At 38.7% G+C, this 105,793-nt stretch overlaps 3 protein-coding genes across 15 annotated transcripts; all 3 read left to right on the top strand.

Moving 5' to 3' along the window:
- Positions 1–4,940: 4,940 nt before the first annotated feature.
- Positions 4,941–28,727, top strand: LOC127363141 (uncharacterized). Its single transcript, XM_051399675.1, has 10 exons — positions 4,941–5,270; positions 15,696–15,859; positions 19,761–19,852; positions 20,644–20,729; positions 22,144–22,360; positions 22,555–22,670; positions 23,391–23,502; positions 24,735–24,936; positions 25,386–25,724; positions 27,530–28,727. The coding sequence occupies exons 2-10, from the start codon at positions 15,744–15,746 to the stop codon at positions 27,696–27,698; spliced, it is 1,449 nt and encodes a 482-aa protein (XP_051255635.1). The 5' UTR covers positions 4,941–5,270; positions 15,696–15,743; the 3' UTR covers positions 27,699–28,727.
- Positions 14,859–89,198, top strand: LOC127363140 (uncharacterized). 13 transcript variants are annotated; one of them, XR_007884666.1, is made up of 11 exons: positions 30,838–30,984; positions 34,905–35,068; positions 37,842–37,933; positions 38,725–38,810; positions 40,215–40,431; positions 40,626–40,741; positions 40,827–40,938; positions 42,200–42,401; positions 42,852–43,190; positions 45,003–45,738; positions 45,795–46,235. XR_007884666.1 is itself a non-coding variant. In XM_051399673.1 (11 exons), coding segments are annotated over exons 2-11 (1,410 nt in total). In that variant the 5' UTR covers positions 30,838–30,984; positions 34,905–34,952; the 3' UTR covers positions 86,867–89,198. The 13 variants fall into 13 exon arrangements, 12 of the variants coding, with proteins under 12 accessions (XP_051255623.1, XP_051255625.1, XP_051255629.1 ...); XM_051399673.1 differs by lacking the exon at positions 45,795–46,235 and adding an exon at positions 86,865–89,198 and having other exon boundaries at positions 45,003–45,130; XM_051399674.1 differs by having other exon boundaries at positions 40,215–40,302; positions 40,378–40,431; positions 45,003–46,235.
- Positions 76,371–86,845, top strand: LOC127363142 (uncharacterized). The gene is made up of 9 exons (XM_051399676.1): positions 76,371–76,534; positions 78,800–78,891; positions 80,839–80,924; positions 82,397–82,613; positions 82,816–82,922; positions 83,643–83,754; positions 83,896–84,097; positions 84,480–84,818; positions 86,633–86,845. Exons 1-9 carry the CDS (start codon positions 76,419–76,421, stop codon positions 86,793–86,795), a joined length of 1,434 nt encoding a protein of 477 aa, XP_051255636.1. The 5' UTR covers positions 76,371–76,418; the 3' UTR covers positions 86,796–86,845.
- Positions 89,199–105,793: the final 16,595 nt, after the last annotated feature.

Here is a 105,793-nt window from a genome sequence, read left to right as displayed (position 1 = left end):
TTACTTCCTCCATGTGGAGGCTGTTTTCACATTCATCTGCTGAAAGTGGAAAGTTCCTCTGTGCTCACACTGAATCTGAGCTTACAGGTACAGTTTGTGTGAATTAGTGGTATCTAGCAGTGAGACTGCAACCAACTGAGATCCCTCGCCTCAACCAAGCATGTAGGAGAAACAACAGCAGCTGCAAAACTCATCAAAGGCTCTATCTAGAGCCATTGCGAACCCGGTAGAAGAGGACAATGGACACAACATTTTCATAGATATTGTAATATTTTACCAATTTTGACTATGCAATCATTGAAACACACTGGAAATGTGGTTCCTTTTTGCAAAAAGTTTAAATATATTTTGGAAAATGTTTCACATGCTGAAGTTCCAGGCACTGTGATGTGGTGGAACTGATCCTGTTTACTGTTTGTTTGAGTTACTGATTCTATTTTGGCCTTTTTTGTTAACTGTGTGCTGATGGCAGGTTGGTTGTATTGTATCAGATTGTTTGTTGGTTACAGTCTGTACTGTCTGATTGTACTTCCATCTGCTACTGTGCCACTTTCAGTCCCAATGGGAATGACCAACTGCAGAGGAGCAGTAAAGTAATACTGCTGCTCCTGAAAATCACTTTATCACATCCTGCACATTCACAGGGATGCAGCACATACATGGCATATGAAAAGACGACATCTGGAGAACAAGAATCTCTGACAGCACCAGTTGTGAAAGAAGCACTCAAATCTTTGACTTGGATGGGTTCACAGTTTTTAAGTCTGCCTTAAAACAACGGTCAGGTCTCGTTAGGAACAGTGAAACAGGTTTTGGCTACTGTGATCCTTCCTCCCGTTTATACTGACCTTTAAGAGGTCCACTCCTAATGTGTTTCTAATGTAAGTGATCCCTTGTTCTGTGTAAAATACATTCCATGGCTTATCTGAAGATAGTATGAGGCTTCATCAGTCTGAGTTAATGAATTCAAGTGGGGAAGTTTTTGTGGTACCAAATTCCCTCTGTGTGTGTCAGAGGAATAATAACACTACTTGGGATGATACCCATAGATCTGTCCAACCGAGACTGCTGCTTTTTACAGCAAGCAAAACGTGTTACAGTGTGTAAATGGGCACAAAACTGTGAACCGACCCTTTACTGTTAAGAGCTTAAGGTACCTTTGTTCTTTTCACAGTGTGAACAAATATTTCAATGTAACTTATTTACAGGCTTCATTCTTCTTGTTTTGTCATATGTATAGCAGTTACAATACCCACATACACTCATATATTAATCATTCAGTATATTCAGTATTTAAAAAAAAGAATGTGAAATGAGTAAGAAACAAGTGCATTAAAATTAAGCTGCAGTGTTCTGTTGTTTTTAAAGGGAAACAGACACAGTGATCCCCTTCAACAAAAACATCTAGCAGTAAGAATATTTGTGCAGCTCCCTCTGTTGGTCTATATGAAGCACAGCAGGTTTAAGGAGGAAAAACTACATAAATAAATCTGCTTTTTGCATCAAAATGTATGTCCACATATGTTCTTTGCACTGTGCATCCATCTGCAGCAATAACATGCAAAGTTCAAAGTTCAAGAACTGGCTGAGATCCACATTCATTACTTTACCCTGTAAAACAGGTTCAAGTAATTATAGTTCTAATACAAAGTTGTGTTTAACTGCCGAACTGGAAGCACATCAAACATATCTGTGCTGTGTGTATGTGTTATTACACTGTGATACACACTACATTATAATTATAATGTGCTATAAACAAATGCACAACCAGCAAAAACAAGCTGGTTTCTAATTTGAAGGAAAGAGTTATCAGGCAGTAGAGTACAAAGATTTTGTTGAATAATGCATATTAAAAAAAAATACATTACCACAAACCTTCTATAGTGTACTTGAATAAATTATTACTATTTCTTTTAATTTGTACAAACAAAACTACATAAATGTTACAGTGGGTGACTTGAGAAGCTAGAAGTAAGCTGGTTCTCTCATTATGGATTACATTTCTCTGAGTGCTAATGTCCACCAATTACAAAGACCCCGGAGCCGAGAGGTGGTGCCATCTAGTGGAAGCTTTTGTGAAAAACACAAAAGTGTCTCTCTCTCTCTCTCTCTCTCTCTCTGTCTGTCTGTCTGTCTGTCTGTCTGTCTGTCTGTCTGTCTGTGTGGCCAGATTCCCAGAAACAGGTAACTGACAGGATAACTGGCAGGAAAATTACAGTGAAGTGGGGTCCAGTCTCAAGTCAAAACATAATCCAGTGGACGTTCTTAACACTCTGTTCCTCTTTTATTGCAATGCAATAAATATGTTCAAGCCCAAACAAAGCAAAGAGAACATTTTGCTCACTGCACTGCCTTATTTTATAGGAAGTAGCACTTCAGTATGTCCAACTGATAAGCTTGATAAATGTGTCACACTCTTGTCTCTGGGTTCACACCATGGGCAAAACCTCTTTACCATCTGCTTACTGAGATTAAAGTAGCTCAGGCATTTTATGTTTTTCTAGAAACATGTGAAAGTGTGGAACAAATAAAATGTGTGAAATACCCAACTTTACAGCATGAATAAACATGTTTACCGCCTGGTACAAAAAACTATGGGGGTGATTTTTTTTATAACTCACCTAAGGCTTACAGTTTTGCATGATTAAGGGCATGGCCACTTTGAGTGACAGGTGGGTAGTGTCAAAGTCAGCTACTTTCAGTGCAACATGACAGGACAGACATCAACATCAAAATTTGAGGTGATCAATATAGCATAAACAGAGAATAGTCTCCCCTAATCTGACAAATTCCTCCGTTTTCAATCTGCAACCCCAGTCCTTGGAAGTTTACAAAATTGTTTAGATTACATTACTTTCTATCTCCTCCTACACTGAGATGTATTCCAGGCCTGGCTGAGTGGATCAATAGCACTCAAGGCCTCTTTACTGTTTTTTGCCTTGGAATTAAAATGGAAAGCATCTCTTTCTTCCCTCCTCGCCTCTAAGACAGCCATTAAAGCGACGTATTACTCATACATGCAACCCAAATACAATTCTCAGTTATATTGTTCATTTTTGAAGTTGAGGAACACAGTCGTCTCGCTCCCAAGTCATCAAATACTGCCACAGTGTCAGCGGCTGTTTGTTTCAAAATATAACTGAAAGTAAGGCAACCAGATGAACTTGTCTGGTCCTGGGTATACACTACACCTTTTGTAATTATGGGATCAGTATTCCTGTTCTTGTTAATCTCATAAATGTCATCTTCTATGTTTTATGTGCTTAGCCAGGGCAGAACATCAGGTTTGTGATCATTCCTCTGGCTCTTATGATCTGAGTCAGTGGAAAACAATGCAGCACAGAGAAAAAGACATTTCATGTTTGTACTTTCTTTCACTTAGTTTGAGTTAGTTTGAAAAGCTTCTACTGTATGTTCAGTGACACTGACCAATAGGGTCAGTGGACTTTGTGTCCAAACAATTTGCGTTTTGAAATGAGAAAAACAAAATCTTTCCCAACAACCATCCATAAAAAGGGGAACAAAAAAGAGAAAACATGTCATTTTTTGTTTTCAATTTTTATTTTAAAAGCGGGTTGTTATTTTTCTTTTGGGGGGGGGGTGGTTCCCCTATTTGTAAATGGTAGTTGGTAAAAAAGCTTGTTTCCCAATAGGAGCTCAGAGCACTTTCTTCCACAACTCTAGACATATGGAAGTGAAAGATGTTGGTACTGGCAGGTGGAAGAGTGTAGTCGGCCCTGTGCACCACCTTTCTGATCAGCTCTTTGCGTCTCGCAGTTTGTGAAACACGCCTGGGATTGATGTGGGTTGATGTAGTCTGCCACATGCCCCGGCCAACTCACTCGCAACTGTAATCACCTAATCTGACACAGTGACCATACATTGTGTGGTCTATAAGTGCACCACTTATAGCTGATTAACTCACAGATTGCAAGTAAATAATATCCAATAGAAATAGCTGTTGCAAATAATAACCAAAAATTATACAAACACAAGTTTGAGTTTAGCCTTAGGCTCCAGCTTTTCCCCTGCTTCTCATTAGCTTGGTGAAATTTCACTTCTCTTCATAGGTGACAGAAAATCACTGCGATAAAAACCGAGGAATAAACACAAGGAACAAGTGCTTCCACAAACACAAGGGTGTATACCACTGAAAGGCTATGTATATGAATAAATGCAGTGTTTGCACTACAGTACTTTAAAAACATGGCAACACAGTCCCCTAAAAAATTTGCATGTGATACAACATCTCTGTATATTTACATTTAATTAAAACCACAATCTTTCACTATCTTTTTTTTTTTTTTTTACAATTTATTTATTGAAAGTTTTCCAAACAATAACAATAACAGTTAAGAGATATTCTATTATGTAGAAAGGTTACAAATCCTCCCCAACATTTATCAAAGAGTGACAGCTTTTTCTTAAGATTAAACATGATCTTCTCTGATGTTAAGTATGATGAGAGCTCTTTAAGCCACAAAGAAACCACAGGGGACTCCTCATTTTTCCAGTGAATGGCTATGCATTTATTAGCTGCGATCAGGGCTAGTCTGATAAAGTGAGTATTACCTCTTGCATTGATTGGTAAAACTGATAGATCCCCCAATAGTGTTGCCTGCCTAGTTTGACTGCTGGATCGGAGTTTTGTGTGGTTGTCTATTTTACTCTAAGCATAATTTACAAAATGACCATCATGCTGGACTAAACTAGTTAAAATAAAACCTCCTTATAAGTCTGACTGAAGTAGGCTAACCTATTTTTTAACTTTCCAGAGAGGAATGTGGAAAATCTACTTTAAAAACACACACTTGATACATGCAGCACACATCCCCCAGCAACAGCTAATGTTGCCAAGATTCCACAGAATCACACACACCCAGTTAAACCACACCTAAATAAACTAAAGCAGGCATGACATACTAAACAACTGTCAGAGAGATGAACATAGAGCAACAAGTCTTATGGGCAGGAAAGCATTTAAATCAATATACATTCATTTAAATTAAAGGATCTATTATGACCTCACTCAGCATGTCACCACACTGTCTTCACCCTGAGAGATGCCATCCTACTACCTATCCTCGAGATCTTATATCAACAAGTCTAATCTTACCATCTATAAAGGCATACAGGTGAACACACCTCTTCATCTTTGTCGTACTTTTGTCACCCGAGGCCATTAGTACACAGAACTTTAGACTCTATCACTACAGTACAGGTGCCTGGTGTCCCTGAGGATTGTGCATGGTTTCCCCTTGGAATATTTGGTAAGTTAAGTGTTGTGTATTGATGAACAGTATGTTTGTTAACCTTTTTTCTCTTATCAGCATAGTGAGGCGGGTATGGTTGCTTCACTTATCCCATAGCTGGCAAGTGCTGCTATTTGAATTGAACTATTTTCCCAAAGTGGAAAGAAATTTGAATCTGATTTGTTGTGTTTTTCCCCGCTGTTGAGTGGGTTTTTTCCTTTTCATTTTTTGTCAAAAGTGCTGGATTTTAGTAAGCTTAAAAAGAAAAAACATAAATGAATAAACAAATAAATAAAAAAGTAAATAAATGGAGAGAGCCTCAGATGGGATGTTGTTAGATATTGTTAATTTATTGGAATAGCTCAGATTGAATTTGTTAAACAGTTAAGTTTTAAGTTTGGTTTAAGTTATAATGTATTGAAAACACCAGATGTTTTTGGTGCTATTTGAGTTGCCCTTATCCACTGTCCTGCTTGTACCATATTTTAATTCTGATATTATGCAATCATATAAAAAAGCGTTTCTACTTCCTGTACTCCATAAGAACAATGACTGTGTTGGGTTTTAGGAGTGTTTTAGAGAAGAAACCAGGCAAAGAACAGTTAGTATCACAATAATTAATATTTTGAGATGGAAAATAGATTTTTACATTTACACACAGATGTTAGATATGAAGGCTTAATAATTGATGTACTAGCTAGCTTTGTTTGTTATAAAGGTGAGACATTGAACCTGGTACAGATTACTTTATGAACTGTTGTCAGTTTCCTGTCAAATGGTATCCATTACACCACCTTGACATTGTCGTCAGTCTAGATTTTGGCCAATGTGCTGATCTTAGTAGATATGTATTTTTTGAATATTGTGTGTATTTGTACATCCAAATGCCGAACATGTTTACAGAAATGCAGATTAGATTAGGTTGGGTGGGCTACGAACCACAAACTGGTTTAGCAGGTCTTTCTTGTATAAAAATATTTTACTGCAAAAGTGGTTTAATTGACGGGAGCCAGTGGAGTTGCTGCAGAACAGGGGTGATGTGGTGGATGGAGGGGGTTCTGGTGATGATCCAAGCTGCAGAGTTCTGAACCAGTTGAAGTTTATGGAGGTATTTGTGAGGTAGACCAAAGAGAAGGGAGTTGTAGTAATCGATGCGGGAGGTGACGAGGCTGTGTACAAGAATGGCAGTGGAGTGGGGAGAAAGGGAGGGGCAGAACCGATGAATATTGCGTAGGTGGAAATATGCAGACCAGGTGATGTTATTTATATGGGATTGGAAAGATAATGTGCTGTCAAGGATGACACCCAGACTCTTAACCCGAGGGGAGGGGGAAACAGAGGAGTGGTCGATGGTGAGGGAGAAACTGTCAGCTTTTGAAAGGGTTGATTTAGTGCCAATGAGAAGAAATTCAGTTTTATCACTGTTTAGTTTGAAGAAAGTTGGAGTTGGATTTGAGTTCAGTGAAGCAGTCAGTGAGGGAGGAAGGTGGGAGAGTGGGATTTGGTTTGCTGGAGAGATAGAGCTGGGTGTCATCCGCGTAGCAGTGAAAATGGATGTTATGTTATATGAGAATAGTGAATAAACCAGAGTCGGCTGCCAGGAGGAGGTTGTTTGTGATTTTGATTAGTGCAGATTCAGTGCTATGGAGGGGGCGGAAACCAGACTGGAATTGTTCGTACAGGTTGTTAAGGGTTAGATGACAATGAATTTGAGAAGCAACGTTTTTTTCAATATTGGAGTGATGGCAGCAATTTTGAAGAGTGCAGGAACAATTCCAGTGGAGAGTGAGGAATGGATGATGGCAGGGATGAGGGGGAGCAGAGAGGGGAGGCAGGCTTTCACCAGAACTGTGGGGAGGGGATCTAACTGACAGGTGGAGGGCTTGGACTTTAGGATGAGGTCTGAGATATCTGAGTCAGAGGGGAGCTGAAAGAAGGAGAATGAGTGAGACGTCAAACAGGGTTCAGGGGAGGTGCTGAGGGAGGAGCTTGGGCCTAGGTGCAGGTAGATCTGATGAATTTTCTGATTGAAAAAGGACATCAGGGAGTTGCAGAAAGCAGTTGAGTACAGGTGGGGTGGGGGTCTGAGAATATTGTTGAGAAGAGAAAACAGTGACTTCGAATTACCTTCATTTGAACAGATTATGCCGGAGTAGTAGTTGAGTTTGGTTTGAGAAATGCAGTCCTTATATTGTAAAATGTGATTTTTGTGCATGTCTTTGTGAACAACAAGACCAGTTTTCTTGTATAATCACTCAAGCTGTCGACCTTTGGCTTTCATCTGCCGTAGTTCGGAAGTGAACCAAGGGGCAGAGGTGGAGAAGGAGACAGACCTGGTTTTAAGAGGAGCGAGAGAATTAAGAATGGTGTTGAGGCCGTTGTTGTAGTGGGAAGCCAAGTTGTCGGGGGTGAATGAATTGTGAGTGTTCAGGAGGCAGCTTATACCAGAAGAAAGTGCATCAGGATTAATTTTCTTAATGTTACAGAATGAGATGACACGTGGGGGCTTTGTTGAGGAGAGAGTGAGTTTGACATTGAACGACAGAAGCAAATGATCAGTTATAGGGAGTTCATCTGCAATACAGTTGGAAGGAATGAGACCAGAATAACAAACTAAATCCAGAATGTGACCCTTTGAGTGAGTGGGAAAGCTCACTGCTGCTGGAAGCCAAAGCTGTCAAAACAGATTAAGCTGATTAGACCTGCCTCCAGTTATTGAATTAATTCCAAGGAGTATCAAGTTAAATTTCTCACATTCATAACAAACCTACGGAGCCCCTAAAGTCCCCAAAAGGAAATATGTTTTATCTTGTGACTTTATAGGCATATGTTTGCTGATTTCTCCACTATATTTGAAACATTGCTGTGTTCACTGCTTTATTTAAGCAGTCAATTTGCTATGTTATTGGTGGGTGAGCTGGTTGATAAGATAGTTGAGAAAGATAGCCTGTTGATGCATCAGTGGGTTCAGCTGCACAACTTGTATCATACAGCAAGAAAACATTTGTTTATATTTTAATAAATGCAAATTATATTTTAATTTTCAACAGACTGGGGGTTTTTTTTGCGGTCGGTCCGAAGAGCTGTCTGGTTCAGGTTGATGTCATAACTATTTTTGGAAAGTAAGCCATCATTGTTTACTGCTATGGACAAGTTGAAACCACCCAGGCAATGAGAGCAGCTCAACTCGCAGTACATCAACTCAGTTTGTTTTTTTGAGCAAGGTACGTTTTATCAGTCTGTTTTCTGGCAATAATTGACACAAGCAGAAACCAGAAAACAAGCCATTTTTTCGTTTTGTCAAAAAAACGAAAATCAAAAGTTCAGCTCGTTTATTCGTTTTTTGGTTCTTACTTAACAAAACAAATTTACCACTCAATATCTTGTTTCCGTCGGTGGGCGGGTCCTCTGATTGGCTAGTGTGCTTCGTTGCCCTGTGCTCTTCAAAATCAAAGTTCTTCCGTTTGATAATGTCAACAAAAATATTACTGTATTATAGACACTAGCAGACACAGAGGACCCCATCACCCACAGTCAAGACTGACACGGCTTCAAATAACAATAATAGTATTCTTAATCATTTGAAAATGAGAACTTATGAAGTTATGATGACTTCAGTGCAGTTGATGTTTAGCCACAAGGTGGCGCAGTTATTACTCTTTGCTCATGGCAGTTGTGACAGTCATTTTAACATGTCAGCAGGCAAGCTTCACTCATTCCAGGATGTATTATGCTTTGTCCTATAGCCTACTTGGAACATGTTTTGAAATGGATCTATAGTAGCCTATAGAAATTTGCTCATAACAGGCCGGCTGGAATACAAAGCAAAGTCTCTCTCAAATGCACATTCATGGAAGTCTTGTATTGTCATCCCAGGACAAAACACAAATAATGCTGTAATGTAATAATATACATCTTTAAATGCACAATAATGTGTCATTCAGAGACTTATTAAATGTTTTTATTGGCTCCCAGAATGCAGGTTCGTTAGTGACTCGCAGTATCTCTAAAAACAGACTGGGAAGTAGAGCCTTCAGTTACTGGGCTCCTTTACTGTTGAACCAGCTCTCTCATGGGTCAGAGAGGCAGACACTCTAACTACATTTAAGTAGAGCCCCACCTCTCACCTTTCGCACCTTGTAGTTCGGCCTTGGCGTCTCGCACTCTCTCTGTGATTCCACAGATTCTCCACAGCTCCATCCCTCTGCACCAACTGCAATTTTTCCCCTGTTAAAAGGGTTTTCCTGGGAGTTTTTACTCAGTGGATGTGAGGGTTTAAGGGAAGAGGATGTTGTTATGATGCTCATGCTATGTAAAGCCCTTTGAGACAAACTGTTTGTAAAAACGGGCTATACAAATAAAATTGCCTTGCCTAACCCGCTTGGACTGTAATTCATATTCATGCTACTAGTTTGATCATTGACTGACTACATGAATAGTTGCACAGAGGAGATTCTTATAGTAGAAGTCTTATAGTCAAACGGTATAGGGTATATAGTAAAAAGTACAGGCTCTGACATGTACTCAAAAGTATTATTAAAAAAAGTATTTCTATTGTGCGATTCACTGCAAAGCAAATAACCACACGATAATTTAACTGGAATCCATTTCATCAGTGTCATTGTTTGAACAAACATTGTTCACTTAAGTTTACCTGCCGAACACAAGATGCATCCTTATGTACTTCACTATAGTCAATCGTAGGCATTTGTATTGCACACTTCAAGTTTACACATCACACTTCTGAACATTAAATCTTGGACCAGGATTGGCTTCTAAACTGTGGTGTCACAAATCATGCTCTTTGGCCCAACTCTTAATCAACTTTTTTAATAGCACATCAGGCAACAATTGTTTCTCACTGTACAGGTGGTGTGTTATTGTGAATGGCACACCCAGGGACTACATATGAAAATAACTAAGCTTCTCTAGCCATGATCTGGTACAAAAAATACTGTGTCCCTGCCAAATAAAATAAAAATGAAACAAATTTGCACACTGTGCAGTCAGTGAAGCTCAACTGAAAAACCCTTCACAATTATGATGTGTGCTCCTCAGATAAAAGTTACTCACCGTTTACACTTACACGACACATACTCGACCCCCCTCTCCAAAATATATGCAGTGTTTCCTCTAGGATTTTCCCCTAACCCTTTTTTAGTCTGTACTTTGTTGCGATATTCTGTGATTTATACTCTATATATTTACCTGTATGATTATTAACTAGAATAGAAATATGTTTACTTGTGCTTAGATTGATTATGCTTACATTGATAAAGGGCTGTTAAGGGAATACTAATAACAGAAATAAAGTAATGAATATTAGAGGTTTGTATGATGTGTTATAGAATTGAAACTTACTAATGAATATGAATAGCAGACACAGTATAAGGGAGAAGAGTGTGGGTAGTTGCAGATATAACATGACATTCTTTGGGCGAGATAGCGGGGAACACAGCCTCCGGGGTCAGCGTCAGGACCTCGTAAAAAAAAAAATGATAGAACACACGTCGGACTCCCTCCAGTCGTAAAAAAATAGGGTGAGATAATACGTCACTGAATGTCAGAAAAGAGGCCGCTTTCTGTTTTAAATGAGTTCCAGGTTGTGGCAACCCCATCAACACCATCCTTGGGGACAAGGTGGCTCAGACTTCGTGAACTGGCAGACCTTGTGCATGTCAGGTTAATCGTAGTTGAACCCAGAGCTCTGTTACTTTTGTACAATATACTGGTGTTAAGAATAAAGCTGATTATTGAGTAAACTAAATCTTCTCCTATTGCTTCATTAAACGAACACGCGAGGAATGAGTTTTTGAAATACAGAGATTCCTCAACAACTTCCAGGGAAAGTATGCTCTACTTACTCACTAATTTCAGGAAAGCATTCTCTACTGGTAGAGTAAGGACACCTCCTGAAGAGTGATCCAACCAACATGTATGAAACCCTCACATTGCTGTTCTTAGCCATGTGGTTTCTGTGTAATTAAATAATAAAAATATTTAATAAGTCTCTGAATGACTCATTATTGTGCATTTAAAGATGTATATTATTACATTACAGCATTATTTGTGTTTTGTCCTGGGATGACAATACAAGACTTCCATGAATGTGCATTTGAGAGAGACTTTGCTTTGTATTCCAGCCGGCCTGTTATGAGCAAATTTCTATAGGCTACTATAGATCCATTTCAAAACATGTTCCAAGTAGGCAATAGGACAAAGCATAATGCATCCTGGAATGAGTGAAGCTTGCCTGCTGACATGTTAAAATGACTGTCACAACTGCCATGAGCAAAGAGCAAAACCATTTGGCTACAGTAGCCTATTCAATATGACACTGTACAGAGCAGACATTATGATTTCCTTGTACAGCACCTTAAAAAACTCACTGTAGCCCATATTCATAGGCACACCCAGCCTCGCTTTCAATATAACACACACTCGCATTCTGTAATCACGTCAGTAAATAATAATATGAAAACAATATAAAATATCTTTCAACAAGAAAAAATAATTTGTTTACTGTAAATGGATAAAGGTCAACAGATGCGCAATGTTCAGCTGTCATGTAATAACTGCGCCACCTTGTGGCTAAACATCAACTGCACTGAAGTCATCATAACTTCATAAGTTCTCATTTTCAAATGATTAAGAATACTATTATTGTTATTTGAAGCCGTGTCAGTCTTGACTGTGGGTGATGGGGTCCTCTGTGTCTGCTAGTGTCTATAATACAGTAATATTTTTGTTGACATTATCAAACGGAAGAACTTTGATTTTGAAGAGCACAGGGCAACGAAGCCACTAAAAGAGGAAAAAAAGGAAAATTTTTTTTTTTAAAAAAAAAAAAAAAAAAAAAAAAGAAATTTTTTTTTTTTTTTTTAAAAAAAAAAAAATAAAAAAAAAAAAAAAAAAAAAAAAAAATAAAAAAAAAAAAAAAAAAAATAATTAAAAAAAAAAAAAAAAAAAAAAAAAAAAGACACAGGTAAGTCTCATTCTTACCGCGTTAATTAATACTTTAAGTCGTGTTTCCAAGTTCAGTTAAATATGAAGCTAAAGTTAAATAGTTTCTGTGCTAACAGAGAGGAACACAATGTTGAGGATTCCAACTAACAGTTACTCCAGGGATATTTCAGACCATTGTTAAGATGTTTCCCACATAAACTGAATATTTTATACAGTGCTTTTACTTTTTAACATTTATTGTAAAGGCTCGTGTGCTTACTGTAAAGCTGTACAGCACGTGACAGAAAACGCACAGGAACTCTAATACTTTTTAATAGTCCTGTAAAATGTCAGGGAGAAATAAGCTTAAAGATTAAACTGAGGTCACAGGACCCCCAGTGCAGCCCGCTACACCCCCATAATGAAACTAAAAGTCTCATATATATTATATATATATATATAATATATATTCAGCTAACTGTTAGACTGCCTGTAATTTGATAAAAGCACTTTTTAAAACCTTCACACTGTCAAAATAAAACTATTCTAGGGGGAAATGCTGCAGCAATATGTGATATGATAAGTGTTTCTCTCTTTTGTGTATATAATATAATAATAAATATCCTTATTAACTCTATTCATCTGTTACTTAGATCATCATGCATTAAAGCTGCATTAGGTAGTCACAATCAGGAGCCTCTGGCTTCTCCTAGTGCTCCTAATGGCATTTGTAAAAATCCAACAGATCTGAACAAAAACACCCATGCAGACAAAATGTATAGCTGTCAGATAAAAAGCATCATTATTTGTGTTACTAATAAAGCAAACACAATCCAGGGAAACGCAGATGAAAATTTGTTCTAAAAAGTAATAATGGCCATTATAAAAAGATATAATATAAAAAGTATTATGAGAATTGTTGCGTTGAACATTTCCCACAAATCCATTTTTAGGACTATATTGCCATTTGAATTCACATTAATAGGAATATGTCTGTGCGTTTTGGTTGCTTGACATTTAACACACCTACCATTAGATTTATAGATTTTCCGTGAATAGGATAGCTTCAAATGGGGGAAAATATATAGCTGCTAGTGGCCTTTTAGAAACAAAGTCGGAAAATCACCAAGCTGGCAACACAGTGTGGCACAACCAAGTCAGGGAAGTAACACACTTAATGTTTTCCTGAATAAATGTAAATTCAATTAAAATAAATAGAAAATAACAAGAGAAAATGCTCAAAAAAAGGCAGACTTATTCGACATATTTTCTATCATATATTACTGGGAACAAATTGGTACTTTTTTACTTCCAGTGTTGCATGCATGGTTATGCCCTAGGTTGTAGTCCAGTACCTCATTCATGGTGGAGAAATCACATTCACAGTTCAAAGATGAATCAAGTCCCTTTATTACTTGCAGCATGGAGAGAAGACCGCAGCATGAATGTTCGCTCCCAGACTTTCAGAATGATCTACCGTATATACCATCCAGTATCTTCAAGATCACCTGGATACGTCCTAACAGTATCACTTGTAACTCACATGTGAACATCCTTAACACAATGGTGACTTATTAACAGATTCTTAGCAGACTTTTCCCTACCATAAAAAAAATACTTAACCGAACTTAATACATGATAGCAAATACTAGTGCTGATACCGTGCTAAAAAAAGGTTAGACATATAGACATCAATCTATATAGATAAAGATAAGTCAGTAGTGTTGTACTAGGAGAAACTGCAGTGACAGTTAAGTTTCCACAGTTCAGCCCCCTCTTAGTTTGTTGAAGTTTTCATGCGAGGCAGCCTGATTTTAATTGATTTAAATTCAATTCTAAAAATGTTTCTCAAGAGTCATTGAGGTTTCCCTCATTAACAATAATGTTAAGAAACAGAGAAATATGCTAAAAACAATTTTGTTCAAACAAATGGTGAAAGGATTTGAGATCATCGTCTTAAATTTAGAGAGTCAATCTTGGGAATGGGTTGTAGATAATTCCATGCGACTGGTGCACAAAGGCTAAAGGCAGAAGTTCAGAATGAACCCGTGGGACTTTTATTGCTCTATTTATTGAGAGTTTAACAGTAATCTCTTTATCAGGACTGTGCCGGTGAGGTTGTCCTGGCAACAGAAGGAAACAACAACGCAACTTTAAATATCTTCATATGTACACAGGGTTGTCCACATATCTTTATTTAAATACTGAAGCCTAAACGTCACTGTAGCAGTATGCTATAGTCAACCTATAAATTTGCTTAAGGTTGAGTTCCTAATCTCTCTTAAACTATTTAAGGGAGACTGTTACAACCTCAGATGTAAAATCCAGGGGTGAGACAATTAATAAATAACCCAGGATAAAAGAAAGATGGAAAAACAGAATTATATGTACCAACCAAACTATTTATTAAACGTCTTAATCGCAAATGAAAAGTTCAAATTTCCAACAAAAATCTACTTCCTTAAAATAGAAAGTGAAAATAACTCTATTTTAACAATAAACATGAATTAAGCAAACAAACATTAATGTCACCCTTCCTCCACTGAGAGAGTACTGGAATAACACACACTGTTTTGCGGTTTGGTCCACTGGCCTCGTCTGCTTCTGTTGTCCTTGTTTTAAGGCCGTTTGGACTGATTGATGAACTATTGCAGGTGCCTGACCAGTCGGAGGGAAGGGCAGTACCTGGAACAGGGCACACAGAACAGGGCAGAGAACCACACTATACTCGAAACAGAGACTAAACACCATTCCTGTGTAATGGTATCAATAGTGCACCATATGTGCATAATGTTGACTGTGTGTTCTTTCAATAGAATTGAATTTAAGATAATGTTAATCTGACACTGAGTGAAATGTTCTATCCATAAAGGACTTGTTGCACCATCACCATCATTTACTAGAGTGAAGCAGGGGAAACTGTGGCGTGCACCACTTCCTATCAAAAAATATTCCCTTTGTGGCCTTAGGTGTTTTTTGTCTCTCTGACTTTAGTCAGATTTATTTTTATTATTTACATTTTTATTGCATTTGTTTCTTGTCTACATCGTGTCATTGGTGTGACTTCACAAAAACAACAAAATCTCTAGCTGAAATTAATACTTTGGATTCTACAATTTTTCAATGAACTTTAGAGGTGTCTAGAACATGTAAGAGTGAATCTGTAGCAACACATTTTCAAAGTGAATTGACAATACTGAATCACCATTATCACCATGCTACCTACCCTAACCCTATGCATGGGTGGGTTGTTTACTAGTCATATATGGTTAAATTTGGTAGGCACTGACTGCTGTTTTGCTATGCACTGTATTTGTTGGTTTGTTCTGTCCTTCACCTTCCTATTGTTTGATAAAATGAACACTGCAGTCCACTGCAGTTCTTACAGGGTTTATGATTTTAGAAAGGATACATGCACTTACTGAGGGTGTGTGAGCAGCAGCAGCTGAAACATCTGAGGGAAATGTTACGAATCACTCATTTCTTCTGCTTGTCCAGGTTTCTCCGTAGACGTGTGCGAGCAGAAAGGAGTGGAACTGAGGCAACATGTGTGCCATGTGCAGCAATCATCAGCAGCCGTTTCAGCTAAAGACTTTCAGACAGTTTATGTACTGCAGTACTGTCATCACCATCCTCTCTCTCATGCTGCTCTATACCTACAAGTGGGTGAAATTACTATTCTGACCTACCGTAGAAACTGTTGACAGTACAGGTTTTAATATGCAGAGCAGTTCAATTCACTACAATGTAAATTTGGTTTTAAACAGAGAACAGGCATTAATTCTGATGTTATTCATTAATTTTCATTAGATGTGATGATGGTCTTTAGTGGAACCAAAATTTGTCAGTTGATCGATGATCGTCTTTTGACCAGTTTTAATACATTCAAATGATTATATGGGGACACATGTCCACCAGAAGAGGAGGCGTTACCCATGACCACTGAGAAAGATCTGCTACATAAATATGATAAAAAACATTTTAGGGCAGTGTCCCTGATGCCAACCCACATGCAGAACAATCATAGCCGTCAGCTGTAAGTAGAAGGTTGTTACTTACTTTGATAGGAGCAGATTCAGTGCTATGACACAATAATGGCTTTGTGCTCTGACACATATAAACTAGTATCACAAATATCAATGTTATCAAGAGTAAAACCGGGGGACAGGGCAATATCTAGGGTGTATCCCTTTACACGTGTGGGGCCCTCCAATGCCTGAGTGAAATTAAAGACTGCAAAATGTCTATAAAATCCGACAGGGCTATGGGATATAGAGCTGACATGCTTGGCATGGTAATGCTTGGGAAACCATCAATTCAGGCTAAAAGCAATGAAGTTGATTCCCGATCAGTATTCCTGTTCCTTCCCTGTCTGGATGCAACCAAAGGGAGTCAAAATGACTAATAAAACCAATTCCAGTGGCAGTAGTAACATTTTTCTTCCATATGTGTAGACCAAAAAGACGGCTAAAATGCTCAGAGCTCCTGGTCAAAGTGGGAGTGACCAGACAGGACACAACTCCTCCCCAGGCTTAGGTCAGAGGCTCAAGTTCGTCATGACGTCATTTGTGCCAGCGTGCACTATCACAGTGTTGACAGAGGAATGGATGTCAACAAGAGCTTGAGTCAGTTCAATAAAATCATGTCTTCCCCCCAGAAAGACGTATGTATGTAATTGCACCAGGTAGCTTTATGAATCAGATGATAGAGTCTCCAACAATTAAAATCTAAGGTTGATTGGGGTTTCATTTGTAAATCGGAAGCTTTGATCTCAGTTTCTGGCCAATCATTAGAGATCTAACTGAGTGCAGGTAAGTTGACTCATTAATTAATGAGAAGCTTGTGTGGGGGAAGACACAGCAACAGTAACAGGTGGCTGTGGTAGGAGAGAGGGAGAGGAGACCACTGGAGCTGAGACTGAGTGGAGCAGGTTGTCAGACTGAAGGAGTAACAGTTTGAACGTTTGTGCCCAGGTGGGCCTGATGTTCAGGTTGGTGAGCCTGTGGATGAGGTCAGGGTGGCAAGTTTAGATTAGATTAGATTCAACTTTATTGTCATTGCACAAAGTACTGCTTTTTGCACTTCTGGTCAGATGCCTAACTGCATTTCGTTGTCTTTGTACTTGTAAAGTGCAGAGTAATGTACATATGTACAGGGATATAAAGAAAAGTATAGATATATATATGAATATGCTAGCAAGATATATACAGTATGGACAGCATTAACAGAATGAATGGAGTGAAGTGAATAGAATACAAGCTGTATATACAGCAGGTAAAATAAGTATTGAACATGTCACCATTATTCTCAGTAAATATATTTCTAAAGATGCTATTGACATGAAATTTTCACCAGATGTCGGTAACAACCCATGCAGTCCACACATGCAAAATCAAACCATAGATGTCCATAAATGAAGTTATGTGTAATAATGTGAAATGACGCAGGGAAAAAGTATTGAACACATGGCGAAAAGGAGACGCAAAAAGGCATGGAAAGCCATGACACCAGCTGAAATCTATCAGTTATTAGAGAACAATCCTGCCACTTGTCAGTGCAAATTAATATCAGCTGATTCAGTCCCAACTGATGGCATATAAAAAGGTGTATCATCACCAAGGTGTCACACAAGAAACATCTCCTGATGGGTAAAACCAAAGTGCTCTCTCAAGACCTTCGCAAACCTTATTGTTGCAAAACATACTGATGGCATTGGTTACAGAAGGATTTCTAAACTTCTGAATGTTCCACTGAGCACTGTTGGGGCCATAATCCAGAAGTGGAAAGAACATAATTTCACCATAAACTGGCCATGACTAGGTGCTCCTTGCAAGATTTCTGACAGAGGAGTGATAAGAATTATCAGAAGAGTTGTCCAAGAGCCAAGGACCACTTGTGGAGAGCTTCAGGAAGACCTGGAATTAGCAGTACAATTGTTTCAAAGAAAACAATAAGTAATGCACTCAACCGCCATGGCCTGTATGCACACCCACCGCGCAAGACTCCATTGCTGAAGAAAAAGAATGTTGAAGCGCATTTAAAGTTTGCTGCACAACATTTAGACAAGCCTGTGAAATACTGGGAGAATATAGTCTGGTCAGATGAGACCAAAATTCAACTCTTTGGATGCCATAATACACAGCATGTTTGGAGGTCAAATGGCACTGCACATCAACCCAAAAACACCATACCAACAGTGAAGTTTGGAGGTGGGAACATGGTGTGGGGCTGTTTTTCAGCATACGACACTGGCAAACTTCATATAATTGAAGGAAGGATGAATGGAAAAATGTACCGCGACATTCTTGAAAAAAATCTGCTGCCATCTACCAGGATGATGAAGATGAAACGAGGGAGGACATTTGAGCAAGACAATGATCCCAAACACACAGCCAAGGAAACTCTCAATTGGTTTCAGAGAAAGAAAATAAAGCTGCAAGAATGGCCCAGCCAATCACCTGACTTGAATCCAATAGAAAATCTATGGAAAGAACTAAAGAGAGAAAGAGAGAGTTCATAGAAGAGTCCCATGGAAACTTGAAGATTTGAAGACTGTTTGTGCGGAAGCATGGGCCAAAATCACACCTGATCAATGCATGCGACTAGTTTCTCCATACAAGAGGCGTCTTGAAGCTGTCATTACCAACAAAGGCTTTTATACAAAGTATTAAATAAATTTCAGTAAGCGTGTTCAATACTTTTTCCCTGTGTCATTCCATTTTATTACATATAACTTTAATTTCTGAAATTATTTATTCTGGTTTCTTTGCATGTGTGGATTGCATGGGTTGTTACCAACATCTGGTGAAAATTTCATGACAATAGCACCTTGAGAAATATAGTTACTGAGAAAAATGGTGACGTGTTCAATACTTATTTTACCAGCTGTATATACAGCTTGTAAAGCAGCAGCAACAGTCGCAATTGCAAAAAGTAAAATTATGGTGTAATTATATAGTGTGGGTTAATTAAGTTAGGATATGTACAGTATGAACAGTATTAGCAGTATTTATATAGTGCAGATGTAAGTACAAGTATTAAATTGGTTGACATTATATACAGACAGTGGAATGCCATCACCGCCTATACCGAGGGGGTAGTAGAGGGGAAGAGAGTGCAACCCTAAACTAAGGATGCCCAGGAGGCTGGACACGGTGAATTGACTTCAATGGGAGAAGCTGCTCCATTGGAGGCCGAGGGCTGCTGGCTGCACACAGGCTCGAGACATGTCAGCCGTTTTTTTTTAAACGATGGAAACACACATTGATTTGCATTATCTTTGCGGATTTTATGGAAGTTTGTTTTACATCTACACCACATGAAAACCAATGAAATATCACACTATTTACTGCTTTGGACAAGAGAATGTTACTTCGGGCACGAGACATCTTTGTCACTGTAAACATGTATTGAATTCGCAGAAATGATTGATTATGATTTTGTTTCTAAATATGCTGAGTTGAATGCTCTCTTACCTTTTGAATTGTTCTTGGAACTTCAGTTCAAAATTCCTTGTCAAGTAAAATGTTGACATCAGCTAAATGATTTGCTGTGGATGGACAGGGTCGACAAGATCAAGTTCTACAAAGCAACCAGTGAGCCTCAGATCTTTGTGCAACCCACAGTGCCTCAACAATGTGGTCAAGGACAAATAGGTAAACTAATTGTTTTCTGAACGCTGCTTTTTAAGAAATGTAGAACAACATCTGTCCCAAAGAAATATTTCCTCTTCCTGTTCTTCTCAGCTGCTGTTTATTATTTAAATATCCTATTTCCTGTTCCTGAACTCCTCGTGATCATTCTTGATTCACCTTAATGCTATTATTGTCTTTCACTATTTCCATTTATTGAATCTACATTTCCTACTATATATTTACTTTTTTCACATTACACCCATCAGTACATTTCAAAATGAAATGAATGTTATGTGTTAATGTGTCTATTCCAATGTTTATCTTAATGTAGGATGTACAATGTACGGAAGCCCTGGGCCATATATTCATACATTTTATTTACTCCGTTTTTCCATGATAACGAGCTAATTTTCTCGAGATCTCGAGATAACGAAACTTTGTTTTCCCAAGCCAGCCGTTACTCCGATCTCTGTGGTCAAATCAGACGCACTTAAATTTTTTCATTCCATGGTTATACTCCCTTCTTTCAAAAAAAAAAGAAGTAGTCACACAACTGCAACTGGCAGGGTGGATGGATTTATAACAGGAAATTATTTTTCTTCCTTTCTGTCTCTCTGCGATAATGTTTTCACCAAGTTCATTTCTGAGATATAAGAAGTGTGTTTCCTACCTGTCTGATTGTCTGACTGTTCATGTGTCTTGCCCCATCTGATTTGCAGAGAAATAGGCAACTTAGTATCTTTTGTGGAAAGACAGACATTAATGTTAAGCACTTATGCACCAACTCGGTCTAACATTTTTCACTCATGCAGTTCCTCAGGGACAAAAGGTGGCAGTCAACAGGACAAAAACGCTGCTCATATCAGCTTATCAGGAGCACCGTACAGGCAGAAAGGAGGTCAGTGAAAAAAGCAGGGCACCAACTCCGCCAAGTTTCACTCCCTGTTCCTGTGCTCAGTGAATGCAACATAAGGCTACGTCATGATGACCAAATACCTTCAGAACTAATGGCATTCCCATCAGCCTCAACTGTATTTTGTGGTTATTGCTAATTAGGAAATTAGAATGCTAATACACTGAACAACAAATAAAAAATAATACTAATACTAATACCTGTTTAACGTGTTAGCATGCTGATGTTGTCATTTAACTCAAAACACTCACAGAGCCGCTAGCATGACTGTAGCCTCTTAGTCTTATCTTCTACACCTACAAAACCACACTAAATCCAGAAGCCCCATGGATCCATTGGCACTAAACCCCAGCAGTCACTGTATTTCACCGCAGTTTCCCTATGTTGTAGTGGAAGTAGTGAGTCATTTATGTAGTAAGACAAAAAGTAAGCCACCTGAAGTTGAGATGGTGGCAATGTGTTGCACATCTGACTTTTTGCAGCAGAGGTTGAATCCTGTCAGACTTTCAATTAATATTAATCTCTTTATGAACTATGATAATTTTTTAACCTTAACCAAGAATTATAGTTGACAGAAGTCAGTGCTGTGTGCAGGTCAGAGGTCTGTAGCGTTTATTTGATTAATATAATAGTTACAATAATCATATTTTCAATATAAACTTTATTTCACTAGTACAATAATTTGACTAATCGTCTTCCAGAGAAGGTTAATATAGTTCATTTGACAATAATACTACTGATACTGAAGATGCAGGGCATAGATCTGTGCTTTCTACTTAATTCATGTAATAATAACAATAATGATATTATTAATAGGGATATTCCAAATCAACTTTTGTTGGCCCCCAATCTGATTAATATTGAGTATCTGCTGATCCAAATCCGATACTTTTCAAAAATAATAAAGTTACACAGTGCTTTAACCCTAACTTTACCAAGATTCATCTGCCATAAGCACAATCTTTTCTTAACCTCAAGTAGTTTTCATGTGCAGATATTGTAAAAAGCAAAAACGCTGACATTGAACGTAATCCCAGATTCTGAGGAAGCATCCAATATTGATGTGTTTGTCTGGCAATAGGCTTGTTTTTCTCTAAAGATTGTTTTTAAAAAAAATAAAACTCACCAAAAACATCTTTGTCAGACTTTCTACAGTTCCAACAATGCCCCACTCTGGTTTGTTCGAAATAAATCCTTAATTCACAGATAAAAACTGCAGTTTCAGTTGCTGTACTCTGCTATAATATATTATACTCATACTCGTATGTAACCTTTAAAGTGTAACAAAATAAAACAATGAAATAGGTAAAAGAAAAACAACTATTTAAAAAAAGATTTTAAGTTTACCTACTCCCCTTAACCTTGTAATAACATCCTTAATTTTGTCTTCTGGTGTCAGGTTCGTGTTATTGCAGTGGTGCTGAGGAGTGAGACAGTAGCCTATCGCTGCCTCCTCTGTTGTCATGACCAACTGTACATCTCTGAAGGTGTCAGCAACATCCACGCTGATCACTTTGGTTTTGCATATGGGACAGCAGACATCATGTGTCCTCTCCCCTCAGGCTGTGAGACTCCATCTTATATCACCGTGACCTCTGCTGCAGCAGACTCTGAAGGTAGTCACCCAATGTTTTAAGTAAATTTCACTCTCTGTAGTGTTTGATCCATAGACGTCAACAGACATTTGATATCTTTGCTGGTGATGACCTTATTCAGGTGTTTTTTTAAACTTTAAACTTGTTCTTCAAGAGTACAGTGCAGAAATGTGATTGTCAAAATGTATCTGTGGTTCTTTTCTGTGGTCACTTAGATAAACCTGACAAAGAGTTTTTGGAAGTGAATAACCAGAAGGCCATAAATGACTCCTTTCCTTACAATTTCACCGTCTGCCTCTCCACCATGTTTGATTTCACCAACGTGCTGCAGGTAACATCTCACACACATTCACAGTTTATAAATACTGGACAGAGCTTCCAATTCTTTGAAGTGAAGCCAACACAAAGTGTCTTAAACATGCATTCTTTCTAACGGCCAACAGGTGGCAGCTCCATCGGCTCCATAATATTGAGTCTTATGGAGAAATGAGCCTACTTCTCACTTGATTTAGTGCTTAGTAAACAGTTTCCTAATGAGTTTATGGTCTCAGGCTCTAGTTTCAAGTCTTCTTCCATACAGCATGCTGTTCATTTAGTAAATTATGGTCCCATTTAGAGTAAAATAGAATAAAGTCGGGTATGATTTAGGGCATGGTTAACCTTGTGACTGACCAATCATTCTCAGTGAATTCATCCAGCACAATGCACTAACCTCAGATCAAACAGGTAGTGCTGATCAAATATGAATCAAGATTCTGTCACTGCATTGCTTATTTCTCTCCTGAAATCTTTTCAGAAACATATTTCCGTTTACTGTTTATTTGTAATATGAGAACTTGTGTGACCAGGCAAGCTGTCATTGTTTCCTGCTATTCCTAGCACCTTTCCATCACACTTTACATTACAGTTAACCCAGAGAATATTTTCTCTAATGCTTCTTACCACTGTTTGCCCTTAATAATGGAGAGACACAGACTTTTTTGACTGTCAGGCATTTTAGTGCTTACATGCCCCTGGAGTGTGTCAACTAAACACTTGTGTTGTATTGTAGCTGGTCCAGGGTTTGGAAATGCTGCAGTTACTGGGGGTGAACAGAGTTGTCATCTATAAGACCAGCAACAGCCCTGAAATAAAGCACGTACTGGACTACTACACACAAAAAGGTGGAGTATGGTGGAGGTGGAATATTCTGTGTGTGTGATTGCACTAGCAGCCACAGTAATTCAATTCAGTTCAATTCAGTTTTATTTGTATAGCACCAATTCATAACAGAAGTTATCTCAGGACACTTTTCAAATAGAGCAGGTCTAGACCGAACTCTTTATATCATGATTTACAGAGACCCAACAGTACCACCATGAGCAAGACCTTGGCGACGGCAGCAGAAACCTAGGACAGATCCTCTTGCTCTAGGTGTGTGGTCGTCTGTCTCGACCAGTTGGGGTGAGAGAGAGAGAGAGAGAGAGAGAGAGAGAGAGAGAGAGAGAGAGAGAGAGAGAGAGAGAGAGAGAGAGAGAGAGAGAGAGAGAGAGAGAGAGAGAGAGAGAGAGAGAGAGAGAGAGAGAGAGAGAGAGAGAGCAATCTAGCAATCTAGCAGGACCATGGCAGGAGGCTCCACCAGGATCCATGAGAACCTGCGAGACGAGAAAGCACAAGAACTCTGGGGAAGAAGTGAAGTTAGTAACATGCATTAATGGAACATGAATGAGTGCAGAAAGGGGGTGGAAGAGAGGAGCTCAGTGCATCATGGGAAATCCCCCCATAGTCTAGGCCTATAGCAGCATAACTAAGGGATGGTTCAGGACTCACCTGATCCAGCCCTAACTATAAGCTTTATCAAAGAGGAATGTCTTAAGCCTACTCTTGAATGTGGTGAGGGTGTCTGCCTCCAGAACCACAACTGGAAGCTGGTTCCACAGGAGAGGAGCTTGGTAACTGAAGGCTCTGGCTCCTGTTCTACTTTTAGAGACTATAGGAACCACAAGTAGCCCAGCATTCAGAGAACGTAGTGTTATAGAGGGGTAATAGGGTACTATGAGTAGTGGTATTTTCTCCATCCATCCATTTTGAACAGTGTGTACAGACCTTTCCCCTGCATTGACTTCCTCCCATCTGCTCTCCTTGAGTAAATTCATGGGGAAAAAAGTATTCTTTCCCGAATTTCGAAGTTCGCTTCTTTACCCTTGGAAAGACACTGATCCCAATATCAACATGACTTAGGAAACAATGTATTCCCTGACAGAACTATGCTATCCAGTAACAAACAATTTAATTCTAATTACAGGCAATTTAATTCTTGCACATGAATGGCGGACTCCCCCACTAACAATTAAAACCGCCATATAATTACTATTTTATTACTTATTATAATCGATTTTTTCCAATGTCTCCTCAGGTTTAGTAGAGGTGATTCCTTGGTCTATGTCCAGATTTCTGAATGTATCTCGAGGCTGGCTGCCTGAACACGGTCCAGGTGACCTCCACTACTTCGGCCAGATTCCTGCTCTCAGTGACTTTATTTACAGATACATGTACCAGTCCAGATATGTGGCCCTGCAGGATATAGATGAGCTCATACTGCCCCAGTCAGTCAACAGGTAGCACTATCTTTATGAAATGAGGCAAATGCCTGGTATCAGATTAAGTTCCTTATCAAGTTGTTACAGTACACTGACAGTAGGAAATACAGTTTCAGATCAGTGTATTTATTACCCGTTTGTACACAATTAGTACCAGGGTGTGTTTAAAATGGTTCATATATTTTATCACTACTTGAGACCCAGTATATCTTTGTGAATTACCTTAGGATAATTTATAATATTTAAACAGCAGTTATTGATACTTTATATATCATATATATATATATTGTATATTTTATTGTCTATCTTTTTTTTAAAATCTTTTTAGCATCAGTAAATGTCTTGTCTGGTGTGAAATTGAATGACATTTTAGTGTTAGGAATATGTCTTGTCTGTTGTGCCTGTGCACTTCTTATTGTGTTTTTTTACCAATGTATTTTTTTTGTTTTAAATTATTCTCTTACCAGTTGGTCGGAGCTGTTGCCTCTGCTGGAAAAGAAATATGGGGCTGACAAGTGTTACATGTTTGAGAATAACGTGTTCCCCAACACCATCACTCTGCCTCCTCCCACCTCCGAAACTCTGCCCCCGCAGAGCCGCTGCTGCCCCGGCTGGCAGAATGTATCCGGGGTGAACATTCTGGCTCACCTGTACCAGGAACCCATCATTAAAGAGACTCATTACAGCAACTTCAAGATAATTGTCAACCCCCGAGCTGTGTTCATCCCAACCGTCCACGGGCTGCTGCACTCACTGAACGGCTGCTCCTGGGTTGACAGGAATATAGCACGGATGTACCACACCAGGTAGACTGATGCTTGTGTACTCACTAATCAGAACTCCTCCACATCATTTGTTCAGGTTGCTGCAAGAAAGACAATCGATAAAACTTATCTTCTCCCTAAAATGTGTTTATCAAATAGACCCACCACTTTCGAGTCATTTAGCTAGTGTTTTCACAGTGTGCTTCTCTCATTACTGCATATGCCTTTAATTAGGGACCCTGCAAATAACAGGAAGAGAAAATGCAAAATAGGATTTACACCACCATAACAAGTAACCAGAGAGATGCAGCCTACTAGTTATACATTAATAAATAAACTTTTAGATGCAGTCATTATTAAGTGAACACATGATTTTTTTGTATCAAATAAACAGAGGAAGGGAAGTTTTTGTCAAACATGAATTTTAACTTTCTGCAGTAATCGGATTCCTTAAACATTGTGAATATGGTAAATGGACTGTACTTGTAGCGCAACTAGATGCCACATTCGCCTTTTCACACACATTCACACAGTGATGGCAAAGCCCATCGAACAGACACTAACTCATTCACATTCACACCGATCACACAGCATCTGGGGTAATTTGGGGTTCAGTATCTTGCTCAAGGATAGTTCAGGACGACCCGCTCTACTAAAACGCTTAATTTCTTACAGGAAATCATTGAAACAAGAGTGCCAATCTTTTGAGTTAATAGTTAACAATATAATGTCCCTTATACTACCAGTAGGCAATATGAGGAGGGATGCTATCATGTTAGCTAAATGACAGAAATCCTGCCTTCCTTTGGTCCTTTATCTGATGGAGGTTTGTGCAAGTATGGCCACGACCATGGCTCAGAAATATCAGTAGCCTAACAATAAAATTCCACCGGGCTTGGCTTTGTGACACCGTGAATCTGCACGTCATCATATCCCACGAGAGTGTTTCAGAAGCAGAGCATCTTGCCTGCCCAATGTTGTTGACTTGTGTATTTTGTCTTTTCTTTTCTTGATATTAGTGCTTCTACCAAGACTGAATTCTGGTCTGGTGCCACAGGTCTTGAGGTTATGTTGATGTTGTGTGAAAGTCAATTTATTTTGAAAATTGACCGGATTCTCTATGTTGTTTCTGTGCCTGACTTTCTGCCAATGTGATCTGCTCTATGCTGCTTTACGCAACTGGGTAGTGGCATCCATCAAAAGTAGACCAGTGTATTCTCCATGAACACTGTATAGAATGGGAGCAATCCGCTCTGCCGGCCACAGTGCAGCCAGAAAGTGTTGCAAACGCACCCAGTGGATTTTGACCACAACTGTGCTGTGTGTTGATAAATCCATGCCGCTGTCCGTGGTGCTGAAGTTGCAGCAGATAGATTTGTAATTGTGCCACCCTTCTTTCAGTTTCCTCTTGGATCAAATATTATGACAGATAATATTCTCTGTACTATATACTTATTCATCTGAGAAAGCTAACACAGGTTAATCACTGGTTGTCACCATCAGCAGAAACTAAACCATAGGATTACACAGAATTGCAGTATATGAATAGAGAATAAAGTTGAGTTTCCTTTTTTATCCACTTCAGGAAGAAAAATCCTCCGACTGAACCAAACATTCTGTTGCATTCACCACTAAACTGAAAACTACAGATTATACTTTATTACAATCTGATAAAAACAGTTTAAATCAGTTCTCTTTTAGATTTGTGATCTTGGATTAAAGTGGCGTGTAGTATTCAATACAGCTGAGTGTCGCCTCAAATTTACTAAAACCAACAGTTACTCTCCAACTCTTTCCAAACAGCTACGTTTGTGCATCACATCTCTTTCCTCTTTCTGTCTGTGCAGAGCTCCAAAACAACCCAATCTGACACCAGACCAGCTGATTTATGATGGCCGACTGCTGAGCTACAGTGCCCAGCTCACATCGACTGTCAATACTGTGCTCATGGAGAGTGGACTTCTACCAGAGGATTGTGTGTGTGTGTGTGTGCTAGAACAAGAAGCCAAGTTGTAACAGGAATATGCAGACATCTTTTTTAACGTCTTTTAAATAAATATATGTTTTAAGGATATTTGCCTTTATTGACAGGACAGCTCAGGATAGACAGGAAAGGGGGAGAGAAAGAGAGGAGATGACATGCAGCAAACAGCCACAGGTTGGACTCAAACCCCAGCTCTACCAGGGGAGCTACAAGGACGCTGCTGCAAAGGTGTTTAAAGACACATATAATTGAATTGACACTGCTAAAGTGTGAAACCGGTGAAATGCATCGTTTCCTGACTAAAATGACTGAGTTTGAATATTGTTGGAAACATTTGGGATAATGGAAGTACACAACTCAACATAATATATAACATAGGTTGCACATCAATGAGCCACACTAGTTTATTTTGACTCAATCACACATACACTGTCCTGCTGTACAAATACTCACAAAAAATAGTCCCCAATGAGTGCATTACAAATTTCTTCCCCTTTGAGTTCAAAGAGCTGCATTTCCTGTTTGTATCATTATTTCCTTGTTTGGGTTATTTTTTCCATACTGTATAATTCATTTTCTTTTGTGATTGATTTATGATTAATTTAATTTACTTTTTAGAGTTGAGCCTTGATATGAAGGACAATCACAGTTCTGTATCAGTTACTGTTCAGTAAATGAATGAATCTGTTGAGGAGCAGGTCTTCTAATGTTTGCAGACAATAAAACACCTCTGGCAGCTTCAGTTGACAGAATATTTTGTATCTATGCTAGCACTGTTCAGATAAAAACAATGGTACATTAGAATTGCACCAACTTACCAAGAGAAGGCTACATTAACTAAATATAGATGACAAGCCATTGCACTGATGTTCACTGTCGTATATGTTTCTGTGGAATACCTTAAAATGTGAGAAACGTGAAGAAACTGTTCACAAAAGACAGAAGGAAATATTAACTTGAAACTGTTGCTGCCTTTTTACACATTTGTTCATTAAGTTATTGTGTAATGTCATTGTCTGAAGAAAATCCTACTGTATTTTTAATAAAGGTTTGGGACTGGATACATTTTCAGTATATATATATATATATATAAATATATATATTTGAAGTCTTACTGTTATCATGTCTTACTTTTTTCACCTTTTGTAGTTCCCCTGTGTGTCCACTGGAGGGCAACAAACATTCATGATTCCACATGAGCATCAAGGCAGTTAGGACAACTTGATCTCCAGACCAGGAAACTGTTCATTTAGTTTTTCATCAATAATTATGTTATTTGTAATAAACACATTAGTAAGGAATATATTGATATTGATAAAATTATAATAATGATAATTATACTGACATTAATCACAAATATGTTGTAGTTGTTGCAGTACCACAATGTGACCAGTGGCTGGTGCTGAACATCCATTCATTCACACCTCATTCTGTTTTGTATAGATCTACTAATTCTTAGACAGACAGAGCAAACTGTTTTAAATGAGGAAGGATTGTAGTGGGAGCGCTGGGTGTCAGGTGTGACTGTGTGGCAAATAGTTTCAGGTAGGAGGCACCACTTTCCAGCCCAAGCTTCCCCAGATATGCATTCCCTTTTCCCAGATTTACAATACTTTTTTTTTTCCTTATTAAAACCCTGTTTCCTGGAGCACATGCATTTGGACTGGTTGTTGGATGAAAATAACAGGATAATGCAGTGCACATAAAACAGGGTGTAACTGTCCTAGCCACTACAAACAAAACTTTTCTGTATTTGACATTTGAAAATCATATGTTGATTTTGTACCTATTGAATTCTAACTAGTAAAAAACTAGTAAAACCTGAGTTTTAATTTGTAGTCAGCTTGTTTAATCTTTGTGTACAAGACACCAATTGTAAATTTCAATTCAACTTTGTCCAATTTCTGTTTCAATGATGTAAGCTCAATTTGTAATGGCTAATCGCTGATTTACTGTTAAGCTTCCATCCAAAACCTCATATACTGCACAGCTCAAAGTATGGATATGTATGAATTCCACACTCTAATATATTGTGTGGTCTATAAGTGCACCACTTATAGTTGATTAACTCACAGATTGCAAGTAAATAATATCCAATAGAAATAGCTGTTGCAAATAATAACCAAAACTATACAAACACAAACAGACCCAAGTTGTAATAAACCAGAATTAGTCTTGAGTTTAGCCTTAGGCTCCAGCTTTTCCCCTGCTTCTCATTAGCTTGGTGAAATTTCACTTCTCTTCATAGGTGACAGAAAAACACTGCAATAAAAACCGAGGAATAAACACAAGGAACAAGTGCTTCCACAAACACAAGGGGGTATCCGTTTTGACATGTATCCGTATTTTTTTAAGACAAGTTAAAAATATTAGCTGCAATGAGTATCAAGGGAGGAATAACTGCCACATCCCTGACGCACACCAAGCAATTACGCTTCCACTTGATGTGTGTGAGACCGACTTCCTCTGGCTGAGAGCAGTCTTCCTGCTTCAAGACCAAAAGCAGTGACTGCCTTTTACTTTCCAAGCTGATTGAGGAAGAGGCAAAGCAGCCATTCATTCATAATTCATAACCATCAAAAACATTAACAGAACGGACACGATGCACACAAACAGTAGGCAGAAAGTCAATGTGTTCTCCTCATGTCACTGAAAGGCTCTGCATATGAATGAATGTCGTGTTTGCACTACAGTACTTTAAAAACATGGCAACACAGTCCACTGAACAATTTGCATGTGATACAACATCTCAGTATATCGCCAGTTTTACCAAAGTGTCCATGTCAGATTTCAGCAAGAGCAGAAAAATGTCATGGTATGACATTCAGAGGTGAAAATAAAACTTGATAAGCTGACTTCTCTCTATTATATGACAGCTGTGTGCTTCTGAAGCCGTTAGAGATGTATATGAATTTATAGTAAATTATAATATATTTTATATATATTTATATAATATTATAAGATAAAAAATATTTCCTTTCGGGGACTTTAGGGGCTCCGTACAAAACATATTTCATGAAAGTCAGTTCAGAAATAAGTGAGTAAGTTCTGCGGTGAAGTATGCATCTCTCACAATACACACGGAGAACGCAATATCTACGTTTCTCCTGTTTTCTGTTTTCTCTTCCTCTTCCTCTTCCCCTTCTTCCTCTTCCCCCTCTTCCTGCTGCCTGTTGGTGCATCAATGGGTTCAGCTGCACATCGTGTGAGCAATGAACCGCAAGATTGATGTCTTAACTCTATTTTTGGAAAGTAAGTTTCTCCAGATATGGGATATTCCAGATATCACGTTCCAACCTGCACGGCTGCATGACACAGGTAAGTCTCATTCTTACCGCGTTAATTAATGCTTTAAGTCGTGTTTCCAAGTTCAGTTAAATATGAAGCTGAAGTTAAATAGTTTCTGTGCTAACAGAGAGGAACACAATGTTGAGGATTCCAACTAACAGTTACTCCAGGGATATTTCAGACCATTGTTAAGATGTTTCCCTAACTATAAACTGAATATTTTATACAGTGCTTTTACCTTTTTAAATTTACTGTAAAGGGTCTTGTTTTTAATATAAAAAAAAAAAAAAACCAAAAAACGCACAGGAACTCTAATACTTTTTAATAGTCCTGTAAAATGTCAGGGAGAAATAAGTAAGGATTAAACTGAGGTCACAGGACCCCCAGTGCAGCCCGCTACACCCCCCATAATGAAACTAAAAGTCTCATTACATACTGGAAAGGTGAGGAAAAGAAGTGACAGGAAACATAGTAAAGTTTGGACACATTTTAATTGACTGATAGTTAAACATTTTAATATGGAGCAGCTTTTTTTTTATTAAGGAAGGGGCTTTTTTTTTTATTTTTTTTTTTTTTTTTTTTGAAATATTTTTCATTTTTTTTTTTTATAAAAACCTCTAAAAAAAAAAAATATATTTTATTTTATATATTTATTTATTTTTTTATTTTTTTATAAATTTTTGTTATAAATAATTAATTTAAGCAACAAAAAATCTAAGGAGCCACTTGGGAGCCGAAACAGTCGGCTCTTTTTAGTGAGCTGAGCCGAAGGAACCACGCCCGACACAGGTAAGTCTCATTCTTACCGCGTTAATTAATACTTTAAGTCGTGTTTCCAAGTTCAGTTAAATATTAAGCTAAAGTTAAATAGTTTCTGTGCTAACAGAGAGGAACACAATGTTGAGGATTCCAACTAACAGTTACTCCAGGGATATTTCAGACCATTGTTACGATGTTTCCCACATAAACTGAATATTTTATACAGTGCTTTTACTTTTTAACATCTACTGTAAATGCAGCCTGCTACACCCCCATAATGAAACTAAAAGTCTCGTATATATATATATATATATATATATATATATATATATATATATATATATATATATATATATATTCAGCTAACTGTTAGACTGCCTGTAATTTGATAAAATGACTTTTTAAAACCTTCACACTGTCAAAATAAAACTATTCTAGGGGGAAATGCTGCAGTAATATGTGATATGATAAGTGTTTCTCTCTTTTGTGTATATAATATAATAATAAATATCCTTATTAACTCTATTCATCTGTTACTTAGATCATCATGCATTAAATCTGCATTAGGTAGGCACAACATTTCCCACAAATCCATTTTTAGGACTATATTGCCATTTGAATTCACATTAATAGGAATATGTCTGTGCGCTTTGTTTGCTTGACATTTAACACACCTACCAATTAGATTTATAGATTTTCCAGTGAATAGGATAGCTTCAAATGGGGGAAAATATATAGCTGCTAGTGGCCTTTTAGAAACAAAGTCGGAAAAATCACCAAGCTGGCAACACTGAACGAGGGTGCTGGGCACAACCAAGTCAGGGAAGTAACACACTTAATGTTTTCCTGAATAAATGTAAATTCAATTAAAATAAATAGAAAATAACAAGAGAAAATGCTCAAAAAAAAGGCAGACTTATTCAACATATTTTCTATCATATATTACTGGGAACAAATTGGTACTTTTTTACTTCCAGTGTTGCATGCATGGTTATGCCCTAGGTTGTAGTCCAGTACCTCATTCATGGTGGAGAAATCACATTCACAGTTCAAAGATGAATCAAGTCCCTTTATTACTTGCAGCATGGAGAGAAGACCGCAGCATGAATGTTCGCTCCCAGACTTTCAGAATGATCTACCGTATATACCATCCAGTATCTTCAAGATCACCTGGATACGTCCTAACAGTATCACTTGTAACTCACATGTGAACATCCTTAACACAATGGTGACTTATTAACAGATTCTTAGCAGATTTTTCCCTACCATAAAAAAAATACTTAACCGAACTTAATACATGATAGCAAATACTAGTGCTGATACCGTGCTAAAAAAAGGTTAGACATATAGACATCAATCTATATAGATAAAGATAAGTCAGTAGTGTTGTAAACTAGGAGAAACTGCAGTGACAGTTAAGTTTCCACAGTTCAGCTCCCTCTTAGTTTGTTGAAGTTTTCATGCGAGGCAGCCTGATTTTAATTGATTTAAATTCAATTCTAAAAACGTTTCTCAAGAGTCATTGAGGTTTCCCTCATTAACAATAATGTTAAGAAACAGAGAAATATGCTAAAAACAATTTTGTTCAAACAAATGGTGAAAGGATTTGAGATCATCGTCTTAAATTTAGAGTGTCAATCTTGGGAATGGGTTGTAGATAATTCCATGCGATTGGTGCACAAAGGCTAAAGGCAGAAGTTCAGACTGAACCCGTGGGACTTTTATTGCTCTATTTATTGAGAGTTTAACAGTAATCTCTTTATCAGGACTGTGCCGGTGAGGTTGTCCTGGCAACAGAAGGAAACAACAACGCAACTTTAAATATCTTCATATGTACACAGGGTTGTCCACATATCTTTATTTAAATACTGAAGCCTAAACGTCACTGAAGCAGTATGCTATAGTCAACCTATAAATTTGCTTAAGGTTGAGTTCCTAATCTCTCTTAAACTATTTAAGGGAGACTGTTACAACCTCAGATGTAAAATCCAGGGGTGAGACAATTAATAAATAACCCAGGATAAAAGAAAGACGGAAAAACAGAATTATATGTACCAACAAAACTATTTATTAAACGTCTTAATCGCAAATGAAAAGTTCAAATTTCCAACAAAAATCTACTTCCTTAAAATAGAAAGTGAAAATAACTCTATTTTAACAATAAACATGAATTAAGCAAACAAACATTAATGTCACCCTTCCTCCACTGAGAGAGTACTGGAATAACAGACACTGTTTTGCGGTTTGGTCCACTGGCCTCGTCTGCTTCTGTTGTCCTTGTTTTAAGGCCATTTGGACTGATCGATGAACTATTGCAGGTGCCTGACCAGTCGGAGGGAAGGGCAGTACCTGGAACAGGGCACACAGAACAGGGCAGAGAACCACACTATACTCGAAACAGAGACTAAACACCATTCCTGTGTAATGGTATGAATAGTGCACCATATGTGCATAATGTTGACTGTGTGTTCTTTCAATAGAATTTAACTTAAGATAATGTTAATCTGACACTAAGTGAAATGTTCTATCCATAAAGGACTTGTTGCACCATCACCATCATTTACTAGAGTGAAGCAGGGGAAACTGTGGCGTGCGCCACTTCCTATCAAAAAATATTCCTTTTGTGGCCTTAGGTGTTTTTTGTCTCTCTGACTTCTGTCCCAGTTAGGCAATTTATTTTATTTAGTCAGATTTATTTTTATTATTTACATTTTTATTGCATTTGTTTCTTGTCTACATCGTGTCATTGGTGTGACTTCACAAAAACAACAATATCTCTAGCTGAAATTAATACTTTGGATTCTACAATTTTTCAATGAACTTTAGAGCGTGTCTAGTACATGTAAGAGTGAATCTGTAGCAACACATTTTCAAAGTGAATTGACAATACTGAATCACCATTATCACCATGCTACCTACTCTAAACCTATGCATGGGTGGGTTGTTTACTAGTCATATATGGTTAAATTTGGTAGGCACTGACTGCTGTTTTGCTATGCACTGTATTTGTTGGTTTGTTCTGTCCTTCACCTTCCTATTGTGTGATAAAATGAACACTGCAGTCCACTGCAGTTCTTACAGGGTTTATGATTTTAGGAAGGATACATGCACTTACTGAGGGTGTGTGAGCAGCAGCAGCTGAAACATCTGAGGGAAATGTTACGAATCACTCATTTCTTCTGCTTGTCCAGGTTTCTCCGTAGACGTGTGCGAGCAGAAAGGAGTGGAACTGAGGCAACATGTGTGCCATGTGCAGCAATCATCAGCAGCCGCTTCAGCTAAAGACTTTCAGACAGTTGATGTACTGCAGTACTGTCATCACCATCCTCTCTCTCATGCTGCTCTATACCTACAAGTGGGTGAAATTACTATTCTGACCTACCGTAGAAACTGTTGACAGTACAGGTTTTAATATGCAGAGCAGTTCAATTCACTACTCAATGTAAATTTGGTTTTAAACAAAGAACAGGCATTAATTCTGATGTTATTCATTAATATTCATTAGATGTGATGATGGTCTTTAGTGGAACCAAAATTTGTCAGATGATCGATGATCGTCTTTTGACCAGTTTTAATACATTCAAATGATTACATGGGGACACATGTCCACCAGAAGAGGAGGCGTTACCCATGACCACTGAGAAAGATCTGCTACATAAATATGATAAAAAACATTTTAGGGCAGTGTCCCTGATGCCAACCCACATGCAGAACAATCATAGCCGTCAGCTGTAAGTAGAAGGTTGTTACTTACTTTGATAGGAGCAGATTCAGTGCTATGACACAATAATGGCTTTGTGCTCTGACACATATAAACTAGTATCACAAATATCAATGTTATCAAGAGTAAAACCGGGGGACAGGGCAATATCTAGGGTGTATCCCTTTACACGTGTGGGGCTGCAAAATGTCTATAAAATCCGACAGGGCTATGGGATATAGAGCTGACATGCTTGGCATGGTCATGCTGGGGAAACCATCAATTCAGGATAAAAGCAATGAAGTTGATTCCCGATCAGTATTCCTGTTCCTTCCCTGTTTGGATGCGACCAAAGGGAGTCAAAATGACTAATAAAACCAATTCCAGTGGCAGTAGTAACATTTTTCTTCCATATGTGTAGACCAAAAAGACGGCTAAAATGCTCAGAGTTCCTGCTCAAAGTGGGAGTGACCAGACAGGACACAACTCCTTTCAGGCTTTCTACAGTTGAGGTCAGAGGCTCAAGTTCATACTGAAGCCTGATGGATTGCCTGGACATGACGTCATTTGTGCCAGCATGCACTATCACATGGTTGACAGAGGAATGGATGTCAACAAGAGCTTGAGTCTGTTCAATAAAATCATGTCTTCCCCCCAGAAAGACGTATGTATGTAATTGCACCAGGTAGCTTTATGAATCAGATGATAGAGTCTCCAACAATTTAAGGTTGATTGGGGTTTCATTTGTAAATCGGAAGCTTTGATCTCAGTTTCTGGCCAATCATTAGAGATCTAACTGAGTGCAGGTAAGTTGACTCATTAATTAATGAGAAGCTTGTGTGGGGGAAGACACAGCAACAGTAACAGGTGGCTGTGGTAGGAGAGAGGGAGAGGAGACCACTGGAGCTGAGACTGAGTGGAGCAGGTTGTCAGACTGAAGGAGTAACAGTTTGAACGTTTGTGCCCAAGTGGGCCTGATGTTCAGGTTGGTGAGCCTGTGGATGAGGTGAGGGTGGCAAGTTTAGATTAGATTAGATTCAACTTTATTGTCATTGCACAAAGTACTGCTTTTTGCACTTCTGGTCAGATGCCTAACTGCATTTCGTTTTCTTTGTACTTGTAAAGTGCAGAGTAATGTACATATGTGCAGGGATATAAAGAAAAGTATAGATATATATATATGAATATGCTAGCAAGATATATACAGTATGGACAGCATTAACAGAATGAATGGAGTGAAGTGAATAGAATACAAGCTGTATATACAGCAGGTAAAATAAGTATTGAACATGTCACCATTATTCTCAGTAAATATATTTCTAAAGATGCTATTGACATGAAATTTTCACCAGATGTCGGTAACAACCCATGCAGTCCACACATGCAAAATCAAACCGTAGATGTCCATAAATGAAGTTATGTGTAATAATGTGAAATGACGCAGGGAAAAAGTATTGAACACATGGCGAAAAGGAGGCGCAAAAAGGCATGGAAAGCCATGACACCAGCTGAAATCTATCAGTTATTAGAGAACAATCCTGCCACTTGTCAGTGCAAATTAATATCAGCTGATTCAGTCCCAACTGATGGCATATAAAAAGGTGTATCATCACCAAGGTGTCACACAAGAAACATCTCCTGATGGGTAAAACCAAAGTGCTCTCTCAAGACCTTTGCAACCTTATTGTTGCAAAACATACTGATGGCATTGGTTACAGAAGGATTTCTAAACTTCTGAATGTTCCACTGAGCACTGTTGGGGCCATAATCCAGAAGTGGAAAGAACATAATTTCTCCATAAACTGGCCATGACTAGGTGCTCCTTGCAAGATTTCTGACAGAGGAGTGATAAGAATTATCAGAAGAGTTGTCCAAGAGCCAAGGACCACTTGTGGAGAGCTTCAGGAAGACCTGGAATTAGCAGTACAATTGTTTCAAAGAAAACAATAAGTAATGCACTCAACCGCCATGGCCTGTATGCACACCCACCCTAAACTAAGGATGCCCAGGAGGCTGGACACGGTGAATTGACTTCAATGGGAGAAGCTGCTCTATTCGAGGCCGAGGGCTGCTGGCTGCACACAGGCTCGAGATGTGTCAGCCGTTTTTTTAAACGATGGAAACACACATTGATTTGCATTTTCTTTGCGGATTTTATGGAAGTTTGTTTTACATCTACACCACATGAAAACCAATTAAATATCACACTATTTACTGCTTTGGACAAGAGAATGTTACTTCGGGCACGAGACATTTTGTCACTGTAAACATGTATTGAATTCGCAGAAATGATTGATTATGATTTTGTTTCTAAATATGCTGAGTTGAATGCTCTCTTACCTTTTGAATTGTTCTTGGAACTTCAGTTCAAAATTCCTTGTCAAGTAAAATGTTGACATCAGCTAAATGATTTGCTGTGGATGGACAGGGTCGACAAGATCAAGTTCTACAAAGCAACCAGTGAGCCTCAGATCTTTGTGCAACCCACAGTGCCTCAACAATGTGGTCAAGGACAAATAGGTAAACTAATTGTTTTCTGAACGCTGCTTTTTAAGAAATGTAGAATAACATCTGTCCCAAAGAAATATTTCCTCTTCCTGTTCTTCTCAGCTGCTGTTTATTATTTAAATATCCTATTTCCTGTTCCTGAACTCCTCGTGATCATTCTTGATTCACCTTAATGCTATTATTGTCTTTCACTATTTCCATTTATTGAATCTACATTTCCTACTATATATTTACTTTTTTCACATTACACCCATCAGTACATTTCAAAATGAAATGAATGTTATGTGTTAATGTGTCTATTCCAATGTTTATCTTAATGTAGGATGTACAATGTACGGAAGCCCTGGGCCATATATTCATACATTTTATTTACTCCGTTTTTCCATGATAACGAGCTAATTTTCTCGAGATCTCGAGATAACGAAACTTTGTTTTCCCAAGCCAGCCGTTACTCCGATCTCTGTGGTCAAATCAGATGCACTTAAATTTTTTCATTCCATGGTTATACTCCCTTCTTTGAAAAAAAAAAGAAGTAGTCACACAACTGCAACTGGCAGGGTGGATGGATTTATAACAGGAAATTATTTTTCTTCCTTTCTGTCTCTCTGCGATAATGTTTTCACCAAGTTCATTTCTGAGATATAAGAAGTGTGTTTCCTACCTGTCTGATTGTCTGACTGTTCATGTGTCTTGCCCCATCTGATTTGCAGAGAAATAGGCAACTTAGTATCTTTTGTGGAAAGACAGACATTAATGTTAAGCACTTATGCACCAACTCGGTCTAACATTTTTCACTCATGCAGTTCCTCAGGGACAAAAGGTGGCAGTCAACAGGACAAAAACGCTGCTCATATCAGCTTATCAGGAGCACCGTACAGGCAGAAAGGAGGTCAGTGAAAAAAAGCAGGGCACCAACTCCGCCAAGTTTCACTCCCTGTTCCTGTGCTCAGTGAATGCAACATAAGGCTACGTCATGATGACCAAATACCTTCAGAACTAATGGCATTCCCATCAGCCTCAACTGTATTTTGTGGTTATTGCTAATTAAGAAATTAGAATGCTAATACACTGAACAACAAATAAAAAATAATACTAATACTAATACCTGTTTAACGTGTTAGCATGCTGATGTTGTCATTTAACTCAAAACACTCACAGAGCCGCTAGCATGACTGTAGCCTCTTAGTCTTGTTATCTTCTACACCTACAAAACCACACTAAATCCAGAAGCCCCATGGATCCATTGGCACTAAACCCCAGCAGTCACTGTATTTCACCGCAGTTTCCCTATGTTGTAGTGGAAGTAGTGAGTCATTTATGTAGTAAGACAAAAAGTAAGCCACCTGAAGTTGAGATGGTGGCAATGTGTTGCACATCTGACTTTTTGCAGCAGAGGTTGAATCCTGTCAGACTTTCAATTAATATTAATCTCTTTATGAACTATGATAATTTTTTAACCTTAACCAAGAATTATAGTTGACAGAAGTCAGTGCTGTGTGCAGGTCAGAGGTCTGTAGCGTTTATTTGATTAATATAATAGTTACAATAATCATATTTTCAATATAAACTTTATTTCACTAGTACAATAATTTGACTAATCGTCTTCCAGAGAAGGTTAATATAGTTCATTTGACAATAATACTACTGATACTGAAGATGCAGGGCATAGATCTGTGCTTTCTACTTAATTCATGTAATAATAACAATAATGATATTCCAAATCAACTTTTGTTGGCCCCCAATCTGATTAATATTGAGTATCTGCTGATCCAAATCCGATACTTTTCAAAAATAATAAAGTTACACAGTGCTTTAACCCTAACTTTACCAAGATTCATCTGCCATAAGCACAATCTTTTCTTAACCTCAAGTAGTTTTCATGTGCAGATATTGTAAAAAGCAAAAACGCTGACATTGAACGTAATCCCAGATTCTGAGGAAGCATCCAATATTGATGTGTTTGTCTGGCAATAGGCTTGTTTTTCTCTAAAGATTGTTTTTATTAAAAATAAAACTCACCAAAAACATCTTTGTCAGACTTTCTACAGTTCCAACAATGCCCCACTCTGGTTTGTTCGAAATAAATCCTTAATTCACAGATAAAAACTGCAGTTTCAGTTGCTGTACTCTGCTATAATATATTATACTCATATATAGTATGTAACCTTTAAAGTGTAACAAAATAAAACAATGAAATAGGTAAAAGAAAAACAACTATTTAAAAAAAGATTTTAAGTTTACCTACTCCCCTTAACCTTGTAATAACATCCTTAATTTTGTCTTCTGGTGTCAGGTTCGTGTTATTGCAGTGGTGCTGAGGAGTGAGACAGTAGCCTATCGCTGCCTCCTCTGTTGTCATGACCAACTGTACATCTCTGAAGGTGTCAGCAACATCCACACTGATCACTTTGGTTTTGCATATGGGACAGCAGACATCATGTGTCCTCTCCCCTCAGGCTGTGAGACTCCATCTTATATCACTGTGACCTCTGCTGCAGCAGACTCTGAAGGTAGTCACCCAATGTTTTAAGTAAATTTCACTCTCTGTAGTGTTTGATCCATAGACGTCAACAGACATTTGATATCTTTGCTGGTGATGACTTTATTCAGGTGTTTTTTTAAACTTTAAACTTTTTCTTCAAGAGTACAGTGCAGAAATGTGATTGTCAAAATGTATCTGTGGTTCTTTTCTGTGGTCACTTAGATAAACATGACAAAGAGTTTTTGGAAGTGAATAACCAGAAGGCCATAAATGACTCCTTTCCTTACAATTTCACCGTCTGCCTCTCCACCATGTTTGATTTCACCAACGTGCTGCAGGTAACTTCTGTTGTTTGACTGTCAGGCATTTTAGTGCTTACATGCCCCTGGAGTGTGTCAACTAAACACTTGTGTTGTATTGTAGCTGGTCCAGGGTTTGGAAATGCTGCAGTTACTGGGGGTGAACAGAGTTGTCATCTATAAGACCAGCAACAGCCCTGAAATAAAGCACGTACTGGACTACTACACACAAAAAGGTGGAGTATGGTGGAGGTGGAATATTCTGTGTGTGTGATTGCACTAGCAGCCACAGTAATTCAATTCAGTTCAATTCACTTTTATTTGTATAGCACCAATTCATAACAGAAGTTATCTCAGGACACTTTTCAAATAGAGCAGGTCTAGACCGAACTCTTTATATCATGATTTACAGAGACCCAACAGTACCACCATGAGCAAGACCTTGGCGACGGCAGCAGAAACCTAGGACAGATCCTGTTGCTCTAGGTGTGTGGTCGTCTGTCTCGACCAGTTGGGGAGAGGGAGAGGGAGAGGGAGAGGGAGGGAGAGGGAGAGGGAGAGAGAGAGGGAGAGGGAGAGAGAGAGGGAGAGAGAGAGGGGGAGAGAGAGAGGGAGAGAGAGAGGGAGAGAGAGAGAGAGAGAGAGAGAGAGAGAGAGAGAGAGATGCACAGCAACAACAGTATTGGTAATGGCAATCTAGCAGGACCATGGCAGGAGGCTCCACCAGGATCCATGAGAACCTGTGAGACGAGAAAGCACAAGAACTCTGGGGAAGAAGTGGAGTTAGTAACATGCATTAATGGGACATGAATGCAGAAAGAGAGCGGAAGAGAGGAGCTCAGTGCATCATGGGAAATCCCCCCATAGTCTAGGCCTATAGCAGCATAACTAAGGGATGGTTCAGGACTCACCTGATCCAGCCCTAACTATAAGCTTTATCAAAGAGGAATGTCTTAAGCCTACTCTTGAATGTGGTGAGGGTGTCTGCCTCCCGAACCACAACTGGAAGCTGGTTCCACAGGAGAGGAGCTTGGTAACTGAAGGCTCTGGCTCCTGTTCTACTTTTAGAGACTATAGGAACCACAAGTAGCCCAGCATTCAGAGAACGTAGTGTTATAGAGGGGTAATAGGGTACTATGAGTAGTGGTATTTTCTCCATCCATCCATTTTGAACAGTGTGTACAGACCTTTCCCCTGCATTGACTTCCTCCCATCTGCTCTCCTTGAGTAAATTCATGGGGAAAAAAGTATTCTTTCCCGAATTTCGAAGTTCGCTTCTTTACCCTTGGAAAGACACTGATCCCAATATCAACATGACTTAGGAAACAATGTATTCCCTGACAGAACTATGCTATCCAGTAACAAACAATTTAATTCTAATTACAGGCAATTTAATTCTGGCACATGAATGGTGGACTCCCCCACTAACAATTAAAACCGCCATATAATTACTATTTTATTACTTATTATAATCGATTTTTTCCAATGTCTCCTCAGGTTTAGTAGAGGTGATTCCTTGGTCTATGTCCAGATTTCTGAATGTATCTCGAGGCTGGCTGCCTGAACACGGTCCAGGTGACCTCCACTACTTCGGCCAGATTCCTGCTCTCAATGACTTTATTTACAGATACATGTACCAATCCAGATATGTGGCCCTGCAGGATATAGATGAGCTCATACTGCCCCAGTCAGTCAACAGGTAGCACTATCTTTATGAAATGAGGCAAATGCCTGGTATCAGATTAAGTTCCTTATCAAGTTGTTACAGTACACTGACAGTAGGAAATACAGTTTCAGATCAGTGTATTTATTACCCGTTTGTACACAATTAGTACCAGGGTGTGTTTAAAATGGTTCATATATTTTATCACTACTTGAGACCCAGTATATCTTTGTGAATTACCTTAGGATAATTTATAATATTTAAACAGCAGTTATTGATACTTTATATATCTTATATATATATATATTGTATATTTTATTGTCTATCTTTTTTTAAAATCTTTTTAGCATCAGTAAATGTCTTGTCTGGTGTGAAATTGAATGACATTTTAGTGTTAGGAATATGTCTTGTCTGTTGTGCCTGTGCACTTCTTATTGTGTTTTTTTACCAATGTATTTTTTTTGTTTTAAATTATTCTCTTACCAGTTGGTCGGAGCTGTTGCCTCTGCTGGAAAAGAAATATGGGGCTGACAAGTGTTACATGTTTGAGAATAATGTGTTCCCCAACACCATCACTCTGCCTCCTCCCACCTCCGAAACTCTGCCCCCGCAGAGCCGCTGCTGCCCCGGCTGGCAGAATGTATCCGGGGTGAACATTCTGGCTCACCTGTACCAGGAACCCATCATTAAAGAGACTCATTACAGCAACTTCAAGATAATTGTCAACCCCCGAGCTGTGTTCATCCCAACCGTCCACGGGCTGCTGCACTCACTGAACGGCTGCTCCTGGGTTGACAGGAATATAGCACGGATGTACCACACCAGGTAGACTGATGCTTGTGTACTCACTAATCAGAACTCCTCCACATCATTTGTTCAGGTTGCTGCAAGAAAGACAATCAATAAAACTTATCTTCTCCCTAAAATGTGTTTATCAAATAGACCCACCACTTTCGAGTCATTTAGCAAGTGTTTTCACAGTGTGCTTCTCTCATTACTGCATATGCCTTTAATTTGGGACCCTGCAAATAACAGGAAGAGAAAATGCAAAATAGGATTTACACCACCATAACAAGTAACCAGTGAGATGCAGCCTACTAGTTATACATAAATAAATAAACTTTTAGATGCAGTCGTTATTGAGTGAACACATGATTTTTTTGTATCAAATAAACAGAGAAAGGGAAGTTTTTGTCAAACATGAATTTTAACTTTCTGCAGTAATCGGATTCCTTAAACATTGTGAATATGGTAAATGGACTGTACTTGTAGCGCAACTAGATGCCACATTCGCCTTTTCACACACATTCACACAGTGATGGCAAAAGCCCATCGAACAGACACTAACTCATTCACATTCACACCGATCACACAGCATCTGGGGTAATTTAGGGTTCAGTATCTTGCTCAAGGATAGTTCAGGACGACCCGCTCTACTAAAACGCTTAATTTCTTACAGGAAATCATTGAAACAAGAGTGCCAATCTTTTGAGTTAATAGTTAACAATACAATGTCCCTTATACTACCAGTAGGCAATATGAGGAGGGATGCTATCATGTTAGCTAAATGACAGAAATCCTGCCTTCCTTTGGTCCTTTATCTGATGGAGGTTTGTGCAAGTATGGCCACGACCATGGCTCAGAAATATCAGTAGCCTAACAATAAAATTCCACCGGGCTTGGCTTTGTGACACCGTGAATCTGCACGTCATCATATCCCACGAGAGTGTTTCAGAAGCAGAGCATCTTGCCTGCCCAAAGTTGTTGACTTGTGTATTTTGTCTTTTCTTTTCTTGATATTAGTGCTTCTACCAAGACTGAATTCTGGTCTGGTGCCACAGGTCTTGAGGTTATGTTGATGTTGTGTGAAAGTCAATTTATTTTGAAAATTGACCGGATTCTCTATGTTGTTTCTGTGCCTGACTTTCTGCCAATGTGATCTGCTCTATGCTGCTTTACGCAACTGGGTAGTGGCATCCATCAAAAGTAGACCAGTGTATTCTCCATGAACACTGTATAGAATGCGAGCAATCCGCTTTGCCGGCCACAGTGCAGCCAGAAAGTGTTGCAAACGCACCCAGTGGATTTTGGCCACAACTGTGCTGTGTGTTGATAAATCCATGCCGCTGTCCGTGGTGCTGAAGTTGCAGCAGACAGATTTGTAATTGTGCCACCCTTCTTTCAGTTTCCTCTTGGATCAAATATTATGATAGATAATATTCTCTGTACTATATACTTATTCATCTGAGAAAGCTAACACAGGTTAATCTCTGGTTGTCACCATCAGCAGAAACTAAACCATAGGATTACACAGAATTGCAGTATATGAATAGAGAATAAAGTTGAGTTTCCTTTTTTATCCACTTCAGGAAGAAAAATCCTCCGACTGAACCAAACATTCTGTTGCATTCACCACTAAACTGAAAACTACAGATTATACTTTATTACAATCTGATAAAAACAGTTTAAATCAGTTCTCTTTTAGATTTGTGATCTTGGATTAAAGTGGCGTGTAATATTCAATACAGCTGAGTGTCGCCTCAAATGCAAATTTACTAAAACCAACAGTTACTCTCCAACTCTTTCCAAACAGCTACGTTTGTGCATCACATCTCTTTCCTCTTTCTGTCTGTGCAGAGCTCCAAAACAACCCAATCTGACACCAGACCAGCTGATTTATGATGGCCGACTGCTGAGCTACAGTGCCCAGCTCACATTGACTGTCAATACTGTGCTCATGGAGAGTGGACATCTACCAGAGGATTGTGTGTGTGTGTGTGTGCTAGAACAAGAAGCCAAGTTGTAACAGGAATATGCAGACATCTTTTTTAACGTCTTTTAAATAAATATATGTTTTAAGGATATTTGCCTTTATTGACAGGACAGCTCAGGATAGACAGGAAAGGGGGAGAGAAAGAGAGGAGATGACATCCAGCAAACAGCCACAGGTTGGACTCAAACCCCAGCTCTACCAGGGGAGCTACAAGGACGCTGCTGCAAAGGTGTTTAAAGACACATATAATTGAATTGACACTGCTAAAGTGTGAAACCGGTGAAATGCATCGTTTCCTGACTAAAATGACTGAGTTTGAATATTGTTGGAAACATTTGGGATAATGGAAGTACACAACTCAACATAATATATAATCAATGAGCCACACTAGTTTATTTTGACTCAATCACACATACACTGTCCTGCTGTACGAATACTCGCTAGAGCACCAAATGTGGATTAATCCGCCACAGAAAATAGTCCCTAATGAGTGCATTGCAAATTTCTTCCCCTTTGAGTTCAAAGAGCTGCATTTCCTGTTTGTATCATTATTTCCTTGTTTGGGTTATTTTTTCCATACTGTATAATTCATTTTCTTTTGTGATTGATTTAGGATTAATTTAATTTACTTTTTAGAGTTGAGCCTTGATATGAAGGACGATCACAGTTCTGTATCAGTTACTGTTCAGTAAATGAATGAATCTGTTGAGGAGCAGGTCTTCTAATGTTTGCAGACAATAAAACACCTCTGGCAGCTTCAGTTTCTAAACAGTTGACAGAATATTTTGTATCTATGCTAGCACTGTTCAGATAAAAACAATGGTACATTAGAATTGCACCAACTTACCAAGAGAAGGCTACATTAACTAAATATAGATGACAAGCCATTGCACTGATGTTCACTGTCGTATATGTTTCTGTGGAATACCTTAAAATGTGAGAAACGTGAAGAAACTGTTCACAAAAGACAGAAGGAAATATTAACTTGAAACTGTTGCTGCCTTTTTACACATTTGTTCATTAAGTTATTGTGTAATGTCATTGTCTGAAGAAAATCCTACTGTATTTGTAATAAAGGTTTGGGACTGGATGACAAATACGTTTCAAGCTGTGCTTTTTCAAATAAATACAATTTCATTTGACAGACATTGAACTTATTTATATTTGAAGTCTTACTGTGTTATCACGTCTTACTTTTTTCCTCTGTGTGTCCACTGGAGGGCAACAAACATTCATGATTCCACATGAGCATCAAGGCAGTTAGGACAACTTGATCTCCAGACCAGGAAACTGTTCATTTAGTTTTTCATCAATAATTATGTTATTTGTAATAAACACATTAGTAAGGAATATATTGATATTGATAAAAATTATAATAATGATAATTATACTGACATTAATCACAAATATGTTGTAGTTGTTGCAGTACCACAATGTGACCAGTGGCTGGTGCTGAACATCCATTCATTCACACCTCATTCTGTTTTGTATAGATCTACTAATTCTTAGACAGACAGAGCAAACTGTTTTAAATGAGGAAGGATTGTAGTGGGAGCGCTGGGTGTCAGGTGTGACTGTGTGGCAAATAGTTTTAGGTAGGAGGCCCCAGTTTCCAGCCCAAGCTTCCCCAGATATGCATTCCCTTTTCCCAGATTTACAATACTTTTTTTTTTCCTTATTAAAACCCTGTTTCCTGGAGCACATGCATTTGGACTGGTTGTTGGATGAAAATAACAGGATAATGCAGTGCACATAAAACAGGGTGTAACTGTCCTAGCCACTACAAACAAAACTTTTCTGTATTTGACATTTGAAAATCATATGTTGATTTTGTACCTATTGAATTCTAACTAGTAAAAAACTAGTAAAACCTGAGTTTTAATTTGTAGTCAGCTTGTTTAATCTTTGTGTACAAGACACCAATTGTAAATTTCAATTCAACTTTGTCCAATTTCTGTTTCAATGATGTAAGCTCAATTTGTAATGGCTAATCGCTGATTTACTGTTAAGCTTCCATCCAAAACCTCATATACTGCACAGCTCAAAGTATGGATATGTATGAATTTCACACTCTAATATATTGTGTGGTCTATAAGTGCACCACTTATAGTTGATTAACTCACAGATTGCAAGTAAATAATATCCAATAGAAATAGCTGTTGCAAATAATAACCAAAACTATACAAACACAAACAGACCCAAGTTGTAATAAACCAGAATTAGTCTTGAGTTTAGCCTTAGGCTCCAGCTTTTCCCCTGCTTCTCATTAGCTTGGTGAAATTTCACTTCTCTTCATAGGTGACAGAAAAACACTGCAATAAAAACCGAGGAATAAACACAAGGAACAAGTGCTTCCACAAACACAAGGGGGTATCCGTTTTGACATGTATCCGTATTTTTTTAAGACAAGTTAAAAATATTAGCTGGAATGAGTATCAAGGGAGGAATAACTGCCACATCCCTGACGCACACCAAGCAATAACGCTTCCATTTGATGTGTGTGAGACCGACTTCCTCTGGCTGAGAGCAGTCTTCCTGCTTCAAGACAAAAAGCAGTGACTGCCTTTTACTTTCCAAGCTGATTGAGGAAGAGGAAGAGGCAGAGCAGCCATTCATTCATAATTCATAACCATCAAAAACATTAACAGAACGGACACGATGCACACAAACAGTAGGCAGAAAGTCAATGTGTTCTCCTCATGTCACTGAAAGGCTCTGCATATGAATGAATGTCGTGTTTGCACTACAGTACTTTAAAAACATGGCAACACAGTCCACTGAACAATTTGCATGTGATACAACATCTCAGTATATCGCCAGTTTTACCAAAGTGTCCATGTGAGCCGTGCTAAGGGTGGATAAATTAAAACACAAGTGCCGACAACGCCACCTAGGTTTAACTGAGGCCTAGGACCTCTTAGGATCACCAAATTAAAGTTAGGGTAAACAGGTTCTTTTATGTCGGGGAGAGCAGTAAACAGTGTTATTTTTAAAACAATGAGTACAGCCAGTGGAACACAGTTGAACACAATTTATTTTAAAATAAGTAAAAACAACTAAAAGCTCTACCTTCAAATAAACTAAACAAAGAACACAAACAACTAAAACCCAGCTAAAATAATGTGGCACGGATGGAGTGGGAGGTCAACAACGGCAGTCGCGGGTCTCTGGTGGCGACCACCTGCTCTTCACCTGGCTCCGCTCTTCGGCAGCCTGTCGAGGGAAACTCAGGGCCAGTCAATGTCCTTTAACAAGGCACAACTTTATATATTACACACTACACAAACACCGGTCTGAAACGGGACTTACGCGGGAGGGAGAAGTTTTACCTTCTCCCAATTATAGCCGCTAACGGTCGGTGTTTGCTCCGGTGTCTCTTCAGACCTCTTCCAGTGCGATGATCTGCTCTGTCTCTCTGTCTGCTTCCTGCTGTCCGGCCCGTTGTGACCTCCGTGTCCTCCCTCGTGCCCTCTGTGTCCTCCCTCGTGCCCCCGGGTATCTTCCATAGTGTCCTTTTTATCCAAGAACAGTCACTCCCCTCTCTGGGTGCCAGGTGTAAGTCCTTATGCTTGATTAAGGTATGTCTCCGGTGGGGAAGTAAAACCAACGTAACACAAACACACTTCAAAATAAAAGCATGCAATAATAAATAAGACAAAAACACAGCAAATTCAAAGTAAAAAGCATGCTTAAATAAAATCAAACTTCCCCCCGTGACATCTCCCCACACTTTAAAGTTAGCAGTCCCTGCAACATGTTATGAGTCTCTATAACGGACTGGAGTTTGTCCAAAGTTTACCCTGGTGGAGCATCGTAGGGCACCCTCAGGTTCCACATTCACAGGCGGTATGGCTACCGGTGCTGGAAGGAACCCGTAGATCATGGGCTGGATGGGTCCCTGCATCTGGACAACCGGCTCAGTGGTTGGTAGCGGGACTTCGGTTGGGGGTACTGTACACACCTTAAGTGAGTTCCTATGGATATTTTGTATTCTGCCACCCTTCTCTGGCTGAATCTTGTACACAACCCCTGTATCCCCCACCTGCTCCAACACCACCCATGGCTCTGGGTCCCACCAAGTACACAACTTTCCTGCCCCTCGTCTGTTCCTATCTCGCACCCACACCCTTTCCCCCGGTAAAAGTGGTAACGCTTTGGCCCTCTTGTCATAGTGCTGCTTGTTCTGGGTGGCTGCACTTCTCTATTCTTTGTTTAGCCAGGCTATAAGCTAAGGACAGTTTCTGCTGGTGGTCTTGTACCCACCCACCTACATCGTGCCTCATCTGTTGGGGACCTACACCTAATCCTACATCAACAGGAAGTCGCAGGTGTCGCCCAAACATGAGGAAGGAAGGGGTATACCCAGTCGCACTGTGTGTGGTGTTATTATAGGCGTGTGTCAGTTCGGGCAGATAGTCGGGCCAGTGAAATTGCTTAGACGTCTCTAAAGAGCGGAGCATATTTAACAAGGTCTGATTAAAACGCTCTGCACTGCCATTTCCTGCGGGATGGTAGGGAGTTGTGCGGCTTTTAGTTATACCATAGGTATCACAAAATTGTTTCATAAGTGCAGATTCGAAATTAGGTCCCTGGTCAGAATGGAAACGGGCGGGGCAACCAAATGGTTGGATCACATGGGTCCACAGGGCCTTTACTGTAGTCTGAGCTGTTTGATCTCGAGTGGGAATAGCCCAAGAAAAACGGGTAAACAGATCAGTAGCAACAAGAATGTTCTGGTAGGTGTCTGTGGGCCGACCTAAGGACAAAAAGTCCAACCCCACCACTTCTAAGGGGTAGGATACTGTGAATGGATTTAGGGGGGGCCTTAGGCTCCACCCTATCTCGCTGCAGGTTACAGGCAACACAACCCTGCTGCAACTGACGTACCTCCCTCTCCATATCAGGCCAATAGAACCGCTGACGGATCCGGTTTAGGGGTTCTCTCCACACCAGCATGGGCAGCGGCTTCATGGATCCTCTTCCAAACTTCTTGGCTCCTAGATTCTGGACACACAATCTGGAAACACACTTCGTGTGTGTGCGGGTCAATCATTTTACGACACAGTATTTTGCTTTTAACCTGAAGTTTTCGCTTTTGTTGCAACAGTCTCTGGGCTCTAAGGGACAATGTCAGGCGCTCTGGTCTCGTCGGTATCATTTGGGTTTCCACATACCTCTTAATGATTTGAAGGTCCGCATCACCAGCTTGTGCCTCCTCCCACTCTCTGCCTGTCCACTCCTCTTCACCTCCCTCAGGGGTCAGTTCAATGGCTGCCGTGACTGGAACGGTTTCCAGCTCAAGGTTTTCACATGAGGCATCTGCAGTCAGTGGGTTAATTGGGAACCGAGACAGGGCATCTGCATTTACATTACTTTTACCTGAGCGGTACTTGATGTCATAATCGAAGGAGGCAAGCTGTGCGACCCAGCGCTGTTCCACGGCACCCAGGCGAGCTGTCTGTAAGTGGGCCACAGGGTTATTGTCAGTGTACACCGTGAATCGGGCTCCAGTCAGATAGTCTTTAAATTTCTCGGTTACTGCCCACTTAAGAGCCAGGAGCTCTAATTTGAAAGAGCTATAATTTGCATCATTCCGCTCTGTTGGGTGTAGGCTGCGACTGGCATAGGCTATCACTCGTTCTCGCCCTTGTTGGACCTGGGCCAAGACTGCTCCCAAACCATGATTACTGGCATCTGTGTAAACGAGGAATGGCAGGGAGTAATCAGCATATGCCAAAACAGGTGTTTGTGTTAAAGCTGCTTTCAGGTGATCAAAGGATGTCTGGCACTCTGAGGACCACTGTACCTTTCGGATTTGCGACTTTTTATCAGCAGGGATGCCTGTCAGCAGTTGGTTGAGGGGGCGTGCAATCTTTGCAAAGCCAGAAACGAAGCGTCTGTAATAGCCAGCTAAGCCAAGGAAGGCTCGTACCTGTCTTACAGTGGTGGGGATGGGCCAGTCTTTTACGGCTGAGATTTTGTCTGGATCAGGACTCACCCCTTTTTGGTCCACCACATGGCCCAGGAATTTCACTTCCTTCTGCAGGAGTTTGCACTTATCCAGGCGCAGTTTCAAGCCATGCCGCCACAGTTTGTTAAACACCTCGTCTAGCTGCTGTAGATGGGAGGAAAAGTCAGGTGAATAAATGATAATGTCATCCAAATAAACCAGTAAGGATTCTGACAATTGGCCATTTAAACATTGTTGCATCAGACGTTGGAAGGTAGCTGGCGCATTGCACAGGCCGAAGGGCATACGCTCAAATTCATACAGCCCCAGCGGTGTGGTGAAGGCGGTCTTCTCCTGGTCTTGGGTGTCCATCTCAACTTGCCAATAGCCACTGGCTAAGTCAAGAGTAGAAAACCATTCTGCTCTGGTCAGACTGGTCAAGGTTTCTTCAATCCTGGGCAGGGAAAATGCATCTTTATGAGTTATTGCATTTAACTTCCTGTAATCCACACAGAATCTCCAACTGCCATCTTTTTTTCTCACCAGTACTATGGGTGCCGCCCATGGGCTACAGCTCTCTTTAATGACACCTTGCTCCAGCATACCTGAGAGTAGGGATTTCATCTCTTTATACATGGCAGGGGGAAGAGGTCGATGTCGTTCTCGGATAGGTGGTGCATCACCAGTATGGATGCGATGTTGTACCAGGTCTGTACGTCCGAAGTCCTCATTGTGCTGTGCAAACACCTTCTGCCATTTCAGCAGCAGGGCGCGCAGCTCCTCCTGTTGCTGCTCAGACAGATCAGGCCTGTTGGAGAGTTCACTCACCCCTATCGGCAGCTTCTGGCCCTCCTCGTCAACTGCAGCATTTACCAGTGTCACTCCAACAACACAATCACCTTCAAGGGACAGGTTAAGGTCGCAGGCTCCATGTACATCCGCTTCATCCACCCGGGACAGTTTGCCAAGCTTCTGGTACCGATCTAGCATCAAACAGTAGGGGTGTGGGTTAAAAACTCTCACAGGGACTCTGCCATTTCTTATCACTGCTAGGGTCCTGGCCACCCTCACACTGCAAGTCTCAGGCAGCGCTTCAATTAGGGCACAGTAATCTTTTCCCCCAGGCTCATCCGAGCCCGACCCCACACCAGTACTTCACTCTTTGGGGGAATTTTGATGACCCGTCGGCTGGCTGGCCGCACGTACCCCAACATCCCGTCCTCTGTCATGGTAGCCTCAATGTGTCTGCATGTAGCAAATGCATCCCTCCAAACCCGCTGTCTCTGTAACGTCTGTGGGGGGGGAACAGACCCTCTGGGACATTTAAAAAAAACAGTCCAACAAGCAGTAACAACATTCATTCCAATGATGAGTGGGTGTGTACAGTGTTCATCCTTCACAATCACAATTCCTCTTCCAGGTATCTTAGCACCCTCTAGCTCCAGATCTAATACGGCATAGCTCGTATAAGGGATCTCCAGGCCATTTGCGGCCTGTAACTTAAAAACTATAGGAGCCTTTCCAAGCTTAGCTTGGGTAAAATGTTGCTCAAAGAGGCTTTGCTGCATTAAGGTGACCTGGGACCCCGTGTCTAATAGCCCCGACAGTGTAACTCCTTCAATGTTTACGTCTATAGTTGGACACCTTCCAATAAATGCTTCAGTGGGCCCGTTTTCTTCTGTTGTACTTTCAACCCCTGCCCCTCGGACCTCAGCAGCAGGGAAAGCTAGTTTAAAGCCTGCCGAGCAGTAGTTGGCCTCCTACAAAATCTAGCTATGTGGCCGGCTTGTCTGCATTGGCGGCAAATGGGCCTACCTTGCTCATCCCAGGTGTTCGTCTGGGAAACTGATCGTTGTCGCTCCCTATAGGGCTGTATTAGGGGCTGTGGTGCAATAACAGCTGGTTGAAGGAGCGGTTTAATCTCTCGCAACAGTTCCTGGGTCAGTCCGGTCATCTGAGATTTCACGTCTTCCATGATCTCTCTTTTCAGGGTCTCTCTCCAGCTGGTGTCCTGTGATGGAGGAGGCACATTTGGTTTATACACAGAAGCACAGATTACCTGCGGTTGGGGGTTCCCATGTTCTGTATCAAGCAGCAGCGCCTCCTGTCTGATTGCAGAAAAAGTTTCATCAGGGTTACGGCGGGCATAGACCTTCAGGGCCTGAGCCAGGGAACTTTCACGCAGCCCCAACAGCAGCTGGTCTCGCAGGACTGTGTCAGGGGGAGTTCCATCAGGGTCATGTTGCCGCAACCTGCAATACAGCTCTCTTAGTCTTAGAATGAATGAGGGCACAGTCTCGTCTGGTCTTTGGACACAACTAAAAAACTGAGACCTTAACACTGGGGCGGGGGTTCTGTCTCCATATAGAGAGTCCAAATACAGAAAGATTTTGCGTACTCTATCCCTTTCGTCATCCTCTAAAACACTGACCTGCCGTTTGGCTTCCCCAGCTAACGCACCCAACACAATGTCAATTTTTCTGGCCTCTGCTAGCTCTTGCGCTCCAAGTAAGCCCTGTATTTGCTCCTTCCAGTCATGATATTTCAGGTCACAATTTGGTCCTTTAAACTTTGGCAGCCAAGGGGCACCAGGATATACAGGCATCATCATATTCACTGTTTTAAAATACACCACACTGCTCTCTGTACCCGATCCTGCCGACAACGCCAAAATGTGAGCCGTGCTAAGGGTGGATAAATTAAAACACAAGTGCCGACAACGCCACCTAGGTTTAACTGAGGCCTAGGACCTCTTAGGATCACCAAATTAAAGTTAGGGTAAACAGGTTCTTTTATGTCGGGGAGAGCAGTAAACAGTGTTATTTTTAAAACAATGAGTACAGCCAGTGGAACACAGTTGAACACAATTTATTTTAAAATAAGTAAAAACAACTAAAAAGCTCTACCTTCAAATAAACTAAACAAAGAACACAAACAACTAAAACCCAGCTAAAATAATGTGGCACGGATGGAGTGGGAGGTCAACAACGGCAGTCGCGGGTCTCTGGTGGCGACCACCTGCTCTTCACCTGGCTCCGCTCTTCGGCAGCCTGTCGAGGGAAACTCAGGGCCAGTCAATGTCCTTTAACAAGGCACAACTTTATATATTACACACTACACAAACACCGGTCTGAAACGGGACTTACGCGGGGGGGAGAATTTTTTTTTTCCCCCCCTTTTCCCCCCCCGCTCCCGGTTTTCCCCCCCTTTCTTCCCCCCCCCCCCCCCCCAAGTTCTTTTCCTTCTCTTTCTCTTTTTCTTCCTCCTCCCCTCCCTCCCCTTCCTCCCCCCCCTTCCCCCCTCCCCCCCCCTCTCTCCCCCCCCCCCCCCCCCGGTTTCTTTTTTTTTTTCTCCTTTTCCCCCCTCCCCCCCCCCCCCCTCTGTGTCTTCTTTTTTATTATTTTTTTTTTTTGTTGGGGAAGAACAAATAACAAATCAAAACCACCCCCCACCAAAAAAAACCAAAAAAAAAAAAAAAAAAAAAAAACAAAAAAAAAAAAAAAAAAAATAAAAAAAAAAAATTAACTTAACCAAAACCCAAACCTTACCATCCATGTCAGATTTCAGCAAGAGCAGAAAAATGTCATGGTATGATATTCAGAGGTGAAAATAAAACTTGATAAGCTGACTTCTCTCTATTATATGACAGCTGTGTGCTTCTGAAGCCGTTAGAGATGTATATGAATTTATAGTAAATTATAATATATTTTATATATATTTATATAATATTATAAGATAAAAAATATTTCCTTTCGGGGACTTTAGGGGCTCCGTACAAAACATATTTCCTGAAAGTCAGTTCAGAAATAAGTGAGTAAGTTCTGCGGTGAAGTCTGCATCTCTCACAATACACACGGAGAACGCAATATCTACGTTTCTCCTGTTTTCTCTTCCTCTTCCTCTTCCCCTTCTTCCTCTTCCCCCTCTTCCTGCTGCCTGTTGGTGCATCAATGGGTTCAGCTGCACATCGTGTGAGCAATGAACCGCAAGATTGATGTCTTAACTCTATTTTTGGAAAGTAAGTTTCTCCAGATATGGGATATTCCAGATATCACGTTCCAACCTGCACGGCTGCATGACACAGGTAAGTGTCATTCTTACCGCGTTAATGAATGCTTTAAGTCGTGTTTCCAAGTTCAGTTAAATATGAAGCTAAAGTTAAATAGTTTCTGTGCTAACAGAGAGGAACACAATGTTGAGGATTCCAACTAACAGTTACTCCAGGGATATTTCAGACCATTGTTAAGATGTTTCCCACATAAACTGAATATTTTATACAGTGCTTTTACTTTTTAAAACGCACAGGAACTCTAATACTTTTTAATAGTCCTGTAAAATGTCAGGGAGAAATAAGTAAGGATTAAACTGAGGTCACAGGACCCCCAGTGCAGCCCGCTACACCCCCATAATGAAACTAAAAGTCTCATACATATATATATATATATATATATATATATATATATATATATATATATATATATATTCAGCTAACTGTTCCCGTCAGACTGCCTGTAATTTGTGAAACCTTCACACTGTCAAAATGAAACTATTCTAGGGGGAAATGCTGCAGTTATATATATGGTGTACATTAGGGCGATTTTAAGCAATGTAATTGGGGGATCCGTAAGATTAGATTATTACATAATACATACATAATGGCGCATCAAAAGCAGAAAACGACGTCGGCAGTCATAAACAACCATAAAAATAACAATAAATATCCTTATTAACTCTATTAATCTGTAATTCAAAAACATACCTACTAATAATTATTTGTCCTGTTTGCTGAAACATTCATTATATCAACAATATTACATGAGACAGATATGTGGGGAAAAAATAGTGTTCCTCTGGCTTTATTTATAGTTGGTTGTTGAGTCACATCCCCAGGTTGTCAAATGAAAACCATCAACAATTCACAACCTGGTTATTTTTCAGAATAACAGTCTCTTTAGTCCCAAATTCTCTCTCCCTGTTACTGTCCCTCAGCAAACAGACCATTGGCATCATCAAACTGTCATCATGGCGATGACCATAACGCCAAACTCGAGGCTTGAAAACGGTACTCCACAAACCAGTGGGTGACGTCGTGATAGAAAAAAACGCAATCCGGAAAACACAGAGGGAAATTTGTACTAAAAAGTATTTTAATGGTCAGAATCAGAAGGAAGTGTTGTAGCAATTGTTGCATTAAATTGCTTGTGCTTGTAACTGCACATCATGAAGTGTAATATAAAACAGTGTTTCTCAACCTGGGGGTCGGGATAATTTGTGGGGGTCGTCAAATGGTTATGGAGAATAAAATGAAATAACAAATTGTTGCAAGCAGTGCGGAATGAGAGACAGGAAGCAGCTCTCAGTGATGACATCCTTTTAGTGACGTTCAACATAGGGGACAGGAAGACACTATATACTCTATATACTAGGCTATATATTACTCTGTTTTTATACACGATAACAGGCCCAGTTACCTTACCTTACTTAATTTTCTATTTCTTCTTAAGTCTCAAGAGTCATTGTGGTTTCCCTCTAACAATAATGTTGAGAAACAGAGAAATATGCGTTCAAACTAATGAAAATTTAGGGAAAAAATGAAAAAGACGACAATAGTGAAAATAATTGCAAACTAAGGTGAAATGATTTGAGATCATCATCTTAAATTGAAAGTGTCAATCTTGAGAATGGGTTGTAGATAATTCCATGTGATTGGTGCACAAACGCTAAAGGCATTATCACTTCAACATGATCAACAATATTTCATTATGATCAGCATAATTTTATATATAGATGGCAGCATGATTACTCACATGAGTATGGTATAGTATAGGTGTAACACAGATTAGTGGTAATGTAATGGCTTCAACATAACACAACTGTTATATTATTCAGGAAACTGGGAGTGTTATAATAAATGTTGGGGAAACACAGAGGCTGGTCCCCATTCACAACCTTATAGAGGTGGTAGATCATAATAGATTCATAAGAGTCACAGTAGCTTCTTCAGATGAATTCAGTAGGCACTGACTGTTTTATATTTGTTAGTTTGTTCTTTCCTTCGCTTTCCTATTTTGTGATAAAATGAACACTGCTCTCCATACAGGCCATGAGCAGGACTTTGTCTGGTTCTTAAATGGTTTTGGAAAGGATGCATGCTCATATTGCCAACTTGTTTTCAATGGAGAAAGTCTTTAGCTTCCTGTAATTGTTTCGCCAATGAGGGTGTGTGAGCAGCAGGAACTGAAGCATAAAAATGTAAGTAATGTTAAGAATCACTAGTTTCTTCTGCTTGTCCAGGTTTCTCCACCTGGATTAGGAAAACGTATGTGAGTCAAAAGCAACATGTGTGCCATGAGCAGCAATCATCAGCAGCTGTTTCAACTAAAGACTTTAAGAAAGTTGATGTACTGCAGTACTGTCATCACCGTCCTCTCTCTCATCCTGCTGTTCTTTAACTACAGGTGAGTGAAATTACTATTCTGATCTACTTCAGTATGATAGTGATTAAAATATCAGTTTCATTCAACCTGTTCCTACTTGGACATAAAACAGCATGTGAGCAGATATGGAGGATGGTGTATTGAATTTACTCAAACATGCAGAGCAGCAGCTGTATCTCATATTAATGACTTTATCAAGCCTCTCTTTGTGTATTTATTTCAATTCAATTCAATTCAATTTTATTTGTATAGCACCAATTCATAACAGAAGTTATCTCAGGACACTTTTCAAATAGAGCAGGTCTAGACTGAACTCCTTATAACCTTATTTACAGAGACCCAACAGTACCACCATGAGCAAGCACTTGGCGATGGGGGCAAGGAAAAACTGCCTGTTAAGAGGCAGAAACCTAGGACAGACCCTTCGGCTCTAGGTGGGTGGTCGTCTGCCTCAACCAGTTGGGGTGAGAGAGAGAGAGGGAGAGACAGACAGACAGACAGAGAGATAGACAGACAGGTACACAGCAACAACAGTAGCAACAACTACACTAATAGTAGTGACTGTTGATGATGAACATGAAGAAGATGATCACGATGACAACAGCAACGATGGGGGACAATGAGCAGTGACAATAGTTATAATAGTAACTGTAGTAATAATAATAACAATAATAATAATAACAATAATATCAGTGATATTAGCAATGGGAGTCAAGCAGGACCATGGTAGGAGGCTCCACCAGGATCCATGAGAACCTGCGAGATAAGAAAGCACAATAACTCCGGGGAAGAAGTGAAGTTAGTAACATGCATTAATGGGACATGAATGAGTGCAGAAAGAGGGAGAGAGGAGCTCAGTGCACCATGGGAAATCCCCCGAAGTCTAGGCCTATAGCAGCATAACTAAGGGATGGTTCAGGACTCACCTTGATAAAAACTCTGAGAATCAGAGTACGGGCCAGGAGCGCGGTACACTATAACAAATAGAACTGGCTGCAGTGTTTTCCAGTTTGGGTGAGAAAGACTAAGAACAAGGCTTTCAAATGAATTATAATTTAGTTTAGGTTTAGGGTCCATTAAAACGCTCAAATCATATATGGCTGCTACTCCACCTCCTCGGCCGGTAACTCGAGGAATGTGAGTATTAATATGACTGGGGGGGTGGATTCATTTAGGCTAACATACTTATTCATTCACATTATTTATATGTGTGTTAAAACTAAATTAGGGTTTCAGTTGAGAACCAGTTCCAAGTTGTCCGATCCATCAGAATCCTATGTCACAGAGCTTATTATTTCCTTTTATCAATCACTGGACAAAAAGAGCCTGTATCTGGACCGATCCAGTTGTATTCAAGTTTATGGATCTGCATCCAGATCTGTAAATCATATCACTCACCGACTGGAGAATTATCAACACCTGTTCATTTGATGTGCCCAACTCTTAATATTCACATAATGAAACACACTTTGATTTGCATTTTCTTTTGCAGATTTTGTTTGATTTTTGAAGCCAACCAATTAAATGTCACACTATTAACTGCTTTGGACAGAGAATATTACTTAGGGCAGTAAACATCTTAAACATGTATTGTTTTTAGGGAATTTGTTGAAATATACATACTGAAATTTATTATGATTTTGTTTCTAAACATGCTGAGCTGAATGCTCTCTTACTCTTTTGTGAATAGTTTTGAACTGTAGTTCAAAATTTCTTGTCAAGAAAATGTTGACATCAGCTAAATGATTTGCTGTGGATGCACAGGGTCGACTGGATCAAGTCCTACAAAGCAACCAGTGAGCCTCAGATCTTAGTGCAACCCACAGTGCCTCAACAATGTGGTCAAGGACAAATAGGTAAACTAATTGTTTTCTGAACGCTGCTTTTTAAGAAATGTAGAATGTCCCAAAGAAACATTGCCTCTTCCTGCTCTCCTCAGCTTCTGTTTATTATTTAACTTCCTATTTCCTGTTCCTAAACTCCTTGTTATCATTCTTGATTCACCTTAATGCTATTATTGCTGTGAGAAAAAAACATTTATTCCATCTACGTTTCCTTAAGGGTTGTGTTAAGGACGGTCTCTGTCTGCTTTCAGTCAGACTGTGGATTGGTTCTTTTGTGGTCAGGGTTAGGTCAGGGTATGTCAGTTGATGTTTACATTGGACATTTGGGGTAATACTATCATTGTTTGCCTTTGTTTTCTCTTTCAAATAAGTTGAACTAACCTGGGAGTGTGTTTCCTACCTGTCTGATTGTCTGACTGTTCATGTGTCTTGACCCATCTGATTTGCAGAGAAATAGGCAGCTTAGTATCTTTTGTGGAAAGACAGACATTAATGTTAAGCACTTATGCACCAACTTGGTCTAACATTTTTCACTCATGCAGTTCCTCAGGGACAAAAGGTCGCAGTCAACAGGACAAAAACGCTGCTCATATCAGCTTATCAGGAGCACCGTACAGGCAGAAAGGAGGTCAGTGAAAAAAAGCAGGGCACCAACTCCGCCAAGTTTCACTTCCTGTTCCTGTGATCGAGTCCCAATCTGATACTTGTATTTCCTAGATAATACAGGTGCACAGGGTTTTAACCATAAATTCATCTACCATTAGAAAAATCTTTTCTTAACCTCAAGTACTTTATTCAGAATTCTTTTTATTTTAAACTCAAATTTTAAAAGTCCATTTACCTTGAGGAGTTGTCCAGGTTTCTGAGATTTCTCTCTTGATGTTGAGAAGTGTCTGCAACCCCATAAATCAATCAATCCCTCAAAATATATTTGTATACAATCTTTCATACATGCTATGACAAAGGTTTAAAGAATATCACAGGTGTAGACTAAAAATAATAACTAAATATGATAGCAGAAGTATATGCACACTAAAGAGAAACATAAGATTAAAATGTGTAAACAGAAAGTGTAATTAGATGTGAAAATGTTTGTGAAACGGGCTGCAATAACCCCAACGTAAGCTAACTGTGCCCGTCGACGAACAGTCGACTCAGATTGTTATTCCTAAGTGTCAGGCAACATTATGAAAATGATCGCCACAGAGATAGACCATTGTTTAATTAGAAACAGCTGTAACATCACTGTTTCTTGCCACCAAAGACAAATACAGTATTTTACCTCTCATACCATCGTAACATCGTAACTTCATTCAAAGTGGACAGAAACAAAATAAAATCACAAAATCATCTTTGTCAGACTTTCTACAGTTCCAACAATGCCTAAATCTGCTTTGGTTAAAAAAATCCTTAATTCACAAACTTAAAAACTGTATTCTCATATATATTCTCAGTTTGTAACCTTTGTAAGTATCAGTACAACAAAATAAAACAATGAAATAGGTCAAAGAAAAACAACTATTTAAAAAAAGATTTTAAGTTTACCTACTCCCCTTAACCTTGTAATAACATCCTTAATTTTGTCTTCTGGTGTCAGGTTCGTGTTATTGCAGTGGTGCTGAGGAGTGAGACAGTAGCCTATCGCTGCCTCCTCTGTTGTCATGACCAACTGTACATCTCTGAAGGTGTCAGCAACATCCACGCCGATCACTTTGGTTTTGCATATGGGACAGCAGACATCATGTGTCCTCTCCCCTCAGGCTGTGAGACTCCATCTTATATCACTGTGACCTCTGCTGCAGCAGACTCTGAAGGTAGTCCCCAATGTTTTAAGTAAATTTCTGTAGTGTTTGATCCATAGACGTCAACAGACATTTGATATCTTTGTTGGTGATGACTTTATTCAGGTGTTTTTTAAACTTAAACTTTAAACTTGTTCTTCAAGAGTACAGTGCAGAAATGTGATTGTCAAAATGTATCTGTGGTTCTTTTCTGTGGTCACTTAGATAAACCTGACAAAGAGTTTTTGACAGTGAATAACCAGAAGGCCATAAATGACTCCTTTCCTTACAATTTCACCGTCTGCCTCTCCACCATGTTTGATTTCACCAACGTGCTGCAGGTAACTTCTGTTGTTTGACTGTCAGGCATTTTAGTGCTTACATGCCCCTGGAGTGTGTCAACTAAACACTTGTGTTGTATTGTAGCTGGTCCAGGGTTTGGAAATGCTGCAGTTACTGGGGGTGAACAGAGTTGTCATCTATAAGACCAGCAACAGCCCTGAAATAAAGCACGTACTCGACTACTACACACAAAAAGGTGGAGTATGGTGGAGGTGGAATATTCTGTGTGTAATTGCACTAGCAGCCACAGTAGGGGTATTTTCTCCATCCATCCATTTTGAATACCTTTCCATTCACCGTTATCATGTGAACAGTGTGCACAGACCTTTCCGCTGCATTGACTTCCTCCCATCCGCTCATTCATGGTTCAACAGTAGCGTATTTCCTCGACTAGCTGGCACTCCCCAGTCAAACTTATTCACAGTTCAGTTCTTTATCCTTGGAAAGACACTGGTCCCAATATCAACATGACTTGGAAAACAATGTAATCCCTGACAGCACTATGCTATCCAGTATCCAGAAATCCCCTGCCCCTAAACTGGATTTATATTTGTGTGTACAGTGAGCTTATCAGAGCTGGTTGCTGCTGCACTGAGACTGTACTGTAGAGTCAATGTGCAGCAAAACCAAAGCTAGTTGTTACAAAGCTCCACAGAGCTACAGGTTTCATGATAATTGTCTGTGTTTCCATCAATACAATACAGCCTGATTCAGTACCAGTTGTGTTGCATGAATTTTGATCTGGCTAAATGTTGTGGTGGTTATTTCCAACTTGGATACTGGAGACAGCACTGGCACAAATTGTGCAGGAAGACCGATGTGCTCTATGCAGCAGCACAGACGGTGGGCAGCTGTTCTATATCTTGGATGAGAAAAGAAATAGACTGAGCTACAACAAGGAAGAAATGCATATCTTTTTAGATCTCTTTTTTTCCTGCCACAAAAGTGTGAATAAATAACAACAACAAGAATGGCGGACTCCCCCACTAACAATTAAAACCGCCATATAATTACTATTTTATTACTTATTATAATCGATTTTTTCCAATGTCTCCTCAGGTTTAGTAGAGGTGATTCCTTGGTCTATGTCCAGATTCCTGAATGTATCTCAAGGCTGGCTGCCTGAACACGGTCCAGGTGACCTCCACTACTTCGGCCAGATTCCTGCTCTCAGTGACTTTATTTACAGATACATGTACCAATCCAGATATGTGGCCCTGCAGGATATAGATGAGCTCATACTGCCCCAGTCAGTCAACAGGTAGCACTATCTTTATGAAATGAGGCAAATGCCTGGTATCAGATTAAGTTCCTTATCAAGTTGTTACATAAGCAGCGAATAAGCAAATATATGAATAACTAATTAAAGGATAACCTCTTTTGTAATGTTTGACTATATTGTATTGTCTGTATTTATAGTGTATTTATTGCCCGTTTGTGCACATTTACTTCATTTATTGGTGTAAAATGGTTCATATATTTTACCACTATTTGAGATCCAATATATCTCTATGTGATGACAATTACCTTAGGATAATTTATAATGTTTAAACAGCAGTTATTGATACTTAATAGGAGTTATATATGTTTACAAATTAAACATAGTGTGCTGTTGTATGTTACAAAGCATGTATTCTTTTTTTATGTTGTTTTACCAATGTATTTTTTTTTTTTCTTTTAAATTATTTTCTTACCAGTTGGTCGGAGCTGTTGCCTCTGCTGGAAAAGAAATATGTCTCTGACAAGTGTTACATGTTTGAGAATAACGTGTTCCCCAACACCATCACTCTGCCTCCTCCCACCTCCGAAACTCTGCCCCCGCAGAGCCGCTGCTGCCCCGGCTGGCAGAATGTATCCGGGGTGAACATTCTGGCTCACCTGTACCAGGAACCCATCATTAAAGAGACTCATTACAGCAACTTCAAGATAATTGTCAACCCCCGAGCTGTGTTCATCCCAACCGTCCACGGGCTGCTGGACTCACTGCACGGCTGCTCCTGGGTTGACAGGAATATAGCACGGATGTACCACACCAGGTAGACTGATGCTTGTGTACTCACTAATCTGTTTTTTGTTGGCGGTGTCAGGCTCCACGTCGTAGGGTGTTACAGTGGTCTAACTGTGTTAGTTTAATCAATTAATGGTTATCAAAATGTATAATTATCAAAAGATAATAGAAATCCTCGGAGCACCACCCTTAAATAAGGGAACGATAGCCAATAATTGATTGATCAGTCCCATAAAAATACACTAAACTATTAATTCAGAAGTCTGATTAATAATTAAATTAATAACTACAACCAAAATCCTTATTAATAGCTAAAGTGGGAGCTTTAGAGTTCTACATAGAAGAGGTTGGTAACACTCACTCTTGTACGAAATTAAATAGGCCAGCATATATAAACACAAAGATTTATTAAAGAGATATAATAAAAGCAATCAGAGGAAAATACACTATATACAATCTAACTTAAAGGAACTAAGCTAGAGGAAGGAAAGGTGTGTGTCCTTTGTCCTCTGAACAGATGTTTCAGGGTATGAAACACGTGTTGGTGAGAGACAAAGAGCATGGAGAAGCGGGAGGGTTTGAATCCCTCTCCTCGTGTGTGTGCTGAGGTTTAATATGTGTGTGTGTGTGTGTGCTGAGGTTTAATATTTTTTTTTTTTTTGTGTGTGTGTGTGTGTGTGTGTGACCTTAGATTAACAGTGCAGTTAAAAGGGAGTTAGTTGCATGCAAAACGATGTCTATGTAAAGCATAACATTAACCTAACTTCACCTTAGCAGACTACAGTTACTACAGTAACCTGAGTTAATCAAATCAACATCACAATACAATGGGCTGAATAAAACACATCAGTTACATTAACAGTAATAAACAGTCCTTGTTTAGCCGTTAACTCTGTTAAGTTATCTGTCTATGCCCAGTACGTTACCGACGGTCCAAAGAAAGATGAAGAAGAGTTGGGGGTGAGCTGCGTGGGTCAGCTGGCGGTCCTGTGAGCCAGGATGATCAGAATTGTGGTTCTGAAGTCCAAACAGGCTCTGCAGTGTGATGTCCGCTGGCGCAGGTAGCAGGAGAAAAAGGTGTTTCGCTCGTTGCTCTGCAGAGTTAAAGACTCGGCGTTAACGTCACGTTGCTCCGGTAAAGTCAGCTGGCAGACTTTCTCTTTAAAGCTGCAGATGATGACTCCCGTTAGCGGTGCGCTGGCCAGGGATCGCAGGAAGAAGCAGGCTCTGGTGCCATACGATAATCCTTTGTTGTGGCGCCAAGGTCCAAAACTTATCACCCGGTGTGGGCGAATGAGGTGAGCGAGAGAGCGGAGGGAGAAGAGAAGAGGAGAATCTCTTGGGTTTAAATAGTCGGGATGACAGGTCTGGGGTCTGAGGGAATCAGACCATCACCATCTGTTATCTGCAGTGTTGGGCAAGTTACTTTTAAAAAGTAATTAGTTACAGTTACAAGTTACTTCTTGCAAAAAGTAACTAAATTGTTACCCAGTTACAAATTATAAAAGTAACTAGTTACTTTAGAAAGTAACTATTGCGTTACTTTCAAGTACATTTTTAAATGCTCAAATGTGACCCCACCTCCCTCTTTAATGGAACTTAAAACACATGTGCATGTTCAATTATTTATGATAAATCGGAATATTATAATGAAATGGACACGTAATACAATACATTATTAACAGAAACAATGTACACAAATTTAAACTATTTTAATGTTGCTGTGGGACAAAGTGAGACTAGCCTCCAATCAAATGCCATGTATGTAGATATTATGTTTATATAGTGGATCCATACAAATAACACAATAGATGTTTTGGAACTTTTGATATTTCTTGCCCCTTAACAGGCCACAACTGGGCAAAATTAAATTATGCTTGTTAAGCACTAGGCTATACCAAAAATAAATAACAAATATATACACTCTTTGTAGTGCAAATAAAAAAAAAACTTCTGACAATTGGTAGATATACTGTACTTCAAGTATTTTCTTCCTCGAAAAAGTAGAACAGTGTAACAATATGAGGTGCTTTCAATCGAACTGAAAAGTACAATGTATAGCAAAACTAAGGAATCCAAATATAAACAGGTAATACATAAGAAATAAAAAATACACCTCCATAAAAATAAATCTCTTTCTCTGGCCATTGACAATCTCACTTCAAGAGGCTGCAGCCAGCCAACAAATAAATCTAAATGAAATGATGCTCTTTAAGCAATGTACCAACAATGTATTCAAACAATATATACACTCTTTTTAGTGCAAATGTAATAAGATGCAACACAACTCGCCATACCTGTCTCTTGTTTACTGACTCCCTTGTGTTGTTCATTGTGTGTCCGACTATGCGTGCTTTTGAACACCTGCTCAACTCTACCTCTGATTGGCTTACCATGAAATTTTACTCAACCTCAGCCAATCGTCAGCATGTACCTTGTCTCGTGCACTGCCCACTAACCAAGGAAGAACAGTAAAAAAAAAAAAGTCTTTGCCTCTCGGCTTAGAGATCTAGTTGGTCTGCTGAAAAAAACACTGACAAATGAACAAGTTCATGTTTAAAGGTATCCTTGGATCCCAACAGCGGACTGTGACAATTCCTTCATATCATTTGTTCAGGTAGCTGCAAGAAATAACTAATAACCAATAACTAAATCTGATTGTTAGATGCAGTAATTATTGATGAACACATTATTCTTTTGTACCAAATGAACAAAGATAGGGAAGATTTTGTCAAACATGAATTTTAACCTGATCATTGTGTTGTAAAACTTGTTTACATGCACTTGAAAACTACAGATTATACTTTATTTCAATCTGATAAAAACAGTTTAAATCAGTTCTCTTTTAGATTTGTGATCTTGGATTAAAGTGGCGTGTAATATTCAATACAGCTGAGTGTCGCCTCAAATGCAAATTTACTAAAACCAACATTTACTCTCCAACCCTTTCCAAACAGCTATTTTTGTACATCACGTTTCTTTCCTCTTTCTGTCTGTGCAGAGCTCCAAAACAACCCAATCTGACACCAGACCAGCTGATTTATGATGGCCGACTGCTGAGCTACAGTGCCCAGCTCACATTGACTGTCAATACTGTGCTCATGGAGAGTGGACTTCTACCAGAGGATTGTGTGTGTGTGCTAGAACAAGAAGCCAAGTTGTAACAGGATCTTTTTTAACGTCTTTTAAATAAATATATTTTTTAAGGATATTTGCCTTTATTGACAGGAGAGCTCAGGATAGACAGGAAAGGGGGAGAGAAAGAGAGGAGATGACATGCAGCAAACAGCCACAGGTTGGACTCAAACCCCAGCTCTACCAGGGGAGCTACAAGGACGCTGCTGCAAAGGTGTTTAAAGACACATATAATTGAACACACAGCAAACAAACAGTCTTTATTAAACAGGGCTACGTCTATACACCTTTGATAGCAGCTCTCTGAGGCGGAACTTTGGCCCAGCAGTGCTTTGAGCTAAATGCTAATATCAGCATGCTAACACAGACACACACACACACTGACACTGCTAAAGTGTGTGAAACCGGTAAAATGCATCGTTACCTGAATAAAATGACTCTGAGTTTGAATATTGTTGGAAACATTTGGGATAATGGAAGTACACAACTCAACATAATATATAACATAGGTTGCACATCAATGAGCCACACTAGTTTATTTTGACTCAATCACACATACACTGTCCTGCTGTACAAATACTCGCTAGAGCACCAAATGTGGATTAATCCGCCACAGAAAATAGTCCCTAATGAGTGCATTGCAAATTTCTTCCCCTTTGAGTTCAAAGAGCTGCATTTCCTGTTTGTATCATTATTTCCTTGTTTGGGTTATTTTTTCCATACTGTATAATTCATTTTCTTTTGTGATTGATTTAGGATTAATTTAATTTACTTTTTAGAGTTGAGCCTTGATATGAAGGACGATCACAGTTCTGTATCAGTTACTGTTCAGTAAATGAATGAATCTGTTGAGGAGCAGGTCTTCTAATGTTTGCAGACAATAAAACACCTCTGGCAGCTTCAGTTTCTAAACAGTTGACAGAATATTTTGTATCTATGCTAGCACTGTTCAGATAAAAACAACGGTACATTAGAATTGCACCAACTTACCAAGAGAAGGCTACATTAACTAAATATAGATGACAAGCCATTGCACTGATGTTCACTGTCGTATATGTTTCTGTGGAATACCTTAAAATGTGAGAAACGTGAAGAAACTGTTCACAAAAGACTGAAGGAAATATTAACTTGAAACTGTTGCTGCCTTTTTACACATTTGTTCATTAAGTTATTGTGTAATGTCATTGTCTGAAGAAAATCCTACTGTATTTGTAATAAAGGTTTGGGACTGGATACATTTTAGTATATATATATATATATTAAGTATATATTTGAAGTCTTACTGTGTTATCACGTCTTACTTTTTTCCTCTGTGTGTCCACTGGAGGGCAACAAACATTCATGATTCCACATGAGCATCAAGGCAGTTAGGACAACTTGATCTCCAGACCAGGAAACTGTTCATTTAGTTTTTCATCAATAATTATGTTATTTGTAATAAACACATTAGTAAGGAATATATTGATATTGATAAAATTATAATAATGATAATTATACTGACATTAATCACAAATATGTTGTAGTTGTTGCAGTACCATAATGTGACCAGTGGGTGGTGCTGAACATTCATGTTTCTGAAAAGAAAACACATCAAAAGTCAGCACCACTAGTGTCAAGATACAAACAGTACAATACAGTTTATCCACTGCTAAGTATGTAAATGAAGGCAAACGAATTATTCACAAGAGTTGTTTTTATTGTCGGGATTATACTTAAATAAGTGTATTACAGTACAGTGTATTAGTACAGATCTCTCTCTCTCTCTCTCTCTCTCTCTCTCTCTCTCTCTCTCTCTCTCCCCTGTTTCTCTTTATTAATCATTAAATATTGTTCGTTTATCCCTCCCTTTTAAATGAGAAAGGATTGTAGTGGGAGAGCTGGGTGTCAGGTGTGACTGTGTGGCAAATAGTTTTAGGTAGGAGGCCCCAGTTTCCAGCCCAAGCTTCCCCAGATATGCATTCCCTTTTCCCAGATTTACAATACTTTTTTTTTCCTTATTAAAACCCTGTTTCCTGGAGCACATGCATTTGGACTGGTTGTAGTGGCTAGGACAGTTACACCCTGTTTTATGTGCACTGCATTATCCTGTTATTTTCATCCAACAAACAAAACTTTTCTGTATTTGACATTTGAAAATCATATGTTGATTTTGTACCTATTGAATTCTAACTAGTAAAAAACTAGTAAAACCTGAGTTTTAATTTGTAGTCAGCTTGTTTAATCTTTGTGTACAAGACACCAATTGTAAATTTCAATTCAAATTTGTCCAATTTCTGTTTCAATGATGTAAGCTCAATTTGTAATGGCTAATCGCTGATTTACTGTTAAGCTTCCATCCAAAACCTCATATACTGCACAGCTCAAAGTATGGATATGTATGAATTTCACACTCTAATATAATTGTTGAACATGTAAATCCAAAACTATGGTCTAAGAGCCAGCCCTGGCAGGGTTCCCCCATTTTCCAGCACATTTTCCATTAGTTTTCTTAACAATGCAGGACAGCACTTGCTCACAAATGGTCACTTTGTTCCTCCTTTTTTAAAGATGCCGGGTTCATGAAGAAGTGTCTCAGTTTCATAACATGAAGGTGGTCAGCATTTATGAGACGCGCCTTCATTTTCATTTCTGCCACATTCTCTCCAGTGAATTGACTAGATTTTAGTACAGTTTTCCTTCAAGCTTTACTTTAGTTCATAAGTAACAGTTCATATTAAGTAGAATCTAACCCAAAGGCAATCGTTTATGGGTAACTCTCTGGGGCACGCCAAATGGATAGTGACAGGTTAAGGACTTTTACTTTAGAAAGGAGGTTTAAACGCATGGAATTTCCAGTGAGCGATGCTAGTTCTAAGCTGCTTAGATTGTACATAGAAATATAACTGTGTAAACTTTTGTCAATATGGACATGCTACACATGAGTAGATCGGTTGGTGAAATTTAATCGTGGAATTCCTTTTACGGAAACGGTGAGCACCAAAGCGTAATTCATTCATTCAGATTTACCAGCATGGTAAACACGAAAAATGAAAGTGGTGACTAGTAGTAATAATAAGTTGCCGTGTGTTATATGACATATCCACGCACCCATGTGTCAGATGACAGGTGGTTTGTGTATGTCATATGAGGTGAGGAAGGGTGTAAGTCAGGTGGAGGAGTGGTGCTGTTAAAAAGAGGGGTAGATAGTGAGCTATTTTAAAATACAACTACATTTTCTCTGTATGGGCCCTATTTAAATTAGGCTTTTGTAATCTTATATAGGAGTACCTTTAGAGCTGAATAGTGTCCTATGAGCTGTATGCTAGGCCCACAAAGAGACACAACAACTGCTCTGACTGACTGTCTGCTGAAATATTGCTGGGAGAAGTTTATTATACCAACTGATCTTTTGTCCCCAATAAAGAAAACGGTAACCCCATGCTGTTTACATTTATGATGTCTTATTTTTTCTCCTGTACAGCACTTTGGTCAACTTTGGTTGTTTTTAAAGTGCTTAACAAATAAAGTTGGATTGGATAGTCAAAGGAAGGATGATTCAATTACTGGGGGAAGATTTAATCAACTCTATGTAAAAAATTAACCTTCTAAATTGCCACAACTTCCACTGGGACGTGCAGGCTCGATCTATGAACTTTTAACATCAAGTGTAAATTATTTAGACTCTTAGCTTTTTTCAGTTTCTTCAAGATTATAGCTTTCTGTTTGTGTTATATTGTTTTAAAGCCGTCTGGTTGCTTTCTTTTTATAAAATGTGGAATTTGTCAACAAAATAAATATAATTCAACAGGTGAATTCTTTTCCACACACAGGATACTGTTAAGACAGTAATTTGTAGCCCGACATGTGTTGATACTTAAAGCCCCACTTCACGTGCACATATTCATTTCTTTTCTGGCTTTTAGCCGAAGAGCTAATCTCACCAGCAGTGGCTGTGGATGTGCCTGTTATAAATATTTAGTCTATTTGTACATTCAAACACTGAACACGCCATCAACATTTGAGCTGATTCGACCCACCCCTAAGTGACTACATTAATTCCAACAAGTATCAGGTTCCCATGTTTACTATAAGGGCCCCTCCCACCTGACCCATGAGCCATGTAAACCAATTGCCAATGCCATGGTGTCACATCAGTGCTCCCACTACAATCCTCCCTCCTTTAAAACAGTTTGCTCTAGCTGTAGTCTTAGAATTAGTAGATTTATAGAGAACAGAATGAGGTATAAATAAACAATGTTTATGCCTTTATTCTGCTGCCTGGTAATTAGTCCAGTCCTCACAATACTGAACAATTAGTCTGTAGGCTCTGACTGCAGCTGTAAGTCTCAATGTCATAACCTTTTGTCAACTTTTTTTTACATTTTCAAATATAAAATACTACTTATACCATGGATTGACTGAATAGCCTACTTGATAGTTATTATTCACTGAGAGATGTGTATCCATATTTCCGAATATTCCCAGCTAAGCAACATTTTAAATTCAATATTTGGATCAGTGTCAGTCCATTGCTTTCCATGTCATTACAGTTGTAACATACTCGATCGTCAATCATTATCTTGTTGAAAAAAGGTGTGCGTCAGTGAGGAATGCCACCAGGCCCCTACATGGTCTGGACTGGTGCCAACACAAGTCGCCGCTGCTGGAAAGCGCGAGTCTCATTTCGCGGAACACGGAGAGAAGAACAGGAGGGGGCAAAAAGAGAAAAAAAAAAAAAAAAAAAAAAAAAAAAAAAAAAAAAAAAAAGGAAAAAAAACATAGTGAAGTTTTCCTTTTTGTTGACGGTCTTTGTTTTTTTTATCATTCATTGCGGCAATCTGTTCCATGTTGAGTATATTAAGAAATCCATATAAATAATAAACATTTGATATAATGTATGTATTTACATTAGTAATTCGTTTTACACATAATTTGGTGATAAATTAATTTAAGCAACAAAACAATCTAAGGAGCCACTTGGGAGCCGAAACAGTCGGCTCTTTTTAGTGAGCTGAGCCGAAGGAACCACGCCCGACACAGGTAAGTCTCATTCTTACCGCGTTAATGAATGCTTTAAGTCGTGTTTCCAAGTTCAGTTAAATATGAAGCTAAAGTTAAATAGTTTCTGTGCTAACAGAGAGGAACACAATGTTGAGGATTCCAACTAACAGTTACTCCAGGGATATTTCAGACCATTGTTAAGATGTTTCCCACATAAACTGAATATTTTATACAGTGCTTTTACTTTTTAACATTTACTGTAAAGGCTCATGTGCTTACTGTAAAGCTGTACAGCACCTGACAGAAAACGCACAGGAACTCTAATACTTTTTAATAGTCCTGTAAAATGTCAGGGAGAAATAAGTTAGGATTAAACTGAAGTCACAGGACCCCCAGTGCAGCCCGCTACACCCCCATAATGAAACTAAAAGTCTCATATATATTATATATATATATATATATATAATATATATTCAGCTAACTGTTAGACTGCCTGTAATTTGATAAAAGCACTTTTTAAAACCTTCACACTGTCAAAATAAAACTATTCTAGGGGGAAATGCTGCAGCAATATGTGATATGATAAGTGTTTCTCTCTTTTGTGTATATAATATAATAATAAATATCCTTATTAACTCTATTCATCTGTTACTTAGATCATCATGCATTAAAGCTGCATTAGGTAGTCACAATCAGGAGCCTCTGGCTTCTCCTAGTGCTCCTAATGGCATTTGTAAAAATCCAACAGATCTGAACAAAAACACCCATGCAGACAAAATGTATAGCTGTCAGATAAAAAGCATCATTATTTGTGTTACTAATAAAGCAAACACAATCCAGGGAAACGCAGATGAAAATTTGTTCTAAAAAGTAATAATGGCCATTATAAAAAGATATAATATAAAAAGTATTATGAGAATTGTTGCGTTGAACATTTCCCACAAATCCATTTTTAGGACTATATTGCCATTTGAATTCACATTAATAGGAATATGTCTGTGCGTTTTAGTTGCTTGACATTTAACACACCTACCAATTAGATTTATAGATTTTCCAGTGAATAGGATAGCTTCAAATGGGGGAAAATATATAGCTGCTAGTGGCCTTTTAGAAACAAAGTCGGAAAAATCACCAAGCTGGCAACACTGAACGAGGGTGCTGGGCACAACCAAGTCAGGGAAGTAACACAATTAATGTTTTCCTGAATAAATGTAAATTCAATTAAAATAAATAGAAAATAACAAGAGAAAATGCTCAAAAAAAGGCAGACTTATTCGACATATTTTCTATCATATATTACTGGGAACAAATTGGTACTTTTTTACTTCCAGTGTTGCATGCATGGTTATGCCCTAGGTTGTAGTCCAGTACCTCATTCATGGTGGAGAAATCACATTCACAGTTCAAAGATGAATCAAGTCCCTTTATTACTTGCAGCATGGAGAGAAGACCGCAGCATGAATGTTCGCTCCCAGACTTTCAGAATGATCTACCGTATATACCATCCAGTATCTTCAAGATCACCTGGATACGTCCTAACAGTATCACTTGTAACTCACATGTGAACATCCTTAACACAATGGTGACTTATTAACAGATTCTTAGCAGACTTTTCCCTACCATAAAAAACACTTAACCGAACTTAATACATTTATTACCCCATCTATAACATTCATCTCCCACATATATAAAGTAAATATACTTTTGTATCCATCCACATTACTTGTAATCCATTACTACCCAGACACCTGTCCTGACACACTGATGTACACCATGTGACAGGGCTGCCTCCATCCTCTAACAATCTGCTTTTACATTTAGACTCAGAGCATCAGTGTGGTTCATTCTCAGCACTCCCATCAAACTAATTTCCTGCAAAAGCTTTTAAACGCACTGCACGCTACCCAGCACCAAACTGCGGACAGATTTGGTTGAGTCTAGCTAAAAGCAGAGTTAGTATAGGATATGCATTCATTGTCTCGCCATAAAAAAACCCCCAAATTAATTCAAATATTGTTCTGTGTCTGCAGGATGTGTAAATAGGCAATCAAATTGTCAGTCTCAATTGATGCTGCTTTAAACCATGTCATTATATGACTTGTATGGCTGCTTATATGCTGGATGAATTGCTTTTTTTCTGTTCACACTGAGCTTTTTCTTCTGCTCTCTCACCCTATGTACTCCAGACACTTTATTGCTAGAGGACCCACCCAACTGACTTGATAAGTTATTTGAAAAAAAGGCTGGGTTTTTGTTATTTTTTCTTTTGATTTAGTTTTCGTCTGCTCTAGCAAACGGAGATTAAGCTCACACAAAGACACCCAATATTTATTGCCCTCTGAGAGCTGCACCTACATTAGTCAAATCTGCACTTCCAGCATGTTTATTGTTGTTATCGCAGTACACATGACGCTGATAGCAAATACTAGTGCTGATACCGTGCTAAAAAAAGGTTAGACATATAGACATCAATCTATATAGATAAAGATAAGTCAGTAGTGTTGTAAACCAGGAGAAACTGCAGTGACAGTTAAGTTTCCACAGTTCAGACAATTAATAAATAACCCAGGATAAAAGAAAGACGGAAAAACAGAATTATATGTACCAACAAAACTATTTATTAAACGTCTTATGAAAAGCAAATGAAAAGTTCAAAGTTCCAACAAAAATCTACTTCCTTAAAATAGAAAGTGAAAATAACTCTATTTTAACAATAATCATGAATTAAGCAAACAAACACCAATGTCACCCTCCCTCCACTGAGAGAGTACTGGAATAACACACACTGTTTCGCGGTTTGGTCCACTGGCTCACGCTGAAAATAACAGCAACATTTTGTCACATTTAGCTTCAAACAATGTTTAAAAAACTGGTATGAATTTTTGAGGGTCACTTTTTTGCACATTTACAACAATATTTGTCAACTTAGAGATATTTTAAATTATTTATTTAAATATTAAATGGTACACCTAAATGTTAAATCTAAATGCTAAATCTAAATCTAAATGCTAAATCTAAATCTAAATGCTAAATGCTAAATGCTAAATCTAAATCTAAATGTTAAATTTAAATCTAAATCTAAATGTTAAATCTAAATGTTAAATCTAAATGTTAAATCTAAATCTAAATCTAAATGTTAAATCTAAATGTTAAATGTTAGATCTAAATGTTAAATCTAAATCTAAATCTAAATGTTAAATCTAAATGTTAAATGTTAAATCTAAATGTTTCGGGTTAAACTAAATATTTAACTAATATGCAAATTCAAAATGCCGGTAACCGGAAGTACCAAAATAAAAGCTCAAGGAGGTCAGTGTGTGTTTATAGTGTCAAATAACGAATAAAAACCATCTCATCCGGGGAAATAGACTGTTGGACATGGATGATCGTGATAATAACTACCTAAAATAATAAACACGTTTGGAGAAACTGTATTTGAAGAGTACTTAAAGTTTTAGTGTCACTTATGAAGGGTGTGGGACTTGTGACCTGTAGCCACTATAGCCAGCCAGAGGGTGCTCACTTTGACTAGGGTGGCCATTTCCTTCACATCAGAAAGGAGTACACTTTGCATACACGGGGACACGCAAGCAGATATTTGTTTGGTATGATCCGGTTTTAAGTTTAAATTTTTTTCCAGCAGATTACATAAAGGTGCATAAACATACCACATAGCTAATAATAAATATACAAGATACAGCTCATGACAACGTGCCCTTCCAATTCAGATTACATAGGTCTAATAAACATCATACAGAAACTGTTCTTAATGTTTTTATCTGGATAGATAAAGGGTAAAAAAATAAAAAAATGTATAGGCTTTACCTATCTACATATGAGTATGAGCATTTTCGGAATTACAGTCCAACAACCGACGTTAACTCACGTTATGGTCTCTGTCGCTGAGAGTTTGATTGACAGCCTCACGGTAGCAACTGTGGCAAATCAACACATGGCTCATTTGAAAATTAAAATGAGCCATGTGTTGATTCAACCAACATTGGCTATACAAATGTTTTCAACAGCGACAGCAACCTCCTCAGGGTCATAAGTCCGCACTCTTCATAAAAGTGACACTAAAACTTTAAGTACTCAAATACTGTTTCTCCAAACGTGTTTATTATTTTAGGTAGTTATTATCACGATCATCCATGTCCAAGAGTCTGTTTCCCCGGATGAGATGGTTTTTATTCGTTATTTGACACTATAAACACACACTGACCTCCTCGAGCTTTTATTTTGGTACTTCCGGTTACCGGCATTTTGAATTTGCATATTAGTTAAATATTTAGTTTCACCCGAAACATTTAGATTTAACATTTAACATTTAACATTTAGATTTAACATTTAGATTTAGATTTAACATTTAGATTTAACATTTAGATTTAAGATTTAGATTTAGATTTAGATTTAACATTTAGATTTAACATTTAGATTTAGATTTAATATTTAGATTTAACATTTAGATTAAAATTTAACATTTAGATTTAGATTTAGATTTAGATTTAACATTTAACATTTAACATTTAATATTTAAATAAATAATCTAAAATATCTCTAAGTCGACAAATATTGTTGTAAATGTGCAAAAAAGTGACCCTCAAAAATTCATACCAGTTTTTTAAACATTGTTTGAAGCTAAATGTGACAAAATGTTGCTGTTATTTTCAGCGTGAGCCGCTTTACAAACGGCACCCCATAGCTGAAACATCTGAGGGAAATGTTACGAATCACTCATTTCTTCTGCTTGTCCAGGTTTCTCCGGAGACGTGTACGAGCAGAAAGGAGTGGAACTGAGGCAACATGTGTGCCATGTGCAGCAATCATCAGCAGCTGCTTCAGCTAAAGACTTTAAGACAGTTGATGTACTGCAGTACTGTCATCACCATCCTCTCTCTCATGCTGCTCTATACCTACAAGTGGGTGAAATTACTATTCTGACCTACCGTAGAAACTGTTGACAGTACAGGTTTTAATATGCAGAGCAGTTCAATTCACTACAATGTAAATTTGGTTTTAAACAGAGAACAGGCATTAATTCTGATGTTATTCATTAATATTCATTAGATGTGATGATGGTCTTTAGTGGAACCAAAATTTGTCAGTTGATCGATGATCGTCTTTTGACCAGTTTTAATACATTCAAATGATTATATGGGGACACATGTCCACCAGAAGAGGAGGCGTTACCCATGACCACTGAGAAAGTTCTGCTACATAAATATGATAAAAAACATTTTAGGGCAGTGTCCCTGATGCCAACCCACATGCAGAACAATCATAGCCGTCAGCTGTAAGTTGAAGGTTGTTACTTTGTACTTTGATAGGAGCAGATTCAGTGCTATGACATAATAATGGCTTTGTGCTCTGACACATATAAACTAGTATCATAAATATCAATGTTATCAAGAGCAAAACCGGGGAACAGGGCAATATCTAGGGTGTATCCCTTTACACGGGAATGCCTGGGAAATTAAAGACTGCAAAATGTCTATAAAATCCGACAGGGCTATGGGATATAGAGCTGACATGCTTGGCATGGTCATGCTGGGGAAACCATCAATTCAGGCTAAAAGCAATGAAGTTGATTCCCGATCAGTATTCCTGTTCCTTCCCTGTCTGGATGCAACCAAAGGGAGTCAAAATGACTAATAAAACCAATTCCAGTGGCAGTAGTAACATTTTTCTTCCATATGTGTAGACCAAAAAGACGGCTAAAATGCTCAGAGCTCCTGGTCAAAGTGGGAGTGACCAGACAGGACACAACTCCTCCCCAGGCTTAGGTCAGAGGCTCAAGTTCGTCATGACGTCATTTGTGCCAGCGTGCACTATCACAGTGTTGACAGAGGAATGGATGTCAACAAGAGCTTGAGTCAGTTCAATAAAATCATGTCTTCCCCCCAGAAAGACGTATGTATGTAATTGCACCAGGTAGCTTTATGAATCAGATGATAGAGTCTCCAACAATTAAAATCTAAGGTTGATTGGGGTTTCATTTGTAAATCGGAAGCTTTGATCTCAGTTTCAGTCATTAGAGATCTAACTGAGTGCAGGTAAGTTGACTTATTAATTATCTGGCCCGAAGCTTGTGTGGGGGAAGACACTGCAACAGTAACAGGTGGCTGTGGTAGGAGAGAGGGAGAGGAGACCACTGGAGCTGAGACTGAGTGGAGCAGGTTGTCAGACTGAAGGAGTAACAGTTTGAATGTTTGTGCCCAGGTGGGCCTGTTGTTCAGGTTGGTGAGCCTGTGGATGAGGTGAGGGTGGCAAGTTTAGATTAGATTAGATTCAACTTTATTGTCCTTGCACAAAGTACTGCTTTTTGCACTTCTGGTCAGATGCCTAACTGCATTTCGTTGTCTTTGTACTTGTAAAGTGCAGAGTAATATACATATGTACAGGGATATAAAAAATAACAGTATAGATATATATATGAATATGCTAGCAAGATATATACAGTATGGACAGCATTAACAGAATGAATGGAGTGAAGTGAATACACTAAGATATATATACAGCTTGTGAAGCAGCAGCAACAGTCGCAATTGCAAAAAGTAAAATTATGGTGTAATTATATAGTGTGGGTTAATTAAGTTAGGATATGTACAGTATGAACAGTATTAGCAGTATTTATATAGTGCAGATGTAAGTACAAGTATTAAATTGGTTGACATTATATACAGACAGTGGAATGCCATCACCGCCTATACCGAGGGGGTAGTAGAGGGGAAGAGAGTGCAACCCTAAACTAAGGATGCCCAGGAGGCTGGACACGGTGAATTGACTTCAATGGGAGAAGCTGCTCCATTGGAGGCCGAGGGCTGCTGGCTGCACACAGGCTCGAGACGTGTCAGCCGTTTTTTTTAAACGATGGAAACACACATTGATTTGCATTTTCTTTTGCAGATTTTGTGGAAGTTTGTTTTACATCTACACCACATGAAAACCAATGAAATATCACACTATTTACTGCTTTGGACAAGAGAATGTTACTTCGGGCACAAGACATCTTTGTCACTGTAAACATGTATTGAATTCGCAGAAATGATTGATTATGATTTTGTTTCTAAATATGCTGAGTTGAATGCTCTCTTACCTTTTGAATTGTTCTTGGAACTTCAGTTTAAAAGTTCTTGTCAAGTAAAATGTTGACATCAGCTAAATGATTTGCTGTGGATGCACAGGGTCGACAAGATCAAGTTTTACAAAGCAACCAGTGAGCCTCAGATTTTTGTGCAACCCACAGTGCCTCAACAGTGTGGTCAAGGACAAATAGGTAAACTAATTGTTTTCTGAACGCCGCTTTTTAAGAAATGTAGAATAACATCTGTCCCAAAGAAATATTTCGTCTTCCTGTTCTTCTCAGCTGCTGTTTATTATTTAAATATCCTATTTCCTGTTCCTGAACTCCTCGTGATCATTCTTGATTCACCTTAATGCTATTATTGTCTTTCACTATTTCCATTTATTGAATCTACAATTCCTACAATATATTTACTTTTTTCACATTACACCCATCAGTAAATTTCAAAATGGATTGAATGTTATGTGTTAATGTTAATGTGTCTATTCCAATGTTTATCTTAATGTAGGATGTACAGTGTGATAACTGTATATTAGTTTGTGTAATGCTGCGTTCCCACCAATAAAATAATTTGTGCGAGTAGATTATATACAAAGTCAATACAAAGCCACGAATAGAGGCAAATTCGCGCCAGGTGACGCGAATGACACAAATTGGGCGACGCAAACACGCATAAATACTGAACTGTGAGGACGAAATTTGCGCATATTGCGGGGTGTTTGCTGTGTTGTATGGGAAGAAGCAGAGAAACAGAGCTGCTGCCGCAGAGCTCTGCAGAAGAGAGTTCGAGCTTCTGGACGAATTCACTCCAGTAGTCACACTGGATTCTGCTCTTATCTGAAGACATTTACTGGCAAGAGGAGAGCTCGGAGTTTATTTTTAAACTTTTGGGATTAAAAAGTGGATTTATCCTCACTCTCTCTTCTCAACTTGTCTGCTGCAACCCACAAAATGTAATACCACCTTAATGAGGAACACTGAAAAGCACTGCACTGCAGTTCCATGTGATCTACAGTGCATCACTACAGCAAGATGAGAGAGGGAGAGGCTACTGTAGATGAGCAGAAACAAGATTTCCATGGGGTTTATTGTTACTTTTTAATGTACATAATGGCAAAGTGGAAACATTTTCATAATCTGCAAAAGATTAAGTAACAATTTCTTTCTATCTGCTCTTACCATACAATATCTACTCGTAGCAACTAAAACAACATCCATATATGTTAAGGAAAGGAAAAAATACTGTAAAAGTATAAGTTATATGACAACATGACACCACAATCTTAACCTAATCTTGAGAAGTATCAAGCTTCTAATCAGACTGGTTGGGTTCTTCAGTGGTCTGAAAGGTTTGTTTGTAAAGTCAACACGAACCGTACCAGAACTTAAATGCAACAATGTGTACATTTTTCTCCTGGCCCAGACGAATTACTTGTATAAAGATGGACGATTTGATAGGTCTCTAAAAGTGAAGCCAAAACATTTCGAGAATGGCAAAAAATGGCAACATAAATATCGTGGCTTTATTATTGTTCAGTGTGAGAAAGTGGAGCCGCGATGTCCAGCTTTAATATATCATTGGTCCGAACCATAGTTGTGAAAGCAAAGTGTAATCGCTACAATTTCAGCTCTCTTCATCTTTCTTTTAATTTGTTTTTGTCACATTTGTCTACTGACTATGTACAACTTGATGTGGTGGGTATGGTTGGGGTCTCACAGCATTTTACTGAATTGTATTTAACTGCTTTTTCAATCTGGATCTGGATTGGGCTTGTGGGACCTAATGGTAGGCAATGTGATTTGATTTTTTTCATTTCTATGGTTATACTCCCTTCTTTCATAAAAAGTAAGAAGTAAGTAAGACAACAGCATCACACAACTGCAACTGGCAGGGTGGATGGATTTATAACAGGAAATTATTTTTCATCCTTTCTGTTGGTTGCGATAATAATGTTTTCACAAGTTGATTTCTGAGATAGAAGAAGTGTGTTTCCTACCTGTCTGATTGTCTGACTGTTCATGTTTCTTGCCCCATCTGATTTGCAGAGAAATAGGCAACTTAGTATCTTTTGTGGAAAGACAGACATTAATGTTAAGCACTTATGCACCAACTCGGTCTAACATTTTTCACTCATGCAGTTCCTCAGGGACAAAAGGTGGCAGTCAACAGGACAAAAACGCTGCTCATATCAGCTTATCAGGAGCACCGTACAGGCAGAAAGGAGGTCAGTAAAAAAAAGCAGGGCACCAACTCCGCCAAGTTTCACTCCCTGTTCCTGTGCTCAGTGAATGCAACATAAGGCTACGTCATGATGACCAAATACCTTTCAGAACTAATGGCATTCCAATCAGCCTCAACTGTATTTTGTGGTTATTGCTAATTAGGAAATTAGAATGCTAATACACTGAACAACAAATAAAAAATAATACTAATACTAATACCTGTTTAACGTGTTAGCATGCTGATGTTGTCATTTAACTCAAAACACTCTCACAGAGCTGCTAGCATGACTGTAGCCTCTTAGTCTTGTTATCTTCTACACCTACAAAACCACACTAAATCCAGAAGCCCCATGGATCCATTGGCACTAAACCCCAGCAGTCACTGTATTTCGCCGCAGTTTCCCTATGTTGTAGTGGAAGTAGTGAGTCATTTATGTAGTAAGACAAAAAGTAAGCCACCTGAAGTTGAGATGGTGGCAATGTGTTGCACATCTGACTTTTTGCAGCAGAGGTTGAATCCTGTCAGACTTTCAATTAATATTAATCTCTTTATGAACTATGATAATTTTTTTAACCTTAACCAAGAATTATAGTTGACAGAAGTCAGTGCTGTGTGCAGGTCAGAGGTCTGTAGCGTTTATTTGATTAATATAATAGTTACAATAATCATATTTTCAATATAAACTTTATTTCACTAGTACAATAATTTGACTAATCGTCTTCCAGAGAAGGTTAATATAGTTCATTTGACAATAATACTACTGATACTGTAGATGCAGGGCATAGATCTGTGCTTTCTACTTAATTCATGTAATAATAACAATAATGAAATTATTAATAGGGATATTCCAAATCAACTTTTGTTGGCCCCCAATCTGATTAATATTGAGTATCTGCTGATCCAAATCCGATACTTTAAAAAATAAAAATAAAATAATAATAAATAATAAAAAAAATAATAATAAAGTTACACAGTGCTTTAACCCTAACTTTACCAAGATTCATCTGCCATAAGCACAATCTTTTCTTAACCTCAAGTAGTTTTCATGTGCAAATATTGTAAAAAGCAAAAACTCTGGCATTGAACGTAATCCCAGATTCTGAGGAAGCATCCAATATTGATGTGTTTGTCTGGCAATAGGCTTGTTTTTCTCTAAAGATTTTCACAAATACCTTTTTTATTTTAAAAATAAACCTCACAAAAAACATCTTTGTCAGACTTTCTACAGTTCCAACAATGCCCCACTCTGGTTTGTTCGAAATAAATCCTTAACTCACAGATAAAAACTGCAGTTTCAGTTGCTGTACTCTGCTATAATATATTATACTCATATATTGTATGTAACCTTTAAAGTGTAACAAAATAAAACAATGAAATAGGTAAAAGAAAAACAACTATTTAAAAAAAGATTTTAAGTTTACCTACTCCTCTTAACCTTGTAATAACATCCTTAATTTTGTCTTCTGGTGTCAGGTTCGTGTTATTGCAGTGGTGCTGAGGAGTGAGACAGTAGCCTATCGCTGCCTCCTCTGTTGTCATGACCAACTGTACATCTCTGAAGGTGTCAGCAACATCCACGCTGATCACTTTGGTTTTGCATATGGGACAGCAGACATCATGTGTCCTCTCCCCTCAGGCTGTGAGACTCCATCTTATATCACTGTGACCTCTGCTGCAGCAGACTCTGAAGGTAGTCACCCAATGTTTTAAGTAAATTTCACTGCCTGTAGTGTTTGATCCATAGACGTCAACAGACATTTGATATCTTTGCTGGTGATGACCTTATTCAGGTGTTTTTTAAACTTTAAACTTGTTCTTCAAGAGTACAGTGCAGAAATGTGATTGTCAAAATGTATCTGTGGTTCTTTTCTGTGGTCACTTGGATAAATCAGACAAAGAGTTTTTGGAAGTGAATAACCAGAAGGCCATAAGTGACTCCTTTCCTTACAATTTCACCGTCTGCCTCTCCACCATGTTTGATTTCACCAACGTGCTGCAGGTAACATCTCACACACATTCACAGTTTATAAATACTGGACAGAGCTTCCAATTCTTTGAAGTGAAGCCAACACAAAGTGTCTTAAACATGCATTCTTTCTAACGGCCAACAGGTGGCAGCTCCATCGGCTCCATAATATTGAGTCTTATGGAGAAATGAGCCTACTTCTCACTTGATTTAGTGCTTAGTAAACAGTTTCCTAATGAGTTTATGGTCTCAGGCTCTAGTTTCAAGTCTTCTTCCATACAGCATGCTGTTCATTTAGTAAATTATGGTCCCATTTAGAGTAAAATAGAATAAAGTCGGGTATGATTTAGGGCATGGTTAACCTTGTGACTGACCAATCATTCTCAGTGAATTCATCCAGCACAATGCACTAACCTCAGATCAAACAGGTAGTGCTGATCAAATATGAATCAAGATTCTGTCACTGCATTGCTTATTTCTCTCCTCAAATCTTTTCAGAAACATATTTCCGTTTACTGTTTATTTGTAATATGAGAACTTGTGTGACCAGGCAAGCTGTCATTGTTCCCTGCTATTCCTAGCACCTTTCCATCACACTTTACATTACAGTTAACCCAGAGAATATTTTCTCTAATGCTTCTTACCACTTTTTGCCCTTAATAATGGAGAGACACAGACTTTTTTGACTGTCAGGCATTTTAGTGCTTACATGCCCCTGGAGTGTGTCAACTAAACACTTGTGTTGTATTGTAGCTGGTCCAGGGTTTGGAAATGCTGCAGTTACTGGGGGTGAACAGAGTTGTCATCTATAAGACCAGCAACAGCCCTGAAATAAAGCACGTACTGGACTACTACACACAAAAAGGTGGAGTATGGTGGAGGTGGAATATTTTGTGTGTGATTGCACTAGCAGCCACAGTAGGGGTATTTTCTCCATCCATCCATTTTGAACAGTGTGCACAGACCTTGCCCCTCCTATAATCGATTTCTTTCAATGTCTTCTCAGGTTTAGTAGAGGTGATTCCTTGGTCTATGTCCAGATTTCTGAATGTATCTCGAGGCTGGCTGCCTGAACACGGTCCAGGTGACCTCCACTACTTCGGCCAGATTGCTGCTCTCAGTGACTTTATTTACAGATACATGTACCAATCCAGATATGTGGCCCTGCAGGATATAGATGAGCTCATACTGCCCCAGTCAGTCAACAGGTAGCACTATCTTTATGAAATGAGGCAAATGCCTGGTATCAGATTAAGTTCCTTATCAAGTTGTTACAGTACACTGACAGTAGGAAATACAGTTTTGGATCAATGTATTTATTACCCGTTTGTACACAATTACATCTAGGGTGTGTTTAAAATGGTTCATATATTTTACCACTACTTGAGACCCAGTATATCTTTGTGAATTACCTTAGGATAATTTATAATATTTAAACAGCAGTTATTGATACTTACATAGGAGTTACATATATTTACAAATTGAACATAGTGTGCTGTCGTATGTTACAAAGCATGTATTCTCTTTTTATATTCTTATTGTGTTTTTTTACCAATGTATTTTTTTCCTTTTAAATTATTCTCTTACCAGTTGGTCGGAGCTGTTGCCTCTGCTGGAAAAGGAATATGGCGCTGACAAGTGTTACATATTTCAGAATAACGTGTTCCCCAACACCATCACTCTGCCTCCTCCGACCTCCGAAACTCTGCCCCCACAGAGCCGCTGCTGCCCCGGCTGGCAGAATGTATCCGGGGTGAACATTCTGGCTCACCTGTACCAGGAACCCATCATTAAAGAGACTCATAACCTGAACTACAAGATAATTGTCAACCCCCGAGCTGTGTTCATCCCAACCGTCCACGGGCTGCTGCACTCACTGAACGGCTGCTCCTGGGTTGACAGGAATATAGCACGGATGTACCACACCAGGTAGACTGATGCTTGTGTACTCACTAATCAGAATTCCTCCACATAATTTGTTCAGGTTGCTGCAAGAAAGACAATCGATAAAACAAACTTATCTTCTCCCTAAAATGTGTTTATCAAATAGACCCACCACTTTCGAGTCATTTAGCTAGTGTTTTCGCAGTGTGCTTCTCTCATTACTGCATATGCCTTTAATTAGGGACCCTGCAAATAACAGGAAGGGAAAATGCAAAATAGGATTTACACCACCATAACAAGTAACCAGTGAGATGCAGCCTACTAGTTATACATAAATAAATAAACTTTTAGATGCAGTCGTTATTGATGAACACATGATTCTTTTGTATCAAATAAACAGAGAAAGGGAAGTTTTTGTCAAACATGAATTTTAACTTTCTGCAGTAATCGGATTCCTTAAACATTGTGAATATGGTAAATGGACTGTACTTGTAGCGCAACTAGATGCCACATTCGCCTTTTCACACACATTCACACAGTGATGGCAAAAGCCCATCGAACAGACACTAACTCATTCACATTCACACCGATCACACAGCATCTGGGGTAATTTGGGGTTCAGTATCTTGCTCAAGGATAGTTCAGGACGACCCGCTCTACTAAAACGCTTAATTTCTTACAGGAAATCATTGAAACAAGAGTGCCAATCTTTTGAGTTAATAGTTAACAATATAATGTCCCTTATACTACCAGTAGGCAATATGAGGAGGGATGCTATCATGTTAGCTAAATGACAGAAATCCTTCCTTCCTTGGTCCTTTATCTGATGGAGGTTTGTGCAAGTATGGCCACGACCATGGCTCAGAAATATCAGTAGCCTAACAATAAAATTCCACCGGGCTTGGCTTTGTGACACCGTGAATCTGCACGTCATCATATCCCACGAGAGTGTTTCAGAAGCAGAGCATCTTGCCTGCCCAATGTTGTTGACTTGTGTATTTTGTCTTTTCTTTTCTTGATATTAGTGCTTCTACCAAGACTGAATTCTGGTCTGGTGCCACAGGTCTTGAGGTTATGTTGATGTTGTGTGAAAGTCAATTTATTTTGAAAATTGACCGGATTCTCTATGTTGTTTCTGTGCCTGACTTTCTGCCAATGTGATCTGCTCTATGCTGCTTTACGCAACTGGGTAGTGCCATCCATCAAAAGTAGACCAGTGTATTCTCCATGAACACTGTATAGAATGGGAGCAATCCGCTCTGCCGGCCACAGTGCAGCCAGAAAGTGTTGCAAACGCACCCAGTGGATTTTGGCCACAACTGTGCTGTGTGTTGATAAATCCATGCCGCTGTCCGTGGTGCTGAAGTTGCAGCAGACAGATTTGTAATTGTGCCACCCTTCTTTCAGTTTCCTCTTGGATCAAATATTATGATAGATAATATTCTCTGTACTATATACTTATTCATCTGAGAAAGCTAACACAGGTTAATCACTGGTTGTCACCATCAGCAGAAATTAAACCATAGGATTACACAGAATTGCAGTATATGAATAGAGAATAAAGTTGAGTTTCCTTTTTTATCCACTTCAGGAAGAAAAATCCTCCGACTGAACCAAACATTCGGTTGCATTCACCACTAAACTGAAAACTACAGATTATACTTTATTACAATCTGATAAAAACAGTTTAAATCAGTTCTCTTTTAGATTTGTGATCTTGGATTAAAGAAGCATGTAATATTCAATACAGCTGACTGTCGCCTCAAATGCAAATTTACCAAAACCAACAGTTACTCTCCAACTCTTTCCTAACAGCTATGTTTGTGCATCACGTTTCTTTCGTCTTTCTGTCTGTGCAGAGCTCCAAAACAACCCAATCTGACACCAGACCAGCTGATTTATGATGGCCGACTGCTGAGCTACAGTGCCCAGCTCACATTGACTGTCAATACTGTGCTCATGGAGAGTGGACTTCTACCAGAGGATTGTGTGTGTGTGCTAGAACAAGAAGCCAAGTTGTAACATGCAGACATCTTTTTTAACGTCTTTTAAATAAATATATGTTTTAAGGATATTTGCCTTTATTGACAGGACAGCTCAGGATAGACAGGAAAGGGGGAGAGAAAGAGAGGAGATGACATGCAGCAAACAGCCACAGGTTGGACTCAAACCCCAGCTCTACCAGGTGAGCTACAAGTACGCTGCTGCAAAGGTGTTTAAAGACACATATAATTGAATAGACACTGCTAAAGTGTGAAACCGGTGAAATGCATCGTTTCCTGACTAAAATGACTGAGTTTGAATATTGTTGGAAACATTTGGGATAATGGAAGTACACAACTCAACATAATATATAACATAGGTTGCACATCAATGAGCCACACTAGTTTATTTTGACTCAATCACACATACACTGTCCTGCTGTACAAATACTCGCTAGAGCACCAAATGTGGATTAATCCGCCACAGAAAATAGTCCCTAATGAGTGCATTACAAATTTCTTCCCCTTTGAGTTCTGTCCCCCATCGTTGCTGTTGTCGTCGTCATCGTCTTCTTCATGTTCATCATCATCAGTCACTACTATTGGTGTAGTTGTTGCTGTGCGTCCGTCTCTGTCTCTATCTCTCTCTCTCATGCTCTCTCTCTCTCTCTCACCCCAACTGGTCGAGGCAGACGACCACCCACCTAGAGCCGAAGGATCTGTCCTAGGTTTCTGCCTTTTAACAGGCAGTGTTTCAATTCAATTCAATTCAATTTTATTTGTATAGCGCCAATTCATAACAGAAGTTATCTCAGGACACTTTTCAAATAGAGCAGGTCTAGACCGAACTCTTTATAACATTATTTACAGAGACCCAACAGTACCACCATGAGCAACTTGGCGACAAGGGCAAGGAAAGGGCAAGGAAAGTTCGGTCTAGACCTGCTCTATTTGAAAAGTGTCCTGAGATAACTTCTGTTATGAATTGGTGCTATACAAATAAAACTGAATTGAATTGTAAAGAGCTGCATTTCCTGTTTGTATCATGTGATGGTGTTTCCTTGTTTGGGTTATTTTTGCCATACTGTATAATTCATTTTCTTTTTGATTGATTTATGATTAATTTAATTTACTTTTTAGTAGGGATGTCCGATAATATCAGCCCTCCGATAATATCGGCCGATATTCACTAAAAAATGTAATATCAGGAATTATCGGTATCGGGTTTTTATAACCGATGTTTGTTCTGTAGGCTTCAGCATTTCCGAGCCTGCATGAACGCAGGCGCGCTCGCTAGATGACGTATAACAACAACAACAACTACACGCTAGACTGGTTGGTTGCTAACCGTGGCTAACAAGCAAACAATTTAAAGCTGAATGATTTTAATATTAACACAAAATAAGTGCAATGTACCTTAAATATTTTACCCTGCTATGAGCTGTTCCTTAACCAAACTAAGAATTGGCTTAGAATTTACATTAGCACTCCTTCAGGTGAATAATACAATTAAACACATTAACCAAAGCTAGCGCGTAGCTAGCGTTAGCACTCTTTTCAGTATTAATACAATGAAAGTTGAAGTTGTTCTCTTATTTTGCACAGACAGTGTTTACATTTGGAAAGCCATGTTGCATTTATGTATGCATCCAGTGGGGCATCACAATACAATTAGGCATAATGTGTTAATTCCACAATAGGAGATATGTTATGTTGTTACAGTTTTGGTGTAAAGAGCCTGCATATATCGGTATCAGGTGATATCGGTATCAGAAATTGAGAGTTGGACAATATCGGAATATTGGCTATCGGCAGAAAAGCCAATATCGAGCATCCCTACTTTTTAGAGTTGAACCTTGATATGAAGGACGATCACAGTTCTATCATTTTTAGTAAATGAATGAATCTTGTTGAGGAACCAGTCTTCTAATGTTTGCAGACAATAAAACACCTCTGGCAGCTTCAGTTTCTAAACAGTTGACAGAATATTTTGTATCTATGCTAGCATTGTTCAAATAAAAACAACGGTACATTAGAATTGCACCAATTTACCAAGAGAAGGCTACATTAACTAAATATAGATGACAAGCCATGGCACTGATGTTCACTGTTGTGTATGTTTGTGTGGAATACCTAAAAATGTGAGAAATGTGAAGAAATTGTTTAAGCACCGAACCTGGGGCGACAGAGCCTTCTCTGTAGCTGCCCCCTCCCTCTGGAACTCTCTCCCCAAACAAATCCCTGACTGCACCGACCTTCCAGCATTCAAATCAATGACAAAATCTCACCTTTTTACAATTGCTTTTAATGTTTAGCTTAGTCCAATGTGTTTTTAGTGTTTTACAATTTTTATGTTGTTTTGCTGCTTTTATGTTGTCTTTATGTAAAGTGTCTTTGAGTATCCAGAAAAAGAGCTTATAAATAAAATTTATTATTATTATTATTATTATTATTATTAAGTACACAAGTCATCAAAGTACATAACATAAGTCTATCTTGCTGCTGCACACCAATGATCCACACTAGTTTATTTTGCCTCAATCACACATACACTGTACTGCTGTACAAATACTCACTTGAGCACCAAATATGAGCACCAAATTAGTGGTCCCCAACGAGTGCATTACAAATTTCCTCCCCTTTGAGTTCAAAGAGCTGCATTTCTTCTTCTCAGTTTGTATCATGTGATGCTGTTTCCTTGGTTGGATTAATTTTCTTTTGTGATTGATTTGTGATTAATTAATACATTTTAAAAATATTTTTGGGGCTTTTATTGCCTTTGAACGATAGTGACAGCTGTAGAGTGACAAGAAAGGGGGGAGAGAGAAAGAGGGGATGACATGCAGATTTGTGCTTCATTTAACAGTATTGAAACTTGATATGAAGGACGATCACAGTTCTGATCTTGTTGAGGAGCAGGTCTTCTAATGTTTGCAGACAATAATACACCTCTGGCAGCTTCAGTTGCGAAATCTTTTGTATCTATGCTAGCATTGTTCAAATAAAAACAACTGTACATTAGAATTGCACCAACTTACCAAGAGAAGGCTACATTTACTAAATATAGATGACAAGCCATTGCACTGATGTTCACTGTCATATATGTTTGTGTGGAATACCTTAAAATGTGAGAAACGTGAAGAAACTGTTCACAAAAGACAGAAGGAAATATTAACTTGAAACTGTTGCTGCCTTTTTACACATTTGTTCATTAAGTTATTGTGTAATGTCATTGTCTGAAGAAAATCCTACTGTATTTTTAATAGAGGTTTTGGACTGGATGACGTTTAAAGTTGTTTCTTTTTTTTGATAAAATGAATTTAGTTTGCAGACCTCAAACATATTTATATTTATTTTCATAAAGAGGATATTTGTTATGCAAGCACACAGAAACCTGTTTTTAGCCAATGTTTAGAGGAAACCAGACAACACTTTCACTATGTTGTTCACCGAGGTCAACACGTGAGGCCTTTATTTAGAACTGGCTGAAGGTATTACGTACAGGTGAATGTTAGGGATGCCAGGTTGCTGAAGGGCAGAGAAAGAGATATAGATAATGTGCTGATAAATGTAAATTGTGTGCTCAAACATTTTCTTTTGAGGTCACCTTTGATATGAATTGTATGTGGTGCAGATTTACAACTCAGCAAGGCATCAGCTATCATGACATTTTGTCAACATATTATTGTGCCTATTGTTGCTGCACACGCATCATCAGTTGGTTTTCTTATCTTCTTCCTACAGATATTAATAACATTAATGACTACCTCTAAATGATAAAAATGAGAATAAGTATCTCTCTTATTGTGCTTAATGGATGTGGGCCTGTGAAACTGTGATAACTATAGAAGGATTGCATAATAATTTCTTCAATATTTCTCTTAATTTGCCTCAGTTTGTTAAATTAGATTTATTTTGAAAGTATTGACCCAAAGTCTAACTGTGTTATGATGTCTAACTTTTTTCACTCTATGTAGTTTCTCTTTGTGTCCACTGGAGGGAAGCAAACATTCATGATTCCACATCAGCATCAAGGCAGACCTGACAACCTAATCTCCAGACCAGAAAACTGTTCATTTAGTTTTTAACCTATAATTATGTTATTTGTAATAAATAGATTAGTATGGAATATATTGATGTTTCCAACAATAATAATAATGATAACAATTATACTGATATTAACCACAAATATCCAGACCAGTGGAGGATGCTGAGCATTCATGTTTCTGAAAAGAAAACACATGCGTGTTATGAGTTACATTAATATTTCACTTTATCCAACTTATAATATTTCAATGATCATACTGTGTATGTGCCAATTACATGGCATGGCTCAAAGTATGGACTTCAATTTTCTACTCAGATATGACTGTTGAACACATAAATCAAAAAGCAGGGCGAAAGGGTTTTTTCTTTCATGTGAACTATTCTTACAAACTCCATACTAATACTAAAGCATGTAGAGTTCACTACACTGGAAAAGCGGAAAAATAGTTTTCTCAAACCAGACAGAATGCATATTGAATAAAGTGGTGTGCTGTGGATTTAAAGCAGAGGGGAGCTGAAGATTTACATGATTTGTAGGTTCACCACTTCAACGGACACTTTTTACATTGTCTTCACATTCCCATTTCATATGTTGTTATAGTTGATATTTTCACTATAACGAACTATGTGGGCAAAGGCACACATTTTCTGACAGTCTCTCCAGGAAGACATTCATAGTGCTGCACTCATTTGTCACTCAATAGTTATTTAAAAAATGAAAAGGTCGAACTCTGGCTCCTTTCTTACCTCTGCACACTTGGCCAATTGCTGCATGAAGTAAATGTGAAAGTTCTGTTGGCAGTTTCAGTGAACAAATCTGAGAGTCCTGGGTGCAATGCAGATCTGTGCCAACGCTCCCCACACTTTACAGACACATTAATTCATCAGAGTGAACGCTCTGTTCCATACTATAAGTCAGTCTGTGAACCTAATTTTCTGCCCACCCTTCACCACCTACTGATTGGCCTGAGGGAGAGGCCACCAACCCCCCACTGGGAGAGACAGACTGGCAGAGTAAAACCCTCTAATGGGACAACTGTGGACTAAAATATAACCCAAAGGCAATTGATTTGAGTAACTTTCTGGGACAAGTCAAATGGAAAGTCATAGATTAAGGGCTTTTACTTTAGAAAGGAATTTTGAACGCATGAACTTTTCAGTGAGAGGTGCAAATTTTGGATACAGGCAGATGAAATGAAGTTAACTTTTATCCAGACTTCAATCAAATGATTGTTTTGTAATTGATGTTACAAGTAATTCAAGTCATTTATAAAGATTTAAACAAACAATTTGTTAATATTTCCAATATTTACTGAGCAAGAGTGAGAGTGAGAGGCCTGTCCTAAATACAGGCAGGTTGAGTTCAGTGATTGAAGCAAATCAAAATCTGAGCCATTAATTGAAGTTAGTTCTGGGCAGAAGTGTGCTGATTTTACACATCAACGTGTGTTTACAGGTCTGTAAAGCTGTAGGTTATAATCCCCAATGTTATTGCACATAGGGGATGCAATCAAACACAACAAAACAAAAGGTAAATGCTTATTTAACATGCCAGAATTATACCCCCCTTTCAGTACCATGGTAGCACCACACGGCCAGACGTGGCAAAACAATTATGACCATGTCATCTGATATTTTTATTAGTAGTCAATTAATTCAGCTTTAATTAATTGATGTTGCTGTGTTGGCAGCCAACATTTGCTCAGCAGATTGTGTTGAAATATGAATGTGATATGACCTCAGCTACACCCAGTTCAGAAAATGTGTAAATCAAGATAAGAGTATAAAAGCTTGTGAGTACCCAGGGAGGGACCAGGAGTGAAACCCAACCTGCTGCACAGTGGGTTAAATTCCGAGGTTGCAAATAACATCAGACCTAGTTTAGTAATTTAACTTTTAAGATGTTTCAGTAAAAATGTCCTTGTGTGTTAAAAAGACAAAGTACAAACATGTACGTATTACTACTATTACTGTAAGTGCAACTAATCCTAACCAAGTCATTTTTGTACCTAAGCCCAACCAAATCTTAACCTAGCTTTGCAAGATCAGAAAAAGCTTTTAAATGTATTTTATTTTTGAAACATCATTGTCAGAAGTCAAAGTCTGCATGGAATAATTTGAGCTTATTAAGAAGAAAATAACTTTAATGAGTTAAAACGTCTTGAATTAAATTTGAAGAATGATATAGAATCAGCAGTAGAGTCTTGAACTATTGTACTGATAGGTCTGATGGTGGCGTTAGAGCAAAGGTCCAGTGGTCACCAAATCAATGAATTCTGCGCAACATATTTTTACAGCAATCCAGCCATTACTTTGAGACATAGCTTGTGTGTTGTGTTTACAACTCATTTCTCCTCCCTGGAAGTGGCCAAAAAAACAATTACTGCAGGTTTAATAATTGCTTTTAACTTGGAATGTGTATATGTACGTTTATGAGGGGCATATTTAGTGTCTTAGCTTTTCTTTTGTTAACCCAAGAAATAGTTTGTGTTTGTGTGTGTGTGTGTGTGTGTGTGTGTGTGTGTGTGTGTGTGTGTGTGTGTGTGTGTGTGTGTGTGTGTGTGTGTGTGCGTGTGTGCGTGTCTGTGGGCTTTTGTGTCTAATTACAGCCTCCTCTATGTTGTACCTCATCACCCCCCACTGACTCTCTCTCCCGCTGTAACAGGGATCAGTGGCAGTGAATGAGCAGCTTGCCGTGTCACCGTTAATACGGTAGGGAGGTCGGAGGAAAGAGGAGGAGGGAGTCATTCACTCCTTATGCCTCTGTATACCTCTACATGAAAAAGAGAGCAGAGTAAGAGAAACAAACAGAAGATGATCAGTCACTTCTGAGAATTGGCACTGGAAGTAAGGAGTGAAACAAAGAGGCAAAGATCTGCAGAGAAAGGGAGGAAAAGAGAGAGAGTTATACTGATGAAAGGGGAGAGAAAAAGGAGAAGGAAGACACTGGACACATAAAAAAGAGCAAAGGTCTGAGGTAGGAGAAAAAGAAAAAAGGAAGGAGTCCCTCTTTCTTCCAGTTTTTTTTTCTGCTGTGGGATTAACAGGATTCTCTACACCTCCTCTCCTGAAGAAATACCCCACTGTCTTGTTCTGTTCTTCTGTTCCCCATCCCTCCATCCAGAGAGAGAGGAGGACGTCTGTTGCAGGCCCAAAACTGGAACCAAGGAGGGACAAAGAGAGAAAGAGAGGGACAGAAGAACGAGAGCACGAGAAGAGTTCAGATCACGCAAAAGGTAAGGACAAACAATCAGTCAGAAGGCTTATAGATGCACGCTGGCTTTATGCATAATCTCCTTAGAGAGAGTGTGTGTGTGTGTGTGTGTGTGTGTGTGTGTGTGTGTGTGTGTGTGTGTGTGTGTGTTTTAAAGACCCATGGTGTATTTTAGCACTGTGGTCCACCCAATGTGTCTTTCTTATTTCTTAAAGAAATATTAGCAGTTGAACATAAGAATTACAAGTTTCTCAGGACATGTATAAAAATATGTCAAAAATACAGAAAACGCAACAACAACAAGAATTGTTTACTGTTGGTAATTCAACATTGTATCACACCGTACTAGCAGCAGATAGTGGTAGAAGTTTCCAAAATTGTGAGATATGTCCAAATAATGTAAACAGCTGTTGTCCAATTAAAACCAGGCTTGTTTGTTGATCAGTGTCAGTCTGTAGCTTTAAGATTACGACTTGCTTTTTTGATAGGTATCATATTCTGCAATGCTAATAATTCATGAATCAACTGCTACGAGTTTGTCACCAATAATAAGGTAGTAATATTGTTACTGTATACTGTAGAACAGTGGTTTCCAACTGAGAGTCTGTTAATATGAGGGGTTGTAAAGTAGAAGAACAAACATCTCTGCTACACAAAATTATTTTGTACTTGTTGTTCTGAAATTGTTTAAAATATTGGAGGGTTTTACCTTCTCAAAAGTTTACTAGTCGTGAACTTGCTGAAACAAATGATGCTCTTGTTTTTTCAGGAGGACAGTCTTGATGTGTTTCAACACCCTGTTACACAAAAATAGTTATATGTTGTCTAACACTGTCGACCACAGATCCCTGTAGTATGGTATCTGATGGTTTACTCAACTGCACTTTAATACACTCATTTTTAATCTTCTACAAACATTTACACTGTATTTTTTCAGTCAACACACTAGCAAATCTTTACTTAAGAATCTTTGAAAGTTAAGGTCTGATTTCATTTAAAACCTCTGAATTTGACCTGACTCTACAACATGTTAGGTTTGACTCCTGGTCCCTCCCTGGGTACTCACAACGTTTTTATACTCTTATCTTAATGCATACATTATGATATCATTTTCTGAACTGGGTGTAGCCGAGGTCATATTAACATTCACATTCCAACACAATCTGCTGATGTGAGCAAATTCTGGCTGAATTAAATGGCTCCTTTTGGCCTGTCTGAGGCATCAAAACATGCTGAAAACATCTGATATTGTCACTTTAAAAAGGTGTGAATGTGTTCACAATAATCATATGGTCCTCAGTGTGAATGACTGGTTACTGTATTAACAATGCACCATTTTTGAAAGTTTAGTGTACATTGATTTGTACATATGGTTCTATTTTTCTCTGAAATGAATTGAATACAGACTCAAACAAAGGAGGACCAGTACCTCAAAATTGTTCTTAAGAGTTCTCAGCTGACATTGCACGAACACAGTCACTATGGACGGTTAAACTAAAAAATCTAAATTGATGCAGCAAAACCAGAGATCTTTTTTACTCTGTATATTCTTCTTGCTTGTCAAAACTTGGCACCTATACTACCCACAATGCAACTCAGTCAGTTGAGTTTGAGATTTGGGTCAAGCCCCCAGGCTTTAAAGCCAATTTGACAAAATGGTCATACCGTGTAATTACAGCAATGGCGAATCTTCTGTCCAGTTACATTTGGAAAGTCTCGAAGAGCCAGACAGTGACATCATTTTATCCCCATTCAAGTTAGCGGAGGGCTAATCTGGAAGTTAGCTGAAAAATAGGCAGAAGATCCGGATAATTTTATTCCAGGAAATCTTTTTTGGCTTTGTGCATGACTGAACAGCTTCAATAAGAATGAACAGAACCCTGTATCCAACGCTGTATCCAGTTCTCCCTTAATACATCCATGATTTGGGTGTGATATGCTAGTAGCAGCTAGATTTCTTTTACTTTTTCAAACTTGCAGTCTTTAGACCTGACTGACATCTTAAATTACATCCCTTGAGACAATTTATCAGACTTTGCACATCTCCCTCTGCAGCTACAAAACACTTTATAGCCTACAAGGTTTTTCACATATCCAGAAATCCAGTAATACTCCATAACAAGTGTAAACACACTTTGATGTATAAAATCTACACATTTCTAGTAGAACTAACTAACAAGTAAAACTCTACATTATCTTCATTTAATTTTCCTGTATTCCACAAACACAAAAAAACAAACCAATCTGCATCCCTCACTAGAAATGTCCTGCGTCCAAACCTCCTTTCCACAGTAAAAGCCCTTAACCTATCACTTTCTGGCTTGCCCCAGAAAGTTACCCATAATTGATTGCCTTTTGGTTCAATATTTGTCTGCAGCTGTGCCATTAGAGGGTTTTACTTTGTCAGTCTGCCTCTCCCAGTGGGGGGTGGGGGGTGTCTCCCTCAGGCCCATCAGTAGGTGGTTAAGGGAGGGCAGGAATTAGATTTGGACATGGAGGTGTGCAAGGCACCCAGGACTCTCAGACATGTTCACTGAAGCTGCCAGTATGTTTCAGCAGAACTTTGACACCCACTTCAAGCAGTAATTGGCCAGGTGTGCAGAGGTGAGGAAGGTGCCAGATCTTCAGATGTGTACAAAGCTCTATAAACCCACTGTATGATGCATGCTCGGCAGCAAACAGCAGGCAGACACAGTTTGAGAACTGTTAATTAGCTCTCTCTTTGTTGTCTCCAAATATTCTTTATGTTGCAGGATCTTTTATTTTCGCTGTGTCGCTCACATTCTGCTAATGTGTTTCAATCTACAGGTATAATATATGTTTATATAACACACACACACACACACACACACACACACACACACACACAGACAGACCATGGCTGCACACAACCTTTGTCCTAGACCTCTGCTGGGGTAATTAGATGTTGAAATATTGATAGGATTGTGTGTGTTTGTGTGTGTGTGGTGAGAGAGAGAGAGAGAGAGAGAGAGAGAGAGAGAGAGAGAGAGAGAGAGAGAGAGAGAGAGAGAGAGAGAGAGAGAGAGAGAGAGAGAGAGAGAGAGAGAGAGAGAGAGAGAGAGGCACACTTGTATTTCATTTCATGTGTTCACATTACATATATATTTGCATGTGGTGTTAATTCTTTCAGTTTTTGGTAATTAGACCATTTTAATATTTCCTTCATTGGAAGATCAACAAAGGTTGAGAGACAAAGAGAAAGAGAGAGAAAGTTAAAAGCAGCAGGAGGTTTCAAGCTGAAATTCAATTCTCTTCTTGATTTACACACTGTTCATCAGCTGTGCTCTGAATACAGCTGCTTTGGCGCACAAGGACGGCTCCCACAAACCACATCTACATGGTTCTTCTGAAAATGATGGTGCTCAACAATAAAATATGGAATTATTATTATAATTATTATTTATTTTACACACAATCTCATTCTTGTTGGCATACGATGACAATACAGGTGATTTACAGAGGCTCAAAATTAACTTGCACTTGTCTGATTCGATTTGAAAGTTCAGGTCAACCATCCTCTCGTGCCCCTTCTCTAACTGTAACCAAACTGGCAAGAGTCCAAGGTCCAATTTACCCTGGACGCTTGCCAGTTAGCTGCCATGTAAGCTGTTAAAAAAAAAGCAGAACATTGGATGGCTGCCTCTCACACTAAACCTCCCTCCTTCCCTCTTATAGAAAGGTGTACAAATACACATTTTCCACAGTGGTAATATAGTTTAATGTGATTTACTCACATAAAAATGTAGATTAATGCAGTGAGTCCGTTCACTGGGACAGAAGCCCCGGTGCATCTCGTCTCTACTGCAGGGATGAATAACCTGGATCGTTTTTTATGCCAAACATGGTGTTGCTTACAGACCAACAATAAACAGAAAGAAATACCTTACTTTGCTATTTTTTATTAATGGTATTTCTGACAGTTATTTTTATAGTCCAGTACTGTACACATATAATATGTATATATAATATAGTTAATATGATAAATATAGGAACTTTAATTAGGAAAAGCAGGTTGACATTACATACTTACTTACTGAACTCCTGATACGTTTCGAAACCCCACAGATGAAATGTGATAGTATAGTAAGGGAACCTAAAGGAACCTTGACTCATTTTGTACTTCAGGTTTAACTCTGACTCGCTTTTCAAAGAGAAGGCTGGGCAAAACGTCTAATGAGGTCGAGGTGTCATGGCTGCCATGTGTCAAAAAGTCAAAGGATCAAACTGAAGCTTCATTAAGGGAGGCTGAATAATTTACAAGGGCTAATATACACACACACACACACACACACACACACACACACAAAGATGGCTGCAATTACTCTGTAGAGCTTATGTGCACGTTCAAGCAACTCTAAATATGTCCTTAATGAATAACACATGCAAGGACACACAACCTGTGAACACACAAACACACCAATTTACTACAACAACAGAAAGAGGTAATTGGATTTGCTAAGTGTCATGTGACCCAGTCAGTGAGGCGGAGTCAGTCACAGGTCATATGTGAGTCTAATCAGTTTGACCTATAGAGTGCCTCTCTTAGTGGGTGCTGGATATTAAACATAAAGTTTAATATGGATATTAAAACGTAAAGTGTCAAAAGAGGTCTTTCTCTTTGAAGTGTCTGTTATCAGTATTTTTAGATATTGATTAGCCATGATTATAGACATCCGACTGATGACAAGCAGACATAATTAGCAGCTAGCCTGTGAAGAAAATGGAGACTGTAGAGACAGATGAGATGTAGAGACCCCAGTTAGCTCTGCCTTTGTTAAAGGATCAATTTATAACAAAGCAGAATTTGACTGAACTGAATAACTGCTTCTTCAGCAGTTTTCGTATTGTCAGTCATAATAATGTCTGTACTGAATGCTACATGTTTTTACTCCGTACCGGTATAGTTTGGGCTGTGTTCCTCCCATCATTTACATACAAACTAAAATTAGTACGTTTTTCTCCCCTTCAGTCAGTCTCTCACTGTTGTATATGGATTCTGTGTGTGTGTGTGTGTGTGTGTGTGTGTGTGTGTGTGTGTGTGTGTGTGTGTGTGTGTGTGTGTAAATTTTAACAAGCAAGTTCTTAAGTGTCTGCTACTCCTTTGATCATGTTAATAGGTAAAGTAATACCTACATGTGTGTTGGTGTGTATCCTAACATGAACACATTCATTCCCACTCCAGTACTCCATTGGCTGTAATAAAGAAGCAACTTTAAACATTTGTCCACAAACATGTTTGTTGAATAATAAGCATACGACCAAAAAAACGCAATGACGCAAATAGATTCCATGACAAAATTTGTGGGAAACTCTTGATGCCTTTGTATTTGTACATGTCTTCATGCGTTTAGCCAGTGTACAAAGCCAAGAGAAGAAGTTATGTTTTTTATGAAGAATATGTTCTATATAATAGCCTTACCTACTGTTGGAATAGACAATATATAATTGATTTATTGTTCTCTCTCTCTTTCTCAGGATCTACAGGTGACTGCTGATGTCCAGTCATAAGGACAGAAACCAAAACCATGGTCATTCTACAGCAGGTAAAACACACACACACACACACACACACACAAACACACACACACACACACACACACACACACACACACACACATTAACATGACAGATAGCTGAACTTTTGTGTATCTACTATGTGTGTGAAGGTCCAACAACACTCATTAAGGATCAGCTGCTCATTACGCTGCAATGTTTCCACTGAATCCTCTTTGTAGTCAAACACACACACACACACACACACAAATCAGACAATATGTTGGATGTGTGTGTGTGCGTGCGTGTGTGTGTGTGCATGTGTGCAAGCATGCATTGGCCTCAGTGTCGGTATTTTTCATACTCAGTTAATGCGTTGCTGAACTTGTCAGCCTTTCTGATCCACTAATCAGCTCTGACAGCGTCCCCCACTGTGGAGGCCCAAATGGGACGAGCCAATAAAACAAGTGAACACACACACACACACACACACACACACACACACACACACACACACACACACACACAGAGAGAGAGAGAGAGGGAGAGAGATCAGCCCTCACCCCTCTCTGTGGATGTTTGTTTTACCAGACACACTCTGACCTCCATCTAAACTGTACAGGTGTTATCAAACTGTGCTGGAAAGGAAGTGTGTGAAAATCTGCTGCCACTGGATCACACACACGAATTTTAATACGGGAGAGGAAGAAAGATTGTGGATGATATTTGAACAACAGCTGAACCTTTTTATTGCCAGTTTAACGGATTTTCTGGATGTAACTGGTGAACTTGAAAGAGGAGAAGATTATTATTACATTTACAGAATACATTATACCTTGAGGCAGAAAAAACATTTTTGTGATGACTAAACATGACTTACATGGAATCTGATTCGGAAATGTAAAACATTTTTACAACATGATTTTCTAAAGATGCTCTTGCTGTTTCCTTTTCTTTTTGATTTTTTAACACTAAGCTGAGGATATTTTACTTTGGAAGTCTCTTATATTCTGGGATATCTCTGTGGATAAAAAGCTGTGATCAGAAGACCTGCTGTCACCGGTTTAAAGGATAATATCAATCAGCTGACACATCAAAACAAAAAGAGAGCAATAATGTTTTAGTTTTTTGCAGTCCTGTTCACACACAGTGGTGTGCAGATCTTAACAAGACGTGGTGATCATGGCAACGGAAATTAACGGGAAAGAATCTGATTGGCCGGTGAAGGGCTGGGATGCAAGTGTACGTCGTCTCAGCTACAGATACATAACTGTGATTCAGGTAAACTCAGAGGACTTCTGAACACCGTTGATCTTTACAGTTCCAACACTTGTTTTATAAACACAAAGGGCACTCAGGTAGATTTTGGCCCTGAGTTGACCCAACACTGGATTATGAATCTAAAGTGACCACAGTTCCTCATGCCATCAGTCCTCATAATTAGTTTGGGATGCATTTATACTTAAACTTGAACTTGAACTGCTGCACCTAAATAAACTAAAGTTGCAGGTTTACATGGACACGCCCACAGAGACCTACCGCTCTGTGGTGCTCTTTGTGTTTGAATTGAAATAGGGCCCTTTATCTTTCTAGGCAGACAGTAATCATTAATCAACCTCACTAATGAGACGGTGCAGTCTTCTGCACTGTGGTTTGTGTCAGCTTGTGGTTTTGGAGTATGACACCAAAATACACCTTTACAGTGTTTAATCCTTCTTAAGGATCCTCCTTAAATTGTGCATTAATAACATCCATAAACTACATAATTAAATTGCATAACTGCATTGTATCATAAAAGTGAGAGTTAGTTATTAAATTATCTTGTCCTGTCTCCAAAAGTATTTTAAATTATTATTTTTTTGTTAATATTATGCAGAATTTGTGTGCCAATTTAATTCAGTTCACACTAGTTTTCTTTAAAATTGTAGTCTATTGATTAGTTAACATTGCACAACACAAACTTCAACTTTCAGCTTTATATCAAAACAAAATGGATCTACCTATATAAAGGTTACATTAAAAAATAAACAAATACAAAAATATTATAATAAATATAAAGATCAATGACTTCTTGACCAGCCACATGATCCCTTCAGGAGAAAATCTGCATAGTACTCAGATCCTTTCTTTTGTTGCATATTTACTGCAGATTTTTATATTACTGTCCTGTCTGTTCAATTAGTTTAGAAATGATCACTTTTATGTTCCCACAAAGTGTCCCTGAAAGCCTGTTTGTCTGTTGTTTATCTGCTTCTTTTAGTGGTTGTTTTCTGTCTCTACTGTGCTCAGTGCTGCGTTAAATTCCACTGGTATTCATTCATTCATTCATTCATTCATTCATTCATTCATTCAGCAGCTCTCTCTCTCTCTCTCTCTCTCTCTCTCTCTCTCTCTCTCTCTCTCTCTCTCTCTCTCTCTCTCTCATTTACTGGACAACCACAATGAAAATATTATGGCCTAAGGGCAACCTTTGACTTTGAGGAAAGTAACTAAGTAGCTTTAGTCAGTGAATGTTCTTAAGTACAATTCTGAGGTACTTGTACTTTATTTTAGTATGCCTGCTTCTTGAGTAACTGCAAAGCACTGTTTTCAAACTGGTAAGCATGAACACCAGCAGAGGGCAGACTCATACCTGCTGAAGACGTCTCACCTGCACACAGATGTTGTGTAGTGTGCAGTGTACACAGTGTGCATTTGTTAGTTTAAAGTACATTTCCTACAGCAGTGTAAGAAGAGTTAGCCGTAGTAGTATCAGTACAGCATGGTGATATGGCTGAAATAAACATATTTTCCAAATATATCTCATGATATAGCAAATGTATGCAAAATCACATTAGAAATAATTGAATTGATTTTCAATATAATGAATTGTGTTCTGAACCACTGGGCTTACATTAGTAAAAACTCACACATGTAATGGTCACATTAAATCTTGCTGAGCCCTTTTTATTATAAATAACAATAACCAGTAATCATTTTCCGATGCTGTAATATACAGTTGTACCACTCTGAAAGGAGTCATTCTGCAACATAAGTACTTTTGATACTTTAAGCACATTTTTCTGACAGTTTTTCTGTATTTTACATGAGAATGATTTGGAATGACTTGCAATAGTGTCATTATATTATAGTATAATATAATATAATGACACTTGTACATGAGTGAAAGATCTGAATTCTTCTTCCACCACTGTTACTTGCTGTGCGTAGTTGCTTTGTTCTTTGCTGTCTTTGTGGAGCCAGAATAGAGACAAAATCTTAATGTTGATTGTCCACTGAAGCAGAAAGGAGAGCCGGTCTGTCTGTGCTTTTATGGACGAGTTTATTCAGTGACAAATGCCAGCACAATTACCTTGTAGCTATATCTCACCCTGTGACCTTTAACTTATTGAAATGATCTATCTAAATGCAAATGCAAGTGCCTTTCTTAAGCTTATGGACTCTTAATAGCTGTCTTGTGCCTTAAAACGCTCCTAACTCTAAAATAATTAACACACAACACACACACACACACACACACACACACACACACACACACACACACACACACACACACACAATAAACACCATGAGAATTTTGTTAAAATCAAATCAGTCTATGATTGCACATGTTTTGAAATCATGAATGTCCATTTGTGTGTCCCTCAAAGCCCTCAAAGTCCGGAAAAATAAACATAACAGATAATAACTTATCCTTAACAATATCCTGATATAATCTATTGATAATATCTTGTGCTTGCAAAATGCGTCTTTAAAGTGGCTATAATAAACATTTTTACATTAACAAAGGATCATTGAATATTAGACTTACTATCTCCAAGAGTCCACCTGCTGAATGTGTAAATAGCTAACTACCACAAGTTATTCAATACCCATTTACCAGATTGTTATTCACTGTTTTGGTGACATTTTAGAGGCCTCCAAACAGTCATTTATCTGTAGACTCAGTGCTGTGAAACACAGCTTTTTCTGGAAAATCTCAGTATGTAGGCAGTTTACAGTTTACAGTTTAATTGGAAGAAACAGAAAACTGAGTATTTAGCGAGAGCAGTGATAGCCACAGAAACTAAAAAACACTATTAAAGAAGACATTTTAAAGACTAGCTGGTTTTGTACCTTCTCATTTTTGAAGGCTCTTTTATATAATCATCTTTTATGCCTTTATTTGATAATAATAAACAGAGATGACACAAAATTAGGGAGAGCGATGGGAAAGACATGCAACAAATATGCCCAGTTGGAATCAAACCAGCAACGATGTGGTTCATGCTTGGCGCCATTAGGCTCTTCTTCTATCTGTCCTCTGTGTGGTTTGTTATCTTTCCACACAGTAGTGACATTAGCAGGCGTAAGTGAATACCCGGCTCATGTCTGGCCTGAATTATTTACCTGAAGAAAGAGATGATGAGAACACAAACCCATCCAGTGCGAGCAGCATGGACATAACATCACTGTTGCCTTGTTAACACCACACCAGCACTGTGGCTTGTGTCTGTCATGTTTGTCCAAACCATGGTGTGTGTGAGAGTATCGTAGTAGCCATAGTGGAAGTCCTGTGCTCCAAATCTGTCCTGTGTATCAGATATAACTGCTATATAGGGAAATAAAGAGAAGAATATTTTAGTTTTTAACACATACTAAGGCTGTATGCTGTAAAAAGAGTTACTCTACAACTGAATTATAATTTCTGTCTCCATTTGTTGTAGTGTCTGTTTTATTGATCTTTAAATGACTTCTGTAAAAAGCCTCTAAAGGCCTGTGAATTAAAACAAGTTTCTGTCAATGAGGAAAATTCGTTTGTACTTGTATAGTGTCAGCTCTTTACATCACGTAGTCAGGTGACAAACAAAATCATCAGTGGAAAAGCACTTTGACTTCAGCTTTGTCTCCATAACCTGATCAGTTTCCAAGCTCATCTGAATTCTATCGGTCTGCACGTCACTGTAACAGACAGCTTTCTGATAAAAAATTACAGCAAAAAAGGGAAATGTATGGATGATGGAAGGGAGAAAGAGATGAAGGGAAAGAAAGACAGACACACAGAAAAAGAAATATAAAAGTGGAGACAGACACCAAACAGATCCTCTGTGTTAAATAATTCAACATGTGGCTTCTGATAGTTTGCCATTGGCTTACTGTGTCTGTGTGTGTGTGTGTGTGTGTGTGTGTGTGTGTGTGTGTGTGTGTGTGTGTGTGTGTGTGTGTGTGTGTGTATGTAACAGGTGCTTGGTGGTGTAATGTTCAGGTGGCTCAGTTTGCCAGACGAGTATTTACTTAATTAAACTGACATATACGTATGTAACACACACTCAAAGAGCCATTCATCACACTAACATCACACCCACGAGTCACCAAAGCACATCTCATGCTACACTCTTCTTCCCATCTTTCTCTCTGCTTACAGAGGAGGGAGGAAAGAAAAGGAAAAGACAGTCAAGACAATGGTAGCATACTGATGTTAGGCAGGTTTAATTTTTAACATTTGCTAATTAGCACTAAAGTCAGCTGAGGCTGATGGGAATGTTGTGAGTTTTGTAGGTATTTAGTCAAAAAACTAAATATGGGACAAAATTATGTTTTTGCCAGATGATGGCGCTACATTAAATGTGGGTAATCTTCCTGTTTGGATTGAAAGCAGCTCCTCCTCAGACATTTTATATGTTTGGTTTTGTAATTCTAGGCTTTGTAAGAGGGTTCATTTTTAACCCCTTCTTTGGCTTTCGCCTAAGGATGGTATATCAGCAGACTGTTTACAAGATAACATGACAGCATTTGTCCTTTCTTCTAATGCCGCAAAACAAAAACATTTACATTACCTGGCAAAGGCTTCAGGGTAGTGGTACGTCACTTCAGGTAGAGTGACCTTTCTTAACGCCACTAAACAGAGGAGGTCAAGGTGAATGAACAGGTCAACACAGCCTTCGGCTGGACATGCAAGATGACATGAGAATCCTTCTTGCCAGGCTTCGATACAGTGGTACCAAATCAATCAGTGTCCTTTGAGGATGTTCAGGAGGACACTGTTCATTAAATAATGGCACCTTAGGTCAGCATAGATGCTGCTAGCATGTGATAGACAAAAGTTCATCCAATTGCTTGCTGAGTATTTTTTGAAAGTGCCTGCCCTTTTTCAAACAGTTCCCAACACCAGTTTCTAATTCACAAATATTTATGAACTAATCATGACCTAATCATGAATTATATTATCTCTCAGTTTATACTCATGATGTTTAAACTCATCATTCTGTAAGCTTCTGTAAAGT

Source organism: Dicentrarchus labrax, unplaced genomic scaffold (assembly GCF_905237075.1).
Source record: "Dicentrarchus labrax unplaced genomic scaffold, dlabrax2021, whole genome shotgun sequence".
Classification (NCBI taxonomy): domain Eukaryota; kingdom Metazoa; phylum Chordata; class Actinopteri; family Moronidae; genus Dicentrarchus; species Dicentrarchus labrax.
This window is presented reverse-complemented; position numbering and strand designations above follow the sequence as displayed.

What these genes read in the sequence shown, in the direction of transcription:
- LOC127363141 (XM_051399675.1), top strand. Translation starts at nt 15,744, where the DNA reads ATGTGTGCCATGTGCAGCAATCATCAGCAGCCGTTTCAGCTAAAGACT. An exon ending in ATTTCACCAACGTGCTGCAG is followed by an intron (nt 22,671 to 23,390) that starts GTAACATCTCAC and finishes GTTGTATTGTAG; the next exon opens with CTGGTCCAGGGTTTGGAAAT. An exon ending in CTGCCCCAGTCAGTCAACAG is followed by an intron (nt 24,937 to 25,385) that starts GTAGCACTATCT and finishes TTCTCTTACCAG; the next exon opens with TTGGTCGGAGCTGTTGCCTC.
- LOC127363140 (XM_051399663.1), top strand. Translation starts at nt 34,953, where the DNA reads ATGTGTGCCATGTGCAGCAATCATCAGCAGCCGCTTCAGCTAAAGACT. An exon ending in ATGTGGTCAAGGACAAATAG is followed by an intron (nt 37,934 to 38,724) that starts GTAAACTAATTG and finishes TCACTCATGCAG; the next exon opens with TTCCTCAGGGACAAAAGGTG. An exon ending in TGCTGCAGCAGACTCTGAAG is followed by an intron (nt 40,432 to 40,625) that starts GTAGTCACCCAA and finishes GTGGTCACTTAG; the next exon opens with ATAAACATGACAAAGAGTTT.
- LOC127363142 (XM_051399676.1), top strand. Translation starts at nt 76,419, where the DNA reads ATGTGTGCCATGTGCAGCAATCATCAGCAGCTGCTTCAGCTAAAGACT. An exon ending in GTGTGGTCAAGGACAAATAG is followed by an intron (nt 78,892 to 80,838) that starts GTAAACTAATTG and finishes TCACTCATGCAG; the next exon opens with TTCCTCAGGGACAAAAGGTG. An exon ending in ATTTCACCAACGTGCTGCAG is followed by an intron (nt 82,923 to 83,642) that starts GTAACATCTCAC and finishes GTTGTATTGTAG; the next exon opens with CTGGTCCAGGGTTTGGAAAT.